This window comes from Muntiacus reevesi, chromosome 15, assembly GCF_963930625.1.
Source record: "Muntiacus reevesi chromosome 15, mMunRee1.1, whole genome shotgun sequence".
NCBI classification, from domain to species: Eukaryota; Metazoa; Chordata; class Mammalia; order Artiodactyla; family Cervidae; genus Muntiacus; species Muntiacus reevesi.
In genome coordinates, this window is record NC_089263.1 from 50,745,700 (window position 1) to 50,889,878 (window position 144,179).

At 37.1% G+C, this 144,179-nt stretch overlaps 1 pseudogene; it reads right to left on the reverse strand.

The window, feature by feature from the left end:
* Nucleotides 1-7,406: 7,406 nt before the first annotated feature.
* Nucleotides 7,407-111,980, reverse strand: LOC136146980 (14-3-3 protein beta/alpha-2-like; annotated as a pseudogene).
* Nucleotides 111,981-144,179: the final 32,199 nt, after the last annotated feature.

A 144,179-nucleotide genomic window follows, 5' to 3' on the forward strand; every position in this document is an offset into this window, starting at 1 on the left:
GCCCACCAGGCTCCTCAGGCCATGGAATTTTCCAGGCAAGAGTACTGGAGTGGGTGCCATTTCCTTCTCCAGGGGATCTTCCCAACCCAGCAATCAAACCTTGGTCTCCCGCACTGCAGGCAGACACTTCACCATCTGAGCCACCAGGGAAGCCAGATATAATCTCCTCCGTGTCTGAAATTTACAGTCCTAACTCACTTACGGCTCTTTCACTTTTGACCTAATATTATGGCTCATTATCCATTTATACTGGGGCTTCCTGGGTGATGCTATGGTAAAGAATCTGCCTGCCGATGCAGGAGATTCCATCCCTGGGTCAGGAAGATCCCCTGGAAAAGTAAATGGCAACCCACTTCAGTATTCTTGCCTGCAAAATTCTATAGACAAAGGAGCCTAGCTGGCTGCAGTCCATGGGTTGCAAAGAGTCAGGCATGACTGAGCAACTGAGCACAAACACACACACTTATACTATTTCCTTATTAAAACATAAATTCATCATGGGAAGAGTTTAATCTGAATCATTCCTATGTTCTCTTCAGCAGCTAGCAATATCTTATAGTAAGCATTTGTTAAATGATTGAGCAAATCAGTCTAATGTCCAGCTAATTAATAAACTAAGAAATATGAAAAAAGATAATTCAGAGATATATTCATATATATGATATATGCATCTGAATATATATCCAGAGATAATATGAATATATAATACATTCAGATATATATGTGTATGCTATATATAGAGATATATAAAAATAGCTTCATTAATACATATATCTACATAAATCACTTAACCAGTTATTAAAACATTTCTTCAATATATAGACTTTCATTAAAATATATAAATTTAGATTGAATTTGCCATCAAAATTCATCAACATATTGCTTTTGAAGTCTAAAGTGAGACCTCAAAATTAACAGATACTACTAAGCCGAAAAATTGATGCTTTTGAACTGTGGTGTTGGAGAAGACTCTTGAGAGTCCCTTGAACTGCAAGGAGATCCAACCAGTCCATCCTGAAGGAGATCAGTCCTGGGTGTTCATTGGAAGGACTGATGCTGAAGCTGAAACTCCAATACTTTGGCCACTTTATGCGAAGAGTTGACTCATTGGAAAAGACCCTGATGCTGGGAGGGATTGGGGGCAGGAGGAGAAGGGGACAACAGAGGATGAGATGGCTGGATAGCATCACCGACTCGATGGGCATGAGTTTGAGTAAACTCCGGGAGTTTGTGATGGACAGGGAGGTCTAGCATGCTGCGATTCATGGGGTCGCAAAGAGTCGGACACGACTGAGCGACTGAACTGAAACTGAACTGAACTAAGCCTACTTGAAATGCAAATGATTTCCGTTTACTATAAAGCTGTTTTTTAATAGTTTGGTTTTTCTAATCCTCTAAATTGCTAATATTCCATCATATTACATTCTTCCACATGCTCAGTATTCAGAGATATGTAAAGTAAAACATTTAATAATCCACAAATCTCTATGGCAAATAAAAAGATTGGGAAGGGTTATTTTGATTCAAAAACATAATTCTAAGGGAAAAAGTCATCTTGAGTCACAATAATAATCAATCATAATGAAAAATAAATATGTAGAAGTATTCTTTAGTATGTCTAATGTATCCTGTTTTGAAAAATAAAGTATGTGAATACAAATGAACTGAGAAAAATAAAACAGCTTGGAAAACTGGTCTGATAAATCCTAGCAAAATCTCAGAGGTATAATCCCTATTTAAATACATACTTTTGGAATTTTTCTTAATCTCCTTTTACTCCATAAATGTTCACTACAATTGTGACATAAAATGTAAGTGAGTATTCAGAGTTCAGGTGTTTATTTGTGCCAGAATTCTATGTTCAGAGAATATGTTCAGAATTCTATGTTCAGGTAGTTGTCTTGAGAGTCAAAGAAATATTTTTTTGAGGGAACAACTGATGAACTTAACTCTTAACACTGGAATGCCTTATACTTACTCCTTATTGTGTTAATATGGTGTCTAGGCAGGCACATTAAACAGATATACTGATAGATTCTGACTCACTTTAGAGAATGACTTTGCATTCATAGAATCCTCTTCTTAAAACTGAATACTTCAGCCTCTGTGAAGTGTGTCACTTTTAGAAAGCCTGAGGCACTAATCTACCATATAAATTAATGAACTGAAAAGCAGAACTTAAAGCAGATTTTGAGACAGTGAAAACAAACAGAAAATGTTCAAAATTATTTCTACCAATTCTGTATGTCAAAATGATGAAAATAATTCTTTTCACCCAGAGAAATAAAGTAAGTTCATATCAGATGAAAATTTATGAACCTGTTTTATTTTTTAATTGACACCTATGAAAAAATATCCAAATAATAATGTCTACTGAAAATGTAGATATGGTAAAGAAACTATACAGTAGAAATGAATGAAATGTAAATCAACTAAACTTCAATAAAATTTTCTTTAATTTAAAAAACTTATGATAGTAATACACTCAAAGTCACCATAAGGATCCCAATGTATAAAACCAGAAAAGTTGACTCTTGAAAACTGCAAAAGGAAGAACAAAGAACTGCAATAACATTCTTACCCAAAGAATTCTTCAACCTCCATGACTACAGAGATGGAAAAAGAATAGATTTAGCAGCATGGCTTACGATGGCAGAGAACAGAGTCTAGGGATAAAAGAGAAGATGAAAATTCAACTGGAAGACCTAAAAGAACCTCAAAGTAAAACTGCCCTTCTTGGCTAATCTCAACTACTCAAGTACAAGAGAGACTCCAAGTCAAAAGTAAATAAATAGGTAGATGATAGAGAGATGATGGATAAATAGATGATAGCTAAATAGATAGGCAGACATAAAAGTGTTTATTCCTCTTTTTAGTTCTGTTAGTTATTGCTTTATGTATTTTGGTGCTCCAATGTTGGATGCCCACAATATTTACAATTGCTTCATTTTCCTGAAGAATTTACTCCTTTATCATTATTTAATGACACTTTACAGGGAGCATCTCATTGGATTTTGAGGTTTTCTTTGTAATATATTCAGTCATTCTATATCTTTTGATATGAGAATGTAATTCATTTATGCTTTAAGTAATTATTGCAATTTTCTTAATTGTTTTCTAACTGTTTTTTGGTTCTTTTTTATTCCTCCATTACTGTCTTTCTTTCTGACTTTATGATATTTGAGGCTGTATGTTTTGACTCCTTTATCATAATCATTCATGAATCTACTACGGATTTTTCTTTTGGGGTTACCATGCAGCTTGCATAAAGTATTTCATTAAACTTGTTTCTATTAGACTTGATAACTTCTAAAGTTTCTCACAGACTGCATGATAAATTTGAAGTTTCCTACTCACCACTTGGGCCTCCCAGGTGGAACTAGTGGTAAAGAACCCACCTGCAAGTGCAGGAGATGTAAAGGACACAGGTTGGATCCCTGGGTCAGGAAGATCCCCTAAAGGAGGGCATGGCAACCCACTCCAGTGTTCTTGCCTGGATAAATCCATGGACAGGAAAGCCTGGCAGTCTACAGCCCATAGGGTAACAGTTGGACATGACTGAAGGATATGACTATCTTTTCAAAGTACTTTCCTCAGGACTTTTCCTCTACTTGGGAAATTATCTACACATCACCATTTGTCAGGTCAACTTCAACACACACATTAAGTCTAAATTTGAGCATTATCTCCTCCCAAAATCTTCCCTCATTAAACTATATTTAAGTAGAAATTCAACCAACTATGTTTCAGTTGTAACACTTATCACACTATATTATAATTGTCTATTTATTTACCCATGCTTCCCACTACACTGAAAGTTAAAGGGTACTTGGTAACCATATTAAAGACCTAACAGGAAGTTATCAATGAATATTGATTAATATGACAGTTAAAGCATATTTCACATTCTCTTTCATATTGCAGTCAATTTCTCATAAGTATATATACAACTATAAAGCAAATGGAAAATTAAATTTCCAAATGTCATAGTAGTAGTTGCAATATCTATAACTTTATACATTTTTCAAAATGTTTTCATGCTGGAGTATGTATAGCATACTCCAGGGAGTTTCAAGAGTAAATAAGCTGGGCTCATATAAGGCAGTAACATTTAAAAAGTAAGAAAATATCACTATGTAACTTACTCAACTGGAATGAGTGAGATACTGTACAAAGTACTAGTGACAAAATTACAAGTACATGTCATTTATACTCTCAGAAAACTAGAACTGAATCTACTGACATCTGCAACTGTGCGTCACTTGGTTACTTACATATTTTGGGCCTCGGTTTTCAAAGATTCTATTATAGGAAATATGCCTTTCTAACAGTGTAAATTCTAATGCATTATGAAAATACTTGACACATAATAGATGATTAGTAAATATACATGTAAAAATAATAAATATATAAAACAGAGAATGTAACTCCATTCTGAGATGTAATAAAGATTAAATAAGAAAATGCATAACTATACTTAGTATAGGCATGTATATTAAGGCAAATTGAGTCTTACAATGATCATTAAATAAATATTAACAAAATAAAAGAAGAGCACCAAGAATGGAATGGACTGATGAGTTATCCACTGGAGGTAGCAAAATGTACAGAAAAGACTTCACAGACAAGGCTGATTAAATTCAGCATAGAAATAATTTTACAGAAGGATGATACAAAAGGGTTTTCCATATGGAAAGGTCTGTGTTATTAGCACGAAAAAAAAAAATCAGAAGGTAAAAGCAGAGCTCTTGTGTGCTAATATTATGACAGAGTTTAGCCTGTGTCTGATATGATCTGATTTTAATTTCCAAAAAATCAATTTGGCAGCAGAGAATGTGTTAGAGAAATGCAAAACTCAAAGAAGAGAGACTAATTTTGAAACTCCTCTAGTAATTCAGGCACAATATGACAGATGCTTTAAGTAGCTCTAGGGATAAAAAGAAAAGACTAGATATGATAGATGATATGGAAGTTCAATCTATAAAGTTTGATGATTGAACAGGGATGAAGAATGTAGAAAATGGAGGTGTCTATAATGAATATAGGAAATACAAAGCTATTGTTTTTAGCAAAAAAAAAATTGATTTATATTTTTAACAAATCATCCTAAAGAATGTAGAGGAAAGAGGGGAGACTGGAGGTAAGTAAACAGTTTAAGAAACAAAGGCAGTGTTTCAGATAAAACTTGTTGGGAACCCAAAGTAATATAAAAGAATAGAAGCAACATATTATAAGTCTTGTTAAGACTCACCAATCCTCCTAAATTGTTTACCACTTCAGGTAATTCACATGGAAAGGAATGGCAGAGTCAGATATAGCCTAGGAATATATCTCTAATATCTTTGAATAGTTGGAGAACAATCTGAAAGTGTCAAGCATGTGTGTGCTTTATATATTAATATCAGTTTTCTCACTTAAACCAATTATTTTGACAAGATATATACGTTAAAAATTGAAATTTCTTATTTTGGACCATGATTGTCTACTTTAGAAAAATTTCAAATTTAACAAAATTATCTCTTAATGTTTAGGAAAAATGTGTTTGAAAAGAACATTTTATTTATTTAGTAAATGTATATTGATATCCTATTTTATATATAGAGAGGCAACATATGAATCACGGATATAGGTATATGTTAATATATCCATGTATGTAGCTTCCCAGGTGGCACTCGTGGCAACAAATCCACTTGTCAATGCAGGAGATGCAAGAGATGTGGATTCACTCAGTGGGTCAGGAAGATCCCCTAGAGAAGGAAACGGCAAACCACTCCAGTATTCTTGCCTGGAGAAGCCCATGGACAAAGGAACCTGGTGGGCTACAGTCTATAGGGTCACAAAAGAGTAGGCAAGACTTAGTGACTAAAGCAAACATATACATAGTACTCTGGCCTGTGCCACAAATTGTATAAGATAGCATAATTAAATATTTTCATCATCTTAATTATGTAATAGGATTTCAGTAGAAACAAGGAAAAGCATACAAAATTCTATGTGTGGTAATCACGTAGGTTCAACAGAAAAGGTAACGTCTAACTAGAGACCTAGTTGAGGAATAGGAGATTGATGCATAAATAAGTTAGTGATAGGCACATGTTGCAAAAATATAAGAGGCAGAAGTATAAATGTTCCTAGTTCAAATTGCCAAAATGAATAGCCTAAGAGAAAGAACACTATCTCTACCCTCATACCCCCAGAGAAGGATCAGATCTGAAACCAAAAATTCATTCATATTGAGTTAGGTTAAATGTTAATAGGGAATATCCAAGTAAAAACCGCCCTAAGGCTCAGACGAAAGAGTCTCACTCTGAGTGTCACATACTCAGTTCAGTTCAGTTCAGTTCAGTCACTCAGTCGTGTCCGACTCTTTGTGACCCCATGAATCGCAGCACGCCAGGCCTCCCTGTCCATCACCAACTCCCAGAGTTTACTCAAACTCATGCCCATCGAGTCAGTGATGCCATCCAGCCATCTCATCCTCTATCGCCCCCTTCTCCTTCTGCCCCCAATCCCTCCCAGCATCAGGGTCTTTTCCAATAAGTCAACTCTTCCCATGAGGTGACCAAAGTATTGGAGCTTCAGTTTCAGCATCAGTCCTTCCAATGAACACCCAGGACTGACCTCCTTTAGGATGGACTGGTTGGGTCTCCTTGCAGTCCAAGGGACTCTCAAGAGTCTTCTCCAGGGAGGAGCCAAGATGGCGGAGGAGTAGGACGGGGAGACCACTTTCTCTTCTAGAAATTCATCAAAAGAATAACTGAACGCAGAGCAAACTTCACAAAACAACTTCTGATCGCGAGCTGAGGTCATCAGGCGCCCAGAAAAGCAACCCATTGTCTTCGAAAGGAGGTAGGACAAAATATAAATGATAAGAAGAGAGACAAAAGAGCTAAGGATGGAGATCCGTCCCGGGAAGGGAGTCTAGTCTCCAAACACCAGGAAACCCTCGCGCTGGCGGGTCTGGAGGAAGTTTTTGAATCTCCAAGGGCAACCTGACTGGGAGGAAAAATAAATAAAACCCACAGATTATGGGCTTAAAAGCAACTCCCAGCAGAAAAGTACCCCAGACGCCTACATCCGCCACCAGCAAGTGGGGGCAGAACGGATAGGAGCGGGCGGCATTGCTTAGGGTAAGGACCGGGCCTGAGTGCCCTGAGGACAATCAGAGGGAGCTTTTGTGAGTTCCCAGCTTGAACTGTGGGAGAGCAAAGAGAGAGAAAATTAACCGGCCCGAACACACTGCCGGCGGTTCTCAGAACAAAGGGACCAAGAAAGTCCTGAGAAGAGCTCGCAGGCTGCGGACCGGCCCAGCCCTGCTGGAGGCTGGAGGCAGGGGGGCGGGGAAGGGGGCAGGCTCGGCCCCAAGGACCGCATCCCCTGCCACACTGCAAACAGGCCTCCGCCTTCTAATCAAAGACCTCCTGAGATTCTGGATGGTCGACATCCGCCGGGAGGGTCGCGGCAAGACATGGGGCGCAGGCACCCGACCGGCGCGGGTGGGGACAGGGGCTGGGGACGCTGAGGGCAGAAGGCGAACGCACCCAACTGGCGCGGGCGGAAACTGAGGCTGGGACGGAGGAAGGGAGAAGGCGCGCCGCACCTGGGGAAAGTGCGCCCGTCAAGCTTCTGGCTGCCTGAGCCGCTCAGACAGGGAAGGCACAATACGCAGGCGCAGCTTTTTGTTCTGCGCTATTGTGGAACACCGGAGGGCTGGAACCACACACAGTGCGGGGTGCGCTCCATGCAGAGCAGCCGGGAGCCTGAGCAGCGCAGAGGGAGAAAACAGCGCCAGCCCCTCCCCGGAGCGCCCGCCCCTTGCTGCAGCGTGACGGAACTAGCTACCTGAATAAGAGTCCACCTCCGCCCGCCTGTGTCAGGGTGGAAATGAGGCCCTGAAGAGACCGGCAAACAGAAGCCAAATAAACAAAGGGAACCGCTTCAGAAGGGACCGGTGCAACAGATTAAAATCCCTGTAGAAAACACCGACTACACCGGAAAGGGCCTATAGATGCCGAGAAGTGTAAGCTGAAACGAGGAGCTATATGAAACTGAGCCAAACCCACACTGACTGCAACAGCTCCAGAGAAATTCCTAGATATATTTTTACTTTTTTTTTAAGTAAGAAAAAAATTTTTTTTTTATTTTACTCTTTTATTTTCTTTTAAAATTCCCTATTACTCCCCCATTATTCCTTAACTTTCTTTATCATAGATTTTTACGATTTTTTTAATTAGGAAAAAACTTCTTTTCTTGTGTTTTTTTTTCTTTTTTTCCTTTTTCTCTTCTATTTTCTATTTTTCTTTTTCTCTTATTTCATTTTAAAGTCCTGTATTACTCCTCTACTACTCCTTAGTTTTCATTTTCACTACACTATAACCTTACCAAAAAAAAAAAGAAGCCCTATTTTTAAACCGAACTTCATATATACTTCTAATAATTTTTGTGTGTGTGTGTTTTGGTTTTTGTTTTTAATATAGTATTTTTAAGAGTCTAACCTCTACTCTAGATTTTTAATCTTTGTTTTTCAGTATATGATATAAATTGTGAACATTTAAGAATCCAATATTCATTTCCCATTTTTATTCAGGAGTGTGTTGATTACTCTCTCCCAATCTGGACTCTCCGTTTTCTACCTCAGAACACCTCTATTTCCTCCTTTCCCCCTCTCTTCCCAATCCAATCCTGTGAATCTTTGTGGGTGTCTGGGCTACGGAGAACACTTTGGGAACAGACAACTGCGTAGATCTGTCTCTCTCCTCTTGAGTCCCACTTTTTCTCCTCATGCTCATCTCTATCTCCCTCCTCCCTCTCCTCTTCTTCATGTAACTCTGTGAACCTCTCTGGGTGTCCCTAACGGGGGAGAATCTTTTGCCATTAACCTAGAAGTTTTATTATCAGTGCTGTATAGTTGGAGAAGTCTTGAGACTAGTGGAAGAATAAAACTGAAATCCAGAGGCAGGAGACTTAAGCCCCAAACCTGAGAACACCAGAAAACTCCTGACTACATAGAACTGTAAGTAATAAGAGACCATCCAAAAGCCTCCATACCTTCACTGATACCAACCACCACCCAAGAGCCAATAAGTTTTAGAGCAAGACATACCACGCAAATTCTCTAGCAACGCAGGAACATAACCCTGAACACCAACATACAGGCTGCCCAAGGTCACACCTAACACATAGACACATCTCAAAACTCATTACTGGGCACTCCATTGCACTCCAGAGAGAAGAAATCAAGTTCCATGCACCAGAAAACCGACACAAGCTTCCCTAACCAGGAAACCTTGACAAGCTAATCGTCCAACCCCACCCACTGGGTAAAACCTCCACAATAAAAAGGAATCACAGACCTCCAGAATACAGAAAGCCCACTCCAGACACAGCAATATAAACAAGATGAAAAGGCAGAGAAATACCCTACAGGTAAAGGAACATGAAAAATGCCCACCAAATCAAACAAAAGAGGAGGAGATGGGGAATCTACCTGGAAAAGAATTTAGAATAATGAAAATAAAAATGATCCAAAATCTTGAAAACAAAATGGAGTTACAGATAAATAGCCTGGAGACAAAGATTGAAAAGATGCAAGAAATGTTTAATAAAGACCTAGAAGAAATAAAAAAGAGTCAATTAAAAATGAATAATGCAATAAATGAGATCAAAAACACTCTGGAGGGAACCAAGAGTAGAATAACAGAGACAGAAGATAGGATAAGTGACGTAGAAGATAAAATGGTGGAAATAAATGAAGCAGAGAGGAAAAAAGAAAAAAGAATCAAAAGAAATGAGGACAACCTCAGGGACCTCTGGGACAATGTGAAACGGCCCAACATTCAAATCATAGGAGTCCCAGAAGAAGAAAACAAAAAGAAAGGCCATGAGAAAATACTCGAGGAGATAATAGCTGAAAACGTCCCTATAATGGGGAAGGAAATAGTGACACAGGTCCAAGAAACCCAGAGAGTCCCAAACAGGATAAACCCAAGGTGGAACACCCCAAGACACATGTTAATCAAATTAACAAAGATCAAACACAAAGAACAAATATTAAAAGCAGCAAGGGAGAAACAACAAATAACACACAAAGGGATTCCCATAAGGATAATAGCTGATCTATCAATAGAAACCCTCCAGGCCAGAAGGGAATGACAGGACATACTTAAGGTAATGAAAGAGAATAACCTACAACCTAGATTACTGTACCCAGCAAGGATCTCATTCAGATATGAAGGAGAATTCAAAAGCTTTACAGACAAGCAAAAGCTGAAAGAATTCAGCACCACGAAACCAGCTCTTCAACAAATGCTAAAGGATCTTCTCTAGACAGGAAATACAGAAAGGTTGTATAAGTGTAAACCCAAAACAACAAAGTAAATGGCAACGGGATCACACCTATCAATAATTACCTTAAATGTAAATAGGTTGAATGCCCCAACCAAAAGACAAAGACTGGCTGAATGGATACAAAACCAAGACCCCTATATATGCTGTCTACAAGAGACCCACCTCAAAACAAGAGACACATAAAGACTAAAAGTGAAGGGCTGGAAAAAATTATTTCATGCAAACGGAGAACAAAAGAAAGCAGGAGTCGCAATACTCATATCAGATAAAATAGACTTTCAAATAAAGGATGTGAAAAGAGACAAAGAAGGACACTACATAATGATCAAAGGATCAATTCAAGAAGAAGATATAACAATTATAAATATATATGCACCCAACATAGGAGCACCGCAATATGTACATCAAACGGTAACGAGTATGAAAGGGGAAATTAATAGTAACACAATAATAGTGGGAGACTTTAATACCCCACTCACAGCTATGGATAGATCAACTAAACAGAAAATTAACAAGGAAACACAAACCTTAAATGACAAAATGGACCATCTAGACCTAATTGATATCCATAGGACATTTCACCCCAAAACAATCAACTTCAGCTTTTACTCAAGTGCACAAGGAACCTTCTCCAGAATAGATCACATCCTGGGCCATAAATCTGGTCTTGGAAAATTCAAAAAAATATAAATCATTCCAGTCATCTTTTCTGACCACAGTGCAGTAAGATTAGATCTCAACTATAGGAAAAAAAATTGCTAAAAATTCAAACATATGGAGGCTAAATTACACACTTCTGAATATCCAACAAGTCATAGAAGAAATCAAAAAAGAAATCAAAATATGCATAGAAATGAATGAAAATGAAAACACAACAACCCAAAACCTATGGGACACTGTAAAAGCAGTGCTAAGGGGAAGGTTCATAGCGTTACAGGCTTACATCAAGAAACAAGAAAAAAGTCAAATAAATAACCTAACTCTACACCTAAAGCAATTAGAGAAGGAAGAAATGAAGAACCCCAGGGTTAGTAGAAGCAAAGAAATCTTAAAAATTAGGGCAGAAATAAATGCAAAAGAAACTAAAGAGACCATAGCAAAAATCAACAAAGCTAAAAGCAGTTTTTTTGAAAAAATAAACAAAATTGACAAACCATTAGCAAGACTCATTAAGAAACAAAGAGAGAAGAACTAAATTAACAAAATTAGAAATGAAAATGGAGAGATCACAACAGACAACACTGAAATACAAAGGATCATAAGAGACTACTACCAGCAGCTCTATGCCAATAAAATGGACAACTTGGATGAAATGGACAAATTCTTAGAAAAGTATAACTTTCCAAAACTGAACCAGGAAGAAATAGAAGATCTTAACAGAGCCATCATAAGCAAGGAAATCAAAACTATAATCAGAAATCTTCCAGCAAACAAAAGCCCAGGACCTGATGGCTTCACAGCTGAATTCTACCAAAAATTTAGAGAACTAACACCTATCTTACTCAAACTCTTCCAGGAAATTGCAGAAGGAGGTAAACTCCCAAACTCATTCTATGAGGCCACCATCACCCTAATTCCAAAACCAGACAAAGATGCCACAAAAAAAGAAAACTACAAGCCAATATCACTGATGAACATAGATGCAAAAATCCTTAACAAAATTCTAGCAAACAGAATCCAACAACATATTAAAAAAATCATACATCATGACCAAGTGGGCTTTATCCCAGGAATGCAAGGATTCTTTAATATCCACATATCAATCAATGTAATACACCACATTAACAAATTGAAAGATAAAAACCATATGATTATCTCAATAGATGCAGAAAAAGCCTTTGACAAAATTCAACACTCATTTATGATTAACTCTCCAGAAAGCAGGAATAGAAAGAACACACCTCAACATAATAAAAGCTATATATGACAAACCCACAGCAAGCATCACCCTCAATGGTGAAAAACTGAAAGCATTTCCCCTGAAATCAGGAATAAGGCAAGGGTGCCCACTCTCACCACTACTATTCAACATAGTGTTGGAAGTTTTGGTCATAGCAATCAGAGCAGAAAAAGAAGTAAAAGGAATCCAGATAGGAAGAGAAGAAGTGAAACTCTTGCTGTTTGCAGATGACATGATCCTCTATATAGGAAACCCTAAAGACTCTACCAGAAAATTACTAGAGCTAATCAATGAATATAGTAAAGCTGCAGGATATAAAATTAACACACAGAAATCCCTTGCATTCCTATGCACTAACAATGAGAAAACAGAAAGTGAAATTAAGGAAACAATACCATTCACATTGCAGCAAAAAGAATAAAACACTTAGGAGTACATCTACCTAAAGAAACAAAAGATCTATACATAGAAAACTATAAAACACTGATGAAAGAAATCAAAGAGGACACAAACAGATGGAGAAACACACCATGTTCATGGATTGGAAGAATCAATATTGTCAAAATGGCTATTCTACCCAAAGCAATCTACAAATTCAATGCAATCCCTATCAAGCTACCAACGGTATTTTTCACAGAACTAGAACAAATAATTTCACAATTTGTATGGAAATACAAAAAACCTCGAATAGCCAAAGTAATCTTGAGAAAGAAGAATGGAACTGGAGGAATCAACCTGCCTGACTTCAGACTCTACTATAAAGCCACAGTCATCAAGACAGTATGGTACTGGCACAAAGACAAAATGTAGATTAATGGAACAGAATAGAAAGCCCAGAGATAAATCCACGAACCTATGGACACCTTATCTTTGACAAAGGAGGCAAGGATATACAATGGAAAAAAGATAACCTCTTTAACAAGTGGTGCTGGGAAAACTGGTCAACCACTTGTAAAAGAATGAAACTAGAACACTTTCTAACACCATACACAAAAATAAACTCAAAATGGATTAAAGATCTAAATGTAAGACCAGAAACTATAAAACTCCTAGAGGAGAACATAGGCAAAACACTCTCCGACATGAATCACAGCAGAATCCTCTATGACCCACCTACCAGAATATTGAAAATAAAAGCAAAAATAAACAAATGGGACCTAATGAAACTTAAAAGCTTTTGCACAACAAAAGAAACTATAAGTAAGGTGAAAAGACAACCCTAAGAATGGGAGAAAATAATAGCAAATGAAGAAACAGACAAAGGATTAATCTCAAAAATATACAAGCAACTCCTAAAGCTCAATTCCAGAAAAATAAATGACCCAATCAAAAAATGGGCCAAAGAACTAAACAGACATTTCTCCAAAGAAGACATACAGATGGCTAACAAAAACATGAAAAGATGCTCAACATCACTCATTATCAGAGAAATGCAAATCAAAACTACAATGAGGTACCTTTACACGCCAGTCTGCATGGCTGCTATCCAAAAGTCTATAAGCAATAAATGCTGGAGAGGGTGTGGAGAAAAGGGAACCCTCTTACACTGAGGGTGGGAATGCAAACTAGTACAGCCACCATGGAAAACAGTGTGGAGATTTCTTTAAAAATTGGAAATAGAACTGCCATATGACCCAGCAATACCACTTCTGGGCATACACACCAAGGAAACCAGATCTGAAAGAGACACGTGCACCCCAATGTTCATCGCAGCACTGTTTATAATAGCCAGGACATGGAAGCAACCTAGATGCCCATCAGCAGACGAATGGATAAGGAAGCTGTGGTACATACACACCATGGAATATTACTCAGCCGTTGAAAAGAATTCATTTGAATCAGTTCTGAGATGGATGGAACTGGAGCCCATTATACAGAGTGAAGTAAGCCAGAAAGATAAAGAACATTACAGTATACTAACACATATATATGGAATTTAGAAATATGGTAATGGTAACCCTATATGTAAAACAGAAAAAGAGACACAGATGTACAGAACAGACTTTTGGACTCTGTGGGATAAGGCGAGGGTGGGATATTTCGAGAGAACAGCATGTATATTATCTATAGTGAAACAGATCATCAGCCCAGGTTGGATGCATGAGACAAGTGCTCGGGTCTGGTGCACTGGGAAGACCCAGAGGAATCGGGTGGAGAGGGAGGTGGGAGGGGGATCGGGATTGGGAAAATATGTAACTCCATGGCTGATTCATGTCAATGTATGACAAAACCCAAAAAAAATTTAAAAAATTAAAAAAAAAAAAGAATCTTCTCCAACACCACAGTTCAAAAGCATCAATTTTTTGCCGTTCAGCTTTCTTCACAGTCCAACCCTCACATTCATACATGACCACTGGAAAAACCATAGCCTTGATCAATGGACCTTTGTTGGCAAAGTAATGTCTCTGCTTTTTAATATGCTATCTAGGTTGGTCATAACTTTCCTTCCAAGGAGTAAACGTCTTTTAATTTCATGACTGCATTCACCATCTGGAGTGATTTGGAAGCCCAAAATTAAAGTCTGTCACATCTGTCACTGTTTCCACTGTTTCCCCATCTGTTTGCCATGAAGTGATGGGACCAGATGCCATGATCTTAGTTTTCTGAATGTTGAGCTTTAAGCCAACTTTTCACCTATTTCACTTTCATCAAGAGGCTCTTTAGTTCTTCTTCACTTTCTCCCATAAGGGTGGTGTCATCTGCATATCTGAGGCTATTGATATTTCTCCCAGCAATCTTGATTCCAGCTTGTGCTTCATCCAGCCCAGTGTTTCTCATGACGTACTCTGCATATAAGTTAAATAAGCAGGGTGACAATATACAGCCTTGACATACTCCTTTCTCTATTTGGAACCAGTCTGTTGTTCCGTATCCAGTTCTAACTGTTGCTTCCTGATATGCATACAGGTTTCTTGAGAAGCAGGTCAGGTGCTCTGGTATTCCCATCTCTTTCAGAATTTTCCACAGTTTGTTGTGATCCACACAGTCAAAGGCTTTGGCATAATCAATAAAGCAGAAATAGATGCTTTTCTGGAATTCTCTTGCTTTTTCAATGATCCAACGGATGTTGGCAATTTGATCTCTGGTTCCTCTGCCTTTTCTAAAACCAGTTTGAACATCTGGAAGTTCACAGTTCATGTACTGTTGAAGCATAGCTTGGAGAATTTTGAGCATTACTTTGCTAGTGTGTGAGATGACTGCAATTGTATGGTAGTTTGAACATGCTTTGGCATTGCCTTTCTTTGGGATTGGAATGAAAACTGACCTTTTCCAGTCCTGTGGCCACTGCTGAGTTTTCCAAGTTTGCTGGCATATTGAGTGCAACACTTTCACAGCATCATCATTTAGGATTTGAAATTGCTCAACTGGAATTCCGTCACCTCCACTAGCTTTGTTCGTAGTGATGCTTTCTAAGGCCCACTTGACTTCACAATCCAGGATGTCTGGCTCTATGTGAGTGATCACGCCATTGTGATTATCTGGGTCGTGAAGATCTTTTTTTTTTTTTTTTTTTTTTTTTTTTTGTACAGTTCTCCTGTGTGTTCTTATCACCTCTTCTTAATATCTATGCTTCTGTAAGGTCTATACCATTTCTGTCCTTTATTGTGCCCTTGAATGAAATGTTCCCTTGGTATCTTTAATTTTCTTGAAGAGATCTCTAGTCTCCCGCATTCTATTGTTATCCTCTATCTCTTTACACTGATCACTGAGGAAGGCTTTCTTATCTCTCCCTGCTATTCTTTGGAGCTCTGCATTCAAATGGGTATATCTTTCCTTTTCTCCTGTGCTTTTCACTTCTCTTCTTTTCACTGCTTTTTGTAAGGTTGGGGCAGAAGAAAATAATTATTTTGAGACAGCAGAGAATTGAGCATATTAAAATTCTAATCTAATGTAAAGGTGCTGTTAAGAAGAGAATATTAAATGGGACCTAATGAAACTTAAAAGCTTTTGCACTACAAAGGAAACTATAAGTAAGGTGAAAAGACAGCCTTCAGATTGGGAGAAAATAATAGCAAATGAAGAAACAGACAAAGGATTAATCTCAAAAATATACAAGCAACTCCTGAAGCTCAATTCCAGAAAAATAAATGACCCAATCAAAAAATGGGCTAAAGAACTAAACAGACATTTCTCCAAAGAAGACATACAGATGGCTAACAAACACACGAAAAGATGCTCAACATCACTCATTATTAGAGAAATGCAAATCAAAACCACAATGAGATACCATTACACGCCAGTCAGGATGGCTGCTATCCAAAAGTCTACAAGCAATAAATGCTGGAGAGGGTGTGGAGAAAAGGGAACCCTCTTACACTGTTGGTGGGAATGCAAACTAGTACAGCCACTATGGAAAACAGTGTGGAGATTTCTTAAAAAACTGGAAATAGAACTGCCATATGACCCAGCAATACCACTTCTGGGCATACACACCGAGGAAACCAGATCTGAAAGAGACACGTGCACCCCAATGTTCATCACAGCACTGTTTATAATAGCCAGGACATGGAAGCAACCTAGATGCTCATCAGCAGACGAATGTATAAGGAAGCTGTGGTACATATACACCATGGAATATTACTCAGTCATTAAAAAGAATTCATTTGAATCAGTTCTAATGAGATGGACGAAACTGGAGCCCATTATACAGAGTGAAGTAAGCCAGAAAGATAAAGAACATTACAGCATACTAACACATATATATGGAATTTAGAAAGATGGTAACGATAACCCTATATGCAAAACAGAAAAAGAAACACAGAAGTACAGAACAGACTTTTGAACTCCGTGGGAGAAGGTGAGGGTGGGATGTTTCAAAAGAACAGCATGTATATTATCTATGGTGAAACAGACCACCAGCCCAGGTGGGAAGCATGAGACGAGTGCTCGGGCCTGGTGCACTGGGAGGACCCAGAGGGATCGGGTGGAGAGGGAGGTGGGAGGGGGGATCGGGATGGGGAATACGTGTAACTCAATGACTGATTCGTGTCATTGTATGACAAAACCCACTGAAATGTTGTGAAGTAATTGGCCTCCAACTAATAAAATAAAATTAAAAAAAAAAATAAAAAAATAAAAAAATAATAAAAAAAAAAAAAGAAGAGAATATTGAACATACAGGAGAAGACATAATGCGAGAATGAGATCCCTAAAAAACTGAGATGAGATGGAGTTCAGAGTACAGACAGATGAGTTCTCTTTCAGTGGAAAAGAGTATGGTTTTCTTTACAATCCACGGTCAAGAGAAAATACTGGATAGAGTGCATGTAAGTTATAACTGGGTTACAAAGAAAACTCACTGTTTACCTTAACTATCACACTGCTACCACACCCACAACATTATTACCACACTTACAACAGTAAAATTATAGGTTTTCCATACCAGGAAATTCTGACATTAATTACCTAGAGTCAGTGAAGGGTTTAAACCATACAGGTTAAAGGCTAAACATACCTTTAACCATACAGGTTAAAGGCTCAGTTCCACACATATGCCCCTGCCTCTGGTCATCAATCACAAGCACTAGGTCTCTAGGTTCCCTGCAACTTCTGTCCAACTTGGCTACAAAGCAGAGGGTACTAAGACCCTCTCCTTGGTTCAATCATTTGCTAGAACATGTCACAGAACTCAGGAAAACACATTTGCTATTTGATTACATAATAAAATACATGAGAAAGAATAAAAATGAACAGCCAGATGGAGAAATACATGGAGTAAGGTCTGGATAGGTACTAAGCATAGATGTTTTTGTCCCTTTGTAGTTAGAGTGTACCACCTCCCAACACATAGATGTGTTCACCAACCTAGAAACTCTCCAAACTCCACACTTTACGGTATTTTAATGGAGGCTTTATCATATAGGTATGATCAATCATGAACACAATCTCCAGCCCCTCTTCTATTTCCTGAGGATGCAGAGTGGAATTGCAAGTTCCAAGTTTCTAATCATGGTTTGGTCTTTCTGGTCACCAGCTCCCATCCTGAAGTTACACATGAACCAATCAAGAGTCACCTCTTCAGAACAAAACATACTCCTATTCCCCCAGGAAATTCCAAGGGATGTAGAAACTTTGTGTCAGGAAAAAGGCCAAAGACCAAATATTAGGAAAAAAAGATGCCCCTAGTGCTCTTATCACTTGGGAAATTACAAGGATTTTAGGAGCTCTGTGCCAGAAACTTGGAAGCAGAGATTAATAAATATTTTTTTCTATTATTTCACAGTAGGTGAACAGGAGTTGAAGGATTTTTTTTCAGTGAAGAGATGAGATAGCTGAGGCTATAAAAAGGCAAGATGGGAAGACATCAATTTTGAGGCAAGCTGAGAAGTATTAAAAGAGTAAAAAAAAAAAAGCAAAAAAAAAAACAAAAAACTGCCTAGATAATATATAGAAGAATTTATGGACATCTTGACAGACCAAATTAATTTGGAGATAGTAATTTCAAAATCTGCCACACTTCTGAGGAGTGTTTAGATGTCAAAGAACTATCCAGAAAAACCGAGGTCCATCTAGGGTTGATGTTTTCCAGGCTAGTGCAATGGAATCATAATGATACAAGGCCTCAGATGATATCAGTGAGAGAAGCATTAGCATGATGAAAATGATATTTAAAACTAAGGAAATAAAGATACTAATAGTAGATGAAAAGATAGCAAGAAATGGACATCCTTTATGGGTCCAGTGGTGAATGTAGTTTCAGGAATTAAACAAGAGTGGGTTATAAGAAGTTGTGGTCATAGGACATTTAGATAGATAAAAATAGCTTAGTTTAAAGAAATTAGTACCTACTGAGCTTTCCAACTTTTATGTAAGGTAGCATGTGACATTCATTCAGAATTTTCTCCTCTATGTCACTCCATGCAGCTCCTTATTCAGCCATTGTGCAAAATCCACTAATCTCATGTCAATTTTTAAAACCTACTAAAAAAATTTCAAACCAACTGGAGTAATTTTTTTTAAAACATCCATGACTGATTCATGTCAATGTATGGCAAAAACCACTACAATATTGTAAAGTAATTAGGCTCCAACTAATAAAAATAAATGAAAAAAAAAAAAAACCTGTCTATTTCTATTATTGATTTCCATTTCTCCCAAACACAGTGTAAACTTTCTTGATGAGAAATAGATTAGCTTGGTTCAATTCTAACTTTGATAAAAAATGAATAACAGACCAGAAACAAAACAAAAAAAATCTTAGTGTATATGCTATGACTGATTTTATCACTCGTATTTTTCTTGACACCTTGTCAAGATTAAAAACAAACATGCTGATATCTTCAAATTCTTTTTGGATCACAGACATGGAATTTCTATAGGAGATAATCAAAGGGAACCCACTTTTCCATTCTTCTTGACCTCAAAAATCCAGAAGTCATTGAAATTTAAGACTGTGCTAAATTGGGCTCATATTGAAAAAATCATTTTATAGCTCATTTGCCAAGAAGAGAAACTTTGAGGTTCAAGGTAACCTTCTGTCATCTTCCATTCTTTTGAAATAATGTGTGTTTTCCACCTCCATGCACATACTGTTTCCCCGATTTCAGTCTAAAAGTGTTCAATCTATGGTGAAGAACTTTTGAAAGGGCAAGGAGAAGAGGTTAAAAAGAAAGACCTAAGGAACCACAGAAATCTATTTCAACTGAGCCCTAAAATCCATCTATAGTCTTGGAGATCTCTGTATGATGAGTTTCTACTACCACGAGTTTTAAAATACCCAAGGACAAAAAACAAATATAGTTCTTATTTCAAAATCTAGAAAATACCCTGATATATTTAACTATTTTTATTAATTGGTATGCAAAGTGTATCTTTGGCTTCTCTGGTGGCTCAGATGGCAAAGAATCTGCCTGCAATGTGGGAGTATCAGGTTGATACCTGGGTTGGGAAGTGATCTTTTTAGCCATAACCTTGTCTAGCATTAGCACTTTCATTAAAACTACTTGCAAGTTAGGATCCATCTTTCTCATTTTGGTTTCTCATCTTAAGGCAGTGGTGAGTAGAAAAAGCAAGCAAATGACTCCCTGTATGAAAATAAGGGTATTAAAATCTTTCATCTAATAGTTTCAGCATGTCATTAGTCTGAAGGCGTATATGATCTTCTGATTCTGGAGTCACAAGTTCAGTAAAAGATAGGTAGTTAGGTAGATATATACATACATATACACATATATAAAAATATAGGTAGGCTTGGGAATTTTAAAGCCCTCTACAACTCTCAAATATCTTTCACCTTATTTTAGACTTACGTGTTCTCTGCCTCTTTGTTTTCACCTGGCTCTATTGTTGGTCTTGATTCCTTTGATGACCTACTGGCTCTGCAACTCTTCGTCAGACAATAGACACTATTCTCTTCTTTTGTTTCCAAAAAATCCCACTAATCAAAGAATGTTTCCCACACCAGACTTTCACTGCAAAAAAAGTTATCAGTTGACATGTCCTACCAACCTAATATTACCACCTTGCTAGGCCTTATATTTTCCTCTTTCTTCCATCCCTACATTTCTTGTCATCACCATATCTATCTAGGAAGAAATTCAAATTATTCTTTCGTGATTATGCAAAATAATTGTAGCCTAGGAACTGTGGTTGTAAAGAGTCTGTTGATGTGCTTTCTTTCTTTAAAACTTTTTCTTATTGATTGAAGTATAGTTAGTCCACAATGCTGTGTCAGTATCAGGTTTCCAGAGAAGTGATTCAGTTATACATATATAAGTTATATATAATCAATCTGATTTCGGTGTTGACCATCGGGTGATGTCCATGTGTAGAGTCTTCTCTTGTGTTGTTGGAAGAGGGTGTTTGCTATGACCAGTGCGTTCTCTTGGCAAAACTCTATTAGCCTTTGCCCTGCCTCATTCCATACTGCAAGACCAAATTTGCCTGTTACTCCAGGTGTTTCTTGACTTCCTACTTTTGCATTCCAGTTCCCTATAATGAAAAAAGACATCTTTTGGGGATGTTAGTTCTAAAAGGTCTTGTAGGTCTTCATAGAACCGTTAAACTTCAGCTTATTCAGGGTTACTGGTTGGGGCATACGCTTAGATTACCGTGATATTGAATGGTTTGCCTTGGAAATGAACGGAGATCATTCTGTCATTTTTGAGATTGCATCCAAGTACTGCATTTTGGACTTTTTTGTTAACCTTGATGGCTACTGCATTTCTTCTATGGGATTCCTGCCCACAGTAGTAGATATAATGGTCATCTGAGTTAAATTCACCCATTCCAGTCCATTTCAGTTTGCTGATTCCTAGAATGTCGACATTCACTCTTGCCATCTCCTGTTTGACCACTTCCAATTTGCCTTGATTCATGGACTTAACATTCCAGGTTCCTATGCAATATTGCTCTTCACAGCATCAGACCTTGTTTCTATCACCAGTCACATCCACAACTGGGTATTGTTTTTGCTGTGGCGCCATCCCTTCATTCTTTCTGGAGTTATTTCTCCACTGATCTCCAGTAGCATATTGGGCACCTACCGACCTGGGGAGTTCCTCTTTCAGTATCCTATCATTTTGCCTTTTCATACTATTCATGGGGTTCTCAAAGCAAGAGTACTGAAGTGGTTTGCCATTCCCTTCTCCAGGGGACCACATTCTGTCAGCATCTGCTGGATCATCAAAAAAGCAAGAAAGTTCCAGAAAAACATCTATTTCTGCTTTATTGACTATACCAAAGCCTTTGACTGTGTGGATCACGATGAACTGTGGAAAATTCTGAAAGAGATGGGAATACCTGACCATCTGACCCACCTCTTGAGAAACCTATATGCAGGTCAGGAAGCAATAGTTAGAACTGGACGTGGAACAACAGACTGGTTCCAAATAGGAAAATGAGTACGTCAAGGCTATATATTGTCACCCTGCTTATTTAAATTACATGCAGAGTACGTCATGAGAAACACTGGGCTGGAAGAAGCACAAGCTGGAATCAAGATTGCTGGGAGACATATCAATAACCTCAGATATGCAGATGACACCACCCTTATGGCAGAAAGTGAAGAGGAACTAAAAAGCCTCTTGATGAAAATGAAAGAGGAGAGTGAAAATGTTGGCTTAAAGCTCAACATTCAGAAACTAAGATCATGGCATCTGGTCCCATCACCTCATGGGAAATAGATGGGGAGACAGTTGAAGCAGTATCGTGCCAGACGTTATTTCTTGGGGCTCCAAAATCACTGCAGATGGTGATTGCAGTCATGAAATTCAAAGACGCTTACTCCTTGGAAGGAAAGTTATGACCGACCTAGATAGCATATTAAAAAGCAGAGTCATTACTTTGCCAACAAAGGTCCAACTAGTCAAGGCTATGGTTTTTCCAGTGATCATGTATGGATGTGAGAGTTAGACTGTGAAGAAAGCTGAGCACCAAAAAATTGATGCTTTTGAACTGTGGTGTTGGAGAAGACTCTTGAGAGTCCCTTGGGCTGCAAGGAGATCCAACCAGTCCATCTTAAAGGAGATCAGTCCTGGGTGTTCACTGGAAGGACTGATGCTGAAGCTGAAACTCCAATATTTTGGCCACCTCATGGGAAAAGTTGACTCATTGGAAAAGACCCTGATGCTGGGAGGGATTGGGGGCAGGAGGAGAAGGGGACAACAGAGGATGAGATGGCTGGATGGCATCACCGACTCAATGGGCATGAGTTTGAGTAAACTCTGGGAGTTGGTGATGGACAGGGAGGCCTGGCGTGCTGTGATTCATGGGGTTGCAAAGAGTCTGACACAACTGAGCAACTGAACTGAACTGAACTGAAGTTACATATAATTTGTTGTATGATCACTAAGTCATGTCCAACTCTTTTGCAACCACATGGACTGTAGCCCACCAGGCTCCTCAGTCCATGGAAGTTCCCAGGTAAGTATAGTGGAGTGGGTTTCCATTTCCTTCTCTAGTGGATCTTCCCATTCCGGGGATCAAACCTGCACCTCCTGCACTGGCAGGCGGATTCTTTACACATGGGATGCCCAAATTGTACATGCATATATAAAAATATGTGTGTGTGTGTGAGTGTGTATAGATAGATGTGTGTGTATAGATAGGTTATAAATATATATACATACATGTACATCATATTCTTTTCCATTATAGGTTATTACAAGATATTGAATATAGTTCTCTATGCTATACAGTAGGTCCTTGCTGTTTATTTTATACATAGTAGTGTGTATATGTTAATCCCAAACTTCTAACTTCTCTCTCAACTCTCCACTCCCTGCTATCTCTTTTGGTATCCATAAATTTGTTTTCTATGTTTATGGGTCTGTTTTACAAATAAGTTGATTTGACTCACTTTTTTAGGATCCACATACACTTGATATCACATATTTGTCTTTCTCTGTATGGCTAACTTCACTTAATATGATCATCTCTATGTCCATCCATGTTGCTGTAAGTGATATATTTCATTCTTTTTTATGATTTACTAATATTTCATTGTATATGTATACCAAATCTTTATCTATTTATCCATCAATGGACATTTAGGTTGCTTCCATGTCTTGGCTATTGAAAACAGTGCTGCAATGAACATTAGGGTGCATGTATCTTTTTCATTTATATTTTTCTCCAGATATATGCCCAGAGATCACTGGATCATATGTTTAATACATATTTAGTTTTTTTAAAGAAACTCTGTTCTATTCTCTATAGTGACTGCACCAAGTTATATTCCCACCAACGGCATAGGAGGGTGTCTTTTTTCCAAACCTTAGCCAGTATTTCTTATTTGTAGACATTTCAGATGATGGCCATTCTGACAAGTGTCTGGTGATACTTCATTGTAGTTTTAATTTTCATTTCTCTAATAATTAGCATATTTAGCACCTTTTCCTGTACCTATTGGCTGTCTAAATGTCTTTTTTGGAGAACTGTCTATTTAGATCTTCTACTCACTTTTTATGGGGTTGCTTGTTTTCAGACATTAAGTTGTATGACCATGGTATATTTCTCCATCTGTTTGTGTCCTCTTTGATTTCTTTCATCACTGTTTTATAGTTTTCTATGTATAGGTCTTTCGTTTCTTTAGGTAGATATACTCTTAAGTATTTTATTCTTTTTGTTGTAATGGTGAATGGTATTGTTTCCTTAATTTCACTTTCTGTTTTCTCATTGTTAGTGCATAGGAATGCAAGGGATTTCTGTGTGTTAATTTTATATCCTGCAGCTTTACTATATTCATTGATTAGCTCTAGTAATTTTCTGGTAGAGTCTTTAGGGTTTCCTATATAGAGGATCATGTCATCTGCAAACAGCAAGAGTTTCACTTCTTCTCTTCCTATCTGGATTCCTTTTACTTCTTTTTCTGCTCTGATTGCTATGGCCAAAACTTCCAACACTATGTTGAATAGTAGTGGTGAGAGTGGGCACCCTTGCCTTGTTCCTGATTTTAGGGGAAATGCTTTCAATTTTCACCATTGAGAGTAATGCTTGCTGTGGGTTTGTCATATATAGCTTTTATTATGTTGAGGTGTGTTCCTTCTATTCCTGCTTTCTGGGGAGTTTTAATCATAAATTGGTGTTGAATTTTGTCAAATCTTTTTCTGCATCTATTGAGATAATCATATGGTTTTTATCTTTCAATTTGTTAATGTGGTGTATTACATTGATTGATTTGCAGATATTAAAGAATCCTTGCATTCCTGGGATAAACCCCACTTGGTCATGATGTATGATTTTTTTAACATGTTGTTGGATTCTGTTTGCTAGAATTTTGTTAAGGATTTTGCATCTATGTTCATCAAGGCACATAGACAGAAATATAGATCAATGGAACAAAGCAGAAAGCCCAGAGATAAATCCACGAACCTATGGACACCTTATCTTTGACAAAGGAGTTAAGAATATATAAAGGAAAAAAGACAACCTCTTTAACAAGTGGTGCTGGGAAAACTGGTCAACCACTTGTAAAAGAATGAAACTAGAACACTTTCTAACACCATACACAAAAATAAACTCAAAATGGATTAAAGATCTAAATGTAAGACCAGAAACTATAAAACTCCTAGAGGAGAACATAGGCAAAACACTCTCCGACATAGATCACAGCAAGATCCTCTATGACCCACCTCCCAGAATATTGGAAATAAAAGCAAAAATAAACAAATGGGACTTGATGAAACTTAAAAGCTTTTGCACAACAAAGGAAACTATAAGCAAGGTGAAAAGACAGCCCTCAGATTGGGAGGAAATAATAGCAAATGAAGAAACAGACAAAGGATTAATCTCAAAAATATACAAGTAACTCCTGAAGCTCAATTCCAGAAAAATAAATGACCCAATCAAAAAATGTGCTAAAAACTAAACAGACATTTCTCCAAAGAAGACATACAGATGGCTAACAAACACATGAAAAGATGCTCAGCATCACTCATTATCACAGAAATGCAAATCAAAACCACAATGAGGTACCATTACACGCCAGTCTGCATGGCTGCTATCCAAAAGTCTACGAGCAATAAATGCTGGAGAGGGTGTGGAGAAAAGGGAACCCTCTTATACTGTTGGTGGGAATGCAAACTAGTACAGCCACTATGGAGAACATTTTGGAGATTTCTTAAAAAACTGGAAATAGAACTGCCATATGACCCAGCATTCCCACTTCTGGGCATACACACCGAGGAAACCAGATCTGAAAGAGACACATGCACCCCAATATTCATCACAGCACTGTTTATAATAGCCAGGACATGGAAGCAACGTAGATGCCCATCAGCAAACGAATGGATAAGGAAGCTGTGGTACATATACACCATGGAATATTACTCAGCCGTTAAAAAGAATTTGTTTGGATCAGTTCTAATGAAATGGATGAAACTGGAACCCATTATACAGAATGAAGTAAGCCAGAAAGATAAAGACCAATACAGTATACTAATGCATATATATGGAATTTAGAAAGATGGTAATGATAACCCTATATGCAAAACAGAAAAAGAGACACAGATGTACAGAACAGACTTTTGGACTCTGTGGGATAAGGCGAGGGTGGGATGTTTCGAGAGAACGGCATTGAAACATGTATATTATATAGGGTGAAACAGATCATCAGCCCAGGTTGGATGCATGAGACAAGTGCTCGGGCCTGGTGCACTGGGAAGACCCAGAGGGATCAAGTGGAGAGAGGTGGGAGGGAGGAATGGGATGGGGAACACATGTAAATCCATGGCTGATTCTTGTCAATGTATGACAAAAACCACCACAATATTGTAAATAATTAGCCTCCAACTAATAAAAATAAATGGGGAGGGGGGAGAAAAAAAATAAAAGAGGAAGAGGAAGAAGTTATATGAGCTTTTTGTATGTTTTGGAAATTAATCCCCTGTCAGTTGCATCATTTGCAAATATTATCTCCCAATGTGTAGTCTGTCTTTCCATTTTTTCTATGATTTCTTTTACTGTGCACAAGTTTTTGAGTTTGATTGGGTCCTATCAGTTTATTTTTGCTTTTGTTTCATTTACTTTGGAGACAGAGCAAAAAAGTGTTGCAATTTATGGCAAAGAGTTTCTGCCTATACTTTCCTCCAGGAATTTTATAGTATCTGATACATTTAGGTCTTTAATCCATTTTGAGTTTATTTTTGTGTATGGTGTTAGAAAATGTTCCAATTTCATTCTTTTACATGTAACTGTCCAGTTTTTCCAGCACCACTCATTGAGGAGACTGTCTTTCTCCACTGTATAGTCTTGCCTCCTTTGTAATGGATTGATTGTATGTGAGCAGGTTTATTTATGGACTTTCTATCCTGTTACACTGATCTTTGTTTCTGTTTTCTGCTAATACCATATTGTTTTGATTTCTGTAGCTTTGTAGTATAGTGAGGTCAGGGAGTGTGACCCCTCTAGCTCCATTTTTTTTTTCTTAAGATTGCTTTGATTATACAATCATTTGTGTTTCCATACAGATTTTTTAAATTTTTGTTCTAGTTCTATGAAAAAGCTATTGCTGATTTGATAGAAATTGAATTGAATATGTAGATTGCCTTGAACAATATGGTCATTTTAACAATACTGGTTCTTCCAGCCTAAGAACATGGTATATCTTCCCATCTGTTTGTGTCATCTTCAATTTCTTTCATTGGTATCTTATAGTTTTCAGAGTAAAGGTACAGGTCTTTTGCCTCTTTAGGTAGGTTTATTCCCAAGTGTTTAATTCATTTTGATGCAATAATAAGTGGGACTATTTTCTTCACTTTTCTGATACTTTGTTGTTAGTGTCTAGAAATGCAACAGATTTCTGGATATTAATCTTTTATCCAGCAATTTCACCAAGTTCATGATGAGTTTTAGTAGTTTTTTGGTTGGGTGTTTAGAATTTTCTATGTATAGCATTATGTAATCAGCAACCAGTGACAGTTTTACTTCTTTTCCAATTTGGATTCCTTTTATTTCTTTTTCCTTTCTGACTGCTGTGACTAGGACTTTCAAAATTACATTGTGTAATGTAATTTGTACATTACATTTGTTACAAAAGTGTAACTTTTACATTTGTAAAAGTGGGCATCTGTGTCTTGTTCCTGATCTTAGAGGAAATGCTTTCAGTTTTTCACCACTGAACTGATGCTAGCAATGTATTTGTCATATATAGACTTTATTATCTTGAGGTATGATCTCTCTGTGCTCACTTTCTAGAGAGTTTTTATCATAAATCACTGTTGAACTTTATCAAAAGCCCTTATTGCATCTATTGAGATGATCATATAGTTTTGATTCTTCAGTTTGTTAGTGTGGTATATCATGTTGATTGATTTGCAGATATTAAAAAATCCTTGCATCTTTGAAACAAATCTCACTTGATCATGATATATAATCCTTTTAATGTTTTGTTGTGGACTTTCCTGGTAGCTCAGACAGTAAAGAATCTGCCTGCAGTGAAGGAGACCTGGATTTGATCTCTGGGTCAGGAAGATTCCCTGAAGATGATAATGGAAACCCACTCCAGTATTCTTGCCTGGAGAATCCCATGGACAGAGGAGTCTGGTGGGCTACAGCCATGGGGTTGCAAAGAATCAGACACGATTGAGTGACTAACACTTTCACTTTCACAATGTTTTGTTGGAGTTGGTTTGCTAGTATTTTGTTGAGAATTTTTGCATCTATATTCATCAGTGATATTGGTCTGCAACTTTCCTCTTTTGTCGTATAATTGTCTGGTTTTGGTTATCAGTGTGATGGTAGCCTCTTTCTTAAACAAAAGAACCATCCAACCACAATGATTATTTTAAAATTCATTTAGGAGGCATCCATATTTTTCTTGCCATGTCCATTTACATATACTATTATCTAAGCATCTAAAGTTGGCAGTATGATAGGGAAGGCAAACTGTGTACAAATAATTGACAAAGAAAGTAGATGACCACTAATAAATTGTGACAAAATTGCCCAAAGCTAATCTCAAATACTAAGTAGATATAATTATATGTGGTAAGGAGTCCACTGAGTAAAAGCAGAATGTTTATAAATGTGTCCTAGGTCAACAAATGTCCAAAACATCTGAATTAAAAGGAAAAAGGAGTATATCATATGGCAAGCAAGTGAAATTTTCCAACTGCCTCAGAATGTTCAATAATTTTCTTTCGATCTGGTCTGCTTTGTCCTAGATCTCCCACATAGTTCAAACCAAATCAGCACTTCTTAACAGCAGGCACTTGAAAGAGGAAAATGAGCTTATTTAGAGAGCGCATGGACAAAAGAGAAAAGTAGAAGCAATGTCAAGTATCAAAAGCTTCCAATATTTCATGTACGGCCTTTAAATGGAAGGTTTACACAGGTCTCCCACTCAGAATCAACACATTTACGTGTTTTCCACGGCTCTTCTGAACATAACTGCAGCTTCACGCATGCCTCTTGTACTGTCTCAATTAAAGCTAAAGTGTGAATACCCAACAAGATGAATGTAATTGCATCTAGCATGGACATCAGTTCATGTCGAGGGCTTGGGACTTTTATAGTGCCTTTCCTCTCTTCCTAACGTTCCCCCCTTTTGAATAATGGGGCATATTTCCCATTTGTTTTTGCTCTCAAAACTCAGTCAGAAGGAGAAGTATACGGATAGTACTCAACTTCTTTGTGTATTATATTCTGTCTGACCTATAACATGATACAACTTTAGCTTCTTTTTTTTCCTTAGGATAGAAAACCATATCCAAAGGAAGATCCCAAGCTTGAGTAATTACAAACAGAATATATATATATATATATAAAACCATATGTTTTCCAGTATTCAAGTTTTTATACACAGAACTACTATATTACTTAGAATGTAAATGCTTAATTTCACCCAAGCAGAAATCTCTAAGCAGTGCCTTAATGATCACTCTCATCAAGCAATCTTGAATTTGTGTTATAACAGCAACAGTGTGTTCTTGCAGTGATAACTACATAGCATTTTTTTTTTTACCATGTCTGCATTTTGGTTCTCCAGGCACTAAAATTGGGCAACATACTTGCTTTTTTAGTGCTATTTTCCTTATACTATTAGCATAGCTCTGTCCGAAAGTCAAAGTGTTGGAAGGAAATAAGAGTCACCAATGCTAAAAAGACAAAGAACCACTAAATCTTATTTAATTAGATATAATCTAATTCTGCATGTACTGCCACTCCAACTTTGAGACTGCTTAGCAAAGAACTAGTATCAGCAACAGTGCTAAGATACCAGCATCATTCACATACATGCTCGCTAATAAGCCATAGCCAGATTGGAGCCAGCCTTACAGATTCCACATTATGACAAGAACATTAATTTAAGCTGAGGCAGTTTATCATAATAGAACTTACATGGTAAGGCACTTAAGCTTTTGACCCCTTGGTTACAATAAGCCTCTAGATTCTCATTTGTAAAACAGTGATAAAAGGAGTAAAAATCTCAGGAGTTTTCTGAGGATTATATGAGCTATTGCAAGTAAAGCATTGAATAAAGTAAAAGAGCAAATACTAATAAAAAAAATGCACAAAAAGTTATGAATATTGTTCCTTTTTGTCTTTTTTGCTAAATTACAACTGAGTGGAGAACAGTGAATAATGATATATAAAAAGCAAGTGGGATTTATATATTTATAAGAACACTTGACATTTTCTAATTAATATTAAGATCAATGACCTACAGGAATCCATGATATTATCAGTCTATTATACTCTCCTTTTTGGTATCTCTTCATGTGAAATTCTATATTCCTACCAAAACAAAAACAAAAATCTGTCCACTCATGTTTGGTAAACTCTTATCTGACATGGGAATATCCTTTTGGTAGTTAAAGGCCACTAATTCATTGCAGTAACCATTCAAGTGAATTTAATGTAAAAAGTAACAGTTGGATACCTGTGTGGAAATTGGAGGTTCTATGAGTCAATAATATATAAATCCCAGTACTAAAAAGAGATGTATGGTTTTCCTATAAACATCAACATATTTGTAATTAATTCCCAAAGGCATATTTAAAAGAATAAAAAACAGAAAAAGTAAAAGCATTTCACAAAAAACTAGTCATAAAATTACAGATAATATCAACATGCTTGGAGACTAAGATAAACACCAACTTGATGTGACTGCTTGATAAATAAATCTTCTGTGAAGGAGATATGATATCAATTAATTTTTAAAATTAAATTTATAATCATAGAAAAATAACATGAATGGCTAATAAAGATATGAAGAAATGCTTAAACTAGTTTTTAATAAAGAAAATCAAATTAAAACAATATGATGGGTATAAAGTTACATCATATTGTAACTTTTTACATATTGTAAAATTTTAGGTAGCATAAATTGTTGGAGAGATCATGGGAATATGAAAATATTTATGCAGTACAGATGGCAGTTTAGACTGTGGAGCTATTATGGAGAGCAATCTGATAGTACACAATTAGATTTAGTATATAAATACTTAAAAAATAGCAGCATTCCTTTTCCTGAGCATATATCCTAGAGAAATTGCTACTAGGTCCAAAAGGAATGACTTTTACATCACTGCTTATCATGGTAGGAAATTGGAGTCAATCTGGAGGGCCATTGTTAGGGAAAGGACATAAAAACATGGTGGATTCAAACCATGGAATAGTAGAAGGCCACAGAAAGCAACAGGCTAAATGTAAATGTAATTTAAATAGTTCATGGAACCATTGCTGTGCAGAAATTATAAGATAAAATGAGATCTATAATAGTTTATAAAATAAAAATATGTACTTATAAAAATAACATGTATTTTTCAAGAATACATATATAATAAAAGGATACAACATAAAATATATTAGAATGATTATCTTTTTAGGCTAGTGGTGGAGTAAACAACATGATAAGAGATAGAGATATAAAACCTCATAAATATGTTAAAAAGAAGGGGCTGTTTTACATTTCCATTGCTACATAACAAATTACCGCAAATTTAGCAGTTTAAATAATGCAAATTCATTATTTCACAGTTCCTGTATGTCGGAAATACAGACAAGGCTCAACTGGATCTTCTGCTCCAGGTCTCACAAGACTGAAACCTAAGTGACAGGTGGAGCAAGGGTCTCATCCGAGGTTCAGAGCCCTCTTCCAAGCTAATGTGGTCACTGGCAGGAATCATTTCTATGAAGTTGTAGAAGTCATAAGCTGTACCTTCAAGACCATCAGAAGAGCATCTGTTTGATGCTTCAACTTCTTTTAAAGGGCTCATCTGATTAAATCAGGTTCACAAAGAACAATCTCCTCTTTGATTAATTCAAAGTTAGCTGATTAGTAACTGAAAAACAGCAGTATTGGCCCATTATATTCACTGATCCTGTCCCTGTTCAAGAGAATTTGATAAAATAGGGTATATATATCCAAATTTTATAAATTTTCAAATAAATATTTTATCAGCTATATCAAGCAGATAAAAATGAGTAAAGACACAGAATACTAAAACATTATATTAATAACTTTGACTTAATGAACACACACTGAACGTTGCACCCAAAAATTGGATTATTAAAAAAAAGGATTTTTAAAGATGTGCAATGAAAATTAGAAACAGGAAAGAAAACACTCTGACTTGCATAGCTTTCTTGATTTCAAAAGAAATAGATGATATTACATACATTTTATTAGTATTATTTACAAGTAAGTAAGTATTGTAAGTATTACTAATATCATTTATTACTAAGTACTGCATACTTTCTAATATCGTGTCTGACTCTTTGTGACCCAGAGATGATAGCTCTCCAGGCTCCTCTGTCCATGGAATTCTCCAGGCAAGAATACTGGAGTGGGTAGCCATTTCCTTCTCCAGGGGATCTTCCTGACCCAGGGATGGAACCTGAGTCTCCTGCATTGCAGGCAGATTCCTCACTCTCTGAGTCAATTGAAATATTTTCTTTATTTCAGTGGTCTAGAACTGAACCCACAAAAGCATCAATAATATCTCTAATTGGCTGCTAAAAGAAATTAATAAATTGATGAATGTTGATGTCGGGATTCTTTTCGAAACCTCTGAATCACCTCTACGAAAAGTTTGTAAGATGCCTGACCAGGAAGCGTTCCCACATAGTCTGCGCCCAGCTGTCAGTCTTTCCTTGGGCCATTCCCTCTGCTGGAATGCTCTTCCTTGCCAGGGTCTCAATACCACCCAATCTCTTCAGTAAGAGATTTATACCTCCTACGCCCCTCTTTGTTGAGCCTGCTCTGGCTGACCAGATAGAATACATATCCTTTCTTTCTGGATTATCTAATGCTTGTCTTTCCTGTGCTTTGCTGGGTCAGCATGTTTATCCTCTGCTGAACTGTGAGCTGTTGCAGTGAAAAGTTAGGTGTATCACTAACAGTCAGCATACTGAGGGCCTGTCACAGAGTCAGGGTTTGATAATCTCATTTTATTTATAATTAAATTTTTTTGAAGAGTTGTTGCTTTATAATATTAATTTCAAGTGCACAAAGAAGTGATTCAATATGTTTATATATTTTATTCCATTTAAAGATGCTATAAAATGTTGGCTATCTTTCCCATACTGTACATTACATCCTTATATCTCATTCATTTTATGCCAGGTAGTTTGTACCTTTTAATCTCCTTGCCCAATGTTACACCTCCTCCAACACTTATTTTCACTGGTAACCACTACTTTATTCTCTATATCAGTACATCTATTTCTGTTTAGTATATTCATTCATTTTAGTTTTTATATCCACATATAAATGAACACATACAGCATTTGTTTTTCTCTGTCTATTTTAATTAACTGAGTATAATACCCTCCAAGTCCATCTATGTTGTTGCAAAAGGCAAAATTTCATTCTTTTTTATGGCTAAGTAATATTTTATCATATGTGTTTATACACACATGAAAGTGAATGTGTTAGTCGTTTAGTCATGTCTGACTCTTTGTTATCCCATGGAGTGTAGCCACCAGGCTCATCTGAATTCCATAGAATTCTCTAGGCAAGAATACTGGAGTGGACTGCCATTCCCTTCATCAAAGGATCTTGGTGACCCAGGGATTGGACCAGGCCCCCTGAATTGCAGGCAGATTCTTTACCATTTGAGTCACCATGTATATACATTATATATAATGTACAAATATATGCCAAAGAATGTTCAAACTACCACACAATTGCATTCATCTCACATGCTAGTAAAGTAATGTTCAAAATTCTTTAAGCCAGGCTTCAACAGTACATGAACCATGAACTTCCAGATGCTCAAGCTGGTTTTAGAAAAGGCAGAGGAACCAGAGATCAAATTGCCAAAACCTGCTGGATCATCAAAAAAGCAAGAGAGTTCCAGAAAAACATCTGCCTCTGCTTTATTGATTATGCCAAAGCCTTTGACTGTGTGGATCACAATAAACTGTGGAAAATTCTGAAAGAGATGGGCATACCAGACCACCTGACCTGCCTCTTGAGAAATCTGTATGCAAGTCAGGAAGCAACAGTTAGAACTGGACATGGAACAACAGACTGGTTCCAAATAAGGAAAGGAGTAAGTCAAGGCTGTATATTGTCACCCTGCTTATTTAACTTATATGCAGAGTACATCATGAGAAACGCTGGGCTGGAGGAAGCACAAGCTGGAATCAAGATTGCTGGGAGAAATATCAATAACCTCAGATATGCAGATGACACCACCCTTATGGGAGAAAGTGAAGAAGAACTAAAGAGCCTCTTGATGAAAGTGAAATAGGAGAGTGAAAAGTTGGCTTAAAGCTCAACATTCAGAAAACTAAGATCATTGCATCTGGTCCCATCACTTCATGGAAAATAGATGGGGAAACAGTGACAGACTTTTTCTTTTTGGGCTCCAAAGTCACTGTAGATACTTACTGCAGCCATGAAGTTAAAAGACACTTGGTCCTTGGAAGAAAAGTTATGACCAACCTAGACAGCATATTAAAAAGCAGAGACATTACTTTGCCAACAAAGGTCCATCTAGTCAAAGCTTTGGTTTTTCCAGTAGTCATGTATGGATGTGAGAATTGGACTATCAAGAAACCAGAGCACCAAACAATTGTTTTGAAGAAAGCAAAGTTCAGTGCTTTTGAACTGTGGTGTTGGAGAAGACTCTTGAGAGTCCCTTGAGGAGTGCAAGGAGATCCAACCAGTCCATCCTAAAGGAAATCAGTCCTGGGTGTTCTTTGGAAGGACTGATGCTGAAGCTGAAACTCCAACACTTTGGCCACCTGATTCAAAGAACTGACTCATTTGAAAAGACCCTGATGCCAGGAAAGATTGAAGGCAGGAGGAGTAGGGGATGACAAAGGATGAGTTGCTTGGATGGCATCTCCGACTCAATGTATATGAACTTGAGTAAACAACAAGAGTTGGTGATGGACACAGAGTCCTGGCGTGCTGCAGTTCACAGGGTTGCAAAGAGTCGGACACGACTGAGCTACTGAACTGAACTGAATATCATTTTGGTTAAATCTAAGTATAATAAGAAAGTAAAAGAGAAAAATTATATGGTTTTGAAAATAACTTTAAGAAACTGTTATTATTATGCATATGTCCATGTAACTATTAAGAAAAATGATTGGATTTAGTAAGATTGAATTCAAATGTTTAATTAAAGTAAGTCTGTATGATATAAAATGATAATTATTTTTATATGGTAGCAACAAGCAGATAGTAAAGAAAAAGAGAAAAAGGAGTTGACAGAGAGGTTTTAGAAGCAGTTATCATTGGATTCTGAGCCAGCTGCTTATATTATTGTACATATTATTTCCATTTCACAATGTAATTCTATTGTGCTCCTCCAATTACATATTTCATTAAATCATATAATAACCAGTTCAGGCAGTCCAGACTTGGAGTACTACTATCAGCTGTTGAGGTGTCTTCCATGGCCCATGGAGAATAGGTGTCAGTGAAGTAAGGCATTGTTTTCTCTAATTTCCTTTGCAGATACATCTCTATCTGCCACAGATCCTCCAGATACTCAGCTCTACACCCAAGTGGCAGGGGGACTTGAGCTGCAGGTGGTCTTGCCCTATTCTAACTCCAGGCTAGAAACTGAATGGTAGATCTAGAACTTGGATCAGTACAACTCACTGCAAGTTGTTGATATATGTTGTCTTCCAGATCATATGGAAGATATGATTGTGTCTTTATAGTAGGCAAAGTAAAGAGCAAACAATTTTTTTTCTAACTTATCTTAACATGTCTCAAATAAATAAACACGAAAAATTTCAACCATATGACAGGCCCCCGAACTTTTATAAGATATAAAATCTACCCTCCAGAATGCACGTTTCCTATTAAGGTAAATAGAGTCTTTAGTTCTTAAAACTCAACAGGTAGGGGGACAATGACAACTACAAATACTTTGACATTCCTCCCATTGAGATGTACAATTGAATTTCCTACCCCTTGAATCAGGCTGGCCTTAGTGACTGACCTGCTATAGAAGTGATACTGTAGGACTTGAAGGGCTGTCAGAAGACTTAGAACTTCTGCCTTGAACCTTTGGAATGTTCATTCTTTGTCACGGCCTCTTGGACACTCTCTCTCAAAACCATGTAGTCATGCCATCAGAAGTCCAGGTCATATGGAAAAGTCATGTGAGGTGTTTGGTCTAAAGCTCCAGCTAAGTTCCTCGCTGATTGTGTCAATGTCAGTCATGTGAATGAATCATCTTGGATGTCCAGCCCAGGCAGACTTTCAAACAGCTAAATCTCCGGCCAAAGAATGAATGCAACTATCATGTGTTCCAGCCCTTCCTCAACTCCTTATCTCCAAAATTATGAATTAAAATGATTGCTTTAAGTTGCTAAGTAATTTATTATGCAGTAACAGGATAACCAAAGAAAGGTCTAATTAGTATAACATCATCAGATATTCTCTGGGATATCAATGTTGTCAAGTTACTCCCCAAGTATATTATGATAGAAAGCAACCAAATGGATGGGGCCCCAAGTCAAGAAATAAATATATGCTTTTGTCACTGCCATACAAGAGTAAAATGATTTTGATTTTCTTTAATTATATGAGTGGATGAATAAGTATTTGTGAGAGAAAGTTTCATATAAGCAGTTAGTGGCTGTGCTTGCTTATGCTAGTAAAATATACAACTGGAAATAGAGCTATAAATTAGTACAACAACCTGATTATATTTATCATAATCTACAATACCGGATCTCAAAATGTAGTCCCTAGATTAGATGACTTTGGATGTGGAACAACTTCTTAAGAAATATATTAAATAATATATATCAAAAATAATTAAATGTAAAATATTTTCACAATTTAAAAACATAAAAAGAAGTCACAGAGGAGCAGATATTCTACCTAGAATATAAAAAAAACCTTTTCAAACCAATAAGAAACAGAAAACAATCTAAACCATCCAACCACTTCCCCAAAATGGTCACAAAGCATGAAGAAGCATTTCACAGATTAAAATACATGAAGAGTCAATGAACACTTGAAAATACACTCAATCCCATTGACAATTAGGAAAATGAGCATCAGAACCAAAAACACCATTTCATTTTACAGTCTCTACAATAGCAAAAGTTAAATCATGACAATACTAAATATTGATAAGAATACAGGGTAACAAGAAAGTTTATAAACTGCCAGTAAATGTGAAAATCAGTACAATCACCACTAATCTAATTTTAAAAACTCTACTTACGTTATAAGGTTGAAAACATGCCGCCCCATGACTCATTAATTCTACATGTGTAAAGCAGAAATGCTCAAGCACGTGGGCACCAACTCCATGTGTAAAAATTTCATGGTAACATCATTTGAAAGAACAAAAAAACTGAAAACAATGTCCATGGCCTTGAGACTAGATAAATAAATCATGGTGAAGTCACACAAACAAATATTATACAACCTTAAAAAATGAACAAACATAGCTACCAACAACCCACTCCAGTGTCCTTGCCTGGAGAATCCCAGGGACGGGGGAGCCTGGTGGGCTGCCATCTATGGGGTCGCACAGAGTCGGACACGACTGAAACGACTTAGCAGCAGCAGCAGCAGCTACCAACAACCCAATATGAACCAATACTGGGAACATAACATTGATTAAAAAGGCAACTCATGAGAAACACACCATATTTAACTTATATAAATTTTACATGTAGTATATAAACATTAGAGAAATATAATGTTTATTCAGCTGAAATTGACATTTTTGTAGGACAAAATAAGGAGAGGTATTGGAAATTTCATATGGTTCAACTTAATATAGATAAATATGGCAAATTATAAAGAAAGACAATGAAGTGATTGTTAAAAATTAATAAAGATGAAACTCAATTAAATAGCGTAGAGAGGCTTGAATGGGGAGGTTTCATGCCCTATAGTAATAGCTGAGCCCAATATGAAGATGAAAGACTCCTTCTTTCCTGGCAAGAGCTCAGCCATTGAGAGACTGTCACAACTGATTATCATAGACTCTTTGTTTACTCTAGCTCTCCCAAATTCCTTTTCCCCTCTACACAAGAGTTCTCCTCTTCATTTTTGTGGGGGATTTACAGGTGGCTCACCATGGTTGTAGACCCCAAATTGCAATTCTTTCATAATCCTTAGTAAGTCCATTTTTTTTTTCTTTTTTGACTGAAGAAATAACTTGCAGTCTGTTTGTTTCGGTGGTCAAAAAACAGTTCTCAAACTTATTTACATGCAGCATTCATTTTAGTGGTAAGAGAAACAGTAAATAAGTTAATTTTATATGGAGGTTAATCTATGGAAAAGTAGAAATAAAGCAGATAAAAACGGATTTGGTGAGATTGGAGGTAGGCTGGCTACTTTATATAAGAGTCACAGAAGATCTCTCCAATTAGGCACAATTAGAAAAGATATTTGATGGAAAGGAAGAAGAGGTCCAACAGCTCTCTGAAGGGAATGGCATTACTGGCAGAGTAAAAGCAAGAACAAATGCTCTGAAAGAGGAGTGTGCTTAGATTATTCCAAGAACAGCACAGAGGCCTGAGTAGCTGGGGAAGAATAGTTTGGCAGTGGGGTAGAGAGAAAGAGTCAATGAACTGAAGTCAGAGAAGAAGCCAGGGCCAGGTCATCTACAGCCCATACGACATTAGAAGGACTTTGTCTTATACACTGACTCAGATGAAAAGTTGCTGGAGAGTTTTGAGCAGAGAAACAGTTTGATTAATTTTACCTTTTACAAGAAATACTCTGAGTACAATACGGAGAAGAGATTGTAAGGGGAAGAGAGGGAGATTTAGAAGCAATCAGAAAGAAAGTGCATTAATCCAGGCAAGAGAAAATTATGGCATGGAACTAGGATGATTTCTCTGCAGGTAGTAAGAATTGATTCTGGATCTAATTTTGAAGGTAGACTCAAACAATTTCTTAATCCATTGAACACAGTTCTGAGAAAAAGAGGAGAGGCAGAGACTCAAAGATGTTTGGATTAGGCATCTGGAAGAGTAAAGGTAAATGATAGAGGCAGACAATGTACAGCAGTGACAAGAAAATGAAGTTTGGATTTTGGATATTTTCAATTTGAGATGGCTTTTCATCATCTAAATGGAGAAGCTGAGTAGGGAATTTAGATATAGGAGTCTAGGGTTCAAATAAGTTCCTTGGTTGGCACTCAAAATATGGAAATCTTCGAGGTAATAGTAATTTTTAAAAAGCTGAGTCTGGGCTAGATCATTAGAAAGTGATTGTACACAGAGGGAAAAAGATTATTGAGGACCAAGGCCTGGAGCATTTCAGTGCTTGGTGGTCTGGAAGAGAAGAAGAAAATAGCAAAGATTTAGAAAAAGCAAAGATAAGGCGAAATTAAGTGAAAAGGCCCAAAGCCAAGTGGTAAAATATTTCATGAAAAAGAAACTTACCTCTGACAGAGAGTAATGATATTAGAGGATGAGGGGGAATAGCTTCAGTGATATAAGTGACACTTGTTTTCATAATCTGAGTAGTTTACAGTAGCAAATTCCTTTACTGTTTGTTTTAGTATCGAATATTAATTTCATATATAATAAATACCTCACAATAAAAAATGAAAATAAAAATTCATTACCCAGAAAGTACATCATGGCATGGGGGAAGGGAGAGTAATAAATCTTTTGACAATCTCTATAGAAAACAATCCACCATGGAAGGCAATTTCACTGTAAAATGATGGAAGGACAAACATACGTTAACAGTCAAACTTGTACCCCACTCTAGATGCTAGATAATAGATATGCTACCCAAAACGTATTCTTGTACTTAACCCAAGACAAATTAATAATTCATAAACAGTGTGCATTTGGTAAAAAGTTAAATATTCTATCTGTTAGAAAAGCATGATATGTTAATCTGTACATAAGTAATCAAATTTTCCAAAAACATTTTTATGAAACATGCTAAAAATGTTTGCAACAAAAACTGCAAAGTTAATAGAAGAACAACAATCAAAACGAAGCCCTTTGGGTTTATTCATTTATCTTAAATTTCCTCTTAAAAATATAAAAATCATTTTGAAAACTTTTCCCCCTTAAGAAATAGTAATTCATTAGGAACACAAAACTTTCAAAGTTGTGTTTCCCTTTATTTTAACATTAGAAACTTCATTAAAAAAAACTTGTGCTTTGAAAATTGCTTTCCTAATGAGAGAATAAAACTTTCAGATGGAATTTCTGTGCCTGAGTCCATTTTTAAAAATGACAAAAAGCAGTTCTTTTTCCTGACCCGTAAGTGGGGAAAAGAGTCATGGCAAGGGTGTAGAAGGGAGCACCACAGATAGAGACCACATGGCAAGCAGCTCAACAAAAACATTTAGTCTTTTATTAACAAAGATAAACAGTAAAATTCTAGCCAGCAGCAGAATCTCCCTGTCTCTGTCTTTGTCTCTCTGTCTCTCCATCTCTCTCTCTCTCACACACATACACACCTTTTACCTACAGCTTCTTGCAACTTTCTTGAAGAATATGATGTAACTGCCTTACCAGGGTTACATAATTGATCTCCACTAATGTTAGAGATTATTGTCTCAAGTCTTATTTGCACATATGTCAAGGGAATCATTTCAAAAGAAAGCAAGCAGGTTTCCTATAGTTCCTGAAGGATGTATTGCTAGCCTCCAGCCACATGCAGGAGATAGAATTAGACCCAGTCTTCGGGATAATTTTCTAAATTAAAACTGCAAGGGAAGAAGAGAGACATTTGCTAATCCCTAGAGATAATCATCTTAAACCTGGTTTGTATATACCTGAATCCATAAGAACACTGGATCCATTCAAAAATCCTATTGATTTAGTTATTTAAAATGTCAAGTTGATAAACTGACATCATTCTGGCCAAAAAATATTATTTATTTAATTTTTTTGGAATTACACACACATTGACTATGAATGGTGATAACATGATATAAATATTTTTTAAATTAAGCAACTATTTTGCCCACTGGCATACAAGCTTACAATTGGAAACTATTATTATCTAAGTTTCTCCTATCTTCTATTTAAATGGCTCATTTTCCATGGATATTTGAAAATATATATTATGGGGTAAGATTATTTTTATTCATAAAAAATGAATATTTTTATCTATCCTTCCATTACAGCAAGATTATTCATTTCTTTTAAGAATTTATTCAGTATTACATAGCCATCAATTTTCCAACTAAAATATTGTCTAAATTGATTACTTTCCTTAGCACTCACAATTTTTTAGAGAAATAAAACATTATTATTATCACTTTCATCAGGTCTCGCATTACATTACTAATTACTATATATAGCTATGAAGCAGCACACACACCTATTCAGAAGTTTACAGTCTCAAAAGATTAGTACTATTGCAGCTGAACATAAACTGACTCTGGGTTTCCCTGGTGACTCAGAGGGTAAAGAATCCACCTGCAATGTGGGAAACCTGGGTTCAATCCTTGGGTTGGGAAGATCCCCTGGAGGAGGCCATGGAAACCCATTCCAGTATTCTTGCCTGGAGAATCCCCATGGACAGAGGAGCCTGGCGGGCTACAGTCCATGGGGTCGCAAAGAGTTGGACACAACTGCGACTAAGCCCAGCACAGCATGTAAACCCACTCCGGAACTCTTTCCTGGAGAATTCCATGGACAGAGGAGCCTGATGGACTACCGTCCACGGGGTCACAAAGTCAGACATGACTGAGCAACTAAGGCATAATCAAAACTTATACTCAACAAAAATCAATATGTGAATTGTTGTATTACTTTAGGACAATGTATGAATATCCCAGAAGGAAATACTGTCAAATGTATTAATTTAGTCCTTATTTACACTTCTATAATGAATATTTGGGGTTTCCCAGGTAGCACTAGTGGTAAAATAAAATCCACCTACTAATGTGGAAGACGTAAGAGACAAAGGATCAATCCCTGGGTCGGGAAGATTCCCCTGGAGAAGGGAATGGCAGCCCATCCAGTAATTTTGATTATGAAATCCCATGGATAGAGAAGCTCGATGGGCTACAGTCCTTGGACTCACAGTCAACATGACTGAGTGACTGAGAACAGTGGACATTTATTATGTAATTGTCTTCTGAAATGTTAATATCTGCTAGTGAATGTCAATGAGTGTGTGTGTGTGCACGTGCTCAGTCATGTCTGACTCTTTGCAACCCCATGGACTGTAGCCTGCCAGGCTCCCATGTCCATGGAATTTTTTAAGCAAGTATACTGGAGTGGGTTGCCATTCCCTACTCCAGGGGATCTTTTCCAACCTGGGGATAGAACACAGGTCTCCAGAATCTCCTGCATTGGCAGGTGGATTAAATTCTATAAATACACTAGGGTATATAATTAAATATGCAATAATAATTTATTTCATGTTTTCCTACTAGACATTAAGACAAGAAAAATGCTTACCTTGATTACTCTTGAGCACTCAGTGAATAGTGTTGAATGATTGAATAAGTAAATGATTGATTGAATTATTATAAATCATAATATCTGGTTTAAGTCAAATTTTTTTTACCTGATAAAATAGGATTCTATATCAAAAACTTATTCTTCAGAACATAATGATAAGCAACTTTAAGTCACATATCTGTCCTGATTCTGCCTCATTTGATTCAGAATATGTTTATACAATTCTAAAAATCATGAACAAAATTTTAAAAAGATCATTTGGAGGGAAACAGGAAGATCCCCAAGACCAAACTCTAGTCAGCCAATTCCAGCATGAAAAATACAAGAGATGGTTCAAGGCTATACTCCTTATAGTTCAAGCCCGTAAAGATACTTGAAAGAAATCACTGCCCCTAAATCATTCTGAGTAGTAATGAGCTATTCATCCATTGCTCTACAAACTATAAATAAAGACATACTCATGTAAAAGGTTTGTAAATATCCATGCATTGTAAATATATGTATATGTTTATAAGAAATGACTTTGGGTATTCATTCTAGTACTATTTCCTTCAACTGTCCTACATATAAAGGAAAAAGACACTCCTTTCTTCATCACATGAAAACCATTCTCATACTCGCTAAGTAAATATACCCCCTAATAATGGCACAGCTTTCACAGTCTAGTAAAAGGGTAGATTAGGAAAACCACAAAGAGGAAGTGGAGAGGGAAGTGAATATCTGTCGAAATCCTCCCATACACAATGTCTCACAATGATTACATTTTTTATTAAATTTATTTTTAATTGGAAGATAATTGCTCTACAATATTGTATTGGTTTCTGCAAGACACTGACACAGGTCAGTCTTAGGCGTATATATGTCCCTTCCCTCTTAAACCTCCCCCCCATCTCCCACCCCATCCCACTTCTCTATACTGTCACAGAGCACCAGATTGGAGCTCCCTGCATCATACAGCCAATTCCCACTGGCTATCTGTTTTACATACGGTAATGTATATGTTTCAATGCTACTCTCCCAATCTGTCCCATACTCTCCTTCACCTACTGTGTCCACAAGTCTGCTAACTATGTCTGCATTTCCATTGCTGCCCTGCATATAGGCTTATCAGTACCATCTTTCTAGATTTCATACATATGCACTAAAATACAATATTTTTCTCTTTCTTACTGCATTGTATATAATAGGCTCTAGGTTCATGCACCTGATTAGAACTGACTCAAATGCACTCTTTTTTATGACTGACTAATAATCTAGTGAATATATGTACTAATAATCTAGTGTATATATCATCTAGGCTGCTTTCAAATTCTATCTATCATAAATAGTGCTGCAGTGAACACTGGGGTACATGTGTCTAAGTAAGTAACTCTTGAAAGAAAAGAAACAATTTTCATTCTATCTCACTATGTAAGTGCTATTGGTAGTTTTTTCTATTCAAGTTCTTTAGACTTTATCTTCATCTGAAAATCGTTCCACAGACAGAAGCACCAAGCATGTAATCACAGTGCTGACAAACACAAGTCCATGGGACGGCAACGTCAAGGTCCACACTAGTGGTCACCAAGGCAGCAAGAATCAGGATGTGACCGTGGAGTGTCGATGACCACCCCAGGTGATTTCTGAGAGCTAACTTAGCTTAGGTATTGAGGCAACAACAACAATAGGTGAAAATGCTAGCCAAGTTACGGTTGATTCTAAAGATAGATAAAAAAGACAACAAATCAAGCTGTATGGCATAACAAAACAAGTATTTATAATGGCACATCATGGGCTAAGGAAAGACATTACATGCTTTCCTTTTTAACAGTGAGAATTCAACTGTGTTTAGCTAGACTGGATGAACATACTAACAAAATTTAAACCTCTTCGTGGCATCTTAATAAAACTAAACTCATAAAAATAAGTTTTGAAGTGGTTTGTTATACTTTAGTCGATAATGGATAGAGAAAACTGTATCCAAAAATATATAACTATGGCAATACTAAAAAGGGAGTTTTAAAATGAGGTGAAAATATGCAAAAAGTAAAGAATAATACAATAAATTTTTAATGAGCTGAAGAACTTGTTTTTCAGATGAAAAGATATTTCCTGGTACCAAGCATTATTAATGAAAAGTAAGCACACTAAATATATCCCCTTTTTTTCTCTAATCTAATTTCAAAAATAAAGACGTAATCTTAAATTGGACTTTCAAAGAGGAAACATTTCAATTCAAAAATCAACCCATCCAAGCTACTGTTATCATTAGAAAGTAAACAAAACACTCAGGCACTTAAGTATTTGTAGAAGTATAAAAAGTACACTGTTTAGAAATACTTTCTGAAAAAAAATCAAAGATGTATCTAACTAAACCAAAATTAGTCAAAATATTTTATGAATAGGAAAATATATGATAAATAGTGTTTTAGTGTTGAATAATGATAACTTCATATTTAGAGTTGCCTTTTAAATTTGAGATAACTACTAGGTATCTCACGCAATCATATGCACAAGACAATAGGTGGTCAAGTCTTGGCATATGAATGTTTTACTTCCTAGGTATTAACTTTCTTAATAAGACAGACCAGATTGGGTCTTCTGAATATTATATTTCATCTGTTGATCAGTATTTGGGTTGATAGGCAAATGGCTATTTACAATAGCAATGTCTTGGCTATTGTAAAAAGTGCTGCTATGAACATTGGGGTGCATATAATTTTTGCATTACAGTTTTCTCCAGCTATATGCCCAAGAGTGAGATTGCTAGGTCATATGGTAACTCTATTTTTAGTTTCTTAAAGAAACTTCATACTGTTTTCCATAGTGGCTACACCAAGTTACATTCCCCACACCAGTGTAGAAGAGTTCCTTCTTCTCCACATTCTTTCCAGCTTTTGTTATTAATATTTGTAGACTTTTTAACGATGGCCATTCTGACCAGTATGAAATGGTACCACACTGTAGTTTTGATTTGCATTTCTCTAATAACTAGCGATGTTGAGCATCTCTCCATGTGCCTGTTGGCCATCTCTGTCTTCTTTGGAGAAATGTCTATTTGGGTCTTCTGCCCATTTTTTGATTGAGCTGTTTTTAGTTGTTGCTATTATTGAGTTGTATAAGCTGTTTGTACATTTTGGAAATTAAGCTCCTGTTGGTCTCATCATTTTAAATACTTTCCCCCAGTCTGTAGGTTGCCTTTCCCTTTTGTTTATAGTTTCCTTTGCTGTGTAAAAACTTATAAGCTTGATTAAGTCTCGTTTGTTTAGTTTTGCTTTTATCTCTATTGCCTTGGGAGACTGACCTAAAAAACAATGGTACAATTTACGTCAGAGAATGTTTTGTCTATGTTCTCTCCTAGGAGTTTTATGGTGTCATGTTTTGTGTTCAAGTCTTTAAAGCTATTTTGAGTTTATTCTTGTTTTTGGTGTGAGTGAGTGTTCTAAGTTCATTGACTTACATGCACTGTCCAGCTTTCCCAACACCACTTGCTGAAAAGACTGTTTTTTCTCCCTCATGGGCATACGGATTACTTTGAATTCAACTTACTTAAGAAACAGCTAATGCAAGAGGAACATTTTGACACTCCTCTCTGTCTTCCTGAAAGCAGGAAATGAATCTCTCATGTGAAAGGTACACTCTGTATTTGCAGATAGGACACATCCTTATAACCAGAGACAGGGAATCGGAACTGAGAAGACTAACTAAACAAATCTCTTATTTCTATATTATAGTACCCCAAATCCAAATCCTGTTTCGATACTGTACTAATTAAGTACTCAAATCTAAGTTTCTTTGTCCTGTCAATTCCTTACAAATTCACTTAGTTGAAAAGTATAAAACTTGCCTGCTTTGGACACATCTGACTTCCCATTTCTATGAGACCTCCATGTACACGTTATTTTTTTAATCTCTTTTTCTGCTGATCCACCTTATATCAATGTTATTATCAGTCTAGCCACTAGAACTCAAAAGGGAAAAATTTCCCCTCTCTGACATTAACAATAATATACAATTTTTTAAAACTGATACCATACAAGGACACATTGGCTTCAAGTTCTCTGTATTTGAATATTCCATTTTATGGAAAGCTTTTCCTCCAGACAGCTGCTTAGCCTACTCTTGAACTTTCTTCAGATCTTAAAAGTCACTTTGTCAGAGACCTTCCCTGACACACCTTTGTAAAACTGCAATCACCCACCCCACTCTCAGCTTTTCTTACACTCTTTATTCTGTTTTATACTTTTAACACCATCTGACACATTGCTTGCTTCCTGTCACTTGTTCATGAGAATATAAATTTCAGAAAGTAAAGACAGTATTTTGTTTAATTCTCTAATATTAGGGCATAGAGTAAAGCCAGGCACATAGAATACATTCAATAAATATTCATTAAATGATAGGTGAATAAATGAATATTTTACATGTCTAGTGGAGATGTAACTTAGGTAGCTATTTTTTTACCTTAAGCTCCACATCAATTATGTGTTAAGAAGTGAAAAGGAGAGACATTTTTAGAGCATAACCTGATTGGTTTTATCATTAGTATTCTAAAGGACACACAATCAGAAAAATGGGCAAAGAACATGAACAGCAATCCAGTACAGAAGAAAAAAATAATAACACACAAATATGAAAAGAATATCAAATTTTAAAATAATCAAAAACATATATTCAAATGACAAAAAAGGTTTTTCACTTTTTACTTCAGAAAGCAATTTTTTGTTGCTGTTAAAACGCAGTTTGGGCAGGCCTGTGATGAAAGTAGCCCTCATGGCCAAGTGACGGCTGTATAAACTGATATAAGATATAATTGGACAAAAAAATTTAAACAAAAATTTCTCCTAGCTTTTGCCCCAAAATGTGTAACTTTTGGCCCTTGCTACATATTGAATTTTACTAGGAAAAAATGGAGATGTACATAAAGATTTATAACAAGAATTCCCATTACATCGATAGTAAAACATTGTAGGAAAAATGCAAAATTACTATTTAGTCACTATGTCATACAATGTAATAGTAAATACATTGATAAAATATAATATTAAATAGCATAATATAATAGCAAAATAGTCTTCAGTTCAGTCGCTCAGTTGTGTCCGACTCTTTGTGACCCCATGGACTGCAGCACGCCAGGCCTCCCTGTCCATCACCAACTCCCCATAGCTTACTCAAACTCATGTCCATTGAGTCGGTGATGCCATCCAACCATCTCATCCTCTGGCGTCACCTTCTCCTCCCACCTTCAGTCTTTCCCAGCATCAGGGTCTTTTCAAATGGGTCAGTTCTTTGCATCAGGTGGCCAAAATAGTCTTAGTAAATCGTAGAAAACAAACTAAATGTTCACTCACAGGATGTATTACTCTGCTTGTGTTGCCATAACAAAATGTCACAGACTGGGTGATATAAACAACAGAAATTTAGCCTCACAGTCCCGGAGGCTAGAAGTCTGACACTTCTCCCCTTACCTTCCACGGGGCCTCCCTTTTGTGTCCTCATGTGGCCTTTCTCCTGTGGAGAGAGAGAGATCAAGCTCTTATGTCTGTTGCTTTTCCTCAAAAACCAATCCTACCGAATTGGGACTTCCACCCTTACAACCTCATTTAAACTTAAATTCCTACTTCAAGTTTCTATCTCAAAGCATGGTCATACTAAGGGTTAGGATTTTAACATATGAATTTGGAGGGGACAAGATTCAGTCCATAAGAGACTGACTAAATAAATCACTATTCAGTCACAATATGAGCTATTATGCAGCTCTAAACAAGGGTCTGCATTTTCTAAGAAGATTCAATAACCTAATATATTTAATAATTATGATTAGTGAAAAAAATTAGTTTAAAAAATCTAATAATCTCATTAGTTTAGAGAAACTCATGATATTTTTAAAAAACCTAATGTAACATATATTTGAAAAAGCTCTATTAAATTGCTTCTTAAACAGTTGGAAAGGATTTTGCTTTGTTTTTATCTCATTTTGTCCTTAATGTGTATGCAAAAAGCTGCAAAAGAGCAAAGTACTATTTAAGTTCTTTCCTCACCTAAAATATATGAACAAAAATTTTCAAAATTAAAACAAAATTATGGAAAATATTTAAGTTGGCATGCTTTCAAACCATACAACAGAAAGAAATTTACATTGCTAAGCCTTTTAATACCCTTCTACATTGGCCTTTTATGAAATCAAGAGCTATGAGCTTAGCATATTGATAAATCCAAATAATATTTACATCAGAGAATTGACACTATAATGAAATATACTCTCCCCCATGGCTTTTTATCAAAGCATTTACTTTATGTGCAAAAACTAGATCAGAAAAAGGAAATGGACCTACATCTCCTCCACTTAGAAAATATGTGAAGTTAGTAAATGTCTCCCAAAGATTAACAGACAGTGATTCAGATAATAAGAGGAGGGCAATTCACTGTCTCTAACAGTTTCAAATTTCTTTTATTTTATAATCTTCACAACTTTAAGGTCCCTGTCTTAGATAATGTGAGTCTGAGTGAGTTGCAAACTTGGAATCCTCCACTCCTTATATCAGGACCCTGTCAAAAGTACCACATGAGGTAGTTTTGCCTTTATAGTCAGCCAGAGGCACAATGCCAAGCCAGGTAGCTCTATGTTCCCAACCCTTGAAAGGAAAGAGGTAAAAGAACAGAAGTCAATAGTAAGATCGGTGTTCATGAAGCAATCTGTCTACAAAGTGAAAAAAAAGAAAAGACTAAGTTTCCTCTAGTGTTTTGGATGAAATAAAGACATATTCACTTTAAGAGCCAAGGCTAAAATTTTTAAATACAATAGAAACACAACTCCATCTAAGTATTAATAATAATATGAAATATATGACAGATATTTGCCTTAGCAAAATGAACAAAGTCAAATTTATAACAGATTTTTTTAAAGCCTAATTACTTAAATTTTAAAGTCACAAACCTGCACACAGCTAACATTTCAAACACCTTTGTTACTATTACTGGCATTAGTCCAAATCATGTCAGTAGTAGTAATGCTTAAGTAAAGCCAAACCTGTGCTTTATTACACTGTGCGCAAGTTGCCCTAAATGTATATTCATATGCACACACAAAGCGAGATTTGCTTGCTTGACTTCTGAATTTAGGGTGATAAAGTTATAACAATGGGCAGTATTTTTGCCTCAGTGTGCCTCAGTCTCTCAGTTGTGTCCGACTCTTTGCAACCACATGGACTGTAGCCTGTCAGGCTCCTCTGTCCATGGGGATTCTCCAGGCAACAATCCTGGAGTGGTTTGCCATGCCCTCCTAAAGGGGAACGTCCTAACCCAGGGATCAAACCCAGACAGGTAGATTCTTTACTGTCTGAGCCACTAGGAATACATATACGCAAAGCAAGTTATTTTTTCTTGCTTAACTGAGGTTTTCTGAATTTAGGGAGATGACGCTATAATGATGGGAGATATTTTTGCCTCAGTGGACCCAGTGCTAATGAAATCACATTTTTATTACAGTGACTAGTATATCAGTTGTAAAGAAAGGTTGCACAATTTTATTTGCTTTATTTGTGACATATAGGATATTACATATATTATTTAGTGCCTCTACTATGTTAGGCAATGGAGCTTAGGTCATGAACCAAACATACATGCTCACTACCCTCAGAGAGTTGATAGTCTTAAATTGGCCAGACTGAAAATGAAAATCTATATCACTGGATTAAAATCAAGAGCTTAGCAGGGTCACCCATCTTTTTCTAGAAGCTTTTGAGGAGACTCCTTTCCTCGACCTTTCACCTTCTAATGGCTGCCGGCATTCCTTGGCTTGTGTCCACATCTCTCTAACCTCTACCTTCATCCTCACCTTATAGCCTTATCTTTGCATATCATCGAATCTTCCTTTCTGTCCCTCTTAGGATAATGTGATTGAATTTAGTATTTATCCTCATCAGTTCAGTTCAGTTGCTCAGTAACGTTGGACTCTTTGTGACCCCACGGACTGCAGCACACCAGGCTTCCCTATCCATCACTAATTTCCGGAGTTTACTCAAACTCATGTCCATCCAGTCGGTGATGCCATCCAACCATCTCATCCTCTGTCGTCCCCTTCTCCTCTTGCCTTCAGTCTTTCCCAGGATCAGGGTCTTTTCAAATGAGTCAGTTCTTCATATCAGGTGTCCAAAGTATTGGAGTTTCAGCTTCAGCATCATTCCTCCCAATGAATGTTCAGGACTGATTTGTAGTTCATGGGGTCACAAAGAGTCAGACATGACTGAGCAATTGAACTGAACTGAACACAGTCAAAGGCTTTGGCATAGTCAGTAAAGCAGAAGTAGATGTTTTTCTGGAACTCTTGCTTTTTCAATGATCCAGCAGATGTTGGCAATTTGATCTCTGGTTCCTCTGCCTTTCCTAAAACCAGCTTGAACATCTGGAAGTGCACGTTTCATGTACTGTTGAAGCCTGGCTTGGAGAATTTTGAGCATTATTTTGCTAGCATGTGAGATGACTGCAATTGTGTGGTAGTTTGAGCATTCTTTGGCATTGCCTTTCTTTGGGATTAGAATGAAAACTTACCTTTTCCAGTCCTGTGGCCACTGCTGAGTTTTCCAAATTTGCTGGCATCTTGAGGGCAGCTCTTTCACAGCATCATCTTTTAGGATTTGAAATAGCTCAAGTGGAATTCCATCACCTTCACTAGCTTTGTTCGTAGTGATGCTTCCTAAGGACCACTTGACTTCGCATTCCAGGATGTTTGACTCTAGGTGAGTGATCACACCATCATGATTATCTGGGTCGTGAAGATCTTTTTCTTAGGTTCTTCTGTGTATTCTTGCCACCTCTTCTTAATATCTTCTGCTTCTGTTAGGTCTATACCGTTTCTGTCCTTTATTTTGCCCATCTTTGCATGAAATGTCCCTTAGTATCCCTAATTTTCTTGAAGAGATCTCTAGTCTTTCCAATTCTATTGTTTTCCTCTTTTTCTTTGCATTGATCACTGAGGAAGGCTTGTCCTATCTCTCCTTGCTGTTCTTCGGAACTTGGCATTTAAATGAGTATATCTTTCCTTTTCTCCTTTGCTTTTCACTTCTCTTCCTTTCATAGCTATTTGTAAGGCCTCTTCAGACAGCCATCTTGTTTTTTTGCATTTCTTTTTCTTGGGGATGGTCTTGATCACTGTCTCTTGTACAATGTCATGAACCTCCATCCATAGTTCTTCAGGCACTCTGTCTATCAGATCTAATCCCTTAAATCTATTTGTCACTTCCACTGTATAATCATAAGGGATTTGATTTAGGTCATACCTGAGTGGTCTAGTGGTTTTCCCTACTTTCTTCAATTTAAGTCTGAAGTTGGCAATAAGGAGTTCATGATCTGGGCCACAGTCAGCTCCCGGTCTTGTTTTTGCTGACTGTACAGAGCTTCTCCATCTTTAGCTGCAAAGAATATAATCAGTCTGATTCCAGTATTGACCATCTGGTTATGTCCATGTGTAGTCTTCCCTTGTATTGTTGGAAGAGGGTGCTTGCTATGACCAGTGCATTCTCTTGGCAAAACTCTGTTAGCCTTTGCCCTGCTTCATTCTGTACTCTGAGGCCAAATTTGCCTGTTACACCCGGTGTTTCTTGACTTCCTACTTTTGCATTCCAGTCCCCTATAATGAAAAGGACATTGTTGTGGGTGCTAGTTCTAGAAGGTCTTCATAGAACCATTCAACTTCAGTTTCTTCAGCATTACTGTTCGGGGCATAGACTTGGATTACTGTGATATTGAATAGTTTGCCTTGAAAACAAACAGAGATCATTCTATCATTTTTGAGATTGCATCCAAGTACTGCATTTCAGACTCTTCTGTTGACTATGATGGCTACTGCATTTCTTCTAAGGGATTCTTGCCCACAGTAGTAGATATAATGGTCATCTTCAGTTAAATCCACCCATTCCAGTCCATTTTAGTTCACTGATTCCTAAAATGTTGATGGTCACTCTTGCCATCTCCTGTTTGACCACTTCCAGTTTGCCTTGATTCATGGACCTAACATTCCAGTTTCCTATGCAATATTGCTCTTTATAGCATTGGACTTTACTTCCATCACCCATCACATCCACAACTGGGTGGTGTTTTGCTTTCGTCTCTTCATTCTTTCTGGAGTTATTTCTCCACTGATCTTCAGTAGCATATTGGGCACCTACCGACCTGAGGCGTTCATATTTCAGTGTCCTATCTTTTTGCCCTTTCATACTGTTCATTGGGTTCTCAAGGTGAGAATAGTGAAATGATTTGCCATTCCCTTCTCCAGTGGACCACATTTTGTCAGAAGTCTCCACCATGACCCTCGTAATGCTGGATAATCTCCCCATTTCAAAACTCTGATTTTAATCACATTTGCAAAGACTCTGTTTCCATATAAGGTAACATGTTCCAGGGATTAAAACCTGAAGGGGGAGGGATGGTGAGGCAAGAGAAGTGATGACACCATTCACCTACGACATCAGTCTTCAATATATGCATGTTCATATATTTTTTCTGCTTTAGTATTCATTTCTAAAATGTTACTTCTTTTGTTTCTAATTTTACCTAAATTCTTTTTCTTCTTTCTGAGACTTTCAAATTCAGATTTATGTTGTTCTTTAATGTTTTTAATTGTTTTCTTAATATCTTTTGGCTCATTTTAAGATATTATAGTTTTGATCTGCATTTTGAACAAATCTTTCTCACAGACTTTAATTTCTGTAGAAATATTCTTTTTTCCCTCATACTTATTTTTTGTATGGCAACTGTACCTGGGATTTGATAATTTTTCTGTATTTCATTTTTGTGTAAATTTCATTTTCCTTCACTCTTAGTAGATTTCATTCAGATATTTTCTACTGTCACAAAGCCCTCTCTTCTCTTGCTTTTTATAGTGTTAAAAATATGCCACCTTGATTTCTGAGATTCTCTGATACTTTTGCCTTCTCTATCTTCTAATTGTATTTCCTTTTTTACTTGGATCTCTGTCAATTTACATCCCTGTAGTATTTTCCCCTCAGGGTAGAGTCCTGTCTGGAAAAAGAACCCTAGAATATCCATTTGAAAAGTTCCTGGGGCTATACTGGCCCACACCCTGCAGACCTGAACACAAATCCCTTAACACTCACTTTACAGAGTTTAACACTCATCCCCAGTTGCAGCTGCTGTCCTAAAGTTCCCCCACTTCACTTTCAAGTTATTATATCGGAGTTTTCCTGCTCTGGGCTGCCAGACTCTCAGACAACTATACACCACACAGAGGCAAGCCTGGGGGCAGCCAGCCTCAGACCAGACCCAGCACACTTCTGTTTTCCATTTTCCCCTCTATTGCCCACAGCCTGGATTGAGCCCCTGAGCCCACAGGGTTTTGTATTATAGGAATTAAAACTCTGAATTAATGTAGCATTGGTGTGCTAGGTTCCATACTCCTCAAGGCTCAGCCACCACCAGCCTTGAAAGCATGGAAAGTGAAAGTGTTAGTCACTCAGTCGTGTCCAACTCTTGCAACCCCATGGACTGTAGACTCACAGGCTTCTCTGTCCATAGGATTCTCCAGGCAAGAATATTGGAGTGGGTTGCCATTTCCTTCACCAGGGATTCTCCCCAACCCAGGAATTTAACCCAGGTCTCCTGTACTGCAGGCTGATTCTTTACCGACTGAGCTATACATGCCACTAGCCAAATAGAAGTGGAACTTGAACTGCTCTCTACTCTATTATGGCCTTCAGCTCTCTGCACTCTAATTGTGCATACATATGAAAGCCCAGGCTAGGAAAGGAAGAAATGAGACTCCAAAAGACAGAGAAAAAACAAAACAACTTTCTTCCACCAAAAAAGAAAAAAAAAGTGCCTCCTTCTGTTTTTCCTTACACAGATGTTAAGAACAGCCATGTCTGGTAGCTGTTGGTACTTTGCTCCAACTCATTTTGGGAGTTGAAGGGATACGTGGTTTGGTTGAAAATATCATCCATGGATTTTGGGTTTGCTTTCTGGTGGCTCTTTTGAACTGTGGTGTTGGCGAATACTCTTGAGAGTCCCTTGGACTGCAAGGAGATCCAGTCAGTCAATGCTAAAGGAAATAAGTCCTGAATATTCATTGGAAGGACTGATGCTGAAGCTGAAACTCCAATACTTTGGCCACCTGATGTGAAGAACTGACTCATTTGAAAAGACCATGATGCTGGGAAAGATTGAAGGCAAGAGGAGAAGGGGATGACAGAGGATGAGATGGTTGGATGGCATCACCGACTCAACAGACATGAGTTTGAGCAAGGTCCAGGAGTTGGTGATGGACAGGGAAGCCTGGCACGCTGCAGTCCATGGGGTCACAGAGAGTCAGACATGACTGAGCTACTGAACTTCTGGTGGCTCTGTTTTTATGCAAGGATTTCCAAGATCCAAAATACATGCTGCCACTGCTACTACATTTTCCCCAAAACTCTCTTTGGTTTAATAGTTTTTAAATTTTTGTTTAAAGACATGAATATGGAATGTGTTCCTCATTTGTAATCCCATTGTGCAGTACCCATTTAATCAAAAATTAAAGAAAACTGTACCATGATATCTAGAAAAAGCTAGAGGCACAGCATTGTTGAGATACATCCCCAGAGACAATAGAGCATACAACCAGGCCAGTATCTTACACCCAGTGTCATACACCCAGGCTTGATCTATCTTACTGATCAAGTCCATCTTTCAGCTTATGGGTAAGGAATGATGTTGGAGGTCAGAGTAATAGGGTCCTAGGGTTAAAGGGCATAAACTGCACAGGGAGAAATATTAAGGATATTATAATTAAGTTTGCACCATTAAATTTATCTTCTCTAATATTTTTAGCCCTTCAATAAGTGACATAGTAAAAAAAATTATCAAGACTCCTAATAATCTGCATTAAACACTTTAAAATTATAATTAATATTTTAATTTGTAACACTTCAACTAGACATAGCTATTCATTATCATCTAGGAAGACATGAATCATTTAAAGACACTAAAATGAATATCAATGTTTTTACTGAATATAACTACAATAAAAAAAAGAAAAAACACATTGAAGATATTAATATGGGTTTAAATACTTTAGAAAGTTTAAAGCAAAAAGATATAATAGAGAGCAAGAGAATTAGCATAGCTTTATGGGAAATAATCTACTACCTCTACTATGCTTCTGACTATCTTTATTGATAAAATTAGGGGGAAAGAATTTGTAATAACTGCATATTAAGAGAAGAGAGTATTTTCCTATGTTCTCCTCTAGGAGTTTTATAGTTTCTGGTCTTACATTTAGATCTTTAATCCATTTTGAGTTTATTTTTGTGTATGGTGTTAGAAAGTGTTCTGGTTTCATTCTTTTACAAGTGGTTGACCAGTTTTCCCAGCACCACTTGTTAAAGAGATTGTCTTTTTTCCATTGTATATCCTTGCCTCCTTTGTCAAAGATGAGGTGTCCATAGGTCCGTGGATTTATCTCTGGGCTTTCTATTCTGTTCCATTGATCTATATTTCTGTCTTTATGCCAGTACCATACTGTCTTGATGACTGTGGCTTTGTAGTAGAGTCTGAAGTCAGGCAGGTTGATTCCTCCAGTTCCATTCTTCTTTCTCAAGATTACTTTGGCTATTCGAGGTTTTTTGTACATATACACCATGGAATATTACTCAGCCATTAAAAAGAATTCATTTGAATCAGTTCTAATGAGATGGATGAAACTGGAGCCCATTATACAGAGTGAAGTAAGCCAGAAAGATAAAGAACATTACAGCATACTAACGCATATTTATGGAATTTAGAAAGATGGTAACGATAATCCTATATACAAAACAGAAAAAGAGACACAGAAGTACAGAACAGACTTTTGAACTCTGGGGGAGAACGTGAGGGTGGGATGTTTTGAAAGAACAGCATGTATATTATCTATGGTGAAACAGACCACCAGCCCAGGTGGGATGCATGAGTCAAGTGCTCGGGCCTGGTGCACTGGGAGGACCCTGAGGAGTCGGGTGGAGAGGGAGGTGGGAGGGGGGATCGGGATGGGGAATACGTGTAACTATATGGCTGATTCATGTCAATGTATGACAAAACCCACTGAAATGATGTGAAGTGATTGGCCTCCAACTAATAAAATAATATTAAAAAAAAAAAAAAAAAGAGAAGAGAGTATTTTTATTTCCTCCAATAAAGGATATAAATCTGGAACTACAGCCGTGATTGATATTTCCAACTATAATAATCAACAATCATTCTCTAACACCTACCTAGTTTTGCACCCAACAAGAGTTAAACACTCACCTTTCAGGTCTTTGTTGGTACATTTAAACTCTTAATCCCCACAAAGATGCAGTGTTAGTTCACTATCTTGGGGTTAAAGGGGTATGAAAAAATAAAAGGCAAATGCAAGGATTTATTTGACATTTCCAAACCAAATGGCCTTTATTTCATGAATCATGAAACTAATTTGGGGGTTCTTCCAATGACTTATATCAATTCTTGCTCTACATTCTTAGGATGGTTCTGTGGTAGCATTAAACCCAGTGTAGGATGGAATCTTACTGAAATGCAGGAGACTCTATTTTGATTCTTGGGTCAGGAAGATACTCTAGAGAAGGGATAGGCTATGCACTCCAGTATTCTTGGGCTTCCCTGGTGGTTCAGATGGTTAAGATTCTGCCTGCAATGTGGGACACCTGTGTTTGATCCCAGGGTTGGGAAGATCCCCTGGAAGAGAGTATGGCAACCCACTCCAGTATTCTTGCCTGGAGAATCCCCATGGACAGAGGAGCATAGCGAACTGCAGCCCATGTGGTCGCAAAGAGCTGGACATGACTGAGGGACTAAGCACAGAATGGATTTGGTCTAAAACTTCATTTATCATTTGACCAACAGATTCACCATTCTGACTGGTGAACCATGTAGAATTTGTTTCCAATAAATATTAGTATTAGCTCAAATCTAATTTAATCTAATAATCCATGAAATGTCTGTGTTTTTCTTTCTTTCTTTTTTTAAAACTATCTGTCATTTTCTTTTTTTCCAATGTGGTTAAAAGCCTCAGGCTCCTTTGGGATGAGCTTGGGGGAATATCAATGGTATGCATATCTTTGGACAATATTACATGGTGCTTTCTATTAATGGAGCCGGCACTACTCTTAATCAAAGGCTCCTACAATGCAAACTGGCTTAGTAAGAAATGGATAGGAAGATTTGAATCTCCATTAAAACATCTCAAGTTATGTTAATGTCCACTGACCAAGATTTTTCCTGTTTTAGTGAAGCACCTCCTTAGTAGGCTATGTGTCTGCATATGTGTATAGACAGGTAAGTGAGGAAGAAAGAGAGAGATTACTGATGATAGATAATCAGATAAAGAAACAGATATATATATACATATATATATATATGTATATATATATATAACCTTTAACAGCCCCAATATTTTCTAGGTTTCCCTTTTAATATTATGTTTTTCAGAGATGAATTGATATGAAACCCTTCTTAGGTAATAGGAAAAAGGAAATAAAACATTTTGATAACTACTTGTTCAATAGATTAACTAAATCATTTCCAAGATGAATATAGCTTAATATTCCCTTTTTCAGAGAATGAATGCTTTGGTAACTCATTCATTTAAAAAAATAAAGAGTTTATATAATGATCAGACACTTTTATGAGTGCTAGGGAGAACACAGTGAATTGAAGACAGACACTGTTCCAGACTTCAAAGAGTGTACATCCTCATATAGTGAGACAAACTAAATGTCAAAGACAACAGAAAGATAATTTTATACTGAGTTAAGTCTAGGAAAACATAGTAGAAATTACAAATAGGAACTGTGGTGGGTCTGGGATGTGTATTACTAATGTTAGGGTGGTCAGTGAATGGTTCCTTGAGAAAGTAATCATTGAGCTGAAACCTGAGCTATAGAGAATTTGTAAAGACAGTAGAGTAGAATCATTGACAGCAAGGCTTCTGGAGCCAGAGTCTTGAGTGAGAAGTCTTGCTCTATAATATCCTAGATGTGGAACACTGGGGAAGTTACTTAAACTCTTTGTACCTCAGTTTCCTGTCTGTAAAATATAACAATTATCATACCCACTTAACAGGCTTGTTGTTTAATCATTAAGTTGTATCCAACTCTTTGTGATCCCATGGACTGCAGCACACCAGGCTTCCCTGTCCTCTATCTCCCAAAGTTTGCTCATATTCATGTCCATTGACTAAGTGATGGTATCCAACCATCTCATCCTCTGCTGCCCCCTTCTCCTTTTGTCTTCAGTCTTTCCCAGCATTAGGGTCTTTTCCAATGAGTTGACTCTTCACATCAAGTGGCCAAAGTACTGGAGCCTCAGCTTCAGCATCAGTCATTCCAATGACTATTCAGGACTGATTTCCTTTAGGATGGACTGGTTTGATCTCCTTACAGTCCAAGAAACTCTCAAAGAGTCTTCTCCAGTACCACTACAAATCACCATTTGGTGATGTCCACGTGTAGAGTTGTCTCTTGTGGCTTGTTGTTAGAGTTAAGTTAATACATATCAGAAATATTCAGAGGAAATGGAAAGTTCAGATTCTAAGGCAGGAAAGGGCTTAGTGTGTACAAGAAAATTGGAAGGTAGTGATTACAAGGTAGGGTGCCATGAGCTGAGCTTCTAGATTTGAATGAAGACCCAAAGTATCTAGGGCCCCAAGACAAAGCAGAGACAGAAACTCAGTACTCAAATCCATCTATGAGACAAGTACCATCAGATACCACTTGTATGTAGAATCTTAAATAAGGAGTACAAATGAACCTATCTACAAAACAGAAATTGAGTTATAGATGTAGAAAACAAATTTATGTTGACAGGGGATAAGAAGGGAGGAGGGATAAGTTGGGAAATTGGAATTGACACATTGCTGCTGCTGTTTGGTTGTTAAGTCATGCCCAACTCTTTTGCAACTCTATTAACTATAGGCTTCCGGGCTCCTCTGTCCATGGGATTTCCCAGGCAAGAATACTGGAATGGTTTGCCATTTCTTCTTCCAACAGATCTTCCCAACCCAAGAATTAAACCCAAGTCTCCTGCACTGGCAAGTGGAGTCTTTACCACTGAGCCAGCCATGAAATTAAAAGACACTTACTCCTTGGAAGAAACATTATGACCAACCTAGACAGCATGTTAAAAAGCAAAGACATTACTTTGCCAACAAAGGTCCGTCTAGTCAAGGCTATGGTTTTTCCAGTGGTCATGTATGGATGTGAGAGCTGGATTATAAGGAAGGCTGAGCACCGAAGAGTTGATGCTTTTGAACTGTGGTGTTGGAGAAGACTCTTGAGAGTCCCTTGGACTGCAGAGAGATCCAACCAGTCCATCCTAAAGGAAATCAGTCCTGAATATTCATTGCAAGGACCGATGCTGAAGCTGAAGCTCTTATACTCTGGCCTCCTGATGCGAAGAGCTGACTCATTTGAAAAGACCCTGATGCTGGGAAGGCCCTGAAGGCAGGAGGAGAGGGAGATGACAGAGGATGAGATGGTTGGATGGCATCACCGACTCAATGGACATGAGTTTGAGTAAACTCCGGGGGTTGGTGATGGAGGGAGGCCTGGCGTGCTGGGGTCACAAAGAGTCGGACCTGACTGAGTGACTGAACTAAACTAAGCCACCAGGGAGGCCCTAGGACTGAGACATACACACTATTATATATAAAATAGATAACTAATAAGGACCTACTTTACTATACAGCACAGGGAACTCTACTTAATACTCTGTAATAACCTACATGGGAAGAGAATCTAAAAAAAGAGTGGATACATGTATATGTATAACTGATTCACTTTGCTGTACACCTAAAACTAACACTGCTTTCTAGATCAACTATATCTCAATTAAAAACTAATAACTCCCTGCCAGTTACAAGGAATGTGGTTAACTGATAGTTTCCAGCAGCCAGCACCCTCAGATTCACTTCACTTTTTAAGCTAATGGTATTCTTTTTTGGGGATGGTCTCAGACAGTGACTGAGCAAGACTCCAGTACAAGGCCAAGCCTTGTACTGCAAGCCTCATTTAGGGAACAAATACTGCTCCATGATAAACTGTTGAGGTGGCAGTGGGGGGATGCGGGGAGGGGAGGCACTTTTAGATCTGCATTGTCCTTCTGTCCCTTTTTCTTTCAAAGATGTTTCTCCCCCAAAACCTAAGCAGTCTTAACTCTATTTCAGCAAGAACCCAACCAATACAAAGACCATGATAGTTGGTTTATATTTTAATTTAAATATAATGGGGAGCCATTGACGGTGAGATGCTATCTTATATAGAGAACAGACTTTAAGAGGGAAAGAGTAAAAGCAGAAGACCCCTTAGTGGGCTATTGAAGGGGCCCGACAAAATAACAGTATAGGCTTAGGTTGTGGCAAAAGAGATAGAGAGAATTATTCATATTAAATTTACATTTTGAAGCTAAAATCAACAGGACTTGCTATAGGTTTGGATGTGAAGTACAAGGAAAGTGTGGTAACACAGCTGACTTCTAGAATTTTGTCTTGAGACACTGGGTGAATTATGAGACCAAAAGCACACAAACAAAAAAAGATAGGACCTTGAAAGGCAAGGGGAATCAAGAGTTCTATTTTGACATGTAAATTTTTAATGGCTATTAGATACTGAAGAAGTGATGTTCATGTGCCATGAGGTGAGCTTCAAAATTTGAATAAAGACCCAAAGCATCTAGGGCCCTAAGACAAAGCAGGGACAGAAACTCACAACCCAAATTCATCTATGAGAGACAAACACCATAAGATATCACTTATATGTAGAATCTTAAAAAAAGAGTTCAAATGAACCTATCTACAAAACAGAAACTGCGTTACACTTAGATAAATACATATGTAGAAACAGCAGTATAAAATAGAGCTTGGTTTATAAGTTGTTTTCTGAATTACTCTTCCTTCTAGTATGAAACCAGCATTTGAACATTTTTTACTAGCATTTAATATGATATTTGAAAATGATCCCTTCAATCATATTCAACTCTCCATTGACATGCTTTTGACAAGACAAGGGTAATTGTGACAATTTCCTTTACAATATGTTATAAGATGGATAAATCAATTTAAATTTGGATGAACTCCCATTAGGGAACAAGTGGCTTATAGTTTTTTCATCTCAATGGTAATTAATGATAGTTTCTACGTTTAAATCACTAAAACGGGCTTCCATTTAATTCCAGACAATTATACCTAATAATATGTAAACATGTACTATATTAATATATATGTACAATAAGGACCAGAGGAGAAAAAAACATTTTTTTTTAAAAATTAATACTAGTACTTTCCCTGGTGGTCCAGTGGTTATCATCTTGTAATACAGGGGAAATGGGTTCCACCCCTGGTCAGGAAATGAAGATTGCACAGGCCGAGGAGCAACTAAGTCCTTGCCCTGAAACTACCAAGCCTGCACCACTCCACAACTAGAGAGTCCATGTGTAACAACAGAAGATCCTACATGATGCACCAGAGATCCCACGTGCTGCCACTAAGACCCAATGCAGCCAAATAAAAAAATAATAAATACATAAAATGAGATTAATGCTGAAAGAACTCTTACATTCTAGCGCAAAAAAATAATGGCAGATATTTTAAGATCTTAAAATGGATATTAAAATTTTAGCTTAATTAGCTATGAGGTTTTTCATTGTTAATTATACTTAATGACTATAACTGACTTTAAGAATAAGACAAACTTAACACTTCATTTATTCCTAAATATTTGAATGCCTACTCTATTCCAAGTACTATTAATGGATATAAAACACAATTCTTGCCTGATGTAATAGATCTCAGTCAAGTGGGGAGATACAACATTGTATATTTATATAATTATTTCTCACTGAAATTAAAATACTTCTATAGGGGAAAAACATAGAGTGCTAATCTAGTTTTGGGTGTGTGTGTGTGTGTGATAATTATAATTTCTCTTCACCTTTTCTCTGATTTAGCAGGAATTGTAAGAAGGATTAAGAGGTAGAGGTGATACTGAATGAGTCCTCAGTGACCTATTCATAACCTTTTGGGATACATATATATGTGTCTGTCACTGTATTTGAAAAAAAAATTAAAAAGAAGATGAAATAGATTTCCCTTAAAAAAGGAAATAATTCAAAGAATATTGGATAACAGAATGGAAGGAAAGTCTCAAGATCTTGTTCTTAATCACTTATTGAAACTGCATGTGTTTTCTAAGGCAAAAATGAAAGTACCATGAATTGAGTGTCCTTAACAACAGAAATTTATTGTCTCGTGGTTCTGCAGGGGAGGGGCTAGAAGTTCAAGACCAAAGTTGCAGCAGTGTATGAAAGAAAATGTGTTCCATGTCTCTCTTCTAGTTCTAGTGGCTTGCTGGAAATCACTGATGATGTTTTGGCTTCTGCTGCATCACCCCTGTCTCTGCCTTCATCTTCACGTGCCTGTTTGTGTGCATATCTGTGTCTAAATTTCTCCTTTTTAAGAAAACCACTAATGATAGTGGAGTAGGGAGTCTACTCTATTCGAATGTGACCTCATTTTAACTAATTACATCTGCAATGACTCTTTTTCTGAATTAGGTCATATTCCTAGGTATATTGTTTTTTCTTCTGTTAGTTTATTGCCATACCCTGGGCTCTGTCCCCCTGGGATTCTCCATTCTTGATAAAATCTGAGTCATTTTAATTGCAGGCCCTTGTAACCAAGCAGGACACTATGGGGGAGCAGGACACTATTGCGGCTTCCCAGCAGAGACCCCTTGCCCATGTTCTCTGCTGTAGCTCCTCTCTGCAGTACCTAGACAACAGAATCTGATGCACATTTCCTGAGTCAACAGATGTTAAAACCTCAAACAAATATAACAAAGTATCTACTTGATGAGGAAGAACACAGCAGCCCCCAGATCTACTGGAGCCTAAGGATTGATAACATTAACCCCTGGTACACCACCCTGTTGCCTCACCATCAACCAATCAGAGCTTTGTGCATGAGCTAATCACATACCCTGGGACTCCCCTTCCTCAGTTCAGTTCAGTTCAGTTCAGTCGCTCAGTCATGTCTGACTCTTTGCAACCCCATGAATCGCAGCATGCCAGGCCTCCCTGTCCATCACCAGCTCCCGGAGTCTACCCAAACCATATCCATCAGTCGGTGATGCCATCCAGTCATCTCATCCTCTGTCATCCCCTTCTCCTCCTGCCCCCAATCCTTCCCAGCATTAGGGTCTTTTCCAATGAGTCAACTCTTCGCATGAGGTGTCCAAAGTATTGGAGTTTCAGCTTCAACATTAGTTCTTCCAATGAACACCCAGGACTGATCTCCTTTAGGATGGACTTGTTGGATCTTCTTGCAGTCCAAGGGACTCTCAAGAGTCTTCTCCAACACTACAGTTCAAAAGCATCAATTCTTTGGCACTCAGCTTTCTTCATCTTTCAACTCTCACATCCATACATGACTACTGGAAAAACCATAGCCTTGACTAGACGGACTTTTATTGACAAAGTAATGTCTCTGCTTTTAAATATGCTATCTAGGTTGGTCATAACTTTCCTTCCAAGGAGTAAGCATCTTTTAATTTCATGGCTGCAATCACCCTCTGCAGAGATTTTGGAGCCCCTTCCTCAGCTTGCCTTTAAAAATGTTTTGCTCTGTACATCTGTGTCTCTTTTCCTGTTTTGCATATAGGGTTATCATTACCATCTTTCTAAATTCCATATATATGTGTTAGTATGCTGTAATGTTCTTTATCTTTCTGGCTTACTTCACTCTGTATAATGGGCTCCAGTTTCATCCATCTCATTAGAACTGATTCAAAAGAATTCTTAGACTTTTGGACTCTGTGGGAGAAGACGAGGGTGGGATGTTTCGAGAGAACAGCGTTGAAACATGTATATTATCTATAGTGAAACAGATCACCAGCCCAGGTTGGATGCATGAGACAAGTGCTCGGGCCTGGTGCACTGGGAAGACCCAGAGGGAGCGGGTAGAGAGGGAGGTGGGAGGGGGGATCGGGATGGGGAATACGTGTAAATCCATGGCTGATTCATGTCAATGTATGACAAAATCCACTACAATATTGTAAAGTAATTAGCCTCCAACTAATAAAAATAAATGAAAAAAAATAAAATAAAAATGCTTTGCTGAAACTCATCAGTGAGTTCTGGCTTTTTAAGCGCTAGCTGCCTGTTCTGGTGCCTGACAATATACACTGCACTTTCCTTCACCACAACCTGGTATCACAAGATTGACTTTATTGTGTGTGGGTAAGTGACTTAGCAGTAGCAGTAGCAGCAAGTAGACCTAAGTTTGGTTCAGTAACACTTTCACCAGTATTTCAGGCCCAGAGAGTCACAAAGTATTTCTATAATAGATTATTCTTCATCAGCTTGTTGTCCAGGCCTCTCTGGGTACATATGTAGGATATAGGGCAAATTTAATCAGAGTTCTATTATTCAAAGTCTTTTATTTCTTCCTTAGCAACAGGGATCACACAATCAAATTTAAACTAGTGCAGTCAACAGAAATAGAGTTGCTATAGAAAGTGATAAACCTATAGAAAACTGAAATACACCTGCCCCATCTTAAGTGGATGGCAGCAAATTGTTGTCACATACAAATATGAGCTCAGTGTTGTCAGATCTTTTTTTAAAAAGGGTAGGAATAAAAGTTTTTCTGTAGGTTTCTTGGCATATAAATCAACTGTTTTAAAAACACTGTGAGCCAAAACTATGAGGGCCAAACAAAGCATGTCAACAGGCCAGATCTAGACTGTGGGCTCCCAGATTGCAACCTCTCTTCTGAATAATACGCAGGGATTCCTGGCCAATTCGTCTTTTAGCATAGGCCAACTGTGAATTTGGGTTTTCACTATTCAACCCAGAAATCATTAGAATCACAGCTCAAGTCCTGGCTAATCCATTAAATTCATAAACCCAAAAACATATAGCCATATCAATAAATAAAATTTCATTCAATTTTGCGATACCCACCTTAGTTGACAACATACCCTCTAAACCAACTCTCTCAATTTTTTACAGATTTTTGATTCATCAGCTTGGCAAATTTTTCAAGTTTGTCTCTGTATAACATTTTATTCCCTGCTCTGACTTTCACACGTCAGTGTCCTGGCAACGTGAAGTTTGGATTTTGGCTGTTCATAAGCAACAGAACAGCATGGGCATAAAGGGAATTGTTAGCTTCCCCCACTTAGCAGAGGAGGATTTTTTTTCCATCAAAGAACATGCCATTAGGGAGTTTCAGATGACTTCTAATTTTTGATACACTCCATATCGAGATCTCCTATGAAGATATATATATATTTCGTAGTCAAATCTCTATCCGCTATTGATTAGTTCCCTAACTTTCATACAAGAGTTATTAAAGCTGAAAGTCTGAACTACCATTTTGATAATCCTGAGGAGGGAAAAACCTGGGGTTATGGATCCATAAACGGTTTATTTGGTTTATTTGTTTGCTTATATTTCAGTTATTCCTTTAGCTGTTCTAGGTATTGGACATATAACAGTAAATAAAATAATCAAAAATCACTGCTCTTATGGAATGTGGCATAGACAGCTAGGAATTCACCAAACATTCAGGCTCTTCATTGCCATTGGAGCATAGCTGCCCAATCAGGGGCTACATTCCCCACATGCTATCATCCAGATGTGGTTCTCTTACTGGGTATCTTCATTGAAATTGGAATGCAAGTAAAGTCATTCATTTCTGTGCTTTGATCTTTAAGAAACAGGAATGGTCTCCAGTATGGCCTTAGATAATGACATTAGAAATGACAGGGCTTTTGAGAACTTGGGTCACTGAATGAAAAACTGCAGCAGAGTGCCCTCTTGAATCACTGATCATAAAAATAACTGAACACCTATATGAGCCAAAAATAAACTGCGTTATGTTAGCCTACTGAAATTTGGGGGCTTGTTTGTTGCAACAGCTACTGTTACTCTAGCTAATACGTAGGGCTTATGCTTAATTGGGAAAGGCTGATGAAAACAAAATAAAGCATCTCTTCTATAATGAAGATTAAAGTAGTAAGATAAAAATATCTTGTGAAAGACCATCACAGGCTGAAGCAATGCCAAGTAGAAAAGTCTCAATTTCAAGCGAGCCAACATGCTTAAGGAAGAGCTGAAGACCTAAAGGGCTATGAAAGAAGTAGAAGTTAGAGATGATGAAATAGGGATAATTTTAAATGAGAATAAATAATGTAGAGTCCCGTGGATTACTATGAGCACTGGGACTTTTACCCAGAATGGAATGGGAAACTTGGGAAGATTTTGAGCATGACCCACCTTGAGTTTCACTGTATTTTCTCTGGCTATTCCATAGGTTAAAGGTAGATGAAGGGAGATAAATTAAGAGTTTCTGGGTGAGTGATAATTATGATTTTGATCAGGATAGAATATATAAGATATAGATACATATAAGATGGAGATATATGGATTTGTGTCCTAGATATATATTAAAGGTAGAGCCTAAGATATCAAGTGTGTGTAGGGAAAAGAGACACTAAGGATGATACCAACGTTCTGTCCCAAGAAACTAGAACAGTGAATTTGCCATTTACTGCATTAGAGAACTCTGAGAACTCAGTTCTGGACATGTTCAGTTTATGATGCATGTCACATATTTGAGTTGAGGGGACAAGTAGTCAGGTGGTTATGTGAGGCTGGAGGTCAGAGAAGAGATTTGTGCTGAAAGTATTCATTTGGGAGTTGGCAGCTTATATGTAAAGTACTGAATCTTGATGAGAATTCCAAAGAAGGGAGTTTAAATAGAGACAAGAAGACAAGTAGCAAGCCTTGCACAATCCCATATTGGAGGTCAAGGAGATGAGAAGGACTCAGCAAAAAGCAATGAAAAGGAAGACAAAGAACTGGTAGAAAACCAGACAGCATCATGGAAGCCAAAAGGTGAAGATGGCTAAAGGAAAAGAATTTTCAACTGTGGCCAATGTTGCTGAAATTTCACAACTGAGAAGTGACTACTAGATTTAATAATGTCTGTTGGTAACCTTGATACAATTAACTTACTATGGGAAAAGGAGAGAAAGAAGTTAGAAATAGGAGTACACAATATTTTTTCCGAAAGTGTTACTCTGAAAGGAAGACAGAAGTGAGTAATAGCTGGAGGCAGAAATGAGCAAAGTGGTTTTAGATGGAAAGATAATAGTATGTTTATATGAGGAGGACAATGACTATTTTCCTCAGCAGAGAGGAAAATAGTTATTGATGTTTCTATATATTTATAATAAAATTAACATGTACATTGTATAAAATTTGTATAACACACATTTAAATATTACATTTAAAATTGAAAATATACTCACATGCAGCATATTTAATTGCTAATAAGAAGAGTTCAGTTGAGAGGAATGTGTTAAAGATAAAGGAGAGAAGAAAATACTTAATAGCTTAGTTTCTGAAAAGGCAAAAGAGTATCTAATCCACACCATGGAAACAAATATAAACCTGCCCTGTTAACAGGAGAGAAGGAGGAGAGAACAAGTGACAGTAAATTAGGAGGAGAAGAGAGGAAGAGGAAAATGAAGAAGGCAATATCTCATGGTTTCTATTTCTTCTCTCTTCAGAGAGAGATAAAAATCATCAACTGAGAGTGATGTGGGAAGGAAAGAGCGAGAGATTTTTAAAAAGTACAGAATGTGTGATATTTTATTTGGGTAAATAGAAAAGCAAAATAACTCAGAGTTGGCTAAGGGCCTGGTTGAGGTTGAAGTTATATAAAAATCATTTGTGCTTCTTAATTCAGCTCTGACTGTGTTGTAGGACAGAGAGTTGGATCCACTTAGGAAAGGTAAGAGTATCTTAAGACTCTTATAATCAGTGGCAAAGAATTTACCTTCCATTGCAGGAGACGCAAGAGACGCTGGTTCGATCCCTGGGGTGAGATTCCTGGAGGAGAACCCCTGGAGGAGGAAATGGCAACCCACTCTGGAATTCTTACCTGGGGAATCCCAGGGACGGAAGAGCCTAGCACACTACAGTCTATAGGGTCACAGAGAGTCAGACACAACTGAATAACTGAGCACATTCTCATGCAAATGTTTAATAAGATAAAATATATGTTGTGCCTAATATAGTATTCAGCTTATCATAGATATCCTATAAGTGTTACCATTCTCTCAAGAATTCACTCTTGAAATGAATTCTTCAATTCCTAACTTAATAGAAGACTGTCAGGATAGTGGTCTATTGAAAATGATTAAAAAGATTTTAAGGACTGCGTCATTTTTTAAACCTTGAATTTACTGTTTATCATTTTAAATTATTATAATTGTAAATCCTAAGAGGTTTTACAATAAATGAAATCCTAATTTATTTTACAATACATGAAAGGACAAATCTGTTGTTTTACAAGCTCCTACATCAGTGACAACAGCAAAAAATTTTTTGAGAACTGAATTAAATGAAACCAAGGACCAAATTTGTTCCAAAAGTCAGAAATTTCTTTTATGAAATTTTTATATTTTTTATAAAATTTTAAGAAATTTTATGAAATTTCTTGTATTCCAGGAAAAATTAATAAGAAGAATAATAGAGACAAGAAGAGAGACAAAGAGAGAAGAGATAGAGAAGATATTTCTTATTTTCACTTTTATGAATTTTACTCAGGAAGCTAACACCTTTCACAGGGAAACGATATGGAAAATAAAACAATTTTAATACTACAGAGAATATGTTGCTCTATCAAAATTTTAGTGAATACAAGCTCAGAATCCAAAGAAAAGCAAACTTGAAAATGTACTGTATGTCAAAGAGTTAATTTTTTTTGTTTGATTTTTATGCGTGTCTGTGTGTGTCTGTTAGTCCCTCAGTCATATCCAACTCTTTGTGACCCCGTGGACTGTAGCCCTCCAGGCTCCTCTGTCCATGGGATTCTCCAAGGAAAAATACTGGAGTGAACAGCCATTCCCTTCTCCAGGGGATCTTCCTGACCCAGGAATCAAACCCAGGTCTCCTGCACTGCAGGCAGATTCTTTACAGTCTGAGCCACCAATGTTCTGCAAGGTAAAAGTAATGAGACTAGTGTACACAAAGACCTTTGGATATGGAGAAGTTAATAGTGAAACAGCTGTTAGAAGGAAGATTAGCAGTGGGTTAAAAAAATTTTTAAGAAATAATCCGTCTGTAGATAGTGATAAAAAGAAAAATCAAATTTTCTTGCCTTAAGCTATTTCTCTATTTTAGAGAGAGACAAAAACAAGGGTCTAAAGAGGAAACTTCAAGTAAAATTTGTTCTTTCATTTATTCAACCAATAATTACTGAGTACCAGTAACTAAAAGTGCCAGGTGCTGTTCTAGACACTGGGAAACCAAAGATGAATAAGATAAAGTTCCAACTCTTACAAGATTTACATTTTAATTGAAGGAAGAGAGAGAATAAGTAACATAAATAAAGATAATTTCAAATAATGATAAGAGTTTTCACAGAAATAATATAAGATGATATGATATAGAATATCTAGGAGGGTAACATATATTCTATATCATATCATCTTATATTAGTTCCATGAAACTCTTCATGGAAGAGGAGAAGGGGATGACAGAGGATGAGATGGTTGGATGGCATCACTGACATGATGGACATGAGTTTGAGTAAACTCTGGGAGTTGGTGATGGACAGGGAGGCCTGGCGTGCTGCAGTCCATGGGGTCACAAAGAGTCAGACACAACTGAACGACTTAACTGAACTGAGGAGGGTAACAAATTACCACAAAGCATAGCAGTTGAAAACATTCCACATGCATTCTGTGGGTCAAGAATTTGGACCCAGATCAGAGGGGTCCTCCAGCTCAGGGTCTCTAACTAGGCCGCAATCCAAGCGGCCACCAAAGCAGCGACAATCTCAAGGTTCACACAGGGTGGAATCCGATTCCAGGCTTACTCGGTGGTTGTGAGCAGGATTTAGCTCTCTTTGGGCTAGTAGACAGGCTCTCAGTTTTTTACCACAGTACGGCTCTTTCCATGGGGAAGCTCACAACATAGCAGCTGGCTTCATCCAAGGCAGCCAAAGAGGGAGGAGTAGCAAGAAAGAGGGAGGAACAGAAGTCATTCTTCTACAGCCTTACATCAGAAACGACATCTGGCATTTTTGTCATATTCCATTTATTAGAAGCAAGTTCTAGGACAGCCTACACACAAATAGGAGGAATTACACAAGAATGTGATGCCAGAACTCAGGATTCAATCACTGGGAACCATTTAGAACCAGCCTATCCCACAGGGAATCAGAAAGGCAGGAAGGACATGAAGAGGTGACGCCATCCGAAAGGGAGATGCAAACCTGAATAATACTGATGTGAACCCAAATTTAGCTAATCACCTTCTAAGGAAGAAATTTTGCATGGTATACAAAGATAATCCAAAGAGAAAATACACTGCTCAGGTTTCACCATTTTTACACAGGCATATTGTAGCATTGATATTTCCACTTTTGCTCAATATTTATTAAGCACTAATTGCCTGTATAGTGAAAATATACTTATTATTTCAGAGATAACAATTTTCTTCTTCATCCCTTTCAGTACCAATTCCCATTCTCTTATCCAAACCTACATGCACTTCTCCAAAAACAAAAACTTACTTGATCTGCAACTTTTTAGATTAGCTCTAGTTTAGCCAAACTAGGGTAATGCCAATACTAGAGTTGGTCTATTCATATTTTAATCAAAAAGCAAGTGAGCTTAAATGATTCAGAATGCTACAACATCAAAACACTAGAGTCTGCTAAATTCTAGAGGGTTGGCTTTGGGCAGATTATTTAACCTCACTGAGGAAAACCCCAGTTTTCCGATATGTAAAACAGAAAGATAAAAATCATAATAACATTAATTCCAATTTCAATGGACAGATGAAGATTAATGATGTATGTGTTAGTAATTTGTAAACCATAATATACTGTACATTTTTAGAAAGTTTTAAAGTATTTAAGCCAAAGAAATCAAAAAGTGATAAACTTCTGAAATTATACAAGATTTTTTAATATTCCACTTATTTCTCTTCTACATAGAAAAATGAGAACATACTGACCCAGTATTCCTCAATTTGCAATATTCTTAATTGTTACATAGATTCTTTATCTGTAATTCATTGTTTATGCCATGAAGTGCCCACAAACACACAGCAATTGGAAATTCTGAAAATTCTTAGAAGATACATTTGCTTACTAAACCACAGTAAAATCAAGTACCATAAAAGAGTTAACATAGGAATGAAAGCAAAGGAGAATACGATATGTGTTGGAAGAAAGAACTATATTAAAATGAGCTCATTTATATCAGAAGAAAATGGTTCTTATTTTAAAATAGATGTGTGTCCTTTTACAATTACAGAAGCTGAAATATAACTGTAATCTACAACCATAAGGTAAGATTTCCATCTTTATATGACATGAAAAATGTGCCAAGCCAAGACTTTCCCATAAACAAAATTGCTTTCTTCAACTTACACTTTAATGCAAGATATCAATCATAGGGTGGATTTTATTACTCAAAATTTAGCTTTGTTTTTTGACAGATTGCTTGCAGTCAGCTTGAAGTACAATTGTATATCATCCCTATTATATACACATCTGAATTGCTGGACCCTTTTTTTTTATTTTAAAAAGAGTATTATAAATGGGAAGAAATGTCTGGTGAGGCAGGATTAGTTTGACATTGACCATTTTAAATGAATAGTGTGTTTTTGATAACATGTCATTATATATCTACAGTAGGTCTGAGGCTGCAGGCATCATATAAGACATCAAGGGACAGCAACGTCTCTGTTCTATGAAGGACCTCTCTGTTTTGACATCTTTTTCCCCCTTTTTTACACACCTCCATTTATTAAATCATTCTCATTTTGAATAAAGAGACAGTGTTGATATCAATACAATGCACTGCCTAGACAATATAGCTATAGGATACATATTTATATACAGCAGCAAGACCACCAAAAGTATATATATATATTTTGTAAAAAAAAATCAATCTACTGTGGTCTATATGGAGAAATGAATGTAGCAAAAACTACAGTGATGTAATTTGTGGTCAGGAGCTCTTATATGCTACAAGTAGTTCTAGTTTAAAGGAAGTTACAATGATCCATTTCATTCACAGCCACCATGAATTTAGTATTCCTTGGGCACACAAATAAAGAACTGCAAAATGTATTAAAATGAAGATGTAGAGCCTTGAAATGAAGAGTTCACAGCTAAAGTTGCCATAAAATTTGCAGTCTATTTCTAGGTAGGAAAAGTGTAAAGAATTTCTAGTACTGTCCTTTAAAGGCCAAATGGAGATTGATACTTGCTGAAGTTGTGGCAGATATGCAAACCTACTGGATTCCAGCTACCCATGAATAAGCAGAATACTTTAAAAAAAAAAAAAAAAAAAAACACCTTTTAACTTATCTGTGATGAAAAATGCATGCTGGTTTTAAACTGCCTTAGAACTTTAAATGAGTCACTGCAGCACATTCAGCAGCATAGCCCAGGAGTCCTAAAACCACCAAAAGCTACAAAAAATACAAGTTTAAAAAAAAACTTTAACTGAGCCACTTATGAGGCTTTCCTTCTCCTCAACAAAGTGCTTAATTTCCAGGGATGCTTTAGCTGTCACACTGCTGGTGTGATTTTTGTTATTGAAAAGAAAGGATAAAAGCCTGATCCCAAAGCAATCAAGTTTAACTTGGGATAAGTGACTAAGAACCACCTTCAAACACTTAGAAGTGGAGATACCTTCAGTTAACTCATCTCTGTAATCTGTACTTAAACGTACTTACACAGATGAGTCTCATTTCCATGATTTGACTTTAATATTCTTTTAACAACCCCAAAACGAAATAAAAGCTGCTAAACATACTTCATTATTGTTTTGAGAAGCCTAGTCTAAGCCCTTGCATTGTGAGGCATCATGGGCTTGGTGCCTGCGTGATCAAGCGTTCAACTTTTCTTAAGGCCACACTCTCGACTGTAACTTTGTTATGTAGAAATTTGGCTTTAAAGGACAGGTTCAGATTTCTGAAAGCTATCTCTCTTCCCCCTTCTCCAAGTAAAAGTGAAGAAATTATCTCTTTATCTAATTTAATAAGAAATACATTCTAATTTCACACTCCTTTAAAATTCTGGTCTTTGTGAAAAATTAGTAATAATATAATATTATATGACCCATTATTAGGATAGTGGCCACAGGATAAGGTTTCCACAGTAAGCTTATATCCTCAGGTTTCTCCTTGGAAAAGTATTTACATTATTAACTTTTCTTAGTAACATGATATTGCATTCAATCAACCAGAGAACTGTTATTGTAGTCATTTACTAATGTTTGAAATTATCACACGGTCCCATGATGGTTGCCTGAATAAGATATGATACAGAGATTATTAAAGTTAGAATCAGTATCAGTCACATATGACGTTCTCAGGAAGTACAAAGATTGACTCTACTCTTGGCTTCCCTGGTAGATGGTAAAGAATGGTAAAGAATTCAGATGGTAAAGAATCCACCCATAATGCAGGAGACTGGGTTCAATTCCTGGGTCAGGAAGATCCCCTGGAGAAGGGAAGAAGGAAATGGCTACCCACTCCAGTATTCTTGCATGGAAAATTTAATGGACAGAAGAGCCTAGCAGACTACAGTCTGTGGGGTCACAAAGAGACATAACTGCACAACTAACACTTTCACTTGCTAACCATAGTGAATAGCTTAACATATATCTCAGTACCAAATAAATTCACTTCCTCTGTATAGTTTTTTGGAAGATTTTAAGTATTTGTAGCACATTTGCTAATATTTCCAACACAGTTCTGAGACTTTTACACATATTATTTTGGCAGATGCATAAAGAACCTACATAATGCCCAGCATTTAGAAGGAACTCAACAGTAATTAGAAACCAGAGACATCACTTTACTGACAAAGGTCCATAGAGTCAAAGCTATGGTTTTTCTAGTAGCAGTGTATGGATGTGACAGTTGAACCATAAAAAAGGTTGCACTCAGAAGAATAGATGATTTTGAACTGTGTTGCTAGAGAGGACTCTTGAAAGTCCCTTGGAGAGCAAGGAGATCAAACCAGTCAATCCTAAAGGAAATCCTAAAGGACTGATGCTGAAGCTCCAATACTTTGGCCACCTAATGTGAAGAGCCAACTCATTGGAAAAGACCCTGACGCTGGCAAAGATTGAGGGCAGGAGGAGAAGGGGATGACAGAGGATGAAATGGTTGGATGGCATCACTGATTCAATGGACATGAATTCGAGCAAACTCCAGGAGATAGTGAAGAACAGGGAGGCCTGGCATGCTGCAGTTCATGGGGTCACAAAGAATCCAACACAACTTAATGACTCAACAAGAACAATAGTGATATTTACCATTACTTGCCTACATCACACATTTCAGAGTGTAAACTGACCTGCTTAGAATTACTTGGCTCTATTGTGAATCATTTACACTGCATTGCATAAAGGCACTAGTGAAGTTCAAACTATATAAGCTGAATTATAGTGGTTAGAGTGATTAGATTGAACTTGTCATGCTCTGTATTTTGTTTAAGTCTGTATAGGACTCACTTGTTTAGAACTATTCTGGTAACAGATAGGCAGAATTATAATAATGGTAGTCATTTGTACATTTACTCTCAGTTTCCTGAGGAAACTGAGGCCAGGAAAGTTTAAGCTACTCTCTCAAGGTTAAGCAAGTAATAAGTAGTAAAATAGAACTTCAAACTAATACTGCCTGACACCCCAACCCTGGGACTTAACTGCCATACTGTGCTGCTTCCTAGTTTTGGAACAACTGATGTAATTTGAAGGACAGGGACAACCCTTGCAATAAGTCCCATAGATGCCATCATTTTAAAAAATTAACTCCAGGGAGCATTAACATCTTCACAATCTGAAAATTTCCTATCTGAAGGCAAATCCTAATGCGAAATATTGTTAGAGTGGTATCAAGATAGATAAATGTCACTTCTCTTTATCCCCCTGCAGGACCGTAATAAATACTAGTAATAAATTCCAACACACTTCCACTGAGCCTCAATGTTTGCCTTAGAATCTGTATCAACACTACACTCCAGACAGCTCCTCAAACAATAAGGACTAGCATGTAGATGAAATGTTTTCCCATTTTGGACTTCGGTCCTCTCATTTTTGTTAATAGACTGGGAGGCATTATTGACCTTCATCCAACTAAGTTTTGTTGTAGGTCTGCCATTTCCCAGGCACTGTGCTGAATACTAGGACCCCAACAGTAAATATTAATATTTGCCCTCAAGGAACTCACAGGCTATGATGTAAATAGACTGAAAATGTAAGAATCAACCATTAATGTGCTGTTGAAATCACATAGAAAAAGCATAGATGTACGTAACAGAGTGATGAGGGAAATGAGTCAGATGTTGGAATACAGATGGACACAGGGAACAATTCCAAGGGAAGGTGACACTAATCTTCAAAAAATAGTCAGGAGCTGGTCAAGGAGAGATCATATGGTTCAGGTCATCCTAAGCGGAGAAAAACAGTATGTAGCAGGTTGTTTATGAATATATGACAATGTGTAAGACTGGAAAGGTGAACAAAGCCAGATTATGAAGGGTTTCTTTTGACTTGCTGGAACTTGTCTTTTATCCTAAGAAAGGAAGACATTTAAATATCTTTAGCAGGTTCATGACAGTATCACTGTTATGTTATAAAATTCCCTGGCTGTGCTGTGACAAATCCACTGGAAGGGAGAAACATTTGAGTAGAGGACTTTTCTGAGGCTAAAGCTACAATACTGCAAGTGAAAATCTGTGAACTGAAGTAATCACAATGAAAATGATGAGAAGAATGATCAGAGAAACACTGAAGAACTAGAAATGGTAGGACCCTGAGATTAATTTGACATCGTAGAGTGTGAGAACAGGAGGGATCTATGAGGAAACCTAGATCTCTAGCTTGGGCAAACTGATGTGTGATGGTTCTATTCAATGAAAACAGGGGACACGAGAGAAGGCAGGGTTTTGAGTGGAAAATGGTGAACTTATTCCAGGACAGATCAAGTTTGACATAGTATAATAGTGCTTCCACATAGAGTCACACAATTTACAGTTACAAAAGAAAGATCTGAAGCACAGAAGACAATAGATCTGGTATCTAAGTGATAATTAAACACAGAGGCATAGATACACTCATCTTAGAAATGTATGTTGAGAGCCAATGAAGTTTCCTATTTTAAATTATAGGAGGTAATATACAGTGGTTGTGGTAATGAGCGCTGTAGCCATACTGCGCTCAAATAATGGTTCCAACAACTTATGATGTATATAATCTTGAGAAAATTGCTTCACCTCTCCGTGCCTCAGTTTCCTCATATGTAAAATGTGCATACTAGTAGAACCTATTTCATAAGGTTATTCTGAAACATTAATACATGTAAAGGCTTAGAATATGGTCTGTCACACAGTAAGCAAGTAATAAATACTAGCTATTGCAATGATAAGGATGATACAAATAAAAATACAGCCTTCCCCACTCTTAAGGCTTTTCAATATAGAAGTACAAACATAGCTATAAAGTAAATAATAATTACTGATGATGGGGGTGTGTGTGTGTGTGTGTGTGTTCACTCATGTCTGACTCTTTGTGACCCCCATGGACTGTAGTCCACTGGGTTTCTCTGTCCACGGAATTTTCTAGGCAAGAGAGAATACTGGAGTGAGTTGCCATTTACTACTCCAGGAAATCTTCCTAGCCCAGGAAATCTTCACATCTCCTGAGTATCCTGCATTGGCAAATGGATCCTTTACCACTGTACCACCTAGTATCAAAAGAATATTACCATCTCAACTGCTCAGGGAATGCTGGGGTGGAGAGAAATGTTGATGAGTAAGCAGAAATAAGGCTGTACCTTAAGTGGAACATGGCAATTATTGGGATGAAGATGTACCAGCATGAATATGCTAGAAATGTGTTATTAAAAAAAGACAAATAATACCTGATAAACAATTTTAGGCCACCACTCCCATAAGTGCCATGTCTTATATAGCATAAAAGATTTACCCCAAGATGAAGAAAATCTCAAAAAGCATGCTACTTTCCTACAGAAGGTAGAGTTCACATTTTTTAGTATGGTTCATATAGATCTAATAAAGAATACTAAAGTAGAAGTCTTTAGGAGACATATGCACAGGAGGGAGCATCTAAAATCAAAGCTATTCATAGACAAGGACTTCCCTGGTGGTCCAGTGGTTAGGAGCCCCCCCGCCAATGCAGGGGACACAGGTTTGATCCATGGTCCAGGAAGATTCCGCATGCCATAGAGAAACTAAGCCCACATGCCACAACTACTGAGCCCACGCACTACAATTCGTGCTCTGCAACAAGAGAAGCCACTGCAATAAGAAGCCTGTGCACCACAACTAGAGAGGAGCCCCCACTCACCTACAACTAGAGAAAGTCCACACACCGCAACAAAGATATAGCCTAGTCAAAAATAAATAATTTTTTTAAAGTTACTTATAGAAAAGAGTGGGGAGTTTTGGAAGGTAATAAATAAGTGCCCTTTCACAGTAGATACTCTAGCAAAGATTTGGCTGTGCTTATCAGGAACTTTATAGAGAACTATTCAAATACCAAATTCTTGGTATAATTAGATGATCCTTTATGACCCTTTCCAATCTTAAGATTCTGTGATAAATCCAGTAATTGAAATACTCTTTATCTGTAATACGCATGAAGGAGATTGGGATTACTAAGGGATAATAGTACCCCTAGTATCACCACTAACCAGGGTCAACACTAACTAGCATATCCCTGTATAGTATTGTCATTAATTTTTTCTTCTTTTATTGCACCTCTAACTTTTAAGCAGATGATGAAGAACAATCCTAGATTCTCATAAGAAACCCTGTCAAACTGTTGGTGGGAATGCAAACTATTACAGCGACTATGGAGACCAGTGTGGAGACTCCTTAAAAAACTGGAAATAGAACTGCCATATGACCCAGAAATCCCACTGCTGGGCATACACACTGAGGAAATCAGAATTGAAAGAGACACATGTACCCCAATGTTCATCATAGCACTGTTTACAATAGCCAGGACATGAAAACAACCTAGATATCCATCGGCAGATGAATGGACAAAAAAGCTGTGGTACATATACACAATGGAATATTATTCAGCCATTAAAAGAATGCACTTGAATTAGTTCTAATGAGAGGGATGAAACTGGAGCCTATTATACAGAGTGAAGTAAATCAGAAAGAAAAACACCAATATAGTATAGTACTACATATATATGGAATTTAGAAAGATGGTCATGATGACCCTATATGCGAGACAGCAAAAGAGACACAGATGTATAGAACAGTCTTTTGGACTCTGTGGGAGAAGATGAGAGTGGGATGATTTGAAAGAATAGCACTGAAACATGTATATTATCATATGTGAAACAGATCACCAGTCCAGGTTGGATGCATGAGGCAGGGTGCTCAGGGCTGGTGCACTGGGAAGACCCAGAGGGATGGGATGGGGAGGGAGGTGGGAAGGGGGCTCAGGATGGGGAACATCTAAAATCAAAGCTATTCATAGACAAGGACTTCCCTGTCTTCACCTATGGCTGATTCATGTTAATGTATGGCAAAAACCACTACAATACTTTAAAGCAATTAGCCTCTAATTAAAATAAATTAATTTTTTTAAAAAAAATAAATAAATAAAAAAGAACCACCAAGGTCTTTGGCTTAGAAAAAAAAAAAAAGAAACCCTATGAAAGAAACCTATGAAAGAACCCTATACTTTCTCTCTAAACAGGTGAAATCTCCATCGATCTCTTTAGCAAGTCGTACTGACTGGAATGACTTACTCTAATTTGATTTTACTCTATTCTGAAGTTCTCTTAAGCCAGTTGGCAAGTTTTATGCTAATTCTGACTCATTTTATGCATGTTACATGGAAGAATAAGATATGTTTTTGTGGTTTGTTTGTTTTTAAATCAGATCTCTAGTTTTGTTTCCCTCTGTGTCAAACAAACTGATAGTACTCCAACCAATTAAAGACAAGTCTAAGGCACAGCTAATATTTTTGCATTATGACCACTATTCAAGGAAACTGTTCCTCTCCCCCCATAAGTTATGTAACCAACCAATCACAGAAATAATCTCTATAGAGTATCATACTAATATTTAATTTAAAAAATATTTTATGGACCACCTGTAAAAGAACAAAACTAGGACACTTTCTAACACCATACACAAAAATAAACTCAAAATACATTAATGATCTAAATGTAATACCAGAAACTACAAAACACCTAGAGGGAAACATAGGCAGAACACTCTCTGACATAAATCACAGCAAGATCCTCCATGACCCACCTACCAGAGTAATGGAAATCAAAACAAAAATAAACAAAGGGGACCTAATTAAACTTAAAAGCTTTTGTGCAACAAAGGAAACTACAAGCAAGGTGAAAAGGCAGCATTCAGAATGAGAGAAAATAATAGCAAATGAAACAACTGACAGAGAATTAATTCCCAAAATATACAAGCAGCTCATGCAGCTCAATACCAGAAAAATAAATGACCCAATCAAAAAATGGGCCAAAGAACTAAACAGACATTTCGCCAAAGAAGACATACAGATGGCTAACAAACACATGAAAAGATGCTAAACATTATTTATTATCAGAGAAATGCAAATCAAAACCACAATGAGGTACCATCTCACACCAGTCAGAATGGCTGCTATCCAAAAGTCTACAAGCAATAAATGCTGGAGAGGGTGTGGAGAAAAGGGAACCCTCTTATACTGTTGATGAGAATGCAAACTAGTACAGCCACTATGCAGAATGGTGTGGAGATTCCTTAAAAAACTGGAAATAGAACTGCCATACAACCCAGCAATCCCACTGCTGGGCATACACACCGAGGAAACCAGATCTGAAAGAGACACGTGCACCCCAGTGTTCACTGCAGCACTGTTTATAATAGCTGGGACATGGAAGCAACCTAGCTGTCCATCAGCAGGCAAATGGGTAAGAAAGCTGTGGTACATATACATAGTGGAATACTACTCAGCTGTAAAAAAGAATGCATTTGAATCAGTTCTAATGAGGTGGATGAAACTGGAGCCTTTTAAACAAAGTGAAGTAAGTCAGAAAAGAAACACCAATACAGTATATTAATGCATATATGTGGACTTTAGAAAGACAGTAATGACAATCTGTATGCAAGACAGCAAAAGAGACATAGAAGTAAGGGACAGATCTTTGGACGCTGTGGGAGAAGGCGAGGGTGGGATGATTTGAGAAAATAGCATGAAACATGTATATTACCATACATGAAATAGATGACCAGTCCAAGTTCAAAGCATGAAGCAGGGCACTCAAAACTGGTACTCTGGGACAATCCAGCGGGATGGGAGGGGGAGGGAGGTGGGAGGGGGGCTCAGTACAGGGGCACACATGTACACCCATGGCTGATTCATGTCAATATATGGCAAAAACCACCACAATATTGTAAAGTAATTAGCCTCCAATTAAAATAAATAAATTTTAAAAATAGCTTATGCTAAAATGACAGTGTCTGTCACAGTGTTTTAAGTGCTCTGTTCTCCAGTATGTGTATCAATCAGATAACTAAGAAGCTGTATGTCTACCTCCACTATAAGGCAGCTTGCTTTAAACAATGGCAGTTAGTACTGTGTCCAATGAGATAGTACTTTATCATTATTCCCTACTAAAACCAGAAGCTTCCACACAAAGCTTAGTCCTCATCACAGGGGTTCAGAGTGGTCTATTCAAAGTCCCATAAATTTAGAAAGATTCTCAGGTGTCAGAATGCTACGTGTGACAGACATGACAGATCCCATTTTGAAGAGTAGGGAACTTAGACTGTACCTCATGTTAGTAATATGGCAATAATATCAGCAGTGCACCCAAGAGTTTTACTAAGTGATCTACAATTGACACCATTATTTGCAGCAAGACTAGATGTGACTTATAAACACAGAATATATAACGCAGTGTTTTTCACAACAGCCTATTTCTGTTTCATGAACCAAATTCACAAAGCTTACATATGGGCTACAGATATTCTCTATTACATCTTAAATGTATCCTATGTCAAGAGAAAAAAAAAATCCTTTTTCACCACTCTACAGGCTTTCACTTGTCAACCTAACTAGTTTATGATAAGTTCTCTCTTCTTTCTCTCACTTCCCATTTCATTTGCTTTGGTTAATATAAGCCTTAATACTCAAAGGATCTTGCTGGCTTGCTCATTACCAAGCAAACTAATTACTGAGGCAAAGGGCCTATAGCATAATAGCTTGTCAGACTGAAGGACCTGACTATTGGCAATACTGGAGCTCTATAATATCCTCAGTCATGATATTTTATTTAATTTTAAATAAACACCCTATTAACAAAATATACCCAGATGCCTTTGGTTTAAAATCTATTTGTAACAGAATCTTTCTTATCACCCATCTGGGCAAAAATTTACACTTTGAGAAACTTAGATTTGACACCCTCAACTGTAGATTTAATAGTGCAAGTTAGGTGCCGGCTTCCATGCCCTCTGGTTTCCATTTGGCTTTGCCCTTGGGAACCATTAGCAGAAATTTCAGAAATTAGAAAGGAGTGATAGTGGATGTCCGTCCTATTGGCAGTCTCCTTGCAGGTTGCTGTGGATTGGCTGTGTTCCTTGGCCAAGGGCTAAGCTCCTGTCAGGTGATGCTCTTACTCCGTGTGTGTTCCAATAACTTCTCTCTTCCCTGCTTCCTTTTTTTCCCCCTCTTCTTCTGCTGGCCCTATAGAATTAGTCTCTTCCTAGTTGGTTTCCTAAATCGTGCCCTTACCTTTTAAATAGCCCTTGTTTTAAACTCTTTTCAAAGCCTCTTTGAATGTACCATGTGATTCCTATACTGAACCCTGGTTGATTCTTTAGCCCATTTTCCATTTTTTTTTTTCATTGATTTGTAGAAATTATTTCATACTCTGGTTATCAACATTTTATCACTTGTATGCATTACAAAGTTTAATCTACAGTTTGCTTTAAACAGAATTCATAGTATTTATTGTGGTACAGATTTATATAAATAAAATTTTAAAGTTGTGAAATATATTAAATATTTCCACTTCTGTCCTTTTAGAAATTCTTCTCTACCCAGATTTTATTTTTTTAATGTTTCTATAATTGTTTTTAGAGTTACAAATTTGCCTTTCCATGTAAAAATAAAATATAAATTAAATATTTCAGTTTGTTTTCCCACCTGGTTAGCTAATTATTTTAGAACCATTTATCTGATTCCATGAGTACGAGCTAAACCTTGCCTTTCTGGTAGGTATTAATTTTTTTGCCTTAATCAAACTTAGCTGTTTCTCTATTGATTTCAATAAAAACAATGTTGGCTCATATTGAGCATATGATATGCTGTAAATGAGAAGAAAGTGAAACTAGGCAAGTCCAAATAAATCATTAAAAATAATTATAAATAAATAATCAGTTGATTAAAGACTTAGGAGTCTTCATGAGATCAAAGATTCAGTTAAGCGGTGGGTGGGGAATAGTAGTGAAAGGCAAAGGAAACACTATGTTTCCAAAAATCTTTGAAAAGTAGAAGTTCTGAAAGATAACAAAATCCAGTGTGGGTTAATGGGACTGGGTTTTTGAAGTTTCATGAAGGTGAAGGTTAATGGAGTTGAAGAGGGCAGGAACGTTAAGGCAAAGATATTTACAAATGTGTCCACCTGATGTTGATATCATTCAGGAAAATATCAGAAACAGCCAGCTATTTATCCTACTATTTAAGAATGCTCATGAACTCTATCTAACCCATGCTAATTTTCTACTTAATAAATCAGGATAAAAAGATATACATTTTTAATAATCAATAAGTTCATTAAAATCCACTAATATCTTCAATTTTGTTTCAGATTTTAAAAGAAGAGAATTGGTTCAGTTCAGTTCAGTTCAGTCGCTCAGTCGTGTCCGACACTTTGCAACCCCATGAATCGCAGCAGGCCAGGCCTCCCTGTCCATCACCAACTCCTGGAGTTTACTCAGACTCATGTCCATCGAGTCGGGGATGCTGGTACTACTCCCCCAAAATTTAGAATATCTAGGAAAGATGAGTAAGGAAGAAATGAAATAGCATTTATTCAAATCAAAATTATAGTGAGTCACCACCTCACACCAGTCAAAATGACCATCATTAAAACACTACAAATAATAAATGATGGATAGGGTATGGAGAAAATTCTACACTCTTGGTGGGAATGTACATTGGGAAGCCACTATGGAGAACAGTATGGAGGTCCCTCAAAGGACTAAAATTAGTTCCACATGATCCTGAAATCCAGCTACTGGCCATTTAACTGACAAAACTATGATTCAAAAAGATACATGCACCCCTATGCTCACAGCAGTACTATTCACAATAGCCAAGACATGGAAACAAGCCAAATGTCCACTGACAGATGAATGGATAAAGAAGCTGTGGTACATTATACAATAAAATGTTACTCTGCCATAAAAAGAAATAAAATAATTTCATTTGCAGTAACATGGATGGACTTAGAGATTATCACACTAAATGAAGTAGTCACAAGGGGAAAGACAAATACCATATGCTACCACTTGTATGTGGAGTCAAAATTATGACACAAGTGGATATATCTATGAAACGGAAATAGACTGACAGACATAAAAGCCAGACGTAGTTGCCAGAGGGGAGGAGAAGTAGGAAAGGAATGGATTGGTAGTTTGGAGTAGCAGATGTAAGCTATTATATATAGAATGTATAAACACCTACTGTGGATACAAGGAACTATATTCAATATCCTGTATGAAACCATAATGAAAAAGAGTAGGAAAGAAAGTATATATATACATATATATGTATAAATAACTGAATCACTTTGCTGTATATCAGAAGCTAATAAAACAGTGTAAATCAAATATACTTCAGTAAAATAAATTTTAAAAAATAAATAATAATAAACAGCATTTACTGAGCACCTAATCTGCTTTATTTACATGTGATTACCCTGGAGTAGGAAATGGCAATCCACTCCAGTATTCCTGCCTGGAAAATTCCATAGACAGAGGAGCCTGGCTGACTGCAGTCCATGGGGTCGCAAAGAGTTGGAAGCAACTGAGCATGCACACATATTGCATGCACTGATGAGTTTATTCAGTATTGTAGCATGTAGGACAAGGAATCAAATCTAAAACTGATGAACCATTATAATGAACAAAGACCTACTGTATAGCACAGGGAACTCTGCTGAATGTTATAAGGCAGCCTGGATGGGAGGGGAGTTTGAGAGAAAATGGATTTATGTATCAATATATGTATGGCCGAGTCCCTTCAGTGTTCATCTGAAACTATCACAACATTGTTAATCGGCTGTACCCCATTATAAAATAAAATGTTTTAAGAAAGATAAAACTGATAAACCTTTAAAACATATCCCTTCAATATATCCTTTTTAAATGCCTACTTTCATGTCCCACAAAAAGAAGTATAATATAACTTAAAAATTTATACAAGGTGATAAAGAAAACATCAGTTACTTAAACTTATTTTCATATCATCTTACAAACTTAGTTTACTCAGTAGCACATCAGAACAAATTATAGCATTACCAGACATATTTACAGTAACTTTTTTTTCACATTAAACTTCTACTGAACTTTTCTCTAATTAAAAATCTCATCAGGAGATAACCTTTACTTTGACGCAATGTCTTTCAAAATATATTCATTTGTTGTATATTCTAGTATCAAATAAGAAAAGCTTAGAATAGAAATAAAAGGGTTGAATTAATTAGTCAACAGTGATTAATTACACATTTATCGAAAGTAAGATTTCAATTCTCTTCATTCCATTGGCTTAATGCCATATTTTATTTGTTTAGTCAGAACTCTCTCTTTTGTGAAGTTTATGAAGAATTTAAAATTCTCACATTTATATACATACATTTATTTTGATAATACTTGGCAATGATAGTAACCATCCAGATTCTACATAATTTAGATATAGGTTTTTTTTAACACTTTATGCTAAAATTCTAAAATATGTTTTAAGAGGATTATGACCTAAATTATGTCAGCTATTTGTTCTCTTAAAGAGGTATTTGGTAAATTTAAATAGATAAATTTGGAACACTTTTCTATGAGTTGGCCTAACTTAAAAGGCAAAAAAACATCTCCCCAAAATATGACTAAATTCTTTTTGGCTTGATTTTAAATAACTATAGCATAGATGATGAAACTGTTTACTAATTATATACACAATAATTGACTAAAAACTAGAAAGGCTTTGTACATAAAGACTGTTGTTCTGCTATTAGTTATTTAATGTCACAGCAATTAATACCATTTGGTTAATACCCTTAATATTCTGCTTAAGCATTTAAGGGTTTCCCAAGTGACTTTCTCCCTATATATTTATGTTTTAGGAAGCATTTCCCTACATATATTAGATGGTTGGCTTCCAAATTAATTTTCATTTTTAATCAGTTTTTGCTTATAAATTTTTATTTCACTATATTCATTTAGAGTATTCTATATTCAATGATTTTGGAACGTAACATGAAATTGAGTTGTTGCAAATTCAATTAATTTTATTTCAGTTTGTTAATATAGATATGAGATAAAAGTTCAGAAGACCCATAATTTAGAATTAATCCTCTATTTAGCTCTTGTTGAGTCAAAATGCTATAACCATTTTCCTATTTTAGTTTTTCAATTTTCTGACATTTTAGTCTATGCATAAGTATACATGTTGGTTTATTAGAGCTGCTGCAACTTATTACCACAACTTGATGGCTTAAAAGAATAAAATTAAAATGTCCTCTCACAGTTCTAGAGGCCAGAAATCCAAAATTAGTGCTGGCAAGATTGACTGACTATTGATATTCTAGGGGAGAACTTGTCCAAGAGATTTTCTCCAAGCCTCTGGTTGCTACAGGAATCCTTGGCATTTCGTGGTTTGTGGACACATCACTCCAATCTCTGCCATCATTTTCACATGGCTTTATCCCCTGTGTCTCTAATAAAGATGTGTTTCATTGGATTCAGGCTCCACCTGGATTATTCAGGATGCTCTCATCTTGGGACGCTTAACTCAATTACATCTGTGAAGACCCTTTTTACAACAAATTCACAATCACAGGTATGGGGCACTAAAGTTAGGGCATATCTTTTTTTGTTGGGGTAGGGGAGGACACAACTCAACACACTACAGTATGTTTTATTACAAATTATGTTAAACTACTTCTCTAATAAAATGAAATGTGTAAGAGCAAACATACTACTATGTAGTATAAAACTATTTTTACTAGGATGCTTTTCTCTATGAATTCTATATATGAATCACCAACCAAATCAACTTGTCCTCATTGGTATTTCCATTGTCACACTCACAATATTGTTTCAGATAGTTTTGAGTAACTGTTGCTGTAACTTGAAAGCTATATTCTTGAGAAAAAAAAAACCACACTGAGTTATGCTTTGAACGAGTGAGTACAGTCACCAAATCCCTGGAGCTTCAAATGTGACGCTTACTATTCCCAAAGATGCAGTGACATTAAAGTCAAAGCAGAGGACACTGGAGAAGCAAGGGTTAACTCACAGATCTAAGAAACCATCGAACTTAATGGCAGGCATGAGGAAAATAAACTGCTCAAAATGCAAAACACATTTATTTCACAATTTTACAGACAAATGAGCATGCGTGAGCATTCAATTTTTTGTGTGGCTTCTGTGTCTATTACTGTTCACACTGCTTTCACTCTTTAGACTGAAAAAAAAAAGTTAAAAATAATTCAGTGAGCTAATTAATTTATAATTTATCCATACAAAACTTGGGAAATTTGACTGTTATTAATGTCATTCACAAAGAATTGATTGTTTCTGGCTTCAACTAGTCAAACCCATTAAAATTTCTAATTTTGTCTTCAAGTAAAACCACAGATTGGCCTTGGTTGTCAATAAAGCTTTTTTAAAAATATTTATTTATTTATTTAACTTTAAAACATTGTATTGGTTTTGCCATTCATTGACATGAATCCTCCATGGGTGTACATGTGTTCCCCATCCTGAACCCCCCTCCCACCTCCCTCCCCATCCCATCCCTCTGGGTCATCCCAGGGCACCAGCCCTGAGCACCCTGTATCATGCGTCAAACCTGGACTGCGATTCATTTCACATATGGTAATTTACATGTTTCAATGCCATTCTCCCATCTCATCCTGCCCTCGCCCTCTCCCACAGAGTCCAAAAGACTGTTCAATACATCTATGTCTCTTTTGCTGTCTCGCATACAGGGTTATCATTACCATCTTTCTAAATTCCATATATATGCATTAGTATACTGTATTGGTGTTTCTCTTTCTGGCTTACTTCACTCTGTATAATAGACTCCAGTTTCATCCACCTCATTAGAAATGACTCAAATGTATTCTTTTTAATGGCTGAGTAATCAATAAAGCTTTTATTGACCCATGTACATATCTGACAAAAATAAGGAATAAAATGAGTATTTCACAAAACAATTTTTTTCAGTAAGATTTCTCTTTACTCCGAGTTTAGGCTCACTGTTTTGATGTTAAACTATCTTTTTTCAATGAAAAGGTGATGACAGTAGACAGTAGCTGTGCTGATGGTGGTAGGTAGCTTCTTATAACTTTACTTGGTAAAAATACTTTATGACTCTTTCCCATTCTTTAATTTTAAGTTATATTCAAATCTAAAATATAAAAGTCACTGATTTATGTCATAAAATTACAAATTTAAAGGAAGTGTTAAGGAATTATTACACTAACCTCCTAGAATTGGTATAAGGATTAATGAGTTCATTTCTATAGTATGCTTAGAGCAATAATTAACACACAGCAAGCACTATATATGTTTGTGTTTATTACTGTTATGAAGACTTGAAAAAGTTGAAAATCACTAGTGAATCCTCAGATTTCCTGACTGAAACACACATTACCAGGTGTTTTTTCATTTTTCTTTCTTCTTTAAAAGCCCCCAGAAAAGTTCTTATGTTTTTGGCTATTTTATCAGTAATTTCTGTTGGCACATAATAATGGTATAGGAGAAAACTCCAGGGAGAGTTTTACAAAGTTAAGGGCCTCTATTATTTAACAGAACAAATTTAATGTATTAGTTAGCAAAATAATTACTTTTAAAACAATAAATATGAATGCAGTTGTATGCATTTATGGCTCTCAAGGCAGATCCAATTTCTTGAAATAAAATATATACTTAAAAACAGAATTGGTTCAGCTATACATTAAAATGAAACAGCACAGTGCCTCTGGCTCTCTGAACTCTAATCATCTTGGCTTCTATGAAAAGATAATTGAATTTCTTATCTAAATATTGGATATTCCTTACCAACTAACTGAAAGTCAAAATTCTTTTCTGGATAAAACTTTAAATCACCAGGTATGATCTCAGGTTAATGACTCCAAGGACCACTATAAATTATATATTAAAATAACTTTCAGATGATCTCAGTTACTTTTAAAAGTGTGAATGTGAAAATCCATATTTCAAAATCAAGCAATTGTTCAAAAGCTGGTATATAAATTAGAATTGACTGCTTCTCAATTTTCTAGTTGAGAGTCATGAAATTTTTACCATCATGAGATTAAAGTTGAAGTCATTTATACCTTCAAATTGTTATTTTAAAATCTCAGATGATACAGTTTGAACTTTATAATTCTCAATATTCCATACATTTCCAGATGTGTAAATAAATGAAGACCACCTATATGTGAACAAGAAAAGGCCTTTTATTCAGAATTAGTCTACCAACTTCACTTGCATTGGCAAGGATTTCAAGGCAGTCAAGGAAGGATAAAAACTTTAAAGTGAAAAAAGAGAAGCCTCCTGCTATACCCTGATGGGAAGTTGTCAGCATGAAGAATCTGGAGACAGGTCAACTTAGAAGGGCACCATATGTGATTGGTTTGAGAAGCATGTTTGGTTTTCTCTGGTTGATCTGAAGTTAGAAATGGAGCTAAAATCAGAGAAGTGGCAGTTATTGATCAAGGTCCGTCTTTTGGGGCTGATTGCTATAGAGGGTGCCATTTGGCTTCCTTTCCTGGTTGCCTAGGAGGATGTGGATCAGAGTTCTATGTTTTATTTATAGCCTGGCCATGTTTCATTTGCATATTCAATCTTTCACAAATATAAACATATTTTATTATAAAATTATTTCTACTATGAAGTCCAATATTAATCTGTAGTAAAAGCTGTCCTTTAACTTATTAAAATTCTCTGATATTTATTTTTATCTCATCTACCAATTAAAATGTAACATAAGGTATGAATTATCACAAATCAAATCTTCAAAGGCATGTCAGAGATTTCCCCCCAACATTTCATAATATAAAAAGCCAAGGCTGTTAATCACTCAATAAATACAGGCATACCTCAGAGACATTGCAAGTTCAGTTCCAGACTGCCACAATAAAGCAGATATTGTAATAAAGCAAATCACACAATTTTTTTGATTTCCCAGTGCATAAAAATGTTATGTCTACACTATACTGTAGTCTATTAAGTGTGCTATAGTGATTTGTCTAAAAAGCAGTGCACAGACCTTAATTTAAAAATACTATATGGCTAAAAGATGCTAAACATTATCTGACAACTCAGGATTGCCACAAACTTTCAATTTGTAAAAAATGAGTATGTGTGAAGCATAATAAAGCAAAGTACAATTAAAAAACTAAACATTTAAAACATGATTCAGAAAGTTATCATCCATATAGCCCCTAATTAGTCATTCTTTGCAACTTAGCCTGGTTACAAATCCATATGCTTAGGACATAAGAATGCTTAGGATTCTTCATATTCTGCTCTGACACCAGATTAGAACACACTGTGACCCCAAAGAGATCACTGACCTACTGGACTCTTGGTCTTCTCTGACTGCTGCTATTACTACCAACGTCCTGGCTTCAGCAAAAAAGACCCGTGCATCCTATAAAGATCTAAAAATTCTACTGGCTTTATTGTCTAGTATTATTTCTTAAAGATATTCTAGGATACTCACATGTTTATCTCCTTACCAATGAATAAGACAATTTTTGGATTCTATATGAGCTGTACTAAAGTTATTTTGTTAGAATAACTAAAATTTCAAAGCATTGTAAATCAATAAATACAACAAAGCAAAGAGTGGTGAAAAGTATATCTTAAAATCAGTCTTATTTCAAAAGCATTTTCCGAAAGCATGAGAAAAATTTGATGAAAGCATTTTCATGAGAAAAAATTTGATGAAAGTATTTTCTAAGCTAACTGCTGACACCAAAAAGCATAAATGTACTTCCTTAACATTAAAATTAAACTCAGCAAAAAGTAAAAAAAAATTTGAGAGTTCATGTTCCTAGCATCTCTTACATTCCACCTATACCAATTTAATATACACATTCTTAATAATTGTGCTTGGATTGTTCATAAAGATTTCATAAGATATTAAATACTTTAAATACCTTAGATATTAAACACCTTATTTAAAACAAACTAGCCACCATCTCAACTTTTTCCACTGTTCACTGCTTTTATAGAACATGCATGTTAGATAAGTTTCAAAGAAATAGAAAAGTAAAAAGGATTTTTTTGCTTTTCTGATGCACTTGCTTTAATTTTCTGTTTGATATCCATTTGGATATCAAGCAATTCATTGTAAGGCACCTTTATTTGTACAATTACGCTTAGGTTGCTTAAAATATTTAAATACAAAAAAAAAGTGTTACAAAACTAATGAAAGTAAACTACAGGTAACTTTTAAACAGTGGAATACGAATAATTTCTGCCCTTCTTTAGACAAAACTGGATCACAACTTAGTCTAAAGGAACACTTCCACAACTATTGTCAAAAGTATGCACACTGAGATTGTGTGCTCCACAGTACACACAGTTCAAAATGTACAAAGCTTTGGTTAAATCCGTTTCATTTGTATTTCTAATTAAGGTGATTTTAAGACTTACCTTTCCTCTAAGCAGCACGTAGCCCAAACAATAAGATGTTTACACAAGTTATCTTCCAGGAATTTGGAGTCACCTCCAAATCCAAGCACAAGTTGAGCTGAGAGTCAGCTGTGTCAGGTTCTAGTTGAGCTGATGAAGACTGGATAGGAGAATCGACCATCCAGCTGGACAAGCAGGAGTGTCCACTCAGCGACCTTTTGAATGTGCAGAGACCTATAGCTGAGTTATGCCTGAGTAGAACAATGATTACTCCACTTTTTTCCAATCACATTTTCCCATGCTCTCCATGCCTCAGACCACCCTGCTTCTTTATTCTTTATACCACAAATACCACAAGCCCCTTGCCTTAGGGGAGGCTGACTTGAGACCTTTTGTCCCATCTCCTCACTGGGATACCTTGCCAATTAATTCTCTTATTGCTGTAAACTTCAGTGTCTCAGCATTTCGGTTTGCTGTGCATCAGGCAAAACAAACCTGGTTTGGTAATAATATCCATGGAGATCCATTTTTACTATAGTCTTGTAATTTCTCCAATTCTTAAAGTACTGACAACAACTATATCTATGATTGGAACCAATTTTTTCTCCTGCCCCACACCAGGAAAAATCAATATGCAGGTAGTTTTCTCTGCTTAGATATAGATGCAGTTTTAACACAAGTCCTTGCAAAACCACAATGTAGAAAAGGTATTATGTATAACATTTCCACATCTCCATATTGGTCACCTCAAGATGAAGATAACACTCAACAACTTGGTTATAGAGGGAACATACTTCAACATATGATTGCCAGGAGAAATATCAATAACCTCAGACATGCATATGATACCACTCTAATGGCAGAAAGTGAAGAGGAACAAAAGAGCCTCTTGATGGAGGTGAAAGTGGAGAGTAAAGCTGGCTTAAAACCCAACATACAAAAATGAAGATCATGGCATCCAGTCCCATGGAAACAGTGACAGACTTTATTTTCTTGGGTTCCTAAATCACCGCAGACAGTGACTTCAGCCATGAAATGAAAAGATGCTTGCTCCTTGGAAGAAAAGCTATGACAAACCTAGACAGCATGTGAGAGTTAGACTATAAAAAAGGCTGAGGGGTGAAGAATCAATGCTTTCAAATTATGGTGCTGGAGAAGACTCTTGAGAGTCCCTTGGACAGCAAGGAGATCAAACCAGTCAATCCTAAAGAAAATCAACTCTGAATATTAATTGAAAGGACTGATGCTAAAGCTCCAATACTTTGGCCACCTGATGCAAAGAGCTGATCCTTGGAAAGGACCCTGATGCTGGGAAAGATTGAAGACAAGAGGAGAAGGGGTGACAGAGGATGAGATGGTCGGATGGCATCACCAGCTCAATGGTCATGAGTTTGAGCAAACTCCGGGACATAGTGAAAGACAGGGAAGCCTGGCGTGCTGCAGTCCACGGGGTCACAAAGAGTTGTACACAACTGAGTGACTGAACAACAACCACCACCTCAAAATAATAAAAGTCATACAACAAGCCCACAACTAATATTATACACAATGGTGGAAAGCTAAAAGCTTTTTCTCTAAGGTCAGGAATAAGACAAGGATGTCCACATTCACCATTCTTATTCAACATAGTACATGAAACCTTAGACAGATAAATTAGACAAGAAAAATAAGCAAAAGGTATCCAAATTAGAAAAGAAGAAGTAAAACTGTAACTATTTGCAGTTGACATGATATTATATATAGAAAATCCTAAAGACTCCACATAAATGCTTAGAACTAATTACAAAAACAAATTTACTAAAGTTGCAAGATGCAAAATCAATATCAAGATCAGTTACATTTCTTTATACTAATAGCAAACTATCAGAAGAGTAAATTAAGAGAACGATTCCATTTACAGTTGCATCATAAAGAATAAAACACCCAGAAGTAAATTTAACCAAAAACATGAGACTTGTACTCAAAAATTGTAAGACATTGATGAGAGAAATTGAAGTCAACACAAAGAAATGGAAAGCTATTTAATGCTCATGGACTAAAGGAATTAATACTGTTAAAATGCCCATGCTACACAAAGCAATTTACAGATTCAGTGCAATCTCTATCAAAATTTCAATGGCATTTTTCATATAAATAGAACAATCTGAAAATTTTTTTGGAACCACAAAAGACCCTGAATAGTCAAAGCAATCTTGAGAAAGAGTAAAGCTAAAGGTATCAAGTTCAGTGATTTCAAACTATGTGACAAAGCTATATTACTCAAAACAGTATGATACTGGCATAAAAAGAGTCACATAGATCCATGGAACAGAATAGAAAGCCCAGTAATAAACCCATACATATACAGTTAATTAATTTATGGCAAAGGACCCAAATTAGACAATGGGAAAAGACAATCTCCTCAATAAATCATGTTGGAAAACTAGACAGCCACATGCAAAAGAATGAAACTGAACCCAAATCTTAGGCAATATACAAGAATCAATTCAAAATGGATTAAAGACTTGAATATGAGACCTGGAACTATATTACTTCTAGAAGAAAGTAGACAAAAAGCTCCTTGACACTGGTCTTGGTGATGATTTTCTGGATTTAATACCAAAAACAGGAATAAACAAGTGTTACTATATCACAGCAAAGGAAACTATCAATAAGATGAAAAAGCAACCATTAGAATGGGAAAAAAATATTTGCAAATCATATATCTGATAAAGGGTTAATATCCAAAATATATAAAGAACTCATATAGCGCAATAGAAAAAAAAAAAAAAAGACAAATAATCTGATTAAGAAATGGGCAGAGCATTATACAGAGTGAAGTAAGCCAGAAAGATAAAGATCATTACAGCATACTAACACATATATATGGAATTTAGAAAGATGGTAATGATAACCCTAAATGCAAAACAGAAAAAGAGACACAGATGTACAGAACAGACTTTTGGACTCTGTGGGAGAAGGCGAGGGTGGGATATTTCGAGAGAACAGCATGTATATTATCTTTGGTGAAACAGATCACCGGCCCAGGTGGGATGCATGAGACAGGTGCTCGGGCCAGGTGCACTGGGAGGACCCAAGGGAATCGGGTGGGGGGGTGGGGGGGGAGAGGTGGGAGGGGGGACCGGGATGGGGAATACCTGTAACTCCATGGCTGATTCATGTCAATGTATGACAAAATCCACTGAAATGTTGTGAGGTAATTAGCCTCCAACTAATAAAAATAATTGAAAAAAAAAAAAGAAGAAGAAATGGGCAGAGGATCTGAATAGACATATTTCCAAAGAAGTCATACATATGGCCAACAGATCCATGAAACTGTCCTTGACATCATAATTATTAGAGAAAAGTGAGTGTATGGCAAAAACCACCACAATATTGTAATTAGTCCCCAATTAAAATAAATAAATAAAATTTTAAAAAATTAAAAGTTATCACCTTACCTTATAACTGCTAAAATGTTTCTTATCAAAAAGATAAAAAATAACAAGTGTTCATGAGGATATAGAGAAAAGGGAACCCTTGTGTTCTGTTAGTGGGAATGTAAATTGGTATAACTACTAGGGAAAACAGCATGGAGGTTCCTCAATAAATTAGAAATATAACTAGCATATGATCTAGAAATTCCACTTTCAGATATTTATCCAGAGGAAACAAACCACTAACTTGAAAAGTTATCTGCACTTCCAGGCTCATTGCAACATTATTTATAATAGTCAAGACATGGAAGGAAACTAAGTGTCCATCAGTAGGTGAATGAAGAAAATATGGAAATATGTATATATACAATGGAATATTACTTAGCTATAATAAAAAAGAAAACCTTGCAACAACATGGACAGAACTTGAGAACATTATGCTAAGTTAACTAAATCAGACAGAGAAAGACATACTGTACAATGTCACTTATATGTAGATACTAAAAAACAGCAAGAATAAGGAAAAAAATGAATGCATGGATACAGAAAACAGGTTGGTGGTTTCCAAAGGCAGGGTTGCGGGAATGGGTGAAATGGATGAAGGGCATCAAAAGATACAAATCCAGTTATAAAATAAATAAGTCATGGGGTAGAACACACAGAATGGAAACTATAGTTAATAATATGGTATAGGCATACCTTGTTTTACAGCACTTGAATTTATTGCACTTGATAAAATATCTTGTTAAAGTAAGAGCTGAATAACTGGAAAGCAAATCAGGTCTGAATGTACAATTAAAAAATAAGAAAGAGAAAGAAAGAAAAGGTAAATTTCTAAACATTAATTGACTCTATTCCCCTAACATTAAACAAAAACTTTATGGGAAAAAAATAGAAATTGAAATAAAATTAATATACACTTGTCAAAAAAATCTATTTCTGGGTCAGTATGGATAACAAATGTGTAAATTTCAAAATGTTATAGATAAGAGTTGGGAGGCTGGGTAATTTGCCCCTCCTTCTCCTGCAAGAACACTTGGGCATCCAGTGTTCACAATGTCAAGTCACCTCTCATGCCTCTCATGTTAGGCATGCCTAACATGCCTAGCATGTTACCAAGCTATCTGTGTGATTCTTAAATGTATCAGGTTCAGCAATGGCATCATCAAAAGCTGACAATCTTTTGACAGATTAATATATAAAGAAAATCAGGTATACATATATAATAGAATAGTATTCAGCCATTAAATAGAGGGAAATTCTACTATTTGCAACAATATGGATGGACCTTGAGGGCATTGTGCTAGTGAAATAGCCACACTGAGAAAGAAAAAAAAAAAAAAAATATATATATATATATATATACATATATCTCACTTACATGTTAAATCTAAAATAAATTCATAGAAACAGAGTAAGACTTGTGGTTGCTGGGGGGAGGGTAATTGAGTAAAGATGGTTAAATGGTACCAACCTCCAGTTATAAGATGAACAACATATATTTATTTTCTAACATGCTATCTAATTTATAACATGATGACTACAGTTAATATTGTATTGTGTATTTGAAATTGTAAGAGAGCAAATCTTACAAGTTCTCATCACAAGGAAAAAAAGTGTAACTATGTGAGGTGATAAATGTTAGCTCAGCTTATTGTGGTAATCATTTTGCAGCATATGCATTTTTCAAAACTTCATGTTGTACACCTTAACGTATAGTGTAATATGTCAATTATATTTCAATAAAATTGTAGGGGAAAAAAGCTCTCTTTGCAAGAGAGCAGGCTTTCTCCAGGAAGTTTAGAATTGCACAATAGAACACAGAGAATTTACAGCCCAGACCCAATACAATAGGATGTTTTTGGTTGCATTTTCTTTTTCTGTCTTGAAAAGCATCTTGGTAGGCTTGCTGTGACTAATCCATAATCCTTTCTTGTCGTCACCAGCAGTAACCTGAACCAAGTAACAGTAGTAGTCTCCTTTCATTTTCAAGTAAATGACTTTGCTCTGGGCTTGTGAAACACTAGGAATGAAATTTTTTTTTTTTCAAAAGAGACAGTAAATCACTTGCAGATATCTCAGAGCTCACTGTCTCCTTTCTCTCTGTTTTCTCAAGCCATTGGAACCTTCCCTCATTTTCTCAGCATTTGAGACAACCCTCCAAGACAATCTATGAGCTCCTACAACATTTTCATAAGCAACTGAGAGAAAATGAATTCAGCTTCTTGTTCAGACTTCATGAAGGCAGCCATGTCAACATACCACTCAGCTTTCTTGCCCAGTTTGGCTTTTGCACCAGCATATTTTCAACCGTGACTGGAAGTTTGAGCCAGAGATGGGTCATAGTGGATGGAAAGGGGTTCTGCTATCTCTAAGCATTGGCAATGGCAAGGCTAAAATTGTCCCTGGATCCTGCTACTCACATGTTCTATCTTCAATCTGTGGAAGTGAATATGAAAGAAGTAAAAATTGTATTACATCCTCATCCTTCAATTCACCAGAGCAGCTTCTTTTTCCTTGTGGAAGAGAATTTCAAACTGAACCCATGAGCTCTTGCAGAAATTGAACTCAGAAAATGATAAATATTTATCCCATCACCAACCTTTTCAGCAAAACTCTCTAGCCTTTTACAGAGTTTGGGAATAATTCTTAGTTATTCAGGTGACTGCCTTGGGTGTCTCTGCTTCCTTCTAAATCACTGTTACCATGAGTACAGTAATTTGAATAAAAATCAGCTTCTTCTCTATCTACATTTTCTTTTAAAAATCCTTGAAACCTCTGGTGTTACAACAGTTGTATATAATACAACAAAGGTATAATTATGAATTAGCATTGTCTCTAACTACATAGCTTAATTCTTAAATTTACCTATGCTGGACAAAGAATGTTGCCTGTTACATCAATAAACGATAGATTACAACCATCAAGCCATTGGCCACTGCAACAGCCCCCACCATCCGAGGGGATTCATATTGGAAAAAGGAGGATACTAGCCCTAGATAGTTCAGGTGCAAATCAAAGGAATGATTTCAATGAGTTTAGACTCTTGCATCTCTCATGCATCATAAGGTGCTAAATTCATGAACTTGAGATACCTGGTGTTTCTTTTTTTTTTTTTTTTTCCAAGTGGGTTTTGTCATACATTGATATGAATCAGCCATAGAGTTACACGTATTCCCCATCCCAATCCCCCCTCCCACCTCCCTCTCCACCCGATTCCTCTGGGTCTTCCCAGCCCACCAGGCCCGAGCACTTGACTCATGCATCCCACCTGGGCTGGTGGTCTGTTTCACCACAGATAATATACATGCTGTTCTTTCAAAACATCCCACCCTCACCTTCTCCCACAGAGTTCAAAAGTCTGTTCTGTACTTCTGCGTCTCTTCTTCTGCCCTGCATATAGGGCCATCATTAACATCTTTCTAAATTCCGTATATATGTGTTAGTATACTGTAATGTTCTTTATCTTTCTGGCTCACCTCACTCTGTATAATGGGCTCCAGTTTCATCCATCTCATTAGAACTGATTCAAATGAATTCTTTTTAACGGCTGAGTAATATTCCATGGGGTATATGTACCACAGCTTCCTTATCCATTCGTCTGCTGATGGGCATCTAGGTTGCTTCCATGTCCTGGCTATTATAAACAGTGCTGCGATGAACATTGGGGTGCACGTGTCTCTTTCAGATCTGGATTCCTCAGTGTGTATGGTGTTTCTTTAACAGTAATCTTTCCATGTTCTGACTACCTGTTTTTTGTTGTTGTTGTTGTTGTTGTTGTTTATTTCTTCTTTTAGCAAAACTCCTGTATATTCTGGCTCCTCCCTCACCTCTTCAGAATAGTCCCTCAGGGCTATCTGAGATGCCTGTCCTGAGCTTAATCAGTATCTCTGCCAAATAAAGCATAATTCTTCAGTTTTAGGTTATGCACCTTTTTTTTAGTCACCACCTAATTAATGCAAAAATTTCCAAAAATTGGATGTTTTTCTTAAAAGTAACTTGCACTGTGGTTTACTACCCTATTTTAGAAGAATAAGCAAAACTTAAATCTTCTCAAATATATAATTTCAACATGATAATTTAGCAAAATGTGGCATGACAATTTGAAATTAACATGTGACTTGTAATTTTATACATTAAAAATGCACAACATATTTGATAACTTTTTGAATCTATTCTAGTAAAGTCAACTGTGTTCATGATTAAAGTTAGATATATTAAAAAGACCCAAAAAAAAAAGCCCATTTAGCTGTCCAAAACAGAATCATTATCACAAAACCAAATCATCAAAAATCACAATAATGAGCCTCAAGTAGAACTTATTGTATTATGCTTCAGTATTTCTCCTTAAAACAAAATTGCATGTATTTTCATATAAACAGATATCATAGACCCTTCCTGTAAGTTGTTAAGTTATTGTTTTGTATCATGATGATAAGTAAGGTAAGTGAAAGTCGCTCAGTCTTATCTGACTCTTTGTGACCCCATGAGTTATACAGTCCATGGAATTCTCCATGCAGAATATTTCTCCAGTGGATCTTCCCAACCCAGGAATCGAACCAGGGTCTCCTACATTGCAGGTGGATTCTTTACCAGCTGAGCTACTAGGGAAGCCCCTAGTTTAAGCCCTTTTAATACTATAAGCTCCTGATTTCCCTAAGAGCAAGTGATTTACAAGGCTTTCCATCATAAACTATTTATCTGTCCCTTTGAGATATAAATTTTCTCCTAGCCCTTTGCCCATTTTACAACTCAAGAACATCTTACTCAAGGACCTGGGAATCATCCCTTTGCAATTTAAGTATCAAGAAAGACAGGGATCCTAACTCCCAGTCTTCGTGGAAAGATAGAAGTCTATCTTTGATAAGTACCACTAGCAAACACAGATGGCCTAACACACTGAACAACCTCCTCTGAAGCCCTCTAATACTCTTCCATCAGCTCAGCACAGGGCTTAAAAATCCTCTGGCCTCTGTTTCCCAGGATTGGGTTAAATCTCTCTACCCTATTGCAACAGCCTTGAATAACACCTTTCTTTCCTGTTTAACTGTGTCCAGCATAATTTTTCTTTGACATTGTCTGTAGAATTTTTCACTTTATCCAAGAAATGTGTTCATTAACTGCCAACTACTTGCAAGGTCCTATCTTGGGCACTATCAAAATGAATGTTCCCCCTTAGAAGCTATATTTGAATGTAAATATAGAGGGTCTTAATCAAGACTACAATTTAGAACAAGTTTTTCACCAGTGTTTTCAGATTCTTTTTTTTTATTACCTTCTCTAGCTAAAATGAGTGCATTTTCCCTCCTTCCAGGTACTTCAGTAAAACACACGGAGTTGCAGAATGAAAAAAAAGTCCAAATCCTCTAGTCTAACTGATTTGTTTTCTTAAAGGTGTTATGGTTTTAGATTTTATATTTATGTCTATAATCCATTTTGTATTAATATTTTATATAATGCAAGTTTAAGATTAGACTTGTTTTTGGCACAGAAGTATCCAATTATTCCAGGTTATTTCTTGAAAGCAATGACCCTGTCTCCACTTAACTGCCTTTGTGTTTTTGTCAGATATCAACTTTTCATATTTATGAGTTTTTTTCTAAACTCCTTCGATTCCATTGATTTGCTTAACTTTATGCCAATATCGCAGTCTTGATGTTGTAGCTTTACAATAAACCTTGAAATCAGGTTGTATTAGCCACTCACTTCTTTTCTTTATTAAGCATCTTTAAATTTGGGAGTGACATGTATTTCTGAAGGTCCCCAGAGAAAGAAGACAAAGCAAAGCTATCTAGATATGAGAAGACATTTTTGGTCTAAGCCATTTTGTGATCTAAAGGTGGCCACAATGCTTGTCCTTAAACAGGTCTCAACAATTAATGACCCTAAGGGAACAAAAGAGTGTAGAAACATTGCCTGTTTTCAGACAAGCAAAGTTGTTCTCCAGTCCTTCAGCTGGGTCCCACTCTTTGCAACCCCATGCACTGCAGAACACCAGGCTTTCCTGTCTTCACTATCTCCCTGAGTTTGCTCAAACTCATGTCCATTGACTAGGGGATGCCATCCAACCAACTCATCCTTTGTTGCCCCCTTCTCCTCCTGCCCTCAATCTTTTCGAACATCAGGGTCGTCTCCAATAGTTGGCTTTTCCCATCAGGTGGCCAAAGTGTTGATGCTTCAGTTTCAGCATCAGTCCTTCTAGTGATTATTCAGGATAGATTTCCCTTAGGATTGACTAGCTTGATCTCCTTGCTGTCCGACATCACAGTTCAAAAGCAGCATTTCCTTGGTACTCAGTCTTCTTTATGATCCAACTCTCACATCTGTATGTGACTACTGGAAAAACCATAACTTTGACTAGATGTAACTTTGTTGGTATAAAGTAATGTCTCTGCTTTTTAATATGCTGTCTACATGTGTCATAATTTTTCTTCAAAGGAGAAAGAGTCTTTTAATTTCATTTCTGCAGTCACCATCTACAGTGATTTTGGAGCCCAAGAAAATAAAGTTCCTCACTGTTTTCATTGTTTCCCCATCTATTTGTCATGAAGTGCTGGGACTGGATGCCATGATCTTCGTTTTTCTGAATGTTGAGTTTAAAGGCAGCTTTTTCACTGTCCTCTTCCATCTACGTCAAGAGGCTATTGGTTCCTCTTCACTTACTGCCATTAGGGTGGTATCATCTTCGTATCTGAGGTTATTGATATTTCTCCTGGAAATCTTGATTCCATCTTGAGCTTCTTCCAGTCCAGCATTTTGCATGATGTAATCTGCATATAAGTTAAATAAACAGGGTGATAATATACAGCCTTGGGTTTCCCTTGTGGCTCAGCTGGTAAAGAATCCACCTGCAATGCGGGAGACCTGGGTTTAATCCCTGGGTTGGGAAGATCCCCTGGAGAAGGGAAACACTATTCACTCCAGTATTCTGGCCTGTAGAATTCCTGGGGTCTCAAAGAGTCAGACATGACTGAGTGACTTTTATTTTCACTTTCTTTCACTCTGCATATAAGATAAATAAGTAGAGTGATAATAATATACAGCCTTGACATACTCCTTTCCAATTTTGAGCCAGTTAATTCTTCCTTGTCCGGTTCTAACTGTTGCTTCTTTTCCTGCATACAGGTTTTTTAGGAGGCAGGTAAAGTGATCTGGTACTCCCAGCTCTAAGCATTTTCCACAGTTTGTAGTGATCCACACAGTCAAAGGCTTTAGCATAGTCAATTAAGACGTTTTCCTGGAACTCCCTTGCTTTTTCTATGATCCAACAGATGTTGGCAATTTGATCTCTGGCTCCTCTCCCTTTTCAAAATCCAGCTTGTACATCTGGAAGCTCTTGGTTCGTGTACTGTTGAGCCTGGCTGGCATGTGAAATGTGTGCAATTGTGTGGTAGTTTGAACATTCTTTGGCATTGCCCTTCTTTGGGGATGGAATGAAAATTGACATTTTCCAGTCCTGTGGTCAATGCTAAGTTTTCAAATTTGCTGTCATATTGAGTGTAGCACCTTAACAGCATCATCTTCTAGGATGTAAAATAGCACAGCTGAAATTCCATCACCTCCACCAGCTTTGCTCATAGTGATACTTCCTAAAACCCACTTCAAACTCCAGGATGTCTGGCTATAGGTGAGTGATCACACCATCATGGTTATCCTGGTCATTAAGACCTTTTTTGTATAGTTCCTCTGTGTATTCTCGCCACCTCTATTTAACGTCTTCTGCTTCTGATAGATCCATAGTGTTTCTGTCCTTTTTTGTGCCCATCTTTCCATGAAATGTTCCCTTGGTAACTAATTTTCTTGAAGAGATCTCTAGTCACTCCCATTCTGTTGTTTTCCTCTATTTCTTTGCAGTGTTCACTTAAGAAGCCTTTCTTATTTCTCCTTGCTATTCGTTAGAACTCTGCATTCAGATGGGTATATCTTTCCTTTTCACTTTGCCTTTCGCAGCTGTTTTTTTCTCAGCTATTTGTAAGTCCTCCGCAGACAAGCATTTTGCCTTTTTGCATTTTCTTGGGGATGGTCTTAATCACCACCTCCTATACAATGTTATGAACCTCTGTCCTCAGTCTTCAGGCACTCTCTCAGGTCTAATCTCTTGAATCTATGTGTTACTTCCACTGTATAATCATAAGGAATTTGATATAGGTCATACCTGAATGGCCTAGTGGTTGTCCCTACTTTCTTCGATTAAAGTCTGAATTTTGCAATAAAGAGTTCATGATATGAGCCACACTCAGCTCCTGGTCTTGCTTTTGCTGACTGTATAGAGGTTCTCCAACTTTGGTTGCAAAGAATATAATCAATCTGATTTCAGTATTGACTATCTGGTGATGTCCATGTGTAGAGTCATTTCTTGTGTTGTTGGAAGAGGGTGTTTGCTATGACCTATGTGTCTCTTGGCAGGACTCTTTTAGCCTTTGCCCTGCTTCATTTTGTACTCCAAGGCCAACCTTGCCTGTTACTCCAGGTATCTCCTGCCTTCCTACATCTGTATTTCAGTCCCCTATGATGAAAAGGACATCTTGTGTGTGTGTGTGTGTGTTCTAGAAAGTCTTGTAGGTCTTCACAGAACTGTTCAACTTCAGGTTCTTTGGCATTAGTGATTGGGGCACAGACTTGGATTACTGTGATATTGAATAGTTTGCCTTGGAAACAAACAGAGATCATTCTGTCATTTTTGAGATCGCACCCAAGTACTGCATTTCAGACTCTCTTGTTGACTATGAGGGCTACACCATTTCTTCTAAGGGATTCTTGCCCACAGTAGTAGATATAAAGATCATCGGAATTAAATGCACCTGTCCCCATCCATTTTAGTTCACTGATTCCTAAATATCTGATTTAGAACGCTGATTCCTAAAATGAATATGTTCACTCTTGCCACTTTTTGTTTGACCACTTTCAATTTACCTTGATTCATAGACCTAATATTCCAGTTTCCTATGCAATATTGTTCTTTACAGTATTGGACTTTACTTTCACCACCAGACACACCCACAACTGGGTGTTTTTTCCATATTATCTCAGCCTTTTCATTCCTTCTGGAGCTATTTCTCTGCTCTTCTCCAGTAGCATATTGGATACCTATCATCCTAGGGGGGGATTCATCTTTCACTTCATCTTTTTGCCTTTCGTACTGTTCATGGGGCTCTCAAGGCAAGAATGCTGAAGTGGTTTGCAATTCCCTTCTCCAGTGGACCACATTTTGTCAGAACTCAGACACAAAAATAATAATATTGAAAGTGTTATTCACTCATTTGTGCCTCACTCTTTGCGACCCCTATGGACTATAGCCTGCCAGGCTCCTCTGTTCATGGGATTCTTGAGGCAAAAATACTTGAAAGTAAGTATTAGTCGTTCAGTCATGCCCAACTCTTTGTGACCCCATGGACTGCAGCCCACCAGGTCCTCTGTCCATGGGATTTTCCAGGCAAGGATACTGGAGTGGGTTGCCATTTCCTTCTCCAGGGGATCTTCCCGACCCAGGGATCAAACCCACATTTCCTGCACTACAGGCAGATTATTTACCAACTGAGCTACAAGGGAAGAGTGAGCTGCTATTTTGTTCTCCAGGGTATCTTCCTGATCCAGGGATCAAACCCAGATTTCCTGCATTATAGGTGGATTCTTTACCATCTGAGCCACCAGGAAGCCCTTAATAATGGTAAAGATAATATTACTATATCAGTTGTAAAGACTTCCAGTTTTGTTTCAGTGCTAAAGGTTAGCCTGAAGTGCTCAGCCACCAAACAACTGAAACTGAAGGAGGAATGATGGGATCTCTTCTGACCCTCATGATTTCAATAAGCTAAAGCTTAGACTCTGAATATGAGTTTTTCATGAATATGTATGCTTGTGTGTGCTCATTCATGTCCAACTCTGTGACCCCATGGACTGTAGCCCACCAGGCTCCTCTGTCCATGGAATTTTCTAGGCACGAATACTGAAGTGGGTTGCCATTTCCTACTCCTGGGGATCTTCCCAACCCAGGTCTCACATCCATGTTTCCTGCATTGACAGATGGATTCTTTACCACTCTGCTACCTGGGAAGCCAGAACGTATGTGTACTCTTAGCTTAAAAATTCCCCAACTTTGTTGCTCAGGGAGACACCGCTTGAGAAAGATCCTTGGTGTTCTCCTTGTTTGTTGCAAGTAACAATGCCTCCCTTCGAATAATCTTAGTTAGTTGTCTTTTGACTCAACACCTATAAAGAGGCAAACCCCATTTTGGAATAACAGTTCCTTAGCGTTACAATATGAATTTTAAAATCAGCTTGAGAGTTTCTACCAAAATAAATTTGCTCAGATTTTAACTGTAATTTTGTTGACAATATTGATCTTTCTGGCCATGAAAATGATCTCTCTCTCCATTTATTTAGGCTTTCTTTAATTTCTCTAAGTAATATTTTATAGTCTTAATGTATATATCTTATACATTATCAGATTTATCTCTAAGTATTGAATAACTTTGATGCTATAAGTGGCATGGTTTTTTTATTCCAGTGTGTGAATATTTATTGCTAGGATATCAAAATATAATTTTTCTTATGAATTGACCTTATTCCTGAAAATAGATTTACTGACTTTAATATAAAGCTGGATAGAAATAGTGACAAACATCCTTGATTTCTGTCATAGGGGAAAGTATTCCATCCTGATCACTGGGGGAAAGCTTTCCTTCCTTCATCAAGATGTATTATGTTAGCAGTAGGATTTTTGTAGATGTCTTTATCAAGTTGAAGTAAGTTTCCTTCAATTCCCAGTTAGCTGATAGCTTTATCAGCAGGCATGTTGGATTTTTATCAATGGCATTAATTTGAATCCTTTCTTGATAAAGTAAGGAAATTTATTCACACCCACCCAGCACACTCACACACACATAAGTGAACAAAATAAAAATAACTATTTTCACCATGTAGTGTATTTTTTTTTCATTCTGCCTAAGGCCCTAATACTAACTCCTACTACTCCTGGGTCTCTGTATCATACTTGCCCTGTCCATTTCAATCTAATACCACATTCTCTCACCTCACTTTTCATTTGCCCTCAGAACACGTATTAATAGGCATTCATCACTCTGATCACTGCTGAAGTCAGGAACAAGCATCATACCCCTTGTCTATCACTGTCTATTATTTTGCAGAACCACTGTTTTCTCAACCTACCCTGTCCCATTTGCCCCATAGCCTGACCTAAATAAGCCTAGCTAGACTGTAAAAAGTTTGATGACATCAATAAAATATAATGATATTAGGAATTCTTTTAATTTTGAGAGAGGACACTTACATAGTTTAAGCAAGCAAGAAGAAAGGATACTAGAAGACAACCTTGGGGAAAAGCAGTGTTTTTCAACTGATACAATATAACTTAGCATAACTTCTTATCCTTTGTAAGTGAAACCAAGTAGGACCCTGCGGGGCTCCTGGGCATGAAAGCCTTTCTGTGCCCCCGCTCCCCTGTTCCTTATTTGTAGGAGGCAGACTCCAGCCTCCATGACCTACCCTAAGTCCCAGTAGGTAGATTCGGACAGTTGTTAATCAGGGAAGGGAAGGGATGCAGAGACAAGGGAGGATCGGCCAAGAAACTATAGTGCAGTCTTGGGGCAGGGTCCTGGTTCCACCTCAGGGGATATATATATAACAATATCTTTGACTTCTTTACAGAACTAAAACCCCCAACAAATGGAAGATGTTAGCATTCTTCACTTCACACAGGACCACCTAAGGCCAGATTAAAGGACCAGAGAAGCTCATCAGGTGATTTCCTGACACACGGTTAAAGCGTGTAGGACCACGCTGTTGCTGTTCAGTGACCAGGGGACTAAACACTTAAGGGTGACAACGATTAAGGATGGCGAATTTTCCTACCTTGCAGAACACTGGTCTTTCTATGTCAAAATTGCTTGCTCAATTCTACTGTTTAAGATGTTTTTCTTTTTTTATTTTAAGTAGTGATAAATAACTCTAACAATACTAGAACCTCTTTAAAAGTAGGGAACATATTTATTTTAATCTTTATCTTTAAACTCTGGGAGGGTATCTGGCCTATTGTTAGAGACTAAATAACTATCTACAGAGTTCATAAATGAATTAGAGGATGAATAAACAAAATAGTAAATAGATTTAATACAAATGAAGATATTCTACAGTGTCACAGAAATCTAACATTCACATCTCTTTTATATAGGCACACTGTTTTTCAGGGTTTATTTTCTTTTAGAAATAATATAGATTAGATGATATATTAATAATTAATTCTCCCAAAAATACTGTTAATCAGAACTCATGTCTTTCTTCCTAATCGAGTTCATGACTCAATCCTAAATTATCCATGGTGAAAAGGTACTGGATCTAAGATAAAGGTGTCTGAAATTCTACAACCAAATTTTAACTCTGAGACTATATTCTTAGAAAATGGTGGTTGGGCATAAAAAAATCAAGCCATTTAACTTAACTCATTTTTCAAAATAAATAAATCTGTTTATCTTAATAGGAATGAGAAGATGCCATGAACATTTTTTTAAATATGTGGCTTAGTTTCCAGATGATGCTGTTATGATGCTGTTAAAGTGCTGCACTCTACATGCCAGCAAATTTGGAAAACAGCAGTGCCACAGGACTGGAAAAGGTCAGTTTTCACTCCAATTCCAAAGAAAAGCAATACCAAAGAATGTTCAAGCTACTGCACAATTGCCCTCATCTCACACGCTAGCAAAGTAATGCTCAAAATTCTCCAAGCCAGGCTTCAACAGTACATGAACCAAGAACTTCCAGAGGTTGAAGCTGGATTTAGAAAAGGCAGAGGAACCAGAGATCAAATTGCCAACATCTGTTGGATCATCGAAAAAGCAAGAAAGTTCCAGAAAAACATCTATTTTTGCTTTATTGACTACACCAAAGATTTTGACTATGTGGATCACAACAGAATGGAAAATTCTTAAAGAGATGGGAATACCAGACCACCTTACTTGCCTTTTGAGAAATTTGTATGCAGGTTAAGAAGCAACAGTTAGAACTGGACATGGAACAAATTGGGTTTAGATGGCAACAAAGGACTGGTTCCAAATTGGGAAAGGAGTATGTTAAGGCTGTATATTGTCACCCTGCTTATTTAACTTATATGCCAAGTACATCATGCGAAATGCTGGGCTGGCTGAAACACAAGCTGGAATCAAGATTGCCATGAGAAATATCAATAACCTCAGATATGCAGATGACATCACCCTTATGGCAGAAAGCGAAACCTCTTGATGAAAGTGAAAGAGGAGAGTGAAAAAGTTGGCTTAAAGCTCAACATTTAAAAAACTAAGACCATATCATACGGTCCCATCACTTCATGGCAAATAGATGGGGAAACAGTGTTTCTTGGGTTCCAAAATCACTTCAGATGGTAACTGCAGCCATGAAATTAAAAAATGCTTGCTCCGTGGAAGAAAAGCAATGACCAAGCTAGACATCATATTAAAAAGTAGAGACATTACTTTGCCAACAAAAACAAGGGTCCCTCTAGTCAAAGCTATGGTTTTTCCAGTAGTCATGTATGGATGTGAGAGTTGGACTATAAAGAAAGCTGAGTGCCAAAGAATTGATGCTTTTGAACTCTAGTGTTAGAAAAGATTATTGAGAGTCCCTTGGACTGCAAGGAGATTCAACCAGTCCATCCTAAAGGAAATCAGTCCTGAATATTCATTGGAAGAACTGATGCTGAAGCTGAAGCTCTTATACTTTTGTCACCTGATGCGAAGAACTGACTCACTGGAAATGACCCTGATGCTGAGAAAGATTGAAGGCAGGAGGAGAAGGGGACGACAGAGGATGAGATGGTTGGATGGCATCACCGACTGGATGGACATGAGTTTGAGCAAGCTCCAGGAGTTGGTGATGGACAGGGAAGCCTGGCGTGCTGCAGTCCATGGGGTCACAAAGAGTCGTACTTGACTGAGTGATTGAACTGAAGTCCAGATAACTTAGCAGTAAACAACCCACCTGTCAATGCAGGAAATGTGGGTTCAATCCCAGGTCCAATCCCTGGGTCAGGAGGATGCCCTTGAGGAGAAATGGAAACCCACTCCAGTATTCTTGCCTGGAAAATTCCATGGACAGAGGAGACTCACAGTCTACAGTCCATAGGGTCATAAAGAGTCAGACATACGACTAAACAATTAACAACAGAGACAATGCTATTCACCCAATTATTCCATATTCTTTCAAGCACAGCTAAGTTTCACTTCCCAGCCTCCCTGCATCTACAGATCATCGTATGAACAATTCTCACCTAAAGAATGTGAGTACTTGGGGATGCATTGCTGCTAGCCCGAAGACATGAGGAACAGGTAACTAAGTTCAAGGCGGAAATGTTTGGACCTCATAGTCCCTACCCAGAAAGGAGCTGTGTGGGACAGCAACTCAAACTACAACTTGCTGTTGCCTTAGCAGAAAGTACACCTTTGTTATTTAAAGACACTGAGGTTAAGAATTTCTTTTTTTTTCCTCCTCAGCATAGCTAGAGCTACGCTAATAAATTTTAAACTCACTAAATATAGGTAGAAAGAGGCTGGAAAGCTTTTTAGAATGTAGGAAATTTTGTGTAAACCACAAAAGTCAGTTTGGGTCCATGGCCCACTCATTAGAAACCAGATATCATTTGATTTTGTGCTTTCTTGTGCCACATTAGGTGGTCTTTGGGTGACAGGGATATACTGTCACAATTTCTTTTCATCAAATCATGTTGACAAGATATGTCTTTAGATACTCCTCATACCAACAAAGAGGGTCTATACTACATCTTCTTGCTATTTTGGATCATTCATTTATTTGATATACTATATGCTGAAGCTCTATACTTTGGCCACCTGATGAGAGGAAATGACTCATTGGCAAAGACCCTGATGCTGGGAAAGACTGAAGGCAGAAGGAGAAGGGGGGGACAGAGGATGAGATGTTTGGATAGTATCACTGACATGATGGACATGAGTTTGAGCAAGCTTCAAGAGTTGGTGATGGACAGGGAAGCCTGGCATGCTGCAGTCCATGGGATCTCAAAGAGTCAGACACGACTGACTGAACTGAAATGAACTGAAAATTAAGTAAAATAATCCAAGCCGTTGGAATAACTATGACTGCAATAAGTACAATTTGAGGAGTGTGCTTAGTTGCTGAGTTGTGTCTGACTCTTTGCAACTCCATAGACTGTAGCTTGCCAGGCTCCTAGGCCCATGGGGATTCTCCAGGCAAGAATAATAGAGTGGGTTGCTATTCCCTTCTCCAGGGGACCTTCCCAACCCAGGGATTGAACCCAGCTTCCTGGCATTGCAGGTAGAGTCTTTACCGACTGAGCCACAGGGAAACTCAGTTTGAGGGATAAATCTTTTTTTTTTTTTCTCAATAACACTTGAGATTTAATAACTGGCTCAATGTCATAGCTTAAAACCTCTTCAAATTGTTCATTTTTTTAAAAAACTATTATTACATTTCACTTCTTAACTGGAAAATAAAGGCAAAAAAGCAAAATTGCGAGGGAATAATAATTACTAAAATGCTTCTACAGGGAAAACACTTTCTAAGGGGGAAAAAAAGCATCACTTTTGGTGATGCTATTCTCACCCTCTTCCTTCACTGTCACTTCAGTATTATCCTAAACATTAATGACACTGAATAAGCATCTTCCCATTTTTCTATTCCTTTATGGGGGTTTGCCCTCTGCATAGTATCTGGGCATTTAATAAAAGTCCAGGGAAGTATCTTGTCTAGCTGTGGTATCACCTAAACTGAGTCTCTATCTCAAGAATGCTTTCTCAATTTGCACACAAAAACAGGCTCTTATCATTTTATATAATGAGCAGACATTCACCTAAAAAAATCTGGTTTTGGTAAACCTTTCAGCCAACTTTGATAAAACTCCTCAGTTTAAATGTGTCATATGATACTTCAAAATATAAAACCAAATCAAAAATCAAAAGCTAAGTAAGAAACATTAGAGTGATGCATGATTTTACTTCTAACAGTTTTATTACATGAATTGATCAAGTTTAACTTGATCTGAGTAAAATGGTAATTATATTATCTTAATTTAAAAGTGTACCTTCTTCAGAGGAACTTAAAAGAATTTCTAGATGCAATTTTATTAATACTGTAGTTAGATAACCTTGTCTTTTTATAACTGAAGGATAATTTTAACTTCCAAAAGTATATAACAAGAAATACAAACTAAGATTTCCATAGACTGAAGCTTTGAGTAACATTAATACATTTGGAGTTATATTAATATATAACCTTGCTAAAACAGGGAAATTGATTCAATGGGAAAATAAATAAGCTAGATCTATTAAATATTCTGATCCCAAAGTAAGTTGGAAGACTTTATGTGCCCACTTGGTCAATCTAAATGAGCATCTCTTTATAAAATGAGAAGGGTAATAAATCAAGACAAACTCTCCCAGAAACAAAATCCAAATCTAGCAATAATTAAATGATTTTGTCTCTGGGTCAGAACTGGAAACAATAGAGAGGAAAACAAGACTAATCTCTTGTTACCTATGGAAATCTGGAAACTATAGGCAATGGTAGTGATAATAATATTAACACTAAAAATGCACACACACACCTGCACACACCAGACTTCACCATGCCTTCTCAATGCCTTGCAGGTGTCAAAATTAGCTTCTGAATCTCCTCTATGTTTTATTTGTTTGAAATTTTATGTCTTTTTATATTAATTTATATACAATAAATTTGCTGTTTTTGGTATAGAAGTCTATGAATGCATAAAATCTTAGATCACCACGATTAAAAAACTGAACTCTATCAGTCAAAGAAAATTTTTCTACATTGCCCCTTTGTGGTCAACACCTCACACACTCCCAATCCCTAGAACCTTCTGATTTCTTTTCTGAGCTTTTAGCTTTACCTTTTCCAAAATGTTCATATTTTTGATGAAAACTTAAGTAATAGTCAATCTAAGAAAGAAATAGAGAACTTCATTTGCGCCAACCTGAGGGTTATAACCCAGCAGAGAGTCTTTCAGAAAGCTCTGAGGACTGATCTGCTGGATAGAAGCCAGAGCACAGATGTACATGTTTTCGAGACAAAGGGTCACACATCAAAGTGACAGAGTGACAGTTTACATGGCCCAGATCTGCACATACCAGGCAAGTAGTGGGGCATCACGACTCCTGGCAGGATTTAGAAAGGAATCTTGTCTCTTAAGGAGTTACCTTGCTGGCACCAGAAGAAAACTGCTCTTTTTGGCTGAGGAGGTATTCTTGCATCTTCTAAGGAGGTCTAGTTAATGTATAATGGAGATGCACAGGGCACACTAAAAAGACTTAGTGGCCTGAATGGGCAGAGAGAATTTTATATGCAAAAACTTTCTTATCTAACCTTAAAAATAACTTTATCTCATATCTATACATGGGGAGAGAGACAAGAAAATAAATCATAAATCTTTTGTGACTGACTTCTTTCACTTAGCATAGTTCATTTGAGATTGATCCATATTATTGGTTTGTATCAACAGTTTGTTTCATTTTATTGAGGAGCATTACTTTATTGCATGAATATATCATAGTTGGTTTATCCATTCCCATGGTGAAGAATATTAATTGTCTCTGTTTTGGGCAATTATAAATAAAGCTGCTATAAGTATTCACTCTGGTTTTGCTGTACATACAAACTATGTGTCTCTTGTAAAATAGTAGTGAGACTGCTACTCACTACTATTGGCACAAATATATTTATACAGTAAATATAGTAAACTATATAGTAAACTGTCCACTGTTTTCCAAAGTAGTTGCACCATTTTGCATCAGCAGTTAAGAAGCATTCCAATTGTCTCACATCCTCATCAGTTCAGTTCACTCGCTCAGTTGTGTCTGACTCTTTGTGACCCCATGAACTGCAGCACGGCAGGCCTCCTTGTCCTTCATCAACTCCCAGAATTTACTCAAACTCATGTCCATAGAGTCGGTAATGCCATTCAACCACCTCATCCTCTGTCATCCCCTTCTCCTCTCGCCTTCAATCTTGCCCATCATCAGGGTCTTTTCCAATGAGTCAGTTCTTCACATCAGGTGGCCAAAATATTGGAGTTTCAGCTTCAGCATCAGTCCTTCCAATGAATCTTCAGGACTGATTTCATTTTGGATGGACTGGTTGGATATCCTTGCTGTCCAAGGGACTCTCAAGAGGTTTCTCCAACACCACAGTTCAAAAGCATTAATTCTTTGGAATTCAGCTTTCTTTACGGCTCAACTCTCACATCCATACTTGTCTATGGGAAAAACCATAGCTTTGACTAGATGGACTTTTGTTCGTAAAGTAATGTCTCTGCTTTTCAATATGCTGTCTAGGTTGGTCATAGCTTTTCTTCCAAGGAGCAAGTGTCTTTTAATTTCATGACTGCAGTCACCATCTGTAGTGATTCTGGAGCCCCAGAAAATAAAGTCTAACACTGTTTCCACGGTTTCCCCATCTACTTGCCATGACGTGATAGGACCAGATGCCATAATCTTGATCTTCAGAATGTTGAGTTTTAAGGCAACTTTTTCATCCTCTGCTTTCACCTTCATCAGAGGCTCTTTAGTTCTTCTTCACTTTATGCCCTAAGGATGGTGCCATCTGCATATCTGAGATTATTGATACTTCTCCTGGCAATCTTGATTCCAGCTTGTGCTTCATCCAGCCCAGCGTTTCTCATGATGTACTCTGCATATAAATTAAATAAGCAGGGTGACAATATACAGCCTTGACGTACTCCTTTCCCGATTTGGAACTAGTCTGTTGTTCCACGTCCAGTTCTAACTGTTGCTTCCTGACCGGCATACAGATTTCTCAAGAGGCAGGTCACGTGGTCTGGTATTCCCATCTCCTGAACAATTTTCCAATTTGTTGTGATTCATACAGTCAAACGTTTTGGTGTAGTCAATAAAACAAAAACAGATGTTTTTCTAGAACTCTTTCACTTTTTTGATGATCCAGCAAATGTTGGCAATTTGATCTCTGGTTCCTCAGCCTTTTCTAAATCCAGCTTGAACATCTGGAAGTTCACGGTTCACATACTGTTAAAGCCTGGCTTGGAGAATTTTGAGCGTTACTTTACTAGCGTGTGAGATGAGTGCAATTGTGTAGTAGTTTGAGCATTCTTTGGCATTGCCTTTCTTTGGGATTGGAATGAAAACTGACCTTTCCCAGTACTGTGGCCACTGCTGAGTTTCCCAAATTTGCTGGCATATTGAGTGCAGCACTTTCACAGCATCATCTTTTAGGCTTTGAAATAGGTCAACTGGAATTCCATCACCTCTACTAGCTTTGTTCTTAGTGTTCTTCCTAAGGCCCACTTGACTTCACATTCCAGAATGTCTGGCTCTAGGTGAGTGATCACACCATCGTGATTATCTGGGTCATAAAGATCTTTTTAGTATAGTTCTTCTGTGTATTCTTGCTACCTTTTCTTAATATCTTCTGCTTCTGTTAGGTCCATACCATTTCTTTCCTTTATTGAGCCCATCTTTGCATGAAATGTTCCTTAGTATCTCTGATTTTCTTGAAGAGATCTCTAGTCTTTCCCATTCTATTGTTTTCCTCTATTTCTTTGCACTGATCTCTGAGGAAGGCTTTCTTATCTCTCCTTGCTGTTCTTTGGAACTCTGCATTCAAATGGGTATATCTTTCGTTTTGTCCTTTGCTTTTTGAGAGCTATTTGTAAGGCCTCCTCAGACAACCATTTTGCCTTTTTGCATTTCTTTTTCTTGGGGATGGTCTCAATCCCTGCCTCCTGTACAATGTCATGAACCTCGGTCCATAGTTTTTCAGGCACTCTATCAGATCTAATCCCTTGGATCTTCATCAGGAATCACTAATGTCAGCTTTTTTTTGGTTTTAACTATTCTCACTGTGATTTTAATTTTTGTTTTCCTAGTGACAAATTACGTTGAGCATGTTTTCATATGCTTGTCATCTTTATATCTTTACTAAAATCTCTGTTCAGATATTTTTTCTAATTTGAATTGAATGGCTCATTTTCTTATTTTTGAATTTTGAGTGTTTTTTATACATCTGGTGGCTCCTTCTGAATTGTAATTACAACAGGCAATGAAATCTCCATCCAAGGTCTTATCAAGAAACTCTTCCACATAGTTTAGGTGACTTGCTCAGAATTTTGTAGTAATCTGTCATAGCAGTAAATCAAATCTGTGTTTTATCCAATCATACTTTAATTCTACCTCTACTTCTTTGATGAGAATGTAAATCGGTGTACTTTTTTGGAATTTTATCAATGTCTACCACAACTTGAAAATTTACAAACCCTTTGACCTAGTAATGCCATTTCTCAAATAATTAATCACTTACTTAATGTATCAAAAGTGAATTTTTTTACTTAGGATAATGTTACTAGTTGGTGTTCTGAAACTGTTATTGGATAATAAATTTTAGCAAAATTATATGCATAGTTTGATCCATTTTTAAATAAAAATTATATGCAAATCTACTCAGTAAATATTCACTAAATGTCTTCTGTTTGTCAGAACTAACTGTGCTATATACAAGGAATACAGAAATAAGCAATCATGCTCTCAGAAGAAAAAAAAAAAAACACATAGAAATGCATTAGACCTTACAATAGAAAATAAAGTGACAGTTTGGGGGACAGAAAAAAGAAAAACATGATCATGTGAAATATATGTCTGAAATATCCCAAATAAACCAGTTTGCATTATTCCTCACAGGCATCTGATAGCAAGATAAACAATGAACAAATTATACTATAGCGATTAATGTGTGTGTGGAGGCAGAAGCAGCTGGTTCTAGAAGACAAAAGTTCAAAACTTAGTTATGTCAGTTTCTACCTGTTTTAGACCTCATATATGAAATGTGGATTCTACAATTATCATGTGAATGAGTGAAATATTCCAAGGCAGCATAATGGCTGTCATAGAGTAAGCACAAAATAAATGTCAGCTGCCATTATTATTACTGTAACTGAGCAGGACCCTATTGGGACCTTCCATGAAAGACCCCAACCCACGTTTGCTGCCTACCTCTTGATTGTGGAAAAAACTTTAGTCTCTCAGGTCTGACCTGAGTCTCACAAACTGGCTCAAGAATTAATGACAGAAGAAATGTGAAATTTAGTAACAAAAAATATCAGTTGGGCCAAGAGAACTGGTAACAATTTAAACAATAGAAGAGCATATAGCAAAGTCATAGAATCTTCAGTTTCTTTCTATAGGACATAGATTACAGTGTCTGATGCCCATTCCTGAGTTGTTTGGCAGATACTGAAAATCCCACCAAATGGTAGAAATAAACTGCAAGACAACTGTGAACACACAGCCCCCAGACTATCTGGAGCCTGACAATTGATGTTAATTAACCCTTGTGACAACACCTTTTTACCTCACCATTCACCAACCAGAGCATTGTGCACCAGCTGATCACACACCCTGTGACTCTCTCTTTGACCTTGCCTTTAAAAACCCTTCTCTGAAATTTACCAGGGTGTTTGGGTCTTTTAAGAATGAGCCACCCATAAGTCTTGCTTGGCCCTTGCAATAAACCTTTCTCTGCTCCATACCCCAACATTTTTTTGGCCTCACTATACACTGGGCACATGAATTTGAGTTCAACAACATAACTGTTATCTGAATGGAGAAAAAAATGGTAATTTTCTGGCAGGCATATCAATGATTTTTTCTGTATCTAAAGCAGACTTTGATTTCTAGGCATTTAATTTTTAAAATGTATATTTCTTTACATTATTTATTACTAATTAAAAATGAATATTTTGTGAGGATCATGAGAGTGGGGAGATCATTTGAGATATTCCTCATTAATACTATCTTCCTTTATAAGTAGAAGGATACAAAATTTACCTATTAAAGAAATATGCTTGAACACTGAAACAGTAATATTGGTATCCCCGAAATAAAAGGCTTGGTTTGCAAATAATAGGAAGGTTGCAAAGGGCTTTGAAATTTCATGGCATCTAATAGCTATAATTAAGGGATCAGTAATGACCACAATTGCATAAGGATCATATAAGGAAATGAGTCACTCATCCTAATCCTTAATGATATTGGAAAGGAAAGGTTACATACTTGCAAATTTGTTAACATTTTCCTCACATTTCAAATCTGTTCCTGAAAGATAAGTGCAGCTGCTGCAGAGAGAATTAAAAGATAAAAGCAGTCTTGGGTTCTATAAAACTTAAAGATGTTATCCCTGAGGTCTCCCTCAATGCCTATGCATGATGCTTCTGCAATTAGCATTGGCAGTTGATGTTATAGAAATGAACTGCTGAAAGGGCATGCTGTTGAGTAAGGAAATCCTCTAAACATAATGAGACAGAAGTCTTTTTTTTTTTGCATAAAGCAAGGGGGAATGATAATAGGAATTTATACCGTACGCTTTGATCGCAAACTGGCCACCGAAGAGTGTTTCTGAACTGCTCATTATGTTGTCATGTTGCTAAACTCTCTTGACTTGGGAAAGATAAATATCCACAAGACAAAGAAATTCTTCAAATATCTTCCTGAAATTATTGAATTACGTGATAGAGAGTGACTATAAATCTGTTTTTATTATTTTCCCCTTTTCTACTGCTTTAGCTTTATTTTCACTTCAGAAGGAAACGGAAAGTGGTTGTTAACGTGACATTAGAGACACAGTTTCAAAGACGTGTCCCCTGTGGTCTTCCAATCCCACTTGCTGTCTCTATAATTCAGGAAGAAACAAGACTACCTGTTTCATTCCAGCAACTTGACAGCTCTCCTAGTTGAGCTAATAGATTGTAAAATCCCTCTTAAGTACTTTAGACAAAGGATGCGGTTGTATTCTTGCTTCTGAGATTCTTAATAATTAAACTTGAATGTGTGCTGTCACAAAAGGCTTTTCTCCTTTTAAATCTCTTTGAGTTTATTTTCTACAAAAGCAGTTAAATTTTCAAGAATGTTTATACCCTTAATTGCAAACTCCTTAAGGACAGGGACTGTTTACCCTTTTTATATCCTCTGCACCTAATATAGTGCCACCCACAATTGTCAGCGCGCGACAAATACGTAAGGAAACGAAAGAGAAGAGAAAGGGGAAGGAACAGGGTAATTTCCTGCAGTGAAATAACAGCCAGGCAACATAATTCCTGAACTCTACCCTTGTTCTGCTCAAGAAGTTTTAAATATTACATTGAACTTCTCATTTAGCCATAAATATGAATTTATTTAAAACTTATCCTACCTGAGCCAATACATAGCTTCAGAGAATATTTAGTATTATGCTGTAATCTCTCTTATGACATTGTTCCTAAAAATATCATTTGCTGAAATCACCATCCCTCATTTTTTTAAAAAAATAAAATGTCTGGGGCTTCCCTTGGGGTCTAGTGGTTAAGGATCAGCCTGCCAGTGCAGGGGACACAGGTTCCATCCATGATCTGAAAAGATTCCACATGCCACGGGGCAGCTAAGCTCATGTGCCGGCAACTACTGAGGCCCACACACCCTAGAGACTGCGGTCCGCAGCCGCAGAAGCCACGCAATGAGCAGCCCCATGCACTGCAGCTGGAGAAGAGCCCCTCTCCACGGCAACCAGAGAAAGGCCATACACAGCAAGGCAGGCCCAGTGCAGCCAAAAATGCATATGAAATAATTTTTTTTTTGCTAAACCCAGTCTTCTCATCTTTGTATCCCTAGCACCAGATATGTACATAGTTAGGGTTTGGTAAATGTTGAACTGACTCAAGTAATTTTTAACCCAGATTAAATGCACACATCTCCTGAAAACCCCTAAGGGTACTGGGGACAAACTTTCCTGGAGATGAACAAGTTGAACAACCTGAGGAAACCAGAGCCACTTGGGGAATAAAATCAAGCGTTCTGAGTTTTTCTTTGCAATCCTGCTTCTGAGTCTGATTTTGCCTCCTGAGGCCAAGGAGGCCCTGCTCTAAGAGCACCACAGACAGTCTTACTGACTCCCACCACCCAATGCCAGAACCCTGGGCATTGCAGTTGGAATACTTCCCCTGATGAAGAGGAGAGGGAAAAGTGCCTTCTTGGAAATGCTCTTTCCAAAATTAGTGTACTCCCATTATCCAAGAGGGCATAAACCATTGGCCCAAATGATTGCATGCCCCTTACAATAGGCAATTTGATGCATTTCTCTTTAATAAATGAACTAGCTGAAAAAAATTGTTTGTGCTTAGCTTAGCACTTGGAAAATGTGTTTTTTTTTAAAAAAAAAAAAGAAAAAAAATATTTTAAATACATATTTTTAAAAAGTATAAAAAAGTATAGGGCTTCCCAGGTGGCTCAACGGGTAAAGAATCTGTCTGCAATGCAGGAGACACAAAAGATGTGGTTTCGATCCCTGGGTGGGGAAGATCCCCTGGAGTAAGAAATGGCAGCCCACTCCAGTATTCTTGCCTGGAGAATCCCATGGACAGAGGAGCCTGGTGGGCTACAGTTCACAGGGTCGCAAAGAGTTGGACACACTTTAGCAACTGAGCACACTATCTACTTATAGAAAAGTATAAGCTTACCCATGAAGGTCGAGCAGAATTCACCACCCTCACAATATACCTTTTTGGCATAAGGAATATACTTAGCTGGTTATTTTTAAGAAACAGTAGACAAAGAGAAGCTCTGAAAATGTAATAGGGGTTACCCTTTTACAAGAGAAATTTACACTTATAAGGGAAATTGCCATTTGTAACAGTATCTCCCTCTCTGTGCCAGGAGGAGAATGAATAATCTCTAGAAACTCTATCAATGGAGAAGGCACATAAATCTGCATAATAATCATATGGTTTACCATTTTTGCTTTTCCTAGTAATTTTCCATAACCAGCCTCTCCCTGCCCAAACATCTTCATTTTACTTCTGCCTGAAAACGGTGTTTAAGGTGGTAACTTGGGCCACTTCGGGGAGCCGCCCAGTCTTCCCGGGAGGTCTGCGTGTGTGCCATCAGTGGCTGTCGTGCTCAACTCTCGCGATCCCATGGACTGCAGTCCACAGGCTCTTCTGTCCATGGAATTTCCTAGGCAAAAATACTGGAGCAGGTTGCCATTTCCTACTCCAGAGCATCTTCCTGACCCAGGGATCGAGCCAGCATCTACTGCATTGGCAGGCAGATTCTTCATCGAATCACTTGTGAAGCCCATACAGGAGGTACAAATGTTATTAAACTTCTGTTTGTTTTTCTCATGTTAATCTGTCATTTAATGACAGGGACTCTCAGCCAAAACCATAGGATAGAAGGAAAATTATTGTTCCTCATCTACACCCTGTAAACAAAAGAAAGTTGCCCACCATTTGGTTCCACAAAGATCAATCCATTAGCCACAGCAATCACTGTACAAGTGCACCCTGAAAGGAGTTCAGGATAAAGCAGGATATATCTGCTTTGTATATACGACCCCAGATAGAATGCATATCTAAGGAAGAATTTCATTGGGCCCAGATTCTTGCATAACTTTTTACCAAGATGTGTGTTTGATTCTCTGGCCAAAAAAAGGGAAAAAAAAAAAATCATATATATACTGACTCCTCCCCTGGGCAGGAGTTCCTCAGAAGCTATCTGAGAAGCTGTCTCCTGTCCCCAATAAGCCCCCAAATAAAACTGAAATTCACAGCTTGAAAAAAAATTTGCTTTTTTTTCCCCCCACTCAATAACCCATTCCTCACTTCCCAAAAATAATCACTATTTATATTTTGACATACTTCCTTCTTGAAAATCTTTAATTTTTCTATTGTTTTAATAACTGAGACTTTGTATGTAATTTTATATCTTGACTTTTTGCATGGTACTATAACTAATTATCTATGACTCTCTGTAAAATATGGTAGCAATTTACATTCCCACCAGAAGTAAATGAAAGAAATCTTATCACATACTGAAATTTTAAAATATACATTTTGTAAATTTCTATTTTTTTCATTTTTTCAAAAATTCTTATCATTCTACTTTAGCTTCAAAAGACTTAGTGGTTTTCTAAACCACTCTCTAAAGGCAAAACAACTCTCAAAGATTCAAACATTTAAAAAAATTTGAGTCATCATGTTTCATTCCTTTCCAACAGAAAGAAGATTGCTTGATTATTGATCCTGCAATACAGTAGAAACTGGAGTGGAAACAATTCTGAGTCAATTGCTAATGATCCATATGTATAGTATTTCCATTATTCCATCTCGTAGAGAAAGTTTCAGAACATTTTAGCTGAATAGGTAGGGTTACTTCTTATAGATACAGGCCTCGATACCAACTGGAATTGATTAAAAAGATGACCATAAAGAACTCAGAATTAAGACAGGAGTGGGGCCACTTCCAAAGAACGGTATGAACCTTCATTTTGACTGTATGCTGAACAAGTCAACGGTTTTTCATGTCCAAGAACAGTTACTTAACTTGGACAAGTTTATTTACAGGATCTGGTAGTATCTCATGTCATCTTGGGAATTTTGAGAGTTGTCTTAGAGGCCAATGATTAAATTAAAGGAAAGAAATCTACTACTTTAATTCAAAATTTCTTTCTTCTAGTTCCCAATCACATGTTTAAAAAAAAAGCATATAAATCTTGCTATTTGGTAAGAGGGATAGATTCATCAAAACTGAAAGTACTGATTTTGTATTTCTCGTAAGATCTAAGCAACAGCAAAAGAGAAGGCACAAAACAGCATGAAAGATTCACTTGGAAATTTCTATTCAGCAAGATGAACAGGTTGAGTCACATGAATTGCCACAGTTCAGCTATTTTTAACCTATAGAAATGACAATTTCATATTATTCAACATAATATGCTAGTAAATGTTACTTTTAAAGAGAGAATTCTTGATTGCTGATACCAACTAAAGAGGCAGAAAACCATTCATTATATAATAGCAAGAGTATATGTTGCATCATTGTCATTAGCAATTATTAATTGTAATTAAGAACTTAAAATCCTGTTCTCAGCCCACACACCCTACTTATGCTCTGACAGGTGCTATAATTTCTTCTGTATCTGACTATTAATTGCACTTATCACATTGCTTCATAAATGCACGTATAACTGTAAGCTCTCTGAGGCCAAGTCCCAGGTTGTCATGTCTAGCACTTTCTCAAGCAGAAAGAGGCACTCAATTATATTTTGAGGATTGATAAACTAACAGAAACTGGAAAAATAATTCTGCTGTCCTAGATTATTTTTATTATTATGGAGAGAATTCATTCAGCTCAGGATAATACAGATTTAAGTTGAGAGAATGCAACCTAGGTTTCAGCTAACACCATTAAACTGTAATGTGCATCATTGTAGTATCTTAGATTCAATGAAATATGGTAAATTAAAGGGAAAAATCTTTAGTATGGTAAAATGAAACTCCCCACATCTTCCATTGTCATGGAGTCACAAACTCGGTTGATGTCATTTTGGAACATTTCTTACCTCTCTGTGAGCAATGCCTCAGGCTCTGGCATAGCTCATGAGCTAAAGGGATGATGCTTTAGTCCCGCCAGGTTGTGGAGAACTCACATATTGCAAAGAATAAAGCCAATTATTTTTTTACTGTCTGATTTCTATGGAATATTCTTGTATTGTCAGGTCATAACACCAGCATTGTCATGTCTATTAAATATGTTAAACCATCTGGTAATAAAAGTGAGCAAAAGAATTTCAAATGGTAATTTCCTTCAAGATTGCTAACGCCAAGGAATTATGTGCCTTCCAGTTTACACAAATGGTCTGGATTACTTTTCCTTTACTTAAGAGTTTGACAGAATGCCGTCTTTCTCCATAATATAAAAAGGACTATTTAAATGAAAAATCCAAAAGAGCAAACTATTTCCTCCAAAAATACCATTACTGTAATATCATTTTTAGTTTTTATTGGGTCCATGAAGAGCTCTGCTGTATTTTGTACAGTAAGCCATCAATTCAGGGTTGTCCTCAGTAGAACGAGGATACTGGATCATATATTCTTGAAATTGTTAGTTCAAAATTTTCTTGATTCTGAGTTTTTACATCTACCATGTGGTGAATATCACAGAGACAAAAATGTCTGAATTCTTAACTGAACGTTTTCATTTTTGAATGTTTGCTACCATGCAATTAGCTCAAATATATAATACAATAAAAATACCATGAAAGCTGGAGTCAGCAGCCTTTGAATAGATAAGATGAGGTCATTTCTTAGGACAACTAACCTTTAATTAAAGGGAAAGTGCCATCATTTCAGATTCAACAGTCCTAGATGAACAGTCCCAGCTCTCATACTCGTTAGCTGTATAAACTCAGAACAAGTGAGAATGATTACTAAAGCCTGTTTTACAGTTGAAAAAACTGACTCACTGAGATTAAGAACTTAATCACTTTCTTAATGCACAAATTAAAACAATTGTTACCTATAATTAGTTGTCAGTAATATAAATATTATTTTTATTTTTACTTGTTAGTTACATTGTAAATGTAAATAATATTGCTACCTGCAAATGTTAGTCTAAATCTAAAGTATTATCATTATTTAGTCATTGTCTCTGCTAGGCTAAGATCAGAGCAAGTGATCTTTGATTGCAAAATCAAATATAAGCAATATTCTTAGATTTGACTTTTAATAAATATTTTTATTATTATTACATTATTGGAACTGTGTGCCCATATGTGGTGATGCACCCAAGACAACACGCAAGGCACCAGGAGATGGTACTGAGAAGATCCTCAATCCCATAGATTGATAAGAATCCCATAGATTGATAAGAATCATAAAGCAATTAAAATTCAGTTCAGTTCATTTCACTCAGTCATGTCTGACTCTTTGCATCTTTGCAACCCCATGGACTACAGCACGCCGGGCCCCCATGTCCATCACCAACTCCAGAGCTTACACAAACTCATGTCCATCGAGTCAGTAATGCAATTCAACCATCTCATCCTCTGTCTTCTCCTTCTCTTGCGCCTTCAATCTTTCCCAGAGTCAGGGTCTTTTCAGATGAGTCAGTTCTTCGTATCAGGTGGCCAAAGTATTCGAGTTTCAGCTTCAATATCAGTCCCTCCAATTAATATTCAGGACTAATTTCCTTTAGGATGGACTGGTTGGATCTCCTTGCTGTCCAAGGGACTCTCAAGAATCTTCTCCAAACCACAGTTCAAAAGCATCAATTCTTTGGCACTCATCTTTCTTTATAGTCCAACTCTCACATCCACACATGACTACTAGAAAAACCATAGCTTTGACTAGATGAACCTTTGTTGGCAAAGTAATGTCTCTGCTTTTTAATATCCTGTCTGGGTTGGTCATAACTTTTCTTCCAAGGATCAAGTGTCTTTTAATTTCATGGCTGCAGTCACCATCATCTGCAATGATTTTGGAGCCCCAAAAAATAGAGTCTGTCGATGTTTCCATAGGTTCCCCATATATTTGCAATGAAGTGATAGGACCAGATGCCATCATCTTAGTTTTCTGAATGTTGAGTTTTAAAACTTTTTCACTCTCCACTTTCACTTTCAACAAGAGGCTCTTTGGTTCTTCTTCACTTTCTGCCGTAAGGGTGGTGTCATCTGCATATCTGAGGTTATTGATATTTCTCCCGGCAATCTTGATTTCAGCTTGTGCTTCATCCAGCCCAGCATTTCTCATGATGTAATTTGCATATAAGTTAAATAAGCAGGGTGACAATATACAGCCTTAACATACTCCTTTTCCAATTCGGAATCAGTCTGTTGTTCTACGTTCAGTTCTAACTGTTGCTTCCTGACCTGCATACAGGTTTCTCATGAGGCAGGTCAGGTTTTCTGGTATTCCCATCTTTTGAAGCATTTTCCACCATTTGCTGTGATCCACAGAGTCAAAGGCTTTGGCATAGTCAATAAAGCAAAAATAGATGTTTTCCTGGAACTCTCTTGCTTTTTCAATGACCCAATAGATGTTGGCAGTTTCATCTCTGGTTCCTCTGTGTTTTCTAAATCCAGCTTGAACATCTCGAAGTTCCCAGTTCATGTACTGTTGAAGCCTGGCTTGGAGAATTTTTGAGCATTACTTTGCTAGCGTGTGGGATGAGTGCAATTGTGTAATAGTTTGAGCATTCTTTGGCATTGCCTTTCTTTGGGATTGGAATGAAAACTGACCTTTTCCAGTCCTGTGGCCACTGCTGAGTATTCCAAATTTGCTGGCATATTGAGTGCAGCACTTTCACAGCATCATCTTTTAGGCTTTGAAATAGCTCAACTGGAATTCCATCACCTCCACTAGCTTTGCTCCTAGTGGTGCTTCCTAAGGCCCACTTGACTTCACATTCCAGGATGTCTGGATATAGATGAGGGATCACCCCATCATGATTATCTGGGTTGTGAAGATCTTTTTTGTATAATTCTTCTGTGTGTTCTTGCCACCTCTTCTTAATATATTCTGCTTCTGTTCAGTCCATACCTTTTCTGTCCTTTATTGTGCCCATCTTTCCATGAAACATTCCCTTGGTATCTAATTTTTTTGAAGAGAACTCTAGTCTTTCCCATTCTATTATTTCCTCTATTTTTTTGCATTGATCTTTGCATTGAGAAAGGCTTTCTTATCTGTCCTTGCTATTCTCTGGAACACTGCATTCAAATGGATATATATTTCATTTTGTCCTTTGCCTTTTGATTCTTTTCTTTTCACAGCAATTTGTAAGGCCTCCTCAGACAACCGTTTTGCCATTTTGCATTTCTTTTTCTTGGGAATGGTCTGATCCCTGCCTCATGTACAACGTCATGAACCTCTGTACATAGTTCTTCAGGTACTCTATCAGATACAATCCCTTGCATCTATTTCTAACTTCTACTATATAATCATAAGGGATTTGATTTAGGTCATATGTGAATGGTCTAGTGTTTTTCCCTACTTTCTTCAATTTAAGTCTGAATTTGGCTATAAGGAGTTCATGATCTTAGCCATAGTCAGCTCCTGGTCTTGTTTTTGCTGACTCTACAGAGCTTCTCCATCTTTGGCTAAAAGATTTCGGTATTTCAGATTTCGGTATTGACCAACTGATGATGTCCATGTGTAGTCTTCTCTTGTGTTGTTGGAAAAGGGTGTTTGCTATGACCAGTGCATTCTCTTGGCAAAAGTCTTTAGCCTTTGCCCTGCTTCATTTTGTACTCCAAGGCCAAATTTGCCTGTTACTCCAGGTATTTCTTGACTTCCTACTTTTGCATTCCAGTCCCCTATGATGAAATGGACATCTTTTTTGTACGCTAGTTCTAGAAGGTCTTGTAGAACTTCATAGAACCGTTCAACTTCAGCTTCTTCAGCATTACTGGTTAGGAGTAGACTTGGATTCCTGTGATATTGAATAGTTTGCCTTGGAAACAAACTGAGATCATTCTATCGTTTTTGAGATTGCATCCAAGTACTGCATTTTGGAGTCAAAACTGACTCCTAATAAATGCTCTATGTGTACTAGAAAACTATTCCTATTCCAGTGAGTTTTGAGAAAAACATCTCAATAAAGTAACATTACATCAAAATATCTCAATAAAATTCACTAAGATGTGAAGACAATATTTCACTAGAAATAATTTTTATACATATTCTTTAGACATAAATATTTTCTTCTCCCTAGATTCCTGCACCTTTCTATATTTCCTAGTATATGAGCCACCCATAAACCATCTCAGGAAAATCTAGTTTAAAAGTTTCACTTCCTAGAAATAAAAAGAAGAAATAAGCAGTTGTTCAATTCTCTGAAGTTAATTTCCAAAAACTCTTCTTTGGTATGACACTTAAATTTTATTATGATATTCCCTCTAACATTTCATTTCCTGCAGTGAATAATATACATGGGAAATTCTGAGAAAGGAGAAATGAAAAATATCTTTTTGAGATGAAAGATGTATGTTTTGGTAGTAGCATCACATAGGATTCCTCCTAAGCAATGAACATCTGCTTCCTTTCATTATGATTGCTGTTACAATTTCCAACGGCCATATGACAGCATTGCCATATACTGGAATTGGAAATGTTCAAAAAATATTCTCAAATTCTCCCTATGAAAGTATAATCAAGAAATAATTTTTAATGATATATGAAAAGCAGAGAATAAACAAACTTAAGGAATCAAGATTTAAATGTATATTTTGTGTGGTGCTAAGTCACTCAATCGTGTCTGACTCTGTGACCCCATGGACTGTAGCCTACCAGCTTCCTCTTCTGGCCTAGAATTTTCAGGCTAGATTGCCATTTCCTATTCCAGGGGATCTTCCTGACTGAGGAGCCAAACCATGACTCTTGTCTCTTGCACCTCCTGCATTGGCAGGCAGATTCTTTATGATGTATTCTAAATACAAGATGTCTTATAACCAAATTTATTGCCCAGTATTTTGATGGTCTAATAAGCAAGCAAAGAAGTAGTAAGATAATTTTACCTTTAAGAGGATGTAAAAATATCTATGCTCATTCCATTCACAAAAGGTAAAACTAATACAAAAGAGAATTTTAGAATATATTTGCTAAAAGGGTCATCAAAGTTATGTCTTCTACTTCAGAAGCAAATTTGGGTTCAACTTAAGGTGCTTACCTGATAACTCTGCCTTTTAAAAACTCGAACAATGTACCTAAAGCTGCTGTATAATTTTTGCTGTCAACTTGAGGATATTTGTTTAAATACTTTATTGTAGAGCATTTTGACAATCATACAGATTAGATGATATAAATTACTCTTTCTTCTCCAATTCTAACAGAGCATGTTAAATCCCAATCTTCCCATATCCTCCCCATCTGTATCTCACAGTAGAGTCCATCCAAAGGAGTTACCAATCCCTTAACACCTGCCATATGTTCCCATCTCTGGGCCTTTTTCATGTGAGTTCTCTCTGGCTGGACTGCCCCTTAACCATTTCTCATTATTCCACCCTCCAGTGGCATCTGAAGAATTCCTTTGACATTCATTCTTCCTACATTTCTTCTCCTATTTGTACGTAACCTGATGTGATTACTGTCTTCCTGAAACTCTCACATCACTTTGAACCTTTCTAAGGTACTTCCTAAAGGAGATCAGTCGTGGGTGTTCTTTGGAAGGATTGATGCTGAAGCTGAAACTCCAGTACTTTGGCCACCTCATGCGAAGAGCTGACTCATTGGAAAAGACCCTGATGATGGGAGGGATTGGGGGCAGGAGGAGAAGGGGATGACAGAGGATGAGATGGTTGGATGGCATCACCGACTCGATGGACATGACTTTGGGTAAATTCCAGGAGTTGGTGATGGACAGGGAGGCCTGGCATGCTGCAATTCAGAGGGTCGCGAAGAGTCGGACATGACTAAGCGACTGGACTGAACTGAACTGAAGGTACTTATATTCTCAAGCTTCTATTATCTTATGATTAATTCTGCATTTTTCTTAGGTCCACTTCCCATTACATGCATTACAAATTCACTCATATTCAACATGTACATCAAATGAGTATTCTCTGTGTACAGACTATATACCATGATCTGACTCAATAAAGATGAATATGATATTACCCCGGCCTCATGAAATTTAGTTTGAAAGCATGACCCACTCATTTTTTCTACAATTCATGCTTTGAATGGTATTGTACAAATTTTAGTCATAAAACAGGTATTTGTATAATTTAAGTCATTACAACTCGAGTGTTGATAATAAACAAAAAATAAGACAGGTAGCTGACAGTTTTGTATGTTATGTAAAAACCATTAATACCTGATGCGAAATCAATGCTCTTCTCTAAAATTATACAGTAAAAGTAATGACTAACCTTAACTTTGGGGATCCTATGTAATATGGAGAAAATTAGCCTGCAATGTTACACAAACTAATTTTTTTTTAAGATTTTTTACAAGATTGTTCTATCCTACAGGCAAGATCAAATTTAATTAACATCATTAATGACTCCTTAAACACATTATGTTTTGTTTTTTTTTTATTTATTTATTTATTTTTTTAAATTTTATTTTATTAGTTGGAGACCAATTACTTCACAACATTTCAGTGGGTTTTGACATACATTGACACGAATCAGCCATAGAGTTATACGTATTCCCCATCCCGATCCCCCCTCCCACCTCCCTCTCCACCCGACTCCCCTGTGTCCTCCCAGTGAACCAGATCCTTAAACACATTATGTTTTATAAAGCACCCTCTGGGTCACATTATATGTTGTATAAAACCGAAGGGGGATAAGTTCAATTCAAGTCTAATCATAGAAACCCTATCAATTAAAACTGTTTTCAAACAACTTCACAGACACATATACTTTGTAAAGTTATTTTTCCCAAATATAAGCACTCAGCACTGAAGTGGAAATAAAGACAAAATATTTGGAAATTTGTTAGGCGATAATCTCCATTGTTCATGAGTACTTCCTCCCTCCATAACTTGCATATGAGTAAGTGAAAGTCACTCAGTCGTTTCTGACTCTGTGACACCATGGACTATACAGTCCATGAAATTCTCCAGGCCAGAATACTGGAGCGGGTAGCCTTTCCCTTTCCCTTCTCCAGGGGATCTTCCCAACGCAGGGGCCGAACCCAGGTCTCCTGCATTGCAGGCAAAGTCTTTTCCAGCTGAGCCACAAGAGAAGCCCAAGATTATTGGAATGGTTAGCCTATCCCTTCTCCAGCATGTCTTCCTGACACAGGAATCGAACCAGGGTCTCCTGCATTGTGGGCAGATTCTTCACCAGCTGAACTATCAGGGAAGTCCAGGGAAACTTGCATATGATCATACACAAAAGCCCCCTAAAAATCACTTTTACTTAATTTTGGATTATCTAGCTTGGGCAGGCCTAAGAAATTATGAATACCAATAGGTGCTTCCAAAAAATTATTTCACAAATATGATGAGATAATTTTGCATTTTACATGCATATAAGGTCATAATTCCCAGACTAAACAGAAAGAAAAAAATAGTATAAAATCACTTACCTTTTGAGAAAGTATTTTTCACTTCATTAATCAAAATAAATAGGCAATGTGTCAAAAATTACACTCATATGCACACATATCCCAAGATAAAACTATTGAGAAATTTTAAAACACATTTCTTTACATACTCTGAACAGGGATAGAGGGACCTTTCCACCCTATAATTTGAAGGTACTCCCAGCCAAATCTTGGGATCTTTTGCACAAACCGCCATCTTTATATCGAATCATAAGAAGGATCCACTTTCTCAGCAGGAATAAAGTATTTTCCCAAGCACAGCTACCACTGTGTGCATGAGAAGTGAAGCCAGAAGCTGTTGTAAACTAACACACCCAAACTAACACACAAATGCAAGACTCTGAACTTATTGAAAGTTCATTTTTTCTGGCAGAGTAATGATTTCTTTCTAAAATTTAAGTGAAAACCGGAAGAGTATTTTTCAAGCAAAATAAATTTTGTTAAATACTACCCCTTAAACAGAAGCAAGGAACTGTTAAGAAGAGCTCTATTTTCCTTATTTTCTGTGATAATGATTGTGCCAAAAAAAAAAAAATTATCCAGGAGTTTCTGGTTGATATTAGAAAAGAGAAAGGGGTGTGTGTGCACATTCACACCAGAGCTGTGGCAGATGGTGACTTAAAGATCTTTTCTTGTTACTGAAGAGCTCCCTTGTCGCGTGATTGTGCCCTGAAATAGTTCCGACAGTGTTACGGATCTTGGTGTTAATTTTTGAGTTAGGACTATCATACATTTTCTGTAAAGTCACAGACAGCAAGCATTTTAGGATTAGAGGGCTACTTAGGTCTGTCATATTTTATTCTTTGTTTTCTTAAAAACCCTTTAAAGAAGTGAAAACCATTCTTAGCTTTCTGGCTATTCAGTAACAGGTTGAGACTGAATTTGGGCCTTGGGGCCTAGTTTGCTGACCCTCCTTTGAATTATCATTAGATGGCAGAGCGTGTTGCAAGTTATGTAAGCTGCGTAGCAGTAAATATTAACCAAATGCAAAACCTGTTCTGATAATTTTTTAAATGGAATAAAATCAACAGACCTGCTGTTGCCTTAGGAGGAGCTTTTGAATTCAGCGTCTTCTAGGAGTTGCCGTTGAGACAGTGACTCCATGGGGCTCCACAGTCAGGAAATTTAACCAGTGAAGATTTCCAAAGCTCACTAGCTAAACTACTTTTATTTTCCCTCTTCTTTCTGCTTCTTTCTCTCTCTCTCTTTCCCTCTCTCTGTTATACATGCACTCACTCACTCACACCTCCTCATCTTTGCATTAAGTAGATGCACAGCAGCTGTGTGCAATTGTCTCCTGGACCTGAGCAAAAGAGCCTTCTCAATTCAGCAGTAATTTTAAGTTGCATCTTTCTAAATATATGCTGCTGCTGCTAAATTGCTTCAGTTGTGTCCAACTCTGTGCGACCCCATAGACGGCAGCCCACCAGGCTCCCAGTCCCTGGGATTCTCCAGGCAAGAGTACTGGAGTGGGTTGCCATTTCCATCTCCAATGCATGCATGCATACTGTTGCTTCAGTCATGTTCGACTCTATGTGACCTTATGGACAGCAGTCCACCCAACTCCTCTGGCCACAGGATTCTCTAGGCAAGAATACTGGAGTGGGTTGCCATTTCCTTCTCCATCTAAACATATCACTTTAACCTTAAGATAATCCATCCCATTTGCTTTCTTCTGTTCAGATTTTTTGTGTACATAGGGATTTTTCTATTTCACTGAATAAATCTTTATCAAATGCCCACTATGATCACACCAAGATTCCCAATTTTAATGTGGCTATGAATCCCCTGGGATGTTGTTTAAAGGCAGGTTCTGATTTAGTAGGTCTGAGGTGGTGCCCATGATTCTGCATTTCTAAGGAGTTCTCAGGCAGAGCTGATGCTGAGCATTTCCGAGCCATAATTTCAGCAGCACTAACATGAGGAACACAGGTGTGTACACAGGCGATTACAACACCACAGGGGTGAGTGCTACTTGAAGAAAATATGCTAGGGAAGCATATGAACTTGAACAGAACACACATTTCAAAATTCAGAAAAAAACTTCTTGGAGTGTGTAAGAATAAAGCTGATTTTAGGAAGAGTAGGGTTGATGAAAGTGAAAGAGGAGAGTGAAAAAGTTGCCTTAAAGCTTAACATTCAGAAAATTAAGATCATGGCATCTGGTCCCATCACCTCATGGCAAATAGATGGGGAGACAGTGGAAACAGTGTCAGACTTTATTTTTGGGGGTTCCAAAATCACTGCAGATGGTGACTGTAGCCATGAAATTAAAAGACGCTTACTCTTTGGAAGGAAAGTTATGACCAACCTAGACAGCATATTACAAAGCAGAGACATTACTTTGCCAACAAAGGTCCGTCTGGTCAAGGCTGTGGTTTTTCCAGTGGTCATGTATGGATGTGAGAGTTGGACTGTGAAGAAAGCTGAGCACCGAAGAATTGATGCTTTGAACTGTGGTGTTGGAGAAGACTCTTGAGAGTCCCTTGGACTGCAAGGAGGTCCAACCAGTCCATCCTAAAGGAGATCAGTCCTGGGTGTTCATTGGAAGGACTGATGCTGAAGCTGTAACTCCAGTACTTTGGCCACCTCATGCGAAGAGTTGACTCATTAGAAAAGAGCCTGATGCTGGAAGGGATTGGGGGCAGGAGGAGAAGGGGACGACAGAGGATGAGATGGTTGGATGGCATTGCCGACTCGATGAGCATGAGTTTGAATAAACTCCGGGAGTTTGTGATGGACAGGTACGCCTGGCGTGCTGCGATTCATGGGGTCACAAAGAGTCGGACACGACTGAGCGACTGAACTGAACTGAACTGAACTGAGGGGTGATGTGGATAAAGCAAGAGTGCAAGTAAGAAGTCAGGGAAAGAGGTGGGGTTGAAATTCCTGGTAGAAGAAGCAGAAGACCCTGCAAAGCAGATGTATAGTGGCTATCAGAAAAATCTGAAAAAAAAAAAAAAGCAGTGGGTAACCTAGAAGATAAAGCAAGGAGTATTTAAAGGAGAGAGAGAGTGACAGTGGTTCAGTTTAGGAAAAGTTGACAAATATCTACTAGAGTTAACAATGATATATTTGGTGACCTTGGTGAAAATAATTTCAGTAACTTAGTGGACAGAGAAGCCAGATTACAGCAAGTTACAGAATATTGGGGGGGGGGGGGTAAAGAAAGCAGATGTTTTGTGTTTGTTTTGTGATGGAAGAGACTTGAGTTTTCAATTCTTCTGGGAAGAAGAAAGTAGGGAGAAATTGAAGACACAGGAAAGAGGAAATGATCAGTACATTAAGATCCCTGAGGAGGGAGGAAATGAGCTCAAAAGCAAAACTGGGAAGAATATTAGGAGATTCCTAGGTATATTTAGCTGTAACAGAAAGAAAGACATTTTTAAAAATGAGTGTAGACTGAGCCAAATCTGTGTTTGTTGGTAGAAAGTTGAAGGAGATCCCCTCTGTAACTTTTATGATCATTAAAAATTAGGAATTATATTTTTATTCTGAGGAGAAAGGCAATACGAGCAGGAGTTTGAAAAGCATGGAAAAGAAATTTATTGGAAATGGAAAAGATATTTAGTTAACAAAAGGCTAAAAAATGTCCACATGTATTTGATCTCCCAACTGTTTTCTGTTTTTATGCTGGAAGACACAATGGACGTGACAGTGACCTGAGTCCTGGCCCACTTCCACACTAGCAGGAATCCTGTTTTCCTTTTGTCAAGGTGGAACTGCACCAGGTCCTCCTGGTATTCTGGTTGGATTTTCCTCTACCTTCCCTGTTCTGAATACAGGTCCCTTCATTCACATCCTATTCTTTGGGCCTGAACTCCCAGGTTACTAGCACAGACCTCAAGATACTCAGAGTTTATTATACTACATGGAACTTGCTTCTCAAGTCATCTCGTTTCATGCTTACTCAACTGTATATCCCTATGCATATGTGTGTACATGTGTACACACACACACACATACAAAGACACACTTGTGTTTCCTCAAAACTCTCCACTTAGATCCCCTAGATGTCTATCACTATTCCAGACATCCTGGAATGTGAAGTCAAGTGGGCCTTAGGAAGCATCACGACGAACAAAGCTAGTGGAGATGATGGAATTCCAGTTGAGCTATTTCAAATCCTAAAAGATGATGCTGTGAAAGTGATGCACTAAATATGCCAGCAAATTTGGAAAACTCAGCAGTGGCCACAGGACGGGAAAAGGTCAGTTTTCATTCCAGTCCCAAAGAAAGGAAATGTCGAAGAATGTTCAAACTACCACATAATTGCACTCATCTCATACGCTAGTAAAGTAATGCTCAAAAATTCTCCAAGCCAGGCTTCAACAGAACATGAACCATGAACTTCCAGATGTTCAAGCTGGATTTAGAAAAGGCAGAGGAACCAGAAATCAAATTGTCAACATCCACCGGATCATAGAAAAACCAAGAGAGTTCCAGGAAAACAGCTATTTTTGCTTTATTGACTACACCGAAGTGTTTGACTGTGTGAATCACAACAAACTGTGGAAAATTCTTAAAGAGATGGGAATACCAGACCACCTGACCTGCCTCTTGAGAAATCTGTATGCAGGTGAGGAAGCAACAGTTAGAACTGGACATGGAACAACAGACTGGTTCCAAATCAGGAAAGAGTATGTCAAGGCTTTATATTGTCACCATGCTTATTTAATTTATATGCAGATTACATCATAAGAAAAGCTGGTATGGATGAAACATAAACTGGAATAAAGATTGCTAGAAGAAATATGAATAACCTCAGATATACAGATGACACCAACCTTAGGGCAAAAACTGAAGAAGACTAAAGAGCCTCTTGTTGAAAGTGAAAGAAGAGAGTGAAAAAGTTTTAAAACTCAACATTCAGAAAACTAAGATCATGGCATCTGGTCCCATTACTTCATGGCAAATAGATGGGAAAGCAATGGAAACAGTGACAGACTATTTTGGGGGGCTTCGAAATCACTGCAGATGGTGACTGCAGCCATGAAATTAAAAAACGCTTGTTCCTTGGAAGAAAAGTTATGACCAACCTAGACAGCATATTAAAAAGCAGAGACATTACTTTGCCAACAAAGGTCCATCTAGTCAAGGCTGTGGTTTTTCCAGGAGTCATGCATGGATGTGAGAGTTGGACTATAAAGAAAGATGAGCACAGAAGAATTGATGCTTTTGAACTGTGGTGTTGGAGAAGACTCTTGAGAGTCCCTTGGACTGCAAGGAGATCCAACCAGTCCATCCTCAAGGAGATCAGTCCTGGGTGTTCATTGGAAGGACTGATGCTGAAGATGAAACTCCAATACTTTGACCACCTGATGCAAAGAACTGACTCATTGGAAAAGACCCTGATGCTGGGAAAGATTGAAGGCAGGAGGAGAAGGGGATGATAGAGGATGAGATAACTGGATCGTCAACTCAATGAACATGAGTGTGAGTGAACTCTGGGAGTCGGTGATGGACAGGGAGAATGGGCGTGCTGCAGCCATAGTGTTGCAGTGTTAGACACGACTGAGCCACTGAACTGAACTATCCTTATGTGTAAAATCCACGTAGCTCCTTTTCTTATCGGTGATTGACCAGTGCAATCTCTAACCATCCAATCTAACTCCGGAGAATTGCAGACTATTGCATTTTCTCTATAATGCCTGCTTTTGATTCAAGGCCACATCTGACAAAGATCTAATAAAATCAGTGTAAGATGTATGAGTCACTTTTCCTTCTGAGAGTAAAAATCTGAAGCTTGATTCCTGTTCACAAGTGCTGCTACAAGGCTTTACAGAGGATGGAAAAATTTCTAGTCCAGAGTTATCTGAAAGAAATTAATCTATGAACTCATCAGATTTCCTCTACCTGACTAAGTAGGAAGAAAAGCATGGTGGGGCAAAGGGGGAAGTTGATGCAGTTTACTATCCAAACTGTTTTAGGAAAGCAATCAGGCATACTGATTATGAGTGTAATCGTCACACACCACCTGACTGATTCTACTATTTAGGAAAATTAATGTCTTAAATGAACTGACATTTAGAATTGTCCAAGTGTTTTATGATAATAAGCAAGAGACTTTCACCTAATTTGATAATTGTTTTTAAAACTCTCTACAGACAAGACATATCCCTGCTTCTCTGCCCCCTAGAGCAGACCACATCCACAGCCTGTGTTCAGAGGCCTTTGTCTACAAGAGCAATTGTTACTAATTTTATTTAATGACCTCCTTTCCCTTACCCCACTAAAGGTTAAATTTACCAGAACCACTAACTAGATACAATGGTTGCTGCTACTAATGAAATGAGTATCAAGTCCTAAAGTTATACCACAGAAGAATTAAAAGAATAATATTAATGATGTCACATTTTAAAATATAAAGTTCTGAAAAATAACTGTAATTTACACTGTTAATTTGCTTTACTCAACAGTGAGTTAACTTCAGCCAGAAAAATATGCAACCTTGAAATAGAACTGAGTGTGTTTATATAGTCAGTTACAAATACAGTCTAGCTCCTTGAAGATTCAGCTAACTTATTGAAACAGATCAAGTTTAAGGTTATCTGGAGACAGAAAGCCCCTCATATTTTACAAATGTTCTGCAAAATCCTGGACATCTCTTTCATCTCCAGATATATTAATATTTTGCATCCAGGCATTTCCCAAGTTCTAGGGCACACAGATGTTCAAAGCAAACAGGTATCTGAAGCAAACAATTGAACCCATGCATAAATTTCCCACTTCTACTCTTTCAACAAAGAAAATTGGAGCAACCCCTTCTTACTGAAATTGTCACTCAAGATCTGTGGGTCCTAAACCTTTGCTCCCCCTAGGTAGCCCTCTGCTCTCAGGAAAACCAGCGTAACCAAAACCTCCTGGCAAGGAAGCCCATCAGTCTCTCTCCACCCCCCACCCCCTCAGCCTCTTGCCCGCCTCCTGTTTCCTCCCTTCTGCCTCTTTACTTCTCACCTCACTCTCACACCGGCACGCGCACAGAGATGTGTTTGTGGATGCAGTTTTCCTTCCTTCTACTAAAAATGAATTTTTTTTTTAGCAAGCACTCAAGTTTAACACCTAACTCGCGAGAATGTTCCTCTGAAGAGACTTGTAGATAGTTATGCTTTGCTTTTCATTTTTTTAACATGTGTTTTCCTGACATAGCTATTGTTTTAGAAGTCTATAATTAGTAAAGCACACAGCCACTTTTTTTATTTTCCATCTGCCAGATGCTAAGTTGTCTCTGGAGTCTCCCGAAGAACAGAAGCCTACATGGCTCTTTTTCATGGGCATTCTTGTTTACCAGAGTGTGTGTGTCGATGACAGCTGAAATGAATAGCCACAGCTTAGGGAAATGGTTATGTTTCTTAATTGTTACTGGGCTGTGGACAGGAAAAGCCCAGAGATAAACATAAAACAGTTTTAAAAAATGGAGGCTCACTGTTCATTTAATTTTTTTCAGAATCTACCATGGTGAATTGTGGTAAACACTGTTAACAGAATTATCTTCAGTTACTGAAGCAACTTCACCTGAATCTAAGCTAGTCTCAGGCTACAAATATGATGACTAAAGTTAAATGCATCCTTTCAATAATCAGCATTCTCTTCAGTAAAAGCATATATTTGAAATCATAACTTTAAAAAAAAAAGTATCCCTTGCAAGTGTTACTGATGGGACGGGAGTAATTTAGAGGAATCCACCTGCCAATGCAGGAGACTCAAGAGACATGGGTTCAATCCCTGGGTCAGGAGGAAGATACCCTGGAGGAGGAAATAGCAACCCACTCCAGTATTCTTGCCTGGAAAATTCCATTGACAGAGGAGCCTGGTGGGTTACAGTCCATGGGGTCACAGGGTTGGACACAACAGAGCATACACACAATGCTATAGAATTGTGTTTATTTAATTTATCCACCTTTCTCACCATTCTATAACATTCTTACATTTATCACCTAGGACAAAAATATTGTGAAGTAAAGAAAACTATTTAAAAAGGTATTTTCCATCTGTTAAACATTGTAATAATAGAATCTTAATCCAATATCCTCTGTGCTTATCTTCACAATCTAAGTACCTAATCCCTTCAGGAGAGGTGCTGGGTAGCAGCAAGGAGTAAGAAAAACAGTCAAGACAGGTCAAAATAACAATCATTCACGAAAGCCACTACCTTCCAGCCTTGCTTCCTCAGTGAAGCTTCCAGATATGCATGACCCCCCAAATTCATGAATTTATAATCCAATACAACCTCTTATAAGACAGTCTTTTTTATGTATACACTTTTTTTTTTTTTTTTTTCATTTAAAGTCCTTGGGACCTCTTTGTCCACAATAAAAGATCCTCCCAAACTTCCTGCTTTAACGCTCCTCTAGTGTACAAGCATGCTGGAACACTTGTTACTCCACTCCTAATTAAGATATACATTATTTGCCTGTAACATGGTTCATTGTAACTTCATTAGTGCAATAAGGAAACCCCATAACTTGAACAAAGAGCATAGTGCTTCCCCACATCAACCTCAGGTGAATTATCTCCTTCATTTGGTTATATTTCTGCAACTCTTCACTCTTACAGTGGCAGAGTATAAACATTATATATTCTCTTCATGCACAAATATTTATTGAGTATTTACTATGCCTGGCAGGCTATAGTCCACGGGGTTGCAAAGAGGCAGACAGGACTTAGTGACTAAACAACAACAATTATGTGTCAGGCACTGTTTTATTTATCTTTCTCTCATTATCACTGGTATCAAGAGAGTGAAAAATATACCATCCCTTGAGAAGTTTGCATTCTTCAGTTGCGGCGGGGAGACAATAAATACCAAAAATAATAAATGAGAAAGTTAGAATAGGATAGAAGTAATAAGTGGAAGAGAAAAAAAAGCAGAGATGACTAGGGGGAGAAGGGATAGCCAGAACGGGGTTGAGACCATTTGCTGCTTCACTATGTGGTCAGATTAAACTTCACTGAGAACATGACTGACACTGGCATAAAAAACACCTCTTGTGTTTACCCCTAATCTCCAATGATATAATATTACACCCCCATTCACCATGTGTATTCTCTATTAATAAAATGACTATGTTTCCCCCTTCAATACACAAGATTTGACTCTAATCTACCCTTCCACAAAAGCAGACTCTCTTAGCACTTAAGGTCTAAGCAGGAATTAATTAGATACATCATTATCTATCAAACTGATCTTGGAAATATACATTTCATTAGCATGTCATGTGTGAAATGGAACGATAGCACCTTCTTCCAGGCTCCTAGCAATGAATGAGCTGCAAGGGCATTAAGAAAGACCTGTGTTCTACACCAGTGATTCTCTTTAGCCTACATCATAATCATTCAGAGGACTTGTTAAAATACAGATGGCTGGGCATCTATCCCAGGGCTTCTGATTGAATAGGTCTGGGATGAAGTCTGAGAATTTGCATTTCTAACAATTTCTCAAATGATGCTGATCAGAACATTGAGAAACACTGCTTTGCACCAATCTTAGTAACTCAATTGTCGAATGCCAAATGAAGTTCACATTCTCAATTCTAATTCTATATAATTAAAGGAAAGAGTATTATTTTAAAGTATTTAAAATTATTTATTTTTATCTTAATCTTTTCTTTATGCAAGGCAAGGGAAAGGAGAAAAAACTGTATTTTTTCCAACTCTACTCTCTGTTAGATATATAATACCATCTACTAAATCAAATGAAACAAATCCCCTCTTTCTAGAACCCAAACAATACTCTATTCCCCCAAATATTATATCACATCCTTAAACTGACAATGTGTATTTCTAAGATGCCCCTAGTCACTCAAGCAGGTTAGCTCTAAGCTCTGCAAAAATTCACACTCCTCTTCACTTTTCTCATCAACTGTGGAAAATCCATTCTTTGTGTATAAGAAACTAAAACACTGTAAATGAATACAAATTAAGAGTTTATGGGTAGGAAAAGCACAAAGAACTCTTTCCCAAGCACCAAAGACCTGGATTTCAAATACTTCTATCTTGGTTCCTAAGCAATCTGATCTCCATCAAAAAAAAGAAAAAAATGGTACCCCAAACTGATGGATGAATTGAAGAGATAACTCGGTGCAACAATGGTTCAGGACTGCTTTCAGAAACCCAGTGAAATGAAGCAAGGCTAGCGAGCTACGTTCTGCAAGCTATAAAGATTGTCTCAGCTCATTTTTGTGGAACTGAATGAAGCCTTGTCTATAAAGGTTTCTTAGGCAGGAGGGGAATACTACTCCTACCACTACAAAAATAAGCTTTATGTGCTGTACTTGTCAAGGTCTACTGAATGTGTCAGGAAGACAGCAAAAATAACAGAGGAAAAAGTTTTGCCTCCTTATAAATGAACACTGGCAGTTGTTGACCATCTAAAGATTCCTTTCCCTTGATCAAGCAATACTGCATACTTTATAAAGTCATATTCTCCAAATAAATAATGAGATGTTTATTAAAACGTGTTAATTAATTTTCCTCTTTAAATCACACAAAGAAAAGATACCGAGGACCAAAGGACATGGGTTAAAAGATAAAGTAGATCTACTTGCTTGTTAAATACAATTGCTAAGAGAGCTATTCTCCACACTCTAATACTGTGTAACCTGAGTCACCTAAGCCGCACTTGGGTGTTCATTAATAAAAGGGTATCATATTAAGAGTCATGATTGAATTTTGTTAGTTTTGCTACTGAATTTTCACCCCCATAAGATCTCCAGTTTTGTGTAAAATATCGTGAACTCTTTTTGGAGATATTGAGAGTGGTCTCACCTGTATTCCTGAACTGGTCCTGCCTGTTACCACTTGATTCTGTCATTTCCTCCTCTTCTACATGTCCACTTCAATGACAGCTCACTTCCAGGCACTTCTGCAAGGCCCCTGTTGCTGATTAAGCTGCATGAAGTCACTTTACTTCTGTCTGTACTGTCTATATCAGTAAAGTTCAGGCTAAATTGAATCCCATGCTATATGTAAAATACTTTTCTAAGTTTAAAGTTTATGTATAGCTGACACCAAAAATGATGGCTTGTCTGATGCATTGTACTATTTCATTTAAAAGGCATTAAATGAAATTTATTATATGCTGGGAAGCAAGAAAGAGGAGCTAAATAGATTTCAATGTGACAAGGATTATGGGAAGTTATTGCGCTAACTGTAAGTCTTTGTTCTCTTCCTCTTTCATTGGAAGCTAATTGCCAATTAATTTTCCTTAGTTTTGTGTTTTGCAGCGATTAGATTTAGCAGGCAGAGAGACTAGAAAGTATGAATAAGGATTCGGTCTTTAGGCTCTCCTGAGAGAGAAAATGAGAGAGAGAGAGAGAGACAGAGAGAAAGAGAAGCCCTTAACCAACTCTCTTCTGCATTGTTCTTGACAACAGTCTGAGGACCAAATATACAGGCTCTCAGGGAAAATATCAAAGCTCTGCACTAATGGAGAAAGCTTGGCTGGGGAAACTTACCCCTGAAAAGATGGACTGGTTCTTTCTTATACTTCCTACTTCAAAGTTTAGAAGAACTCTAGATTTTGCAGCTAAGGAGAACTGGAAGCTGAGTGGTTTCAAAGGAGCCTGACAACCTGCCATCTCTCACCTTTATTCTCCAAAGAGGCAAAGACTATACCACCCCAAAATCAAATATTCAGCCAAGACATCATTCACATAGGAAAGGGAATCAAAGATATTTGCCTATTGGCAAAATTCCTTAACAAAATATTAATAAACTGAGTCCAAAAATGTATAAAAAGAACTATGTGCCATGACCAAAAAAGGATTTATTACAGGTATGTAAGCCTTGTTCAACATTTGAAAATGACCTAATGTAATCTATCACATTAACAGGCTGAGAAAGAAAAATTATTTGATAAAATACAATACCCATACATGATAAAAATTCTCAGCAATTAGGAATAGAGGGGATCTTCCTCAACTTAAGAACATTCACAAAAATCTACAGCCAACATTGTTCTTAATGGAGAGAAACTGAATGCTTTCCCCTAAAATAGGAAACAAGAGACGTTAACTGAAAGTCTTATCTAGTATAATAAGAAAGGATATACAGATTGAAAAGGAAGAAATAAAATGGTTTTAGCCCACAGATGATATGAGTGTCTATACCAAATCCCAGATAACAGACCAAGAAACTCCTGAAACACATAAGTGACAATATCAAGGTTTCAGGATACAAAGTTTAAAATAGAAGTTAGTTGATTCCTATATAGCAGCAATAAACAATTGACTTTTTCAGTTAAAAATATAATGCCATTTACAGGAAATTTATGCAAAAATCTAACAAAATATTATAAGCTCTACATGAGAAAAACTACAAAACTCTGATGAAAGAAATCAAAGAAGATCTAAATAAATGAAAAGATACTTGATATTCATGTATAGGAAGACAACATTGCTCAGATGTAATTTATTCCCAACTTTATCTATAGATTCAACACAGTCTTCTCCCAAAATTTAACAAGTTATCTTGTAAAATCTAATTTTAAGGGTTTTATATGGAAACATGAAGTAGTCAGCACAATATTAAAGAAGAACAAAACTGGAAGACATATACTATTAAAGCTAACTTCAAGACTCAATAGTGTGGTGTTGGTAAAAGAAAACAAATAGTTCAGTGGAACAAAATAGAAAGCCAGAAATAGACCCATGCAAATAAAGGCAACTAATCTTTAACAAAGGACCAAAGGCAATACAGTGTAGAAAGGATGGACTTCTCAGTAAATGGTGCTGGAGCAATTGGATGCCCATATACAATAAATGTATAAACCCCTTCATATACCTCATACCTTTCACAAAAATTACCTTCAAATGAGTCATAGATTTAATATAAAATTCAATACTACAAAATATCTAGAAGGAAACAGAAAAAAGATCTAGAAAAGCTTGAGTTTAGTGATGAGGTTATAGATACAACTTCAAAAGCAACATCCATGAATTTTAAAGAAAATTTGATGTTAGACTCTATTAAAATTAGAAAACTCTGCTCTCCAAAACACATTGTTAAAAGTACAGTAAGTCCCCTTCATATGAATGAGTTCCATTTCAAGAGCCCATCTGTAAGTCCAATTGATTCATAAGTCCAGTCAAGTTAGCCTAAGTACCCAACGAATACCATCAGATATATAGTACTGTACTGTAATAGATTTATACTTTTCACACAAATAATACATAAAAATAAGTAAACATAAAAAATAAACAAAACATGTTTAATCTTACAGTATAGGACCTTGAAGAGTACAGCACTGCATTACAACGGCTGGCATAAAAGGGGCTGCCATCAAGAGAACAGGCAAGAAGAGTTATTAACTGGAGGAAGAAGACGGGGTAGGGGATGGTAGAGCTGAAGGATCTCCAGCAACAGGAGAAAGAGAGCAGGCTGCAATTTCACTCACGCCTGACACTGATGGCACAGGTTCCGGTTCCTTGCTGGATTCGATTCAGTCTACCCTCTTGAAAAAATAATCCAGGGATATCTGGGTAGTAACTCTTTTCTCCTGCTCATGGCCACACTGGATTGCATTCTGAATGGCTACTGCAACCTTCGTGTACCATTCTACACTTGGGTCCTGGACCTCAAAAATTAACAGTGCCTCCTCAGATCAAGAAAATCCCCTCTCCATTTTCTGTGTTGAGAATCTCTTTGGTTCTTTTTTCTTCCTCTTGTCTCTCTTCGCCCTTGCTCTGGGCCTCCAGTTCTATCAGGTCTTCATTAGGAAGCACCTCATGTTGCACAACAGTGCAACAGTAAAGTGCATAAAATCACAACTTCTTGTAGAGGATTCACACATGTGACAATGCACGCCAGACACATGAACTGACTTACAAGATTGGACATGGGAACGTATTTCGCCTCTTTGAAAGTTCTCAACCTGAAAGTTTGTAGGTAGGGGGCTTATTGTATCAAAATATAAGTGATAAACTTAGGGAAAATGTTTTCAAAATACTTACCTGATAGAGCACTGGCATCCAAAATATTCAAAAAGCATTTAAAACTCAAGCATAAAATAAAAACAACCCAATTTTCTTTAAAGGAGCAAAAAAAATCTGAATAGATATTTCATGAAAGAAGATATACAGATGAAAAATAAAGACAGGAAAAGAAGCTATCATCATTGATCATCTTTTAACTGCAAATTAAAAGAATGATATACCTACTACACCACCCACTACACACCCACACCTATGAGATAAATCCATGCTACTTGTACCAGGGTAAAAGATTGTAAAGACAGAACAGGTTAAACTGAGTTGCCCAAGGGGCATCTTGGGTACAGACATCTCCTCTGATAGCAGTAGCAAGCCTCCTGAGTAGGTCGTAATGGCCAAGGATACAGAAGATGCAGGAGGCGTGCCACACACCAGTGGCGTC